Source organism: Gymnoscopelus braueri (assembly GCF_963280865.1).
Source record: "Gymnoscopelus braueri genome assembly, chromosome: 9".
Lineage (NCBI taxonomy): Eukaryota > Metazoa > Chordata > Actinopteri > Myctophiformes > Myctophidae > Gymnoscopelus > Gymnoscopelus braueri.
In genome coordinates, this window is record NC_137610.1 from 53,341,959 (window position 1) to 53,486,137 (window position 144,179).

Consider the following 144,179-nt stretch of genomic DNA (forward strand, 5'->3'; position numbering starts at 1 on the left):
TGCCTTCTCCTGTCTCACTGCATCCTCCTGTCTCACTGCATTCTCCTGTCTCACTGCATTCTCCTGTCTCACTGCATCCTCCTGTCTCACTGCCTTCTCCTGTCTCACTGCATCCTCCTGTCTCACTGCATTCTCCTGTCTCACTGCATTCTCCTGTCTCACTGCATCCTCCTGTCTCACTACATTCTCCTGTCTCACTGCATCCTCCTGTCTCACTGCATCCTCCTGTCTCACTTCATCCTCCTGTCTCACTTCATCCTCCTGTCGCACTGCATCCTCCTGTCTCACTGCCTTCTCCTGTCTCACTGCATCCTCCTGTCTCACTTCATCCTCCTGTCTCACTTCATCCTCCTGTCGCACTGCATCCTCCTGTCTCACTGCCTTCTCCTGTCTCACTGCATCCTCCTGTCTCACTTCATCCTCCTGTCTCACTTCATCCTCCTGTCGCACTGCATTCTCCTGTCTCACTGCATTCTCCTGTCTCACTGCATCCTCCTGTCTCACTGCATTCTCCTGTCTCACTGCATTCTCCTGTCTCACTGCATTCTCCTGTCTCACTTCATCCTCCTGTCTCACTGCATCCTCCTGTCTCACTGCATCCTCCTGTCTCACTGCATCCTCCTGTCTCACTGCATCCTCCTGTCTCACTGCATTCTCCTGTCTCACTGCATCCTCCTGTCTCACTGCATTCTCCTGTCTCACTGCATCCTCCTGTCTCACTGCATTCTCCTGTCTCACTGCATCCTCCTGTCTCACTGCATCCTCCTGTCTCACTTCATTCTCCTGTCTCACTGCATCCTCCTGTCTCACTGCATTCTCCTGTCTCACTGCATCCTCCTGTCTCACTTCATCCTCCTGTCTCACTGTCACTGCATTCTCCAGTCTCACTGCATTCTCCTGTCTCACTGCATCCTCCTGTCTCACTTCATTCTCCTGACTCACTGCATCCTCCTGTCTCACTGCATCCTCCTGTCTCACTGCATCCTCCAGTGAGACTTATACGTAGTGTAACAAAACTAATATCACAATTACAGCAGGGGGGGTGGGGGGTCCGTTTTGCCAACGGGGGGGGGGGGGTAAACTAATAATTGGGCCGCGCGACCCGTAAATGACCGTAATAATCCTAAAACGGGAGCAAAAAGATTTTTCAAAATATTTTATTTTATTTTATTTTTTTGGGGTGGCCCACTGGCCCACTGGCCAGTCCGGCCCTGACAACAACAATAACAACAACAGCCCGCCACACCAGCACACATTCTATGCATTCTACTAGGCTGCCCCCACAATGTGTAATGTCCAACCAAACCCATTAAAGATCTCAACTCTCTGCCCAAACTAAAATTATTCCTGTCCTCAAAATGAATACGGTTTAAAGGAGTAGTTCAACCAAAAAAAGGCCTTATTTTCTATTAATTACACACCAAATGAAGACTTGAATTCATTGAGATTGTTTAGTTTTTGTTGCATTGCATTCCTTTTGTTGCATTGCATTCCTATAGGAGACTCAGTAGAGACTCTTTGAGTCTCTATACTGAGTCTCCTTCCGGAGACTCCTCCAGTCATCAAATGAGAAATGCGACCGAAAAAAAGAATCTCCATCAATTCAAGGCTTCATGGGGTGTGTAATTTAATTTTTTTTGGGGGGGCGAACTACTCCTTTAACTCCTTGAATACCTTGATAGTAGCATCCTCTGACCCCTCCTTGTTTATAACTTGTTTATAATTTTGTGTAACATTTTATTCTCGTTTTTAAACGTGCTTTATAAATAAAATTTACTTGACTTGACTCCTTCCTCTGTACACATACCTGTTGATGCTACTGAGTTTTCTACCAATATATTGTATTGTATCATATGTATCACTGATGAATTGAGTACAATGGATCACAATGGAAACAAGCTCACTGGGTCTTTTTGTGTTATCCTTTTAGCATAACCTTTGACTGTACCTGTACTGTTAACAATCCTGCAAATAAAGTATTCAATCAATCAAACAAACACAAACAGAAATGCAAACGTGAAATGTGAAAAACAAATAAATGAACATGCTGGGCTAATACACAAAAGATTACTAGTCGGTGTTGATGATACATATGTATTAGAACAAAATCTTTTCTCGTATTCATTTCTTTTTCTTTTTATCTCTATTTATCCTGGGGAGGTTCGAGTGCTCCTTTTCAGCAACGCCCTGCTTCACAATCACTGACACATGCACTTTAAAACCTGGGAACTGACCAGTATAACCACTGACTTATACTGTTGTACTGGGAGCTGACTAGTACAACCACAGTCTTATATTGTTGTACTGGGAGCTGACCAGTACAACCACAGTCTTGTTGTACTGGGAGCTGACCAGTACAACCACAGTCTTGTTGTACTGGGAGCTGACCAGTACAACCACAGTCTTATATTGTTGTACTGGGAGCTGACCAGTACAACCACAGTCTTATATTGTTGTACTGGGAGCTGACCAGTACAACCACAGTCTTATATTGTTGTACTGGGAGCTGACCAGTACAACCACAGACTGATACTGTTGTACTGGGAGCTGACCAGTACAACCACAGTCTGATACTGTTGTACTGGGAGCTGACCAGTACAACCACAGTCTGATACTGTTGTACTGGGAGCTGACCAGTACAACCACAGTCTGATACTGTTGTACTGGGAGCTGACCAGTACAACCACAGTCTGATACTGTTGGCCACTGAACAGCTCCACTGGAGCAGTTGGGGGTTCAGTGCCTTGCTCAAGGGCACGTCAGTGGTGTTGAGGGTAGGGATGAGTGTTGGTCATTCAGTGGTGTTGAGGGTAGGGGTGAGTGTTGGTCATTCACTTCCTCATCCAGATTTTTTTTTTTTTCCTGCCGGTCCTGGGAATTGAACCGGGGAACCTTTCAGCTACAAGCATGCTCCTCTAACCTTTGGGCCACCGCTGCCTCCCTGTCTCATTAGTGGCAGAACCAAGATGGCCGTCCATCACAGGCTGTGTAAACACAGCAGGCCTGCAGGCCCTGTCCTGTAGTTTCCTGAAAACAGGGCGCTCTGGACACACTGTTGACTCTTTGATAGCACTTCCTGTTGAACAGCAATAGCCAAACTGCTACTTCCTGTCTAATCTGAAGTGAAGTGATAATTGTCTCCTGCTTCAGAGGCCTCGCTCTGAACGCTCCACAGATCTATAAATGTACCTAAATGAGTCATTGCACACTGCTGCCGTGTGGCGGCGACTCGTGAGTGTATAGAGATCAACATGGTGTCTTAAAACAACAGTCAAGTGACCAACGTACTCATCCACAGTCAAAGTACTGTATACCACATACTCCTGGTCAAATATTACTCAAATACAAGTGAAAGTTGCTCAGTTAAATTTACTTGAGTTAAAGTACAGAGTACTTGCTTTTAAAAACACTCAAAGTCAAAAGTACATGATTTCAAAAGTACTTAACCCTTGCATTCTGTTAGAAACCTGCTGACACTTTTGGTGTTAGCGGGTCAATACTAAATACTAAATACTAAATACTAATACTAATACTAATACTAATACTAATACTAATACTAATACTACTAATACTAATACTAATACTAATACTAAAATAAAAATGTTCTTCTTCCCCCCCACCTCATAGCTGACTTGCATGCATTCATATCCATGTAAACACTATTTAAAATATTGTTTTGGGTTAGAGTTAGGGTTTCATCTTTCAATATAGCTCGATCGATTATAAAAATGTTGTCCACCACTTTAAGTGACGGAGAGAGAGACTGTCATCCTGCCTCCTCTGCTCAGAAAAGGCTGTGAGGGCTGAACCGTTGTGGAGGTGAAACAGCAGCCAGGCAGCCAGGAGGAAATGACTCACTGTTTTAGAGAGGAGCTTCTGTCACCCCTGGGATCCATTCCATAATCAGTATTATCCCAGAAAGAAAACACTCTCTCAATGGATCCGTCCCATACTAATCAGTATTATCCCTGAAAGAAAACACTCTCTCAGTGGAGCAGTGCAATCAAAGAGCACTGCAGCCATGTTAACTGCTTCCTGGATTTGCCAAACCAAACCCTGTGTGAAGGAAGACTGCTCCCACATTCCTTCATTTAGACTACAGCTTTTATGTAGTTAGTGTGGCCCTTCTTCAGATGCTGATGCAACCATGTGTGTGTGTGTGTGTGTGTGTGTGTGTGTGTGTGTGTGTGTGTGTGTGTGTGTGTGTGTGTGTGTGTGTGTGTGGCTAGGCAGTCTCAGACCTTGGCAGCACAAAGAGAAGACAGAAGTAAAGTAATGTCTCAAATAATTAAAACAGATATCATGAGAAACAAATTATTCATTTAAAATGTTTAAGCAGGGTTATGTTATACAAATGCTGAGCATCCTTGGCTTGTGTATGTCGATATTTTGTATGTTACTGCCACCTGCTGTTGGAGATAAGACAGACAACTACTAGTCCAGCTTGAAGGTTATCAGACTGAAGCAGTCCACGGTGATTGAGGCCCATTTTCCACCAGGGTTGAAAACTGGTGGAAACGCAAGCAAGTTATCGTCCGGTTCCATGAAAGCACCACAGTTCCAAGAATCTAGAACGGAACCAGTTTCTAGAACCATTTGGGTGGAAAAGGGGCATCAGTGTAGTGGACGGGGTCTATGGTCTGGATCCATAGGCTATAGCTTGAAGGGGACACTGTTTCTTCAGGAACAGTACTTTATAGTTATTATTATTATTATCATCACACTCAAAAGAAACACCATCAGTAATTAACAAAATATACAACAATACACGGTCACACCCTCCTCAACAGTGCTTGAATAATGAAATTGAAAGGCTTCTTTTGTGAGTGAGTGAGTGAGTGAGTGAGTGAGTGAGTGAGTGAGTGAGTGAGTTAATGAATGAATGAATGATAATAAATCTGAACAGTAAAAACATCTTAGCACTACCAAGTTAACAGAACCAACTGTCTGAGGTGTGTGGCACAGACCAGACAACATAATGATTCTATTGATATATAATTTGGACAGCTGCATAGATAATTGACACCACCACATGCTCCAAACATCCAGTTGCTCATTTTAATGTTGACCCAGAGATGCACATGCACAAGTCCTTGACGTAACATGTAGATCTTTTGGGGGGAAGGCTTTGTTGTCCCATGAAATAAGATGGCATAAGGCAGTAAGTAATACGGCTGTGTAAAGCAGTATAGGGAGTCAGTAATAAGGGAGCATAAGGCAGTAGGGAGTCAGTAATAAGGGAGCATAAGGCAGTAGGGAGTCAGTAATAAGGGAGCATAAGGCAGTAGGGAGTCAGTAATAAGGGAGCATAAGGCAGTGTGGAGTCAGTAATAAGGGAGCATAAGGCAGTAGGGAGTCAGTGATAAGGCATCATAAGGCAGTAGGGAGTCAGTAATAAGGGAGCATAAGGCAGTAGGGAGTCAGTAATAAGGGAGCATAAGACAGTAGGGAGTCAGTAATAAGGGAGCATAAGGCAGTAGGGAGTCAGTAATAAGGGAGCATAAGGCAGTGTAGGGAGTCAGTAATACGGGAGCATAAGGCTGTAGGGAGTCAGTAGTAAGAGAGCAAAAGGCAGTAGGGAGTCAGTAATAAGGGAGTAAAATATCTATATCTAACAAAATTACATGATGATCTTGAAATGCCTTGTCTGTTTCATTTGATCATTGGTATGTTTCAATACTGTATTGATGAACAAGTAATATACACAACTTATTATCTCAGTATTTGATGTCATGTTATTAAGTAGCAAGACTAGATTTTAGATTTTATTGAGTCTGACTTTTACGATATAAAAATGTCAAAATCGATTAAATACATCTATGATAGTCAGTTAGTCTTGATCTAAGGCTAGTTATTAAGAGTGGTGGCTCCTGCCCCCCAAAAAGTAAGCTGCCCCCCAAAAAGTAAGCTACCCCCACAGGTGGGTCATTTATAGTCCGTAGTACGACGGTGTCGGGTGTCGAGTGCCAAAAAGGGACAGATCTACAAGCTATCAACGCGCCGCATCGCGACGCGTTGGTAGCTTGTAGATCTGTGACACCCTCGCGCGATGATGACACGCAGAAAAGATGTAGTTCTCTTGTTGCCTGGCAAGGAGTCTTGGTAATCAATGCTAATGATTTTGCAGATTTCGCTTCCACGGACCGGACACGATTGCGCCGGTTTGAAAAAAATACCTTCAAAATATTTATTTTGCTGCTGGGACACGTCATTTATTAACCCGAATTATATGCGTTATCGACCTACACAGAGCATGATTATAAGTTATAAAACAATAGTTTAATTAATAATGTAGTATTTGTTTACACCATTTTTTGACCGGCCATATCCGGGGGCAGCTGAAAAGCACCGTTGCCATGTCTGCTTATTATAAGCGACTTGGGGCTTGTTTTTCTGTAAAATTGCTTGTACATATTGGTAGTTGTGGGTTGGGTTTTTTTTTGGCTTGTTTCTAAAGTGTATAGCTCCTTATTTGGTCTTGTTTTGTAATGTGGCGACGCGACGCATTGTGAGCTTGAAGATCTGCTATTTTCAAATAGCCAATGTACATATACACTGTAGTAGGTTTTAAATGTGGCCTAGAGAGCATTGATTCTCAAAGTGGGGTCCGGGGACCCCCAGGGGTCCTTGAAGGGGTTGCAGGGGGTCCCCAGCAAAAGTAATTCAATTTAGCATCACAATCACTCTAACCACTTTATCCATGTATAAGTTAGCAGATCTACAAGCTCACAGCGCGGCACAAAGTGACATTTTGAAAATGTTTGAAAAATGTCGAAAATGTTTGGAAATGTTTTTTTTTGTTGTTGACATAAATCTTCTCTTCTGGGGGGTCCCTGGCACAAAACATTTTCAGAGATGGGGGTCCGCGGCCAAATACATATCAATTTGGGGGTCCTTATTGGCACGAAACAGTTTGAGAACCACTGATTTAGAAGGCATTTGTAGAATCGGCCTCAGGTCTTAATGGCTTAATGCCTTTTTAGGCCAAGGACCCCCTAGTCGAAAGAGAGATGAAGCAGGGACCCCCTCAATATTGTATACAATTGTGTTTCAGATTATACTTTTTTTGTTTTCTTGGTCTGCTCTTTTTTTCCCTCTACTCCTATACCTCTTTGCCAAAAAAGTGGTTAATGTAAAAAAAACTAAATCCTATCACACAAAGATTTGGCGGACCCCCTATAGTAGCTCTGAGGACCCCCTAGGGGCCCCGGGACCCCCTGTTGAAGACCCCTGGCTTAATGTGTGTTGACTGTGTTCTGTCTGTCTTGCAGACTTGCACACACAAACAAAGAAGAGAGTTGCTTCTGGTTTTCATAGACCCGCTTGCTTGTTTCTCTCGCAAAAAATCTGGCAACCCTGGCCTTGGCCTGTATAAAGGCTCGCTCCGCCTCGCGCTCTGTCTCAGTGTGTCTGTGAGGGGGCGGGGCGGATCCCACAGCAGACTGAACACCATCAAACATTACAATAAAACCAAAACAAAGAAAAATAACGACCGTTCGGCCTTCATTTGGAGTCATTTGTAGAGCAGGTTCTCCTCTGCGGATAGGAAACACAACAAGGTAAACGTGTGGAGGCCGTTTTAAACCAAAAAGCCTGTTTCAGCCCGGCGTTTAATTAGCATAGGGATGCTAAGTCTAGGGGTGTATGCTAACGTTAGGTAGCCGCTCTACAGTTAGCTCTGCCCGGGGGCCGTGTGTGACCAACACCCCCCCCCCCCATCCATCCATCCATGATCCATCCATCCAGGACAATAATGTTTGAATCCAAATGAACATTAGCTCTGTCTGTTCGGGATTAGCTGTAGAATACAACTCTCGTAGACGTATTTATGATTCTGACGTTTTTCAATCTACGAGAGTTGTAGGGTTCACCCCCCCATGGACACAGGGACTTTCTGCACTATGCCCCGTAGACACTCCAAACATGTACAAATTGAAAATAAAGGTGCTTACCCCCACGCCCCAAATGTTAACTCTCGCTACGGGGCAGTAGTTTAATGTAATAATCCATATATTTCAATAAAGAAGTGTTTTAATGCCGTCTGTGGCCGAACGCCATGTTTTCACCCTCGTTTACTTCCTGTTTACATTGAGTGTAATTCCGGGTTTCACCAGATGGGGCGCGTCACTACCGCCCATTGGGAACTTCCGACAGAATCGGCCACAGACGGCATTAAAACACTTCTTTATTGAAAGATATGGATTATTACATTAAACTACTACCCCGTAGCGAGAGTTACAATTTGGGGCTTGGGGGTAAGCACCTTTATTTTCAATGTGTACATGTTTGGAGTGTCTACGGGGCATAGTGCAGAAAGTCCCTGTGTCCATGGGGGGTGAACCCTACAACTCTCGTAGATTGAAAAACGTCAGAATCATAAATACGTCTACGAGAGTTGTAATTCTACAGCTAGAAACAAGCCATAGTGCTGCCTTGGGGTTTTTAATCCTTTTAGCATCCTTTTATATAGAACTGTACTTTCTATGCTTTTTCTTTGCAAACTGTTAATAAAGTAATCAATCAATCAAAAGGCATCATAATGACAGTAAAGACACGTTATTACAACGTTGATGCTCTGTACTGTCCAGACAATGTGCTTCCTGTTTAGATCAAGAGACTGCAGATGGCATGAAATGCATATTAATCATATTTATGGAATATTTTCTTCCTTTTGTTTACATGTGTGTGTAAATTCTCATGTCTAAGCCGAGCCATCTGGATTAATTTACACCCTTTATTAATCACAATAATTATAACAGTGCAGTCAGTATTTGTAACTTAACCCATTGAGACCTTGAACTGTGTCATTTTTTGATTTGAGCTAAAAAGCATTATTTTACACTTTTGGCTATTCAAAAATAGCAGATATACAAGCTCATAGCGCGGCACCGAGTGCCGCGCTACGAGCTTGTAGATCTGCTATTTTTGAAAAATTGTGAAAATGTGTGCAAATCTTTGAATATATATATATTTTTAAAGCGAACATTTTTAACTCAAATCTTTGCTTCTGGGGGGTCCCTGGAACAAAATATTTTGATGGGGGTCCGCGGCCAAATACATATAATTTTGGGGGTCCTTGACATGAAAAAGATTGAGCACCACTGATATAGAAACATACGTTTTTCAGAAAACTGTTGAGATTTAGGAGACATTTAGAATCGGCTTCAGGTCTCAATGGGTTAAAAACTAGAAAACCATGTTCAGTCAAAGTTGTGTAAACCCCAGGGTCCACATCAGATCCCCTCAAAACATCATCTCACGTGTTGAACATGTAGCCTGACCCCCCCCACCCCGGTTTCCAGAGATGGATCATCATCATCATCGTCTGTCTGTCTGTCTGTCCTTTTGAACCGATAGATGCCTTCAGCGATGAACGGGAACAGGACTGTGCAGACTGCCAGCCCAGATGTGGGGTCCGCTCCTGGGGCCGCGGTGGGCCCCTGTCCGCTGCTGGGGGGCCAGTCGGAGGTGTTGAAGCAGGTGCTGGGGGTCGTCGAGAAGAAGCTCCGCGCCATGGAGAAGAAAAAGGTCAGTATGAAACCTCCCATTCCACAAATGCCTTCTGAATCGGTATAGTTCTCACACTTTGAAGAGGTGTTTTTAAAATGTTCAACAATAGCAGATGTTGAGCTTGCAGATCTGCTATTTTTGAATAGCCAACGCTGAACTCTAAAATGGCACGGATGCCATCCAGGTCTTAATGGCTTAAGGCAGGGGTTTTCAACCTTTTTTCATGCCAAGGACCCCTACATTTATATACCATTTGGCTGCGGACCCCCATTTGAAAATGTTTTGTGCCAGGGACCCCCCAGAAGCAAAGCTTTTGAGTAAAAAATGTTGTCTTTAAAAAAATAGATATATTCAAAGATATGCACACATTTTCGAGATTTTTCAAAAATAGCAGATCTACAAGCTCATAGCGCGGCGCTCGGTGCCGCGCTATGAGCTTGTAGATCTGCTATTTTTGAATAGCCCAAAGCTAAGTGCTTAAAAATGATTGTGATGCTATGTTAACTCATTTCGCTGGGGACCCCCTCGTACTCCCTCAAGGACCACTGGTGGTCCCCGGACCACTGGTTGAAAACCAATGGCTTAAGGCATGTTTGATATACCTCGTCGTACGACAGTCTAGCTCAAGAAATGCACAGCATTGTTTTGCCGACCTTTAAGCTCACAGTGAATGCACCACAACAGGTTGTTTTCTTGTAGATCTGCAAAAATAAATAAATCGTGAAATGTTTTGCCTGTGACATGGCCACAGTAGGGATGCCAGGTTAACACAGCCATAACACTGTGTTATAGTACAGTATGTAAACGTTGAACGCAAAGTTAAGATATTTGTGTTTGGGGGCACGGTGGCACAGTCGGTAGTGCTGTCGCCTCACAGCTAGAAGGTCCTGGGTTCGTTTCCCCCAGGGGACGCTGTGGGCGCTCCTCCGCGTGTTCTCTCCTCCGCGTCATCAGTGCCCATACCCTAGGTGGGGTTGGCGAAAGGGCCTTTCTGTGTGGAGGGTAGGTACCCTCACAAAAACATGCAGTAATCCTGGTCACTATACTGCCTCCCCCTGGTCAGCCAGGGCGCCTGATGGAGGGGAAAGGAACTGGTTGGAATAACGTGTTCCTTCCACGCGCTACGTCCTACCAGGGAAACTCTCCCCTGTCAGGTGACAAGAAGGTCAGACGGCTCTCATGCATTGAAGGAGGCATGAGCTCGGCCCTGGCCTCCCTAGGTTGGCAGAGGGAAGGTAGCGCCCAGGATTACATAGATAATTGGCACTGGGTGTAAAAAATGGGGTTACAAAATCGTGGGATAAAAAAAAAAAAAAAAAAAAAAAGATATTTGTGTTTGGTAGATCATGTTAACACATTGGGTGCCAAAACCGTATATATACGGTTTTGCGCATACTAACGTTGAGTGCCACAACCGTATTCACAGCAACAGGAAATATCACTCCTACAAGATTTAGACTCCAATCCACCTCCTGGTTAACTTATGACTTCAAAAACCTGTATCTCGGCTCCTGTGCACTTTTTTTTTTTTACAATGTTAATTTAACTATTTTCAACTGGCTGCAACTATGGAATGGATTTCCGAATGTTTTAAATTTTTTCCCCCCGATTGTACGAGACCTGTATGTGTGTAATGAGGGGATCACCGTGAGGACGGTGATCACTGAAAATATTTTGTGACTACTTGAAAAAGGTTCAAAATGTTTAAAAAGTCCTGGCACTCAAAGTATAATATTTTAATAAACCTCTGGCACCCAATGTGTTAAATTGTAAAATTGCCAATATGTCTTGTTTCTGCCTGGTTACTGAGAGACTTGACTTCTAGTCAATCTATCGGCCAAACACCAAGTCAAGAGTCGGTAGCAACAGCAGAGCCGTTTGGTATTGTCAGAGATTTTACAAATGTGTCATGTGTACTAGCCTCAAATGTGTCATGTGTACTAGCCTGGCGTAGCCAGACTATATCACTGTGTGGATATGAGTCTGGTGCTTCCATGAGGACGTTTTTTTTCCCCCAAGGGGCGGGATCAAAACAATGGCCCTCGACGCAATTGGTCAGACCAACTACCAATTACAGTCTCCCATATTCGAATACTGGGCCCTGATTGGTCACCCCAGACTTCTGGAGCAGGAAATGGATTCTCTCTATGGAGCGGTGCCAGACCCAAATCGCAGATTGGTCTGGTCCCAGGCTGCACGTGTTCAGCCCCACATACTCCGCTGTGGTGCTCATACCACAAATGCATATTCCTTTAACAAATGATTATGACAACAGACATTAATCTACCAAACACACATTCTAAACATTTTGTTAGATATATATATAATACATATATGATTTTCATAATCACTGCATTGCATATATATTATATACGGTACTATTTTTCAGTGTTTCTGCCTGGTTTTGGTGACATGTTTCCATCTAAAGACGATGATGATGTTAGCCAATGCATGGCCTTCATTCTGTTTTGTTGTTTCTCTGTTCCAGGGCAAGCTGGATGATTATCAGGCCAAGAAGAATAAAGGGGAAGGTCTCAATCAGGATCAGCTGGTGGGTTCTCACAGATTTTTTACATACACTGGCACTTAAAGGTGTAGTGAAATGAAAAATATGTTTTTCACACTTTTAGAGCATATCCGTGGTCATCATATGGGCATATCTAACAATAGAAAAAAAACGTGTATTTTTATATCAAAAGTCCCTTAACACATTGACCGCCAGAGGTTAATCTCATAATGTACTCACCAGTGCCAACGTTTTATTGTTGTTTTTTGTTTTTTTCACGTCGCCATAGATCTTGTTAAAATCCTTAAGATTGAGCTGTGCACTGTTTGTAAACATCGCGGACATCTCCCTGCGTCTACCAGTCCAAACCACGTGTCAAACGGAGCCGCCATGTTTGAGTTCTGATCGTTTATGTTAACATGGGAAATGCGAGGATGAAAAACTACATGTTTACAGGGGCTTTTACAGGGGTTTGTGTGTACGACTTAGAATGGAGACAGACGGGAAACAAAAAACGTGATCGCACTTCCGGTCGACATCGGGTGGTGTTACACTGAAAATGGTCCCCCTAGAAAAAAAAAAGAAATTCGAAAAAAAGGAAAAAGCACCACAGCCCGTAGGCTACGGGATCGGCGCTTAACCGTTGGATTTAACGGCCCGTAGAACTACGGGCCCGGCGGTAAATGTGTTAAAAGCCAATCTTAATGACTTCCTGTAAAGGAAAACGTGCTGCGTGATGACATAACGCAGCTTTCATGAATATAAATGAATCTTGATTACATGCACCTGTTTGATTCCCATAGCTGCACGTTCTTCAAACACGGCTGATTTTAATTACAGAGCTACTCCGTTTTGAATCTCATTCAAGATGACGCCCAGACGGTGTATTACTCATTTTAAACTTAATCTGCACACTTAAGATATGTATCTGAAAACATTCTAGGTTAGAAATAAGCCACGTAGTAGCAAATGTGCTTAACTGGCCGTCTCTCTCTCTCACTTGTAAACAAACACTAGCCGTGTTGCGCACGGCTGAAGTGATTGAGATTCCAACGTCCCATAGCCTGAAGGGATGGGACCTTCTGATTGGTTGAGAGTCGGTTGAGACGACGTTTCAGACTGAATCTTCAAAATAAAATGTCACTGCACTGCATCTTTAACATTACAAACCGCATGTGTTGGACTCACTTTTCTCTCTCGTTTCCCTGCAGGAGGCGCTGACCAAATTCCAGGAGATCACCCATAACCTGGAGTTCGCCAGAGAACTGCAGAAGAACTTTCACGTGTTGGGACAAGACGTAAGATCTGACAAAACTTCTACTGTAGAGCTGCAACTATCCATTATGTTTTTAGGGATTATATTCTATCTATTACTTTCTCAATTATTCAAATAATCAAGAAGGTGTTGTGATTGATGGTGATGTGATGTTTGTCAGCTTCAGTGGTGGAAAAAGTACTGACATTTTTTTACTTAAGTAAAAGTATCAATACCACAATGTAGAAGTAGCCTACTCCGTTACAAGTAAAAGGCCTGTGTTCAAAATGTTACTTGAGTAAAAGTACAAAAGTATTAGCATCAAAATATACTTATAGTACCAAAAGTAAAAGTACTAAAATGTTTGAAAATAGCCGATCTACAAGCTCACAACGCGTCGCGATGTGACGCGTTTTATACCTAAACAGCCCAATCTCAATGGGCTTTTTACACAAAAAGTATACCTGGAAAAGGATGGCTATGGCCGTTTTTAGCCCAAGGAGTGGTTTTGGTGCGAAACAAATGCTTGCAATGGATTCAGAATCATAAAAACACCCTAGTTTGACCCCTCACATGCTACTTAAAACAGAATTAAAAATTGATTTTCTTTTCCCTGCATGAAAATGCAGGGAAATGGTGGGTACCCCAACTTTCAGCAGCTGTCACAAATTCTCCTAGGGAAACTGCATTTCAGTCTTTGTGAGATGTGTTACTAGACACCTTTACAAACACATTGGTGAAGATTTTTTTTTGGTAAGGAATTTATTCCAAGATTTTTTTAATATCCCCTGACTACAGTGCCAGAGCCAATGAGTTAAGTACAGTACTTAAAGGGTAAGACCACTTTGGTAGAGGTTTGGGTTGTGTAGTTACCTTGCCATGATGTAACTCCAAAGGTGGGCAAGAAATCAAAAATAATTGCTCCATTGATTAGAAATTGATAATTCAAAATATGCTCCTCATTGACTTACATTGTACGGTAAAACAGCTCTCAAAGTCGATCTTTTAGCACGTAAATGAACCCAAACAAAGTCGATTCAGACAATATAGATCATCACCAAACCCAGTACTGTTTTTTTTTTAAATAAAAATGTCAACTTCCTGTTGATTTTACTATTTGAAGATCTGGATCCGGATCCGCGGATCCAGTCCGGGTTTTCTACTTATTAGAAATGGCAAAATCAACAGGAAGTTGACATTTTCATTAAAAAAAAAAATAGTACTGGGTTTGGTGATGCTCTATATTGTCTGAATCAACTTTGTTTGCTTTCGTTTTTGTGCTAAAAGAGTGACTTTGAGAGCTGTTTTACCGTACAATGTAAGTCAATGAGGAGCATATTTTGAATTATCAATTTCTAATCAATGGAGCAATTATTTTTGATTTCTTGCCCACCTTTGGAGTTACATCATGGCAAGGTAAATACACAACCCAAACCTCTACCAAAGTGGTCTTGCCCTTTAAGTAAATGTACTGTACTGTAACGCTACTTTGTGTTTGTCGGCACCAGATGCAGAAGGCGCAGAAGAAGACTGCGCGGCGAGAGCAGCTGAAGAAGGACGAGGGGGAACAGAAGAGGTTGAAGTCGGTGCTGGAGCTGCAGTACGTCCTGGACCGCCTGGGAGACGACGGCGTGCGGCAGGAGCTGAGGCAGGGGGCCGGGGGGTCGCCGCTGCTCTCCGACGCAGACCTCACCGCTCTGGACGACTTCTACAAGCTGGTGGGACCCGACCGAGACCAGAACGTCAGGTTGGTCTGAAAACCATGCTGTCTGTGTGGGATTTAACACTTGCCCGGTTGTAATAATAATGGATTTTATTTATAATGCACTTTATATTTGGGTAAATCTCAAAGTGCTACAATAAACAACATAAAAACCATCACACCACTATAAAATATCAAGAAAGCAGAAACACATTAAAAACATGAGGCTATAAAGCCTAGAGAGCTTTAAAAAATGCTTTGTTAAAAAGGTAGGTCTTCAGTCCTTTCTTAACACATCGGGTGCCAAACACGGTAAAAAAAACTTGTTATCAGTCATTTTTGATGGGCATTTTTGGGGGGGGCTCCAGGGGCTCCAGGGGGTCCCCAGCAAAATGTGTTAATATAGCATCACAATAGTTTTAACCTTTTATACTTTGGCTATTCAAAAACAGCAGATATACAAGCTCATATGGATATATGAGCTTGTGTGTGTGTGTGTATATATATATATATATATGTATGGATATATGAGCACATATCTATGAACTTGTAGATCTGCTATTTTTGACAAATCGTGAAATTGTGTGCAAACCTGTGAGTATATTTTTTTAAGTGAACATGTGTAACTCAAATCTTTGCTTCTGGGGGGGGGGGGTTCCTAGAACCAAATATTTGAGATGGGGGTCCACGGCCAAATACATATCATTTTGGGTGTCACTTCACATGAAAAGGTTTGAGAACCACTGGTTTTAGACAGACACGGCTAGGTGTGACGTTTACCTCGTATCCTAGTTACTTTGAAGGACCACATTGTTCTCTCTTTGCACTTTAACTTATTTGACTATTTACCCTGTCGTTTGTTGACTAGGGTTCATGCCATTTACTCTGCTCAGTGCTGCTTTCACACTCTGGAGAAGAGCTACTGTAGCAAACTACTTCTTCCCAACATTCAAAAAACCATTTAGAAGTAGGTGCTATGAGGCTGAGCTTCGGCAGGAACTGTGTGACGCGTTTCCAAACAAAACCAGCAGTTAATGTGATTTATTCATACAAAAATAATAAGGTATATTATATATATAATATTGAGCCTAGCTCACCCCCATTCTGTCACTGAATGCCCAGCAGCCTGAGACACACACCTGAAATAAACTAAAGGTAATGAACAGACATTCAGCAGGAGCTAATCAGTCAATTACTGTGGGAAGTGGGACATCAAACCAAAGCATGGGAAAAAACAAACAAAAATAAGATAACAAAGCAAAATATACATTTTGGCTCCTACTAGAGCATCTTGATAAATGCCTAACTTGTGCTTTGTCTGGTCCGTTGCAGGCTTGCTGAGCAGTACGAGGAGGCATCCGTACATCTGTGGGACCTGCTGGAGGCCAGAGACAAGGCTGTAGTTGGAACGACGTGTAAGTCTAATAATCCAGCTGGAATCCTGTTTTCCATGTTGGGCTGAAGTGAAAAGGGCATATTTGAGATGTTTTCTTTTAGTTGCCAGGTTGGAGGGGAAAACGTGTCGGACGTCTCCTTGTAAGAACAGATTCTTGATGTTTTTTTGGCTCTTGGGGAGTGGGGGGTGGAAAACGAGTCGATTTGCTGTGCAAATGTCACTCGTCTCCCTGAGAGTTGTGTGTTGGATTCCCCCCCCCCCCCCCCCCCCTTTGGTTGGTTGTCCGTGGCAGCGATGCCCGTACCGTACGAGATAACGCACTTTCCCCTCTTTATGCCGTCTCTCGTTCTTCCTACCTTGTGAATGGGTTTGTGTAGCATCTGCTGATTTAAATGATGAGGGCCTGGGTGTTATTAGGAGTGCAAGGCTGCATTCTCAGCATGATTTTACACTTTGGCTATTCAAAAATAGCAGATCTACAAGCTCGTAGCATGGCACCGAGTGCCGCGCTACGAGCTTGTAGATCTGCTATTTTTGAAAAATTTAGAAAATGCGTGCAAATCTTTGAATATATATTTTCTAAAGGGAACATTTGTAACTCAAATCTTTGCTTCTGGGGGGTCCCTGGAACAACGTATTTTGAGATGGGGGTCCGCGGCCAAATACATATCATTTTGGGGTCTTTGATATGAAAAAGTTTGAGAACCACTGACATGGGGCACACACACACACACACACACACACACACACACACACACACACACACACACACACACACACACTGCTGCATTCTGCTCACAGCGCTGGGGGCTTCAGCCTGACTCAGCAGTAGGAACAGAGCACGGTGCCAGAGGCCCTTCCTACGGGCTGGAGGAGCCACGTAAGGATACTGGTGGTGACCCAGTTAGTGTAAGGACACCCCCCCCCCCCCCCCCCCCCTCCCCTCCTCTGGTCAGGAGATCTCAGTTGGTCACTGGGGGGAGATTTTCTTCAGGCAGCTGCCCGGGGGCTTTGGGTTTGACCTGCTTTGACCCGACCACATTATCTAGCCTGAGTTTCTCCTACTGTACTGTATGTCTTGCCTATAAGATATTAAAGTCGAGGTTTATTTATGTTGCCTATGAAAAAGGTAGTGCACGCACAACTTAGGGGTGGGACGATATATCGATATCGTGATATATTGCGATATATCGCGATACTTTCTCCTGCGATAAATAATCGATATACTGCCGGAAAAAAATCAATATATAAAAAAAAAAAGAATCTGTGATATGTTGTTTTTCCGACTCTGTATTTGTGTAATGATGATTTTGAACTGTTTGGTGCTATTTTATGTGTTTATGAATTGAATACAAGGACTATCGTGATATATCGTTGGTGAAATTTCATGCAATATATCGAATATCGTGATATTATTGTTATCGAGGGCCTAATATCGCCACAGATATCGTATAGTGAGATACCCATATCGTCCCACCCCTAACGCACATCCGTTGGTCCAGGTGCTTAGACAAACAAAGTGTAATAAAAAAGAATACAGTCTGCACACTGGTGGTTGCAAAAAGCTCCAGAATGTATTGCTCGTCAACGTTTCGGCCTGTCCAGGCCTTAATCAGGACATGCATGTCCTGATTAAGGCCTGCTGCAATACCCATTCGGCCATTAGCTGAATGGGTGAAGAGGCTGACTGGGAAACGGAAGGTCCCAGGTTCAATTCCTGCCCCTCCTGTCCATGAGCAAGACACTTAACCCCTAACTGCTCCCTCCTGCGCTCAAGTCTGACCACTTGAGCAGCAATCTACTGGTTGAAGGAGAAAGCCTTCCCCTGCGGGATCCTATAGGTATCATTAGGTACACACACACACACACACACACACACACACACACACACACACACACACACACACACACACACACACACACACACACACGACAGAAAGGTCACTGATGTGAATTGTTTTAAGTGAGATTTGGAAAAATTTACATTTTCCTGCGCTGTGATCTGGGCCCAGGAAATTTGTACAATTATCCTGCGCTGTGATTGGCCAATCACAGTCTATTCGGGACTGTGATTGGCCAGTGTCACATGACACATGTGCATAGCCCTATATAAGTAACCATAACTTGAAAAAAACCAAATATTTGTTTTTTTCAAGTTATGGTTTCGTCCATCATAAAGAGTGTTTCAATAAATGTATTTATCTTTTGTACATGATTGGTTGACTCCATTCAGTATTGTGATTAGCTAGCAAGACACCGGGTTCACACAGGGTGTGATTTTTTTCACATGATCTACATTTGGTTATTTATTTTTTAGATCAGTGGTTCCCTCCCCAGCCTTTTTTCTCTTGTGTTCCCCTTGAGCTGTTCTGACATGCCGATCGTAGCCCCTAAGGCGTGTTGATGATTCCCCTAAATTTCTTCTATTTAACTCATATTCAACTTTTAGCATCTAACACAACTGACGATGAATTGAATGACTCCGCTTTAAAACCACAGTCCAATAATAACCCTTAGTGTTCCTCTCCTTGTAGACAAAGCTCTCAAAGAGACTCTGGAGCAGGTGCTGCAGAGCGGCTACTTCGACAAGGCTCCTCCTCACCTCAACGGTCTGTGTGAGGAGGAGGAGGAGGAGGAGGAGGAGGAAGATGACGATGAGGAGGAGGAGTTAGAGGTGGCGGCCGTGGCCGTCGCGACGGAGCCGGTGGCAGTGGAGTCTTCGGAGGCCGAGGACCAGACGGTGGACGCAGGTCACTTTTTTTTCATCCTTCTCACACCAACCACACTCACCGCTTTTTTCTTTTTTACGCATTTCAAGGAATACAACTTAACCCTTTAAGACCGGGGGACGCATCTGTGTAACCACTTTATCCATATTTTATACTTTTGGCTATTCAAAAATAGCAGATCTACAAGCTCATAGCGCGGCACCGAGTGCCGCGCTATGAGCTTGTAGATCTGCTATTTTTTTTTAAATCGTGTTTTTTTTTGTTGCAAATCTTTGAATATATATCTATAAAGCAATTGTTTTTTACTCAAATCTTTGCTTCTGGGGGTCCCTGGAATATTTTTTTTTTTTAGATGGGGGGGTCCACAGCCAAATACATATCGTTGTGGGGCTCCTTGACACTGACATTAATATTATAGCAACATAAGTGTTTCAGAAAACTGTTTTAAACTGATTTAGAAGACATTTGTAGAATCCCCAGAAGCAATAACATTTTAGCTAGAAATGCTCACTTTAAATATATATATATTCAAAGATTTGCACAACATTTTTCACGATTTTTCAAAAATAGCAGATCTACAAGCTCATAGCGCGGCACTCGGTGCCGCGCTATGAGCTTGTATATCTGCTATTTTTGAATAGCCCAACGAAATCTAAAAATGACACACAGATGCGTTCTCAGGGTATAGAGAGTTAAAAAATGTTTTCTGCCCACAGAAGTGGAGATCATAGAGGACTACCAGGAACCTATTGAGGTGGAAGCTACAGAGGTGAGCAGCTTGTCTTTGCCTGCTTCTCTTGTCTCACTGGTTTTCTACATGCATGTGGTTCATGAGCGGGTTCCAGGGGTAGCCTGGTAAAACAGCTGACCAAAATGGAACGGGCCGCCATCTTGTCTGTCCGCTATAAAACCTTTCGCTTTGAAACTTTAAAACGCTCTCAAACTTCTTTTTTGAGGCACGGAATTTACTTTTAAGATATCGTTTGGATAGAATTTAGTTGTTTAACTAACATATATGTGGTCAATTAATTATGACAGAGCCTACCGCCCCTATAAGTGAGGTTTGGAAATGTGTACAATTATCCTGCGCTGTGATTGGCCAAAAAAAAACCCGCCTAACCCTGCACCGTGATTGGCCAATCACAGTCTATTCAGGACTGTGATTGGCCAGTGTCACATGACACATGTGCATAGCCCTATATAAGAAACCATAACTTTAAAAAAAAACATAAATTGGTTTTTTTTAAGTTATGGTTTCGTCCATCATAAAGAGTGTTTCAATAAATGTATTTATTTCTTGTACATGATTGGTTGACTCCATTCAGTATTGTGATTTGCTAGCAAGACACCGCCCATTTCACACAGGGTGTGATTTTTTTTTTTAAATCAGAGAACCGGCAGGGGCGGACAGTGACACGCATGTATCCGAATAAAGCAACCTATTTTCGGCATGGCCCCTTCTAAAGTCCCCTTGCGTCATATTTGCCCGGGGATGGGGAAAATGAGCTGCCGATTGGCTGAAGGGGATCAAACTGCTGATTGGCTGAAGGGGTTGTCAGTCAACTGTACTAATCCAGCCCAGCTCCCAAATTGCCCATACAGGCCTGTAGACCAGTCAACAACAACAAAAAAAAACAGTCAACATCATAATTACAGAGAGACACATACAGTATATTAAAAATCACACCCAGTGTGAAGTGGGCGGTGTGGTCATCACAGTGATGGAAGCTCACTTTGAAAAAAAAAAATGATTTTTCGAAGTGCATAATCCTATTTATAGGTTATTAATGTCATCATGTGTCTCGCTAGCCAATCACAGTGCTGAATAGAGTCAGCCAATCACAGTACAGCTAGGGGTGTACTAATGAGCCAATCACAATACAGCTAATGAGGTGTCCCAACCCCACTTATAGGGGCGGCTACACCGCCCAAAAGACGCGTGAATTTGATTGACAAATGCTTCGACACTGTATGCACACAAAGTTTGCAAGTAAAGGCATGGGTTGTGATGTATTGTCCAACTCAAGCTGCACATTTACTGTAGATTTCCCTTACAGCATGAGCACTCGTGTGTGTGTGTGGGTGTTTATATTGCACACAGACACTTCCTTCCTGAAATGAAATGCAAATGAGATTTCCGGAGGGAGGGGGGTTTACCAGGCTATTCCAGGGGGTCCCCAAGCTACAATATTGATGGGGTCTGTAACTCGGACCCTCTGAGTTAAATTAACGCTGAGGATTTTATGGTGTAGATTGGTAGCCTGGTATCCAGCCTGCTTCGCTACGTTCGGCGGACTTTTTTTTCTCTCTTCGCTTCTCAGTCTGGAAAGCCTCCTATCTCCAAGGGAGGCGGGACATGCCAAAAGCTTCGAATCGAACCTGGGGCTTCTGATTGGTCTGTGGTGGGGGGCGGGACCAAAAAAACAGTGTGACCGTTGTGATTCGTCATTCGTTTGAACAACATCCAATCAGCAACGACGTTGCCCAACGTAACATATGTAGTTCCAGTGTAGTTCTGCAAAACCTCCCAATGGGAGGCTTTCCAGACTGAGAAGCGAAGAGAGAAAAAAAAGTCCGCCGAACGTAGCGAAGCAGGCTGGATACCAGGCTAGTAGATTGGGGTCCTAGAGATAAACAAACAAACTCATATAAAATGGGGGTCCGGGGCCTAATGCATACATCAAACCCCTGGAAAGGAAAAGGGTTGAGTCATCACAGTGATGTGTGACTGTCCTGTTTCTGTCTGTTTGTCCAGTTTGTAAACAGACAGTTCATTCCAGACGACCCGTTCAGCAGCAGCGATAAGGAGCAGGGAGACGAGTGGGCCACGTCAGAAACAGAGGTACGCTACGCAACTAAGGAGGAAGTAGCAAGAGGAGGTAGAGCGACCGCTTCGATCCCGGGCTCCAACAAAGTTAGTCGGAAGTGTCCTTGAGCAAGACGCTGAACCCCTAATTGCTCCCGATGAGCAGGTTGGTGCCTTACATGGTTTCCTCCGCCATCGGTGTGTGTGTGAATGGGTGAATGTAATGCACAATCTAGTAAAGCGCCTTGGATAAATGCGCTATATAAATGCACCATTTACCATTTAACTAAGTGTAATGTAAAGTCCCTCCGTCCCGTTCTGACTCAGCGGAATGCCCTCCAGCATCATGTATATATGTCACAGGGTGAATGGAGAACCAGGTAGATTGAAGACAGAGCGCTCGTTTTTAGGCACAGGGCTTCGGGGCGAGGCGGGGCTTTTAGCGAGGCTCGCGAGGAGGAGGAGGAGAAGGAGGACGCTGCGAGGCGGGGGTTTATTACGTGAGGCTCGCGAGGAGGAGCTCCTCCTCGCGAAATAAACCGTCTGGAGAACGCGGAGAGGCGGGGCTTTGATGTGCCGACGCGGACCTGTGTTTTGTTGTTCCCCCCCACATAGCAACCAGGAAGCTACGCTAGGGGAACGACGGAGGCACGCCGACTTAGTGGAGCTTGAGGCCGAGGAAGCGCGCCCTCGCGCCTCCAGGCGCGAGGGCGCGCGCTGACCGGCCGATGCTCCACTAGTCGACTCAGCGCCGTTTGAGTTGTAAACCGATAGGGACAGAATAGTTCTTTTCATGGATCACTGTGTGTGTGTGTGTGTGTGTGTGTGTGTGTGTGTGTGTGTGTCAGGGAGAAAGTAAAACAAAAGCCAGAACACAATAAAAGTATCTTAACAGTCCTGCTTTCAATAAACCAAAAAAAGCATGCGTGTGTGTGCGCTTGTGTGTGTGTGTGTGTGACTGTGTGTGTGTGTGGTCGCAGCCATATACATGTTTGTGCACAAGCCTGGCTTGTGGCTCCCTCTAGTGTTGCTTCTACAGAATTGCTGGGTGGGTGGTAAAAACGAACGCGCCTTCTTCAATCTACCTGGTTCTCCATTCACCCTGTAACATATACACTCTAGAGGGCGATAGATTCTATCGGACGCCTCGGGCAGGAGGACCATGTAGACCAAAAAATGAAAACACTGCATCCCTCAGTTTGGTTTTGACAGTACTTTTTTTTTTTAAACAAGGCTTGCCGTCAGAAGTGGGCTTTGAGACCCACATGGAAAGTGGTGCGAAGCCCCGCTTTTGCCAACTCTGTGCCTTTTTGGAGTTGCGTGCCTTTTCATTCTAGAAGTGTAATCCTCCTATAATTTGACAAACCTCTGTACACACACACACAGACAACGTACTTAAACTTAAAGGACACAGAAAACATTCTTACGGATCTGTGTGTGTGTGAGAGAGACGGAGAGAGTGGGGGGGGGGTAATCTCCACGCGACCGAACGGGTGTGTGTGTCTCTGTGTGTATGCGAGGGGACCCGGGGGGTCCGCGACGGGACGCGCGGGGGGAAGGGGGGGACGCGGCGCGGCGGGACGGGACGCGCAATAACCCCACACTTGCAACTGCTTTCGCCTGCGCACTTCACCGGGTATGGTCTGGGCAAGTGTAATCCGGGACCATTTTAGGTTTGAAGCGCCTGGTGAATGAATGCTCGTCCTACACGGTAGGATTGAAACCCGGCACCAGCACAGGGTCCCTGAGGACCAGAATGAGAACCACAGGTCTAAATAAGCAAAGCGCTTTGGATGCAACGTTTTCCCCTGATGTCTGTCTGTCTGTCTGTCTGTCTGTCTGTCTGTCTGTCTGTCTGTCTGTCTGTCTGTCTGTCTGTCTGTCTGTCTGTCTGTCTGTCTGTCTGTCCGTCCGTTCCGTCTTGTTTCAGATCTCCATTCCCTCCCAGGCGGTCGGCGCCATGCAGCCACACCTTGTCCAGACCACCCCTCCTCCCCCGGCCCCCGCCCCCCTGGAGACCACCACCCCCCACCCCATGACATTACCCCCCGCTGTGGCGCCCCCCGCCGACCCCTTGGTCCGCAAGCAGGTTGTACAGGACCTGATGGCACAGATGCAGGGAACGTACAACTTTATGCAGGTGAGGCAGCAGCACCAGTATGCCATTATCTGATGACAAATGGGGGGGGGGGGGGGGGCGGGGTAGTACCTTTTGTAGATCTGCTATTTTTGGAACATTTCGTATTTTATTGTCTCCGCCAGGCCGAAAGGCATGGCGAGAGAGTATGTTTTGCTCCCTGTCCGTCCGTCCGTGTGTCCTGTCCGTCCGTTAGCAGCTAATCTCCGGCACCGTTGGCCCGGTCGCTGTGAAACTGTGCACACACACTCCCTGGATGCCAATTCAGAACCTCTGCCCCAAATGTTTCACATGGGCCTGTTATAGCGCCACCAGGAGGCCGATTTGTGCAAAACCCATTTTTTTTACATTACTCCTACAGATTTTATCCAAACGTCATGCAAATCGGTACACAGTATCTCTATAGTCATGTGATCAACCCGGATCTGTCTGATTTTCCAGATGTCCATCCTCATTGGCTAAGGTTCGCTTCCAAAGTTTGCAGGATTGGTCCGTTTTGAACAAAATGCCTCAAATCATGAACGCAGCTTGCCATTTCCGTGAAATTCACACGCACATTCCCACTAGGCCGAGGAAGAAATGCCCCCCTTTTCACATTGGCCTGTTATAGCGCCACCAGCAGGTCTAATTTAACAAAACACATTTTTGGAACAAAATGTCTCAAATCATGAATGCAGTGTCTGATTGCCGTGAAAGCCCTAAGAATAAATGGCACCCTTTTCACATTGGCCTATTATAGCGCCACCAGGAGGCCACAATAACCTACCTGACCTGGCGGAGACCTGTGCTCCGAGGAGCACTTTTTCTAGTTTATTCATTTTTTAACACATTCTTTAATGCGAATAAAGTGGTAAGTGATTGTGTGTGTGTGTGTGTGTGTTTTCTCAGGACTCCATGTTGGAGTTTGACGGACAGCCCATCGATCCAGCCATCGTGTCCGCTCAGCCCATGAAACCGGCCCAGAACAACATGGACCTGCCACAGATGTGTCCTCCTGGTATGTTTCACACAGAGGTTCTCCTGAACGCACCGTCTGGCTGTGCTTTAATACAGAGGTTCTCCTGAACGCACCGTCTGGCTGTGCTTTAATACAGAAGGTTCTCCTGAACGCACCGTCTGGCTGTGCTTTAATACAGAAGGTTCACCTGAACGCACCGTCTGGCTGTGCTTTAATACAGGGGTTCACCTGAACGCACCGTCTGGCTGTGCTTTAATACAGAGGTTCACCTGAACGCACCGTCTGGCTGTGCTTTAATACAGAGGTTCTCCTGAACGCACCGTCTGGCCGTGCTTTAATACAGAGGTTCTCCTGAACGCACTGTCTGGCTGTGCTTTAATACAGAGGTTCTCCTGAACGCACCGTCTGGCTCTGCTTTAATACAGAGGTTCTCCTGAACGCACCGTCTGGCTGTGCTTTAATACAGAGGTTCTCCTGAACGCACCGTCTGGCTCTGCTTTAATACAGAGGTTCTCCTGAACGCACCGTCTGGCCGTGCTTTAATACAGAGGTTCTCCTGAACGCACCGTCTGGCCGTGCTTTAATACAGAGGTTCTCCTGAACGCACCGTCTGGCCGTGCTTTAATACAGAGGTTCTCCTGAACGCGCCGTCTGGCTGTGCGTTAATACAGAGGTTCTCCTGAACGCACCGTTTGGCTGCGCTTTAATAGAGGTTCTCCTGAACGCACCGTCTGGCTGTGCTTTAATGCAGAGGTTCTCCTGAACGCACTGTCTGGCCGTGCTTTAATACAGAGGTTCTCCTGAACGCACCGTCTGGCTGTGCTTTAATACAGAGGTTCTCATGAACGCACCGTCTGGCTGTGCTTTAATACAGAGGTTCTTCTGAACGCACCGTCTGGCTGTGCTTTAATACAGAGGTTCTCCTGAACGCACCGTCTGGCTGTGCTTTAATAGAGGTTCTCCTGAACGCACCATCTGGCTGTGCTTTAATACAGAGGTTCTCCTGAACGCACCGTCTGGCTGTGCTTTAATACAGAGGTTCTCCTGAACGCACCATCTGGCTGTGCTTTAATACAGAGGTTCTCCTGAACGCACCGTTTGGCTGCGCTTTAATAGAGGTTCTCCTGAACGCACCGTCTGGCTGTGCTTTAATGCAGAGGTTCTCCTGAACGCACTGTCTGGCCGTGCTTTAATACAGAGGTTCTCCTGAACGCACCGTCTGGCTGTGCTTTAATACAGAGGTTCTCCTGAACCCACCGTCTGGCTGTGCTTTAATACAGAGGTTCTCATGAACGCACCGTCTGGCTGTGCTTTAATACAGAGGTTCTCATGAACGCACCGTCTGGCTGTGCTTTAATACAGAGGTTCTTCTGAACGCACCGTCTGGCTGTGCTTTAATACAGAGGTTCTCCTGAACGCACCGTCTGGCTGTGCTTTAATAGAGGTTCTCCTGAACGCACCATCTGGCTGTGCTTTAATACAGAGGTTCTCCTGAACGCACCGTCTGGCTGTGCTTTAATAGAGGTTCTCCTGAACGCACCATCTGGCTGTGCTTTAATACAGAGGTTCTCCTGAACGCACCGTCTGGCTGTGCTTTAATACAGAGGTTCCATCTGTACACTCTCAGAGTTAGTCCTGTAAAGGGCCATTTGGTAAACCCCTCAAGGTGGTCCCAGTTTGAGAACCACTGCTTTTAATAGTATGTCTTTTGTACATGTGTGTGTTTAATGCACTCCTTTCCATTTCAGTTCACCCAGAATCTCGACTCTCGCAACCCAACTCTGTTCCTGTCCAACCTGAGCCGACGCAAGTGAGTATATTCACACACAGGCTCTGTAGGGCTGCATGATATATATTACAATATGAACCATTGGGGGGGGGAAATATTATTGTGTTGGGGAAATAATGTACCTGTCTCTATCTTATTTTCTCTTTAACCCATTAAGACCTGGAACTGTGTTATTTTTTTATTTGAGCTAAAAAGCATTATTTTACACTTTGGGCTATTCAAAAATAGCAGATATACAAGCTCATAGCGCGGCACCGAGTGCCGCGCTACGAGCTTGTAGATCTGCTATTTTCGAAAAATCGTGAAAATGTGTGAAAATCTTTGAATATGTATATATTTCTAAAGCGAACATTTTTTACTCAAATCTTTGCTTCTGGGGGGTCTCTGGAACAAAATATTTTGATGGGGGGTCTGTGGCCAAATACATATCATTTTGGGGGTCCTTGACATGAAAAAGATTGAGCACCACTGATATAGAAACATACGTTTTTCAGAAAACTGTTGAGATTTAGGAGACGTGTAGAATCGGCTTCAGGTCTCAATGTGTTAAGCTGTGATGTCCAGTAACTAAAGCCACATGGAGCTACATAGTTCAATTGAGTCTTTTAATAAGGATGGAGATTTAAAAAACTGTTCTATTACAGACCCTTCTGCCTGATAGTTGAGTTGTTTAGTGATGGGCCAAAATGCATATTTAACGTTCGCCAACGTCATTCAAGTTAAGAAATAAAGCAATGCAGCTCTGTTACACAGTTCTGTTAAGAATGTATTGTTGTTCATTAAAATCCATTGTTTTATAGTCGATTTAAATGTATGTATACGTTTGATTAACCGTTGCTCCCCTTACATGGCTGTCAGGTTGCCATCGTCTCGACTCCTCCTCCCATGTTCCAGACCTCTCACACACCAGACGCTCGGCCAGCAACGGAACCCATCGATCCAATCCAGGTAATTCATGTGAACAAACGCACTCCACGTACCTTCACTACTTTCACCTTTCTGTAATGGATTGTCAATGAACTGTCAGGGCCTGCGTTCTGTAAGAGAAGAATCCCCCCAGGTCTGGTGGAATGTAATGGACATTTACTACATGACCACTAGCGTCCCTGTTCTGGGCATGGCTTAACCCATTAACTCATTCAGTGCCATTGACGTCACCGACGTCACGTTTTTATAAGCCCAGGGTGTCAATGACGTCGCCGACGTCATAAAAAATAAATAAAATAAAATCTATTTTTTTTTTAAAGTTCAGAACCCAAGATATGATGATTTGAAGATTTGCTGCTCCATTCACTTCTTGTTTAACATCTTACTGAAAAAGGCTGTATCTCGCTTCCTAAGCACTTTTTTTTTACAATGTATTTTTGGCCTTGGCACAGGGGTGATATAATATAATAGTTTTTTGGCACTGAATGAGTTAAGACCTGGGACGCATCTGTGTCACTTTTAGATTTTAGCAAAAAAAGGCATTATTTTACACTTTGGCGATGTTTGAAAAATCGAGAAAATGTGTGCAAATTAATATATTTATATTATTTTAAAGCGAACATTTTTAACTCAAATCCTTGCTTCTGGGGGGTCCCTGGAACAAAATATTCTGAGATGGGTGTCCGCGGTGGGGGTCCTTGACATGAAAAAGTTTGAGCACCACTGATATAGAAACAGAATATAGTATTTCAGAATACTGTTGGGATTTATAGGAGACATTTGTAGAATCGGCTTCAGGTCTTAATGGGTTAATGAGGGGAGAATAGTGAAGAATTGTGAAAATGGCAAAGTCAAAATGCTATCACATTGCCAGCTTGTAGATCGGCTACTTTCGGCGGAGATCATTGCTGTAGAGTCTACAGTGTAGAGCAGCGCTACTCAACCCGCGGGCCGCATGCGGCCCGATCGCAGCGTCTTGGCGGCCCCCTCATGGTCAAAAAAAAAAATATATATATATTTTTTTTTATTAAAAAATATTTTCTTTTTTTAAGCACAGGATAAAAATATACATTTCCGTTCAAATATATGGGTTGCTAAAACATTTTTCAAAAACAAACAGACAGACATACATACAGGTGCGTCAATTGTTACAGGTATAATGCATAGTTTTCTATGCATTTCGGGTTTTTGGGGGGGTTTGACCCCCAAAATGTTCCGGCCGCGCGGCTTTGCCGCGCGCCCAGGATAGGTGTCTGCCACTGGACATACACACAACACAAAATAAACTGGTACAGTGAAAAGAATATGATGTCAAAATGTACATTTTCTTGTGCGTTACAAAATCGAAAAATCCAAAATAGGACCGTCATTTTTATGGCGGCCCCTTGGACAGGATAGGTGTCTGCCACTGGACATACACACAACACAAAATAAACTGGTACAGTGAAAAGAATATGATGTCAAAATGTACATTTTCTTGTGCGTTACAAAATCGAAAAATCCAAAATAGGACCGTCATTTTTATGGCGGCCCCTTGGACTTTTGGTATTTTGCTGAGTGGCCCCTGAGCCATCTTAAGTTGAGTAGCCCTGGTGTAGAGGGAGAAAGGATGGGGCCCAGCCTGCAAAGAATAGACCCCTGGGGGACTCCAGCCAATGGAGTAATTAGCGTTCAAATGTGTGTTTTTTAAAGAAATGGACAATGTATTTGTAGATGCACTATGTATATAGTTGTGAAGAAAACATGTTGAGCAGGGGAGTGGCTCAGTTGACAGTGACGTGACAACACCTTAACAAGCTCAACTGCAAATAAGGGAAGTTAATGGTTAAAACGGCCCGTGTGACAATTTGAAACAGAAAGTGTTAAGCTCAGTCTGTTGTAACAAAACTGTTGCAATACGTTAGAGAAATTGCAGCGGTCTGAATTGCACCGTTGCAGGTCGGCTTAGTTTGGGGATTGGAACTGGGTTGCAAGTTGCAACCGGTTGCATTGTGAATCATTGGTGTGGACCTCTACGGGAGCCTCCCACAGGTCAGACGAGGTCAGAGAGGGAAGGATGAGGCTGGCTGGGCACTATCGGGTTCCTAGGACTGGTGGTGAGCAAACCCAACCCAAGGCACCGCTAGGAAGGGAAAAGAGGCGCACCACCTATGTAGACGCAATGCAGCGCGACAGAGCAGAGCTAACGACACTGTTAGAGCTCAAGACCCTGATGCTAAGACAGGAGGCTGTGGACGGCAGCCATGATTCGGCAGTCCTGAGTTGGTGTTGGCTAGTCCAGTGGTTCTCAAACCTGTTCATGTCAAGGACCCCCAAGATAAGCCAGGGACCCCCATAAGAGAAGATTTTTTACGGCTCTAGCTGTGATACAAGACTTAACCCTTTAGGACCGGGAAAGCATCTGGTGTGTCATTTTAAGATGTCTTTGGGCTATAAAGAAATGCCGTGCTATGAGCTTGTAGATCTGCTATTTTTGAAAAATCGTGAAAATGTGTGCAGCTCTTTGAATATATCTATTTGTAAAGTTAACATTTTTAACTCAAATCTTTGCTTCTGGGGGATTCTACAAATATCTTCTAAATCCTAACGAGAAAACGTATTTTGCTGTAATATCAGTGGTCCTCAAACTTTTTTTCATGTCAAGGACCACCCACAATGATATGTATTTGGCCGCGGACCCCCATCTCAAAATAAGTTGTTCCAGGGACCCCCCCAGAAGCAAAGATTTGAGTTACAAATGTTCACTTTGAAAATATATGTATTCCAAGATTCCAAGATAGCAGATCTACAAGCTCATAGCTCGGTGCCGCGCTATGAGCTTGTAGATCTGCTATTTTTGAATAGCCCAAATAAATCTGAAAATGACACACAGATGCGTCCCAGGTCTTAAAGGGTTAAGAGACCAAAGGTGATGGCACACCCCCCCCCCCCCCCCCCTGACCTCAGAGCTGTGACCTCTGTGTGGACAGAAGAGCGTTAAAGACTGGCCTGTTCAAACAGGCTTTCACATAGCTCTGTGTGTGTTGAGACCTCTCTCCCTTATTATCAGTCTGTTTGTTTTCTTTGACTCCTTTTGGTTGATCTGCTATGTGGCGATTTTGTTTTATTATGTTTAGGATTATTTTATTGATATGCTTGTGAAGCACTTTTCAATGTCTGTGAAAGTTGCTCTACAAATACGTTTTACTGACTTTCTTCAGCCAGGGGCTTTCTAATGCTGGCAGGTAGCTGCCAGATGGTATATCTTCACTGTATGATCCTATCACACATCGAATACCGTTTCACAAACTGGTCTTGCACAGACGTGACTATTCTCAAACCCATAGAACAGCTCTACAAGAGTGCTCTCAAAGTGTTTGACAGGAAGCCTCACTCATATCATCATTGTAGCATCCTCCGGAGGCTCAATTTTTTTAAAGCTTTGATAACTTTCAAACAGGTTGGGGTCATAATACAAGACCCTACATGGTCTTTTATATTTCTTGTGAGGACTGCGGATGAAAACGAGCATCTTTGCTAAATTTTTCGCCCATTAACACATCCACCGCCAGAGGTTAATCTCATAATGTACTCACCAGTGCCAAGGTGTTTTTGTTGTTTTTTTGTTTTTTTCATGTCGCCATAGATCTTGTTAAAATCCTTAAGATTGAGCCGTGAACGGTCTGTTTACATCCGCGAGATCTCCCTGTATCTCCCAGTGAAGATCGCGTGTCAAACGGGGCATCCATGTTTGAGTTAGAGCGGATTACGTTAAACAGTGAAATGCGAGGAGAAAAAACTACAGGAAGAGAATTGAGTTTCAGTTTCGTCTGTAGAATGGGAGCGGGCGTGATCGTCGAAACCGGATCCCAAATAATTCTATTTCCTGTCATCAAACCGGAAACGGAAGTGGATCAAAAAAATTCCGAAAGTGCACCCGGACCGCGCATGCGCGAAAAGACCGCAGCCCGTAGGACTACGGGCTCGGCGCTTAACCGTTGGATTTAACGGCCCGTAGAACTACGGGCCCGGCGGTAAAGGTGTTAACCCATTAACTGCCAGAGGTATTTTTCATTGAAAAAAAAAAGTACTCAGGAGCCGAGATACAGAATTTTGGTCAAATTGGAAAAAAAAAATATAATATATTTTTTAGTTCACGTAGATCTACGCAATTGGCACGTGGCGGCTTTAAATAGGTTTGCGTAGATCTACGTGATTGGCAGTGAATCAGTTAATATGCATTGTCCTATCCAAATAAACAAATAAAGTAAAGTAAGTAAAGCTACTGCCAGCATTTTTAAGCATTCTGACAAGTTTTTCAAGAACCACATAATATTTATCTCCAGTATGATGGATCCCCTGGTGGTTGCTAATCACGGAGGAAATCACTGTGCTTCTGTGAAAAAAATAAAATGTCATGGTGACCTCCCGTTGTCTTGTTATACCCAGTTGAAAATAGCACGTTTCACCAAAAATACATAGTAAAAAAAAAGTACACAGGAGCCGAGACCGAGATTTTAAAGTAATAAGTTAACCAGGAAGTAGACTGTCCTATAGCGTGTCTGATATCTGGCATAGAGGGGCGGGTTCAAAATCTCCGGAGAAAAATTCTGTGAGATCCCATTATTGGTTCACCGGTCTGTCCGTCAGCCCCACGCCCCCGTCAACACAACATTTGGAGCGACGCCCACTGCACTCTGGTTGGTTGGGGGAAATTAAACACTTCCTATGCCCCGGGCCGGAACACAGACTCGCTGGTCCAGGCTTTTATTTTTGAGCAAAAACACAAAATAAAAGCCTGGAGATCGAGGCTAACCAGGAAGTGAATGGAGCAGTGAATCTTGGGATCACGTTATCTCAGTGGTGGAAAAAGTACTCAAATTCTTTACTTAAGTAAAAGTACCAATACTGCAATATAAAAATACTCTGTTACAAGTAAAAGTCCAGAATTAAAAATTTACTTTAGTAAAAGTACAAAAGTATTGGCATCAAAATTTACTTAAAGTACCAAAAGTAAAAGTACTAAATATTTGAAAATAGCAGATCTACAAGCTCACAACGCGTCGCATCGCGACGCGTTGTGAGCTTGTAGATCTGCTATTTTCAAATAGCCTAGGTATAAAATAGGGTTAAAGTGGTTAATGTGTGTTTCATAATATCATAATTTATATCTGAAAAGTAACTAGTAACTAAAGTTTTCAAGTAAATGTAGTGGAGTAAAAGTACAATATTTGCCTCTGAGATGTAGTGGAGTAGAAGTAAAAGTATTGGAAATTGGAAATACTCAAGTAAAGTACAAATACCTCAAAAATGTACTTAAGTACAGTACTTAAGTAAATGTACTTAGTTACTTTCCACCACTGGGATCACGTTATCTTGGGTTCTAGATATATCCGTCTTTGGCGGTGAATGTGTCGGGTTGAAATAACCCATATATTTGTGGATGTGGCCTTGGTGTATCTCTGACATGGTGTCTCTGTGTGTGTGTGTTCAGCCCTCCATGTCGTTGGCGTCGGGGGAGCAGCCCCCCCCTCCCTCCACGGCGCTCCCCCCCCCCGGTCTCACAGACGCCGCCGGCGTTCCAGCCGGCCTCCAAAGCCCCTCCCCCCCACAGCGGCGGGATCAACGTCAACGCAGCGCCATTCCAGTCCATGCAGACGGTAAGACCCCTGACCCCTGACCCTAAACGCCACCTGACCCCCCCCCGTCAGTGGTGGAAAGTAACTAAGTACATTTACTTAAGTACTGTACTTAAGTACAATTTTGAGGTATTTGTACTTTACTTGAGTATTTCCAATTTCCAATACTTTTACTTCTACTCCACTACATCTTAGAGGCAAATATTGTACTTTTACTCTACTACAATTACTTGACAGATATAAACTATGATATAATGAAACATACATTAACCACTTTAAACCTATTTTATACCTAGGCTGTTTGAAAATAGCAGATCTACAAGCTCACAACGCGTCGCATCGCGACGCGTTGTGAGCTTGTAGATCTGCTATTTTCAAATATTTAGTACTTTTACTTTTGGTACTTTGAGTACATTTTGATGCCAATACTTTTGTACTTTTACTCAAGTACATTTTTAATTCTGGACTTTTACTTGTAACAGAGTATTTTTATTTTGCAGTATTGGTACTTTTACTTAAGTAAAGAATTTGAGTACTTTTTCCACCACTGGTCACAGGCAAATAGCAAAAACTGCCGATCTACAAGCTCAAAACGCATCGCAAATGCGACGCGTTTTGATCTTGTAGAATGTAGATCAGCTTTTTTTTTTCTATTTTTGTCTCCGCCAGGCCGAAAGGCATGGCGAGAGTATGTTTTGTACCCTGTCCGTGTGTCTGTCCGTGTGTCCATCTGTCTGTGAGCAGTGAATCTCCGGCACCGGTTGGCCCGGTCGCTGCGAAACTGTGCACACCCACTCCCTGGATGCCAATTCAGAACCTCTGCCCCACATTTATTTTACATGGTTCTGTTATAGTGCCACAAGGAGGCCGATTTGTGCAAAACTCATTGTTTTATATCACTCCTACAGATTTTATCCAAACGTCATGCAAATCGGTACACAGTATCTCTATAGTCATTTGATCAACACGGATCTGTCCGATTTTCCATATTCCATCCTAATTGGCTAACGGTGGCGCCCAAAGTTTGCAGGATTGGTCCGTTTTGAACAAAATGCCTCAAAACATGAACACAGTGTGCAATGTCTGTGAAATTTTGGGCCTAAGAAGTAACGGCCACCCTTTTCTCATTGGCCTATTATAGCGCCACCAGGAGGCCACTATTACGTACCTGACCTGGCGGAGACCTGTGCTCCGTGGAGCACTTTTTCTAGTTGAATTTGAGTCCTGAAGTAACAGTTCTGGACATATGAGGTTTCCACCCGACAGCAACGATGCCCTCATTTAATACACATTTTCTTTTATATGTTTGGGACCCCCAATCTACACTGTAAAATCCTAAGCGTTAATTTAACGGACCCGTAAGGGTCAATTTGGACCCTTGGTGGTCCCCGGACCCTAAGTTAAGAACCAGTGCTGTAGAGTCTCCTGTATAATAATTAAGCTCTTATTAAAGTGGGTCATGGTGCTTATGTTGCATTCTGAGAGAAGTGTCTGGTTGCAAGTTGCCTTATAGCTGACTTTTCAATAAAAGAACACGCTGCTACGTTTATGGACAATAGAAGGCCATCATCCATTGTAAGTGACTGTAGACTTTAACCCTGCTTTTCCTCATTTAACACATTCGGTGCCAGAGTTCTATTAAAAAAAGTGACGTTGAGTGTCAGATCTCACCGTTTGTAACCGCTACGCTGTTTACAGCTGCAGACTCCACCACGAGCACCCGATTGTAAACAATATATGCGTGCACGATACGATGGTGGATGGTCCTGGCTAACGCCTGGAACAATAACATTTCTCACGCGAGTCACCGCGGCGGAGTGATCTCGGATCGAACGGGACTCGTTTTCCCCACTGTAAAAAGTTAAGGAAATATGGAGGTTTTTTGCAAGGAGATAGAATGGGAGCGGACGGGAGACAGTTTTTTTTGGCACGGTGATCCATCTGTCCCTTCCTTCTCAGAGTCGTGGGTGATTCCAGAACTGCGCTACCCCCCCCCCCCCCCCCCCCTTGTGGAAAAAAACGGTAAAAAACAAAAAAGATTGATAACACGTCCTTAGATTCTTTGAAAACACGTTTTTCACCGTGTTTGGCACCCGATGTGTTAACATGAATCCTGAAATGAGATCTTACTTAGACTGTGTGGCTCTATAGTGCAGATGATCACAACATTTTTATGTCAAGGCCTCTCCCAAAATGGATGTATTTTGCTGTAGACCCCCATCTGGAGAGAAGGGACCCCCTATAAGAGAAGATTTGTGGTGTTAAAAATGTTTCAATTGATTGAATGTTTCAATTGATTTAAATATATTTTCCACAATTTCTCAAGGTTTAAAAAAATGTTTTCAAACATATTTTGAACACATATGAAAATGTACTATTTTCAAACGGCTGAACAAAAGAACGGGGTTAAAGTGGTTAAATAGATGTTGATGCTATATTAACTCATTTAGCTGGGGACCCCCTGGAACCCCTTCAAGGACCCCTGGGGGTCCCCGGACCCAACTTAGAGAACCGCTGCTCTAGTCTGTATCCATGGTCTTACCTTTTCAATGAGCCCACCACGACCCTCATGACCTTTTTCCTGTGGATTCCGTTTTGACACAATCCTGTCCTTTGTCTGTTTCTTTTCCCACTCAGGTCTTCAACCTCAACGCCCCGGTCCCTCCAGCCAATGAGACGGAGGCCTTGAACCCGGCCAGCCAATACCAGAACAGTTACAGCCAGCAGGGCTTCAACGGCCAATCCCAGCCGCTCCCTGTGGAGCAGGTGGACATGCCGTCAGAACAGCTGCAGTCTGGTGAGCAAGCCGTTCAACAGTTACACCGTTTTCCCCCAAAATTCTTAACAACAAGCTCTCAGAAGGTTCCCTTTCCATGACTTTTCCCAAATATTAGATTCAAATCATTTTTTTCTCCATCTGAAACGTTTTCTAAATATGAAATTAGGCACCATCATAACATCCCTGGTGGTATTTTCCGGCAAAATGTACCGCGCTCACCCTTTCTCCCCCAGCCAGAGAGGTCTTCAGACACCTCCAGACCACCTGGAGACCGTCATTCAAGTTAATGGGATCATTTGCATTTCACTGTCGGCTACGAACCTGGCAAAGTGATTTCTCCCCTCTAAATAAAAATGACTTCTGTTAATAACAATTCCAACCCGAACCCATAAATCTAATCTCTGTGTATTTCGTCCCAGCCGGCATGCGTATAGCTACCCCGATGCTTGAATCATGAGCTCTAACCTTTGATTGCCTTTCAACAAAACCACATTTGATAGACATCACCACCATGTTACTGATTATAGAGAATGTGAAATTATTGAATTTTTTTTTATTTCATGCGCAATGGCCCCACTTCTCTGTTGCAGCCAGGTCATTATTCTTTTTATAGGTTGCAGGTGTGAGGGGATATAATTCATTTGTCACTTACTGTAGGCCTATAGAGCATCGCAGTTCCCGCCCACTTCCTGGTTTTTCCTGGTGCCGGAAGGAAAAACTCAATGCATTTTTCCCATTGACATTTCCAAAAATATTTATATCAATTAATTTAAGCCTCGAATCAAGCCATCCAGGGTCCTGGTGAATCATGACCATAAAATGTTTTTTTCTGTGATTTTTTTTTTTTTTTTTAATTTTATATTTAATGATATGATATACTATATTTAATAAATACCCTCTGTTTTGCCGTTTTCAAAAAAGTTTTTTCACAGAATCAAACGTTTTATGGTCATGATTCACCAGGACCCTGGATGGCTTGATTCGAGGCTTAAATTAATTGATATAAATATTTTTGGAAATGTCAATGGGAAAAATGCATTGAGTTTTTTGAAGTGGCACCCGGAAGGGGCGGGAACTGCGATGCTCTATAGAGTAGGTTTACATGTACATAAAGGGGTTTGTCATCATCAAGACTGGAATATTTTTTATCACCGTGGCGTGAACGAGCAAGGAAATGCTTCTGACCAGTGTTGCCAGATTTTCCGAGAGAAATAAGCAACCAGGTCTATGAAAACGAGCCCAAAAGAAGCGACTAGGCCACACAAGCACGTTAAACCTATATAGAAACACAGTGGATATTTGAAAATAGCCGATCTACAAGCTTGTCGTGAGCTCGTAGATCGGCTATTTTCAAAGAAATATCTTGGAAAAAGCGTATATTTTCCAAATCTTCACAAATCTTGCATGGGGGGTCTATGGCACAACATTTTCAGAAGTTGTTTGAGAACCACTGGTTTAAACAACATTAGGAAGCCAGCCCAGCCAAATAAGCAACTACACTTTAGAAACTATTAAGCCCAGAAAAACGCAACCCGCAACTACCAATATTTAGACGAGCAACTTTACCGAAAAACAAGGCCAAAGTCGCTTATAATAAACTTGACCTAATAAACGACATGGCAACCACTGCCTGTGAATTGCAGCTCAGCTGGTTGACTTGTTTGTTTCATAGAGAGAGAGAGAGAGAGAGAGAGAGACATACAGAGTAATAGATATTTATTTAATGTCAATCATTAGCGTCCTCTCTCAGTCTCGTGCATATATCACGGGAGCCTTGCACGTTTTCGTGAGACGCAGGTTGAAATTAATTGGAATAAAAACAAATGTATGTATCAGGACATCTTGCAGTGTGTGTGTGATCCCTTGTCGGTGATCAATCGTATAGTGTGAAAACCACAACGATATATAACAGCCGATTTCAATAAATAAACTTGTGTAGTGTGAAATGCTTAACGATCAGATGACTACCCGACCACTTCAAATATCTGGCAGTGTGTAGAGGCCCTGAAGTTCTGTTGAATTGAATTTTGAATTGAATTGAATTGAATTTTTTATTAGGCAAAAGAATGTAAAACAACACGGTTACATTTATAATACTTTTGTCTAAAAGGTCCGACCAAAAAAGTCCTTGCAGACTTGTTTCCGTTGGGGTCCTTGGTATTAATTTCATAGACATACAGTATATAGTAGCAACCAAACAGTTCAAATATCAACATAAAAACACAGAGAAAAAAAACCACCATGTACAAAAAAAAGCATTAAAAAAAAAATCTATACAAATAAAGGGGGGGTCGTCTGTCTACCGGGAAACTGGTACTACCTCCTCTTATGGCCTCCAGAAAGATGAGTTTTTTTCTCCTCCAGAATATGGATGCTAGGGTTCAAGTGGTTAATGTAAAGTTTCTTTCACACAAAGATTTGGTGGTCCCCCTATTGTAACTCTGAGGACCCCCTAGGGGTCCCGGACCCCCTGTTGAAGACCCCTGCTAAATGCAGTCGTTGCTTTAACGTGCTTTATGTGTGTTTTCAGTAGTTGGTGCCTTCCATTCCCAAGACCAGTCAGCGGGCCATCCGCAGGCGTCCCAGCAGAACCCGGGCTTCGGCAGACCTCAGTCCTTCTACAACAGCCGGGGGATGACGCGCGGTGGACCTCGCAACGCCAGAGGAATGATCAACGGCTACAGAGGCTCCTCCAACGGCTTCAGAGGTAAGACTAGACCATGACCAACCATTCAGGTCGTTTTTTTTTCTCTCCCTTTTAATATCACTGAGGCCGCTTCTAAACAAATCCTAACAGTTTTTCGGAAAAAAATGTGAAAAAAAAAACAAAACACGATTTAAAAAAAATAGCAGATCTACAAGCTCGTAGCGCGGCACTCGGTGCCGTGCTATGAGCTTGTATATCTGCTATTTTTGAATAGCCTAAAGAAATCTAAAAGTGACACAGATGCGTTCCAGGTATTAATGGGTTAAACGAATGAAATTGTAATGTGTAATTTCAAATTCTTTGTTTTGCAGGCGGTTACGATTACCGGCCTCCCTTCGCCAACACTCCAAACTCTGGATACGGACAGACTCAGTTCAGCGCACCCCGGGATTACCCCAACGGCAACTACCAGCGGGTATGAAACGTTTTGATGATGATGATAATAACACCAGGAGGTATAAAAGGGGTTCTGTGGTAAAGCCTGACTTATACTTTGTAGTACAATGGTGATGCTTGCCAAAAATAACTGAGCATTAGCGTCGCAATGCAGCGTTTATTGGCTTTTTGACATTTGTATTCACTTGTTTTTTTTATTTGACAAGCGATGGAGACTGATGGAGGGAACTTAAAGCTGCAATAGATGACCTTTTGTTTTGTGTGAATAAAACATTATTGTAACCTTTTTAACCTCATCTATATGTATGGTAGTATGTAACGCAATACAGCTAACACAACTGTCTCCCTATTCTTCTTCTGAGACATTTCCTATGTCCTACCCGAACATTCCTGTGTTCGGGTAGGACACTTAACTAAATGACAAGATGTCGCTGTCGGTCACAAACCTTGTCCATATCTCCACATTTCAACTTTTGATTTGTTTTTCTTCTGTAAAAACGCCCTACAGTACCTCGTCATACAAGAGTGGCGCAAACGTTTTTAAAATGATAAATTTCACGTAGATCTACGCGACTGGCCCGTGGCGGCTTTAAATAGGTTTGCGTAGATCTACGCGATTGGCAGTCAATCAGTTAATAACAAATTCATTATTGGGTTCATGATACGTGACATAGAGGGAAAAGGGAAAACATACAGGTAGGGGTGTGCCGATATATCGTCCCGCGATATATCGCGATACATTTTCGTGACGATATGTATCGTTTTGGGGGAAAAAAATATCGTTTTTTTTTTATAATTATCAGTCATGCAAACCGCCCCCGAGGTGAAAAGGGTGACTGACAACATGTTTTTTTTTCGGGTCAGGTGTCACACTATTGCCCTATTTGGATTCAAAACGGCTATTGTAGCTGAAAAGCTACAAGTTTGCATGTCTGAATAATGCAAAAACAGAATTATTTGTTTGCATTTGCTTTTTTATATATATTTGCGTATATATTTTCATAATAAAAAAGTGCGTATCGTATCGAAATCGTATCGTAGTTGTGAGCCCAATATCGTATCGTATCGTTTGGTGAAATTAGTGTATCGGTGCCATTTTGGTCCCACCTTAGTTCCACCCTTTTAACTCAGGAAGACCTGAAGCCGATTCTACAAATGTCTTCTAAATCCTAACAGTTTACTGAAAAACCTGTATTTCTATATCAGTGGTTCTCAAACTTTTTCCATGTCAAGGACATGATATGTATTTGGCCACGGACCCCCATCTCAAAATATGTTGTTCCATGGAGGCAGGGACCCCCCAGAAGCAAAGATTTGAGTTACAAATGTTCACCTTAAAATAATATTAATATATAAATTTGCACACATTTTCTCGATTTTTCAAAAATTGCAGATCTACAAGCTCATAGCGCGGCACTCGGTGCCGCGCTATGAGCTTGTATATCTGCTATTTTTGAATAGCCAAAGTGTAAAATAATGCTTTTTAGCTCAAATCTTAAAATGACACAGATGCGTCCCAGGTCTTAATGGGTTTTAAGTAGCAAAAAATAAACCCCACTTTGAGAACCAATGTCATAATGGTGTGTGTGTGTGTGTGTGTGTGTGTGTTCGTTCCCCCAGGACGGTTACCAACAGAACTACAAGCGAGGAACCAGCCAGGGCCCCCGAGGAGCGCCTCGAGGCAACGGCCAGGCCATGCGCTCCTGAACGGCCTTTTGTTCCTTATTGACTGTGACTAACTGACTAACTCACAACGGATACAAGAAGACTGGGCACTGAGGACGAGTGGGCACCCTGATCTAAAACTGGCTATTTTGTCCAAAATGTAAAACAATATATATATTTGAAAAATGATGTTAGTAATGTAAAGTATACATGATGTGAACATGCACGGTGCATCATTATCACACCAAGATGTATCCTTCAACTTCTTGTTCGTGGCCAGAATGATTGGATAAACAGGATTTGTAGCAATTTGTTGCAATTGTAGAAATATTAGGCCTTAATTGGCGAATGCTCAAGTATGTTCTAATCATGTATACTTAACATTACTTAATTTTCCAAATAGTTTTGTTAACATTTTGGCAAAAATAGCCAATTTTACATGGAGGTGCCCACTTGTCCGTAGTGCCCACTCTTCCTGCTACACTCACAACATCACCACTGAGAATTCACACATCCAGAATGCATCTGCCCCAGATAACTCCATGTTCTGTTGTCTTTTTGTTTTTGTTTTCTTTTGTTTTTTTTCTCATCACTGGTCTCTTTTTTTATGGGCTCCTTGATCAAAGTATTCCTGCTTTGATTATATGAGAAGATTAAAATGTTTAAAGTCTAAACACAAGCCAAGCTGTAAAAGTCCTATCATGGTTTCTTTTTCTTTTTTTTTTAGCCGAGCCTGTGTTCGCATATTCCTGTAAACTTGAAAGATTTCACTAAGTTATTTTTTTGTATGGAAAACACAACATAATCATCTGCAAACCGCTGGTCCAATCGCTGGGAGTCCCTGTTCGCAGCCCCCTCCCCCCCCTCTTTTTGTTCGTCATTTGGGTTCGAAGAAAAAAAAAAAACATTTTATTATTTTTAAAAAGCTTGTTTCCTTGGTTTGTAAATTGGTGTGGCTTCAGTTTCAATAAAGATGTGTTGCATACCCAGGCTTGGAGCAGTTCTTTTTTTCTTTTCTTTTTTCACACCAATGACATACGTTGGGCACATTGACAACCAAAGATTTTTATTTTTCAATTTAAAGTTTTTTTTTTTACTCTTGTTTGTAATATGCCTAGATGTAGATTTTTTTTGGGGATGTCAGTTTCTTCACCAGCAGTGTTAGAAACTACATATATATTCAAGTACGGTATTTACTGTAAGTACTGTTTTGAGGTGATTTACCTTTTTAAGTACTTTATACTTCTACTCTACTACATCTCGGAGGCAAATATTGTACTTTTTACTCTACTACTCCATTACATTATAAAGGATGATGTACTATTAAGCTACCCAGCAGCACATGAATGAATTAAAATCAGGCCCACCTTTCCCAGCTGTGACATTAAAGTGATGGACATATTAATGCATTATTAATCATGTGTTGCAATCAAATACTATGATTGTGACATCACCCTGAGTACTTTTATCTTTGGTACGGTATATTTTGATCCCAATACTTTTGAATACAGGACTGACTGAGTACTTTTCTTTATTAAAGAACATGTTTCCACAACATGCCATGTCATACTATCTACTAGCAATAGGTGAACTTCAATATTCAGCCACTAGATGTCGCACTTAGACCTGTGTTGGGGAAAGCGATACTTCGTTTCAACACATTTTAAATGCCCTGTGTATGTATTGTTTATTTATTATCAGTTTAGATACAAATGTTCTCCATACAACCAGTATAATGTATGATCTACGAAGATCATACATTCATCATGATCTAGCTGTAGTAGAATACAACTCTCGTAGACGTATTTATGATTCTGACGTTTTCAATCTACGAGAGTTGTAGGATTCACCCCCCATGGACACAGGGACTTTCTGCACTATGCCCCGTAGACACTCCAAACATGTACACATTGAAAATAAAGGTGCTTACTCCCAAGCCCCAAATGTTAACTCTCGCTACGGGGTAGTAGTTTAATGTAATAATCCATATCTTTCAATAAATAACTGTTTTAATGCCGTGTGTGGCCGAATGCCATTCTTTCACCCTCGTTTACTTCCTGTTTACATTGAGTGTAATTCCGGGTTTCACCGGATGCGCCCCGTCATTACCGCCCATTGGGAACTTCCGACAGAATCGGCCACAGACAGCATTAAAACACTTCTTTATTGAAAGATATGGATTATTACATTAAACTACTACCCCGTAACGAGAGTTAATATTTGGGGCGTGACGGTAAGCACTGTTTTTTTTAATTTGTAGATGTTTGGAGTGTCTACGGGGTATATAGTGCTGAAAGTCCCTGTGTCCATGGGGGGTGAACCCTACAACTCTCGTAGATTGAAAACGGCAGAATCATAAATACGTCCACGAGAGTTGTGTTCTACAGCTAATGAAGATCATGCATCGTGAGGCATGAACTATAACTATATGGATATATTATATTATATGGATATATTATATAATAACTATGTTTATAACTATATGGATATATTATATTATAACTATGTTTATAACTATATGGATATATTATATTATAACTATGTTTATAACTATATGGATATATTATATTATAACTATGTTTATAACTATATGGATATATTATATTATAACTGATTAAAACTATATGGGCGAAACTTGGGAAGTCATGTTTTGAGTGTCGCGTAGTATTGACGTCATCATCGGGGTCCTCCATGAAGCGGTGTCTCCACGTGAGTTGTTGTCAGAACAGAAGCATGATGGCAGCAGAGCTTTAGTGTGATTTAGATCTATAAACATATTATTACACTGTTTATAACCGCTACCAGGTAAGCATATACGTGTTGTTTACATGTTAACATGATTTAGTTAATGATCTGATGATAAGATGATCTGTTAATGATGTATTCAATCAATCAATAGTTGTATCTGTTCCAGTCATGTTGTATGTATTTATTTTTGTCTGATTTTTGTGTGATATCCTCATACAGGGATTATAAACCTTATTCATTTAAATAATACTCAATTTAATGTGCACGTAGGACCCCCATCTAATAACATACTGTTAGACATGATTTGGTCTGACTCTGATATGTGTAATGTAGGGCAGTGGTTCTCAAACTTTTTCATGTCAAGGACCCCCAAATTGACACTTATTAGCCCGCGGACCCCCATTTCAAAAGATATGCCAGGGACCCCCCCATAAGAGAAGATTTTTTACGGCTCTATCAGTGATTCTCAACCATTTTAATTTCAAGGACCCCCAGTTTGACATGCATTAAGCTACGGACCCCCATTTAATGGCATTTCTATCACTTGGACCACAATTTATATTGTAAAATCTATGTCAATTTAACTCTGAGAGTGTACATTTGTACACTCTCAGAGTTACAGACCCATAAGGGTCCATTTGGTGCCTAATCTATCATTTAGCTGGGGACCCCCTGGAACTCCCTCAAGGACCCCTGGGGGTCCCCGGACCCCACTTTAAGAACCAATGATGTAGGGATAGAGATATAACAGTGAAACTCTGATCAATATACTGATTGATTGCTTTGATCGAATACTTTATCAACAATTTGCACCAAAAAAAAAGCACAAAATACAGTTCAATACAAAAGGATTCTAAAAGGATTAAACCCAAGACCATTGGGTTCCTGTGACTGTCCATGTAACTGATCCTATATGTTCTCTAGTTGTATTTACTTGTACATGTAAGCAGTGGTGGAAAGTAACTAAGTACATTTACTTAAGTACTGTACTTAAGTACAATTTTGAGGTATTTGTACTTTACTTGAGTATTTCCAATTTCCAATACTTTTACTTCTACTCCACTACATCTCAGAGGCAAATATTGTACTTTTACTCCACTACATTTATTTGAAAATATTAGTTACTAGTTACTTTTCAGATATAAATTATGATATAATGAAACATACATTATCCACTTTAACCCTATTTTATACCTAGGCTATTTGAAAATAGCAGATCTACAAGCTCACAACGCGTCGCATCGCGACGCGTTGTGAGCTTGTAGATCGGCTATTTTCAAATATTTAGTACTTTTACTATTGGTACTTTAAGTACATTTTGATGCCAATACTTTTGTACTTTTACTCAAGTAAATTTTGAATTCTGGACTTTTACTTGTAACAGAGTATCTTTATATTGCAGTATTGGTACTTTTACTTAAGTAAAACATTCAAGTACTTTTTCCACCACTGCATGTAAGACATGAAAGTAATGGGGAGAAGACTAACTATGATCATTTAGCTGGGGAGTTTTGATCCATTGATTCCATCATAGGGCTGTCACTAATTAAAGTTAAGTTTGAAGATTAATAAGTATCATTATAAATAACTGGGATTTATGATTTTAAGTGTGTTTTTGGCATTGGGAACTTGTAAATCAAAATCACATTAATGTTAACTTTTTCAAGCTTTGTAAACAAAAACAATGCACAGGGCACTGAGGGCACATAATATGACAAATAACTTCAATATACAGATAAATAACCGACTGCCACCAATAATGATAAATGTAATAATAATGCTAATAAATAATGTACTATGGTCAACATTTTTCAAATGGTGGAAAAATAGCCGAGCTGTTTTAATTGCACAGCTAAATAATTTGCGATTATGTAATAATTGTGACATACCAGTGTTGATTTCATTGACTAAAACTATGATGAAAATTAAAACATTTAAAACTACATCAAAATGTGTTGTCAAAATCAACACTGTGACATACCTTCCATCAACTCCTCCTCAGCAGTTGAACTAATCAGGTTCTTCCATTATGTTTTTTTCCCCTCCAGCAGCACCAGACACCATGGCTACGGTCCGTAAGAAGGTGGACAACAGAATCCGCGTTCAGATCGAGAATGGCGTCTCTCTGCACCAGCGCACCCTGTTCATTGTGGTGGGAGACCGCGGTAGAGACCAGGTCAGTGTGCTCATTAGACCAGGGGTCTTCAACATCTTCAGGCCAAGGACCCCCTAGCTGAGAGAGAGATGAAGCAGGGACCCCCTACTCTATATTGTATAAAATTGTGTTTCAGATTAAAGTTTTTTTTTTTTTACTTAGTCTGCTCTTTTTTCCCTCTACACCTATAGCCTCTTTGCCAAAAATAGCCGATCTACAAGCTCTCAACGCCTCGCAGCGCGAGGCGTTGAGAGCTTGTAGATCTGCTATTTTCGGCTAATGTTCCCCCCCTCAGAAAAGGAATTCTAGGGTTCAAGTGGTTAATGTAAAAAAAACTAAATCCTATCACACAAAGATTTGGTGGACCCCCTATAGTAGCTCTGAGGACCCCCTAGGGGTCCCGGACCCCCTGTTGCATTAGATCGTCACATTGTGGAAACAGTTCCTCTCGTGTCACTGACTGTGACTTATTGGACTTATTGTGTTCAGAGGATCCTTTAGGATTGTTATGATTCCGATTCATTAACGGTTCCTATAGGGGGAACCAAATGGACCCTAACAGGTCTGTAACTCAGAGCGTGTACCCCGTAAGGGTCCATTTGGTTCCATTTGTACACTCTCAGAGTCATGGTGGTCCTTGAAAGCTAAAAGTTTGTGAACCACAGGTATTGTAATCGTATAGCAGACGTGAAGTCTACGTACCAGCTCTGACAGTGTGATAACATTGGTTCCAGAAACGGTTCCAAATGTGACGGAACCCATTCCGGTTCCTCAATGTTAGATCAATGACAGAAGGGGGTAAAAAATAATTGGCTACTAATTGTTTTTCTTTTTTTTTAAGACAACAATAAAAGAATCTGCCTAGCAACAGTAGGGCTGGGTATTGCCTACAACCTTACGATCGATACGTATCACGACACAGAGGCCACGATGCCATATGTATCGCGATATGCGTTGATTTTGAATAATGACCGCGTGTCCTACTAAATTTATTTTAGTCCTAGACCACGGATTGTTGTTTTGACCAATATATTGTCAGAAAATGAACAAAAAGCAAAGAAATAAATACAAATAAATAATGTTTTTTTGATGGATAAATGCAAAAGATTTAATCATGTACGTTAGAGATGCGTGGATCGCGGTTTTAGCCGCGGTTGCCGCAGTTAACCGCAGTTTGGGTGGATTCGGGTCAATCAAATATAATTATTAATTAATATCGGATAAACCGCGGGTGAAATATTGCTGTAAATAAATTAATGACATCTAATATATCTATCCATAAAATAGCTAAATCTCTGCGTGCTTGTGTCTGTGTGAGTGTGTAGAGCAGCCTCTGTGCGATGCGATCTCAAAATGCATTGATTTAGCCTATGGAATGTCGGTGCGTCTTTTTTCTTTTTTTTCAAACCGGTGCTGCGCTGGCAGCAGAGCAGTGCGCTCTGTATGTTGGATGCCGCATGTATGTTGGATACCTGTATGTTGGATGCCGCACAGAGTTCAGCGCAGCAGAGCATGTGCGCTCATGTTCAGCGCAGCACCGGTTTAAAAAAAAAGAAAAAAGACGCACCGACATTCCATAGGCTAAATCAATGCATTTTGTGATCGCATCGCATAACTAACGGGGAATACCAGAAAATAATAATATTTTGACATACGGGAAAAACGGTTGGTGCGGATATTTAAATTGGCTAATATAATTATTGCGGTTGGATAACGGGCGGATAATTAATTTGTACATGCGGATTCGGATGACGTGAGGGGCCATCCGCGCATCTCTAATGTACGTATATCGTCACTGTCGGGCAGAAACTGATGCTGATGTTTTGTTTTGTTTTTAAGCCGCGTCACACACAACATTTCCTGCTATATGGAAGCCTCTGTATCGATACAATTATCGGCGAGGAATACGACACGTTTATCGATTCATTGAGCCCACCCCTAAGCTACACTGTGGCTCGCTCCTTCACGCTAGCCACTGTACAGCCCTGGAACCGGGGGTTGTCAGAGTCTAGTGCCCAGGACTCACAGCTGGGAGTATTTTAAAAGTTTTTTTTGTCCTCCAGAACTTTGTTTGCCGTCGACAAGCCCTGCCAACGCCAAACAAGGTTCTTCTCATTCAGAGGATGCTGCAGCCTTAGCTCGTCTGGTGTTCAACCGCCCCAAGTTCTCCCACACAACTATCCTTCTCCGTTCTCTACACTAGCTCCCCGTAGCGGCTCGCATCCAGTTTAAAACCCTGGTGCTAGCCTTATAGGACAGTGAAAGGAACAGCTCCTTCTTACCTCCGGGCTATGGTCGAGGCTTACACCCCTGCCCGACCACTTCGGTCTGCCACCTCGGGGCGACTGATTGCCTCGTCGCTCAAGGGTCCTTCTGGCCGATCCACACGGACACAGCTTTTTTCTCTTCTGGCCCCACAGTGGTGGAATGAACTCCCCACTGATGTCTTCAGGAAACACTACCCTTCCTCTTCGCCTTGCCTACTTGTTGTTAACTAGTTGTACGAACGCTTGTTTTATTTTTTTTATTGGATCTTGTTTAGTCGTTACACTTATTTGTTTTAGCTCTTGCTCATTTGATTTTCCTATTTTGTCTCATCTGTTTATGAAAGTAGCTGATATACTGCACTTTTACTTTAGCGCTAGGTATACTCTTAGTTGCTTGTTTTAGAAGAGAATGCTTCTGGTGATTAATAGTTTTGTTCCCCACCTATGTTGAATGCACTTATTGTAACTCGCTTTGGATAAAAGCGTCTGCTAAATGAATGTAATGTCTCATGAGCAGAGGGTCTCTCTCTCTCTTTTTCTCTCTCTCTCTCTCTCTCTCTCCCAGGTGGTCATTCTGCATCACATGTTGTCCAAAGCCACTGTCAGGGCGCGGCCCTCCGTCCTCTGGTGCTACAAGAAGGAGCTTGGGTTCAGCAGGTAAACATCCTCTTTCTGTCGGTGGATTTTTTACCACCATTGACTACATTATTATGAACATGGAGGAATAAACGGTGACGTTGTCTCATGCATCAACAGCAACAGAAAGAAGCGCATGAAGCATCTCCAGAAGAAGATCAAAACCGGAACCCTGAGCTTGAACCAGGACGATCCGTTTGAGCTGTTCGTCGCCGCCACCAACATCCGCTACTGCTACTACAACGAGACGCACAAGATCCTAGGAAACACATACGGCATGTGTGTCCTACAGGTGTGTGTGTGTGTGTGTGTACTGTCTGTATACTGCTTATGAGCACTGCTGTGTTCATGTGTGTCCTACAGGTGTGTGTGTGTGTGTGTACTGTCTGTACTGCTTATGAAAACTGCTGTGTTCATGTGTGTCCTACAGGTGTGTGTTTACTGTCTGTATACTGCTTATGGAAACTGCTGTGTTCATGTGTGTCCTACAGGTGTGTGTGTGTGTGTGTGTGTGTGTGTGTACTGTCTGTATACTGCTAATGAAAACGGCTGTGTTCATGTGTGTCCTACGTGTGTGTGTGTGTGTGTGTGTGTGTCCTACGTGTGTGTGTGTGTGTGTGTACTGTCTGTATACTGCTTATGAAAACTGCTGTGTTCAGCATCTGTTGTTGTGACGTGTTTGTACTGTTCATTACACGGCTTGGTTGAATGCTTGATTCTGATTGGTCAATCGCTGAATTCAGCGCTCTGTTATTGCTTGATAATGACCGATGAGCTCTATAACAGACCTCTGTCTAACCAAAGGCTCAGAACACTCATGTCAACCTGCGCTGGTTTTATGCTGTAATCCAGTGGTTTTCAACCCTTTTCATGCCAAGGACCCCTACATTTATATACATTTGGCCACGGACCCCCATTAGTTTTTTTTTGTGCCAGGGACCCCCAGAAGCAAAGATTCGAGTTAAAAATGTTTGCTTTAAAGAAATATATAAATTCAAAGATTTGCACACATTTTCAAGATTTTTCAAAAATAGCAGATCTACAAGCTCCTTGTAGATCTGCTATTTTTGAATAGCCAAAGCTAAGTGGTTAAAATGATTGTGACGCTATGTTAACTCATTTTGCTGGGGACCCCCTGGTATCCCCCCAAGGACCACAGGTGGTCCCCGGACCACTGCTGTAATCCAACATGACAGCCATGTAAACAAACAAACAATGTCATTTACAACTAAACGTTGCTCTCAAGAATTGTTTTTGAAAACATTTGAAGTGAGAAATAGACGATGCAATGACCGAGAAGTGATTCTATTTGTTTGTACACTTCCATTGTTTACCATGGTGCAACAACGGGGGAGTACCAAAACACAGTCGCCCCAAAAAGCCCCGGGGCAAATCCGGCGGTGTATATAGAATGGGGGCGAGTGTGTTTTGGGGCGAGTCTTCCGGTTACCTTATGGAATACTGTCATTTTTTTTCCGAGGCGAACTTCTATACTTCTTCTACTTTCATTGTCGTAAGCAAGGAAATACTTTGTTTTGTTGTTACTTTTGGGTCAATTTATTTATATATATATATACATTTTGCATAATGTGTGCATATTTCACCTTTTTCTTCTTTGCACGTTTGCAGGACTTTGAAGCCCTCACCCCCAACCTCCTGGCTAGAACGGTGGAGACGGTTGAAGGAGGGGGGATCGTGGTCATTCTGCTCAGGACAATGAACTCATTGAAGCAGCTGTACACCATGTCTATGGTAAGGTTCATCTATACTTAACTGATTCACTGCCAATCACGTAGATCTACGTGAACCTATTTAAAGCCGCCACGTTTTTTTTTCCCAATTTGACCCAAAGACCAAGGAGATATGTTTTTTTTCGAAGATCTAGACTCCTATCCACTTCCTTGTTAACTTAAAACTTAAAAATTCTGTATCTCGGCTCCTGAGTACTTTTTTTTTTTCAATGAAAAACTCTGGCACTGGCTAAAAAAATATGAAAATACCTCTGGCAGTTAATGGGTTAATGTTCACTTCAACCACTTAACACATTGTGTGCCAGAGGTTTATTAAAATAGGGTACGTTAAGTTCCTGCATATCTTCCATCCACTTACGTTGATATGTTTCGTGCTGTAGAAGCCCCGACGCGGAAGTGCATGTAAACAAAGCGTGCGTGTGAGACGGCGGAGGGTCCCGACTAACACCTGGAACAATAATATTTCTAACGCGATCCTCCATTGCAGAGTGATCGGCGATCGAAAACGGCTCACTTCCACCACGTTAAAAAGAAATGGAGATATTAAGCTTTTAGTCAAGGAGTTAACATTGGAGCGGCCGACCGGAAGGATTTTTGACATGGATCCACATTCGGCCTCTCCTTCTCAGAGACTCCTTGGATGATCCCAAAGTTTCGTTAGAGCGCCCCACGTGGGAAAAATATATAAAAAAATAAATGGGCCAAAAACGGTCCGGACCGTTTATGGCACTCAATGTGTTAAGCTCTATATACTTTGTCGTGCTAAACAGTGTTGTGTAGTTGTGCTATTTTTGCTTTTGTAGGAACATGTTGGCATGTTTTGCCTTTTAATAACGGCATGCCAAAAAGGTTCACATAACAAGAATGCAGAAAATAGCAGTGCAAACAGTATAAACAAGATAACTGTGCTACAGGTAGATCAATAAGAAAAATAGTGTCGAAGTATTGAAATGAAAGTGTGTTTGCTGTTGGTCTAGGACGTGCATTCTCGATACAGGACCGAAGCACATCAGGATGTTGTGGGGAGATTCAATGAGAGGTACAGTAGCTGTCTTTTATCGTTTAATACTCATCCATTGAATTGTTTATTGTCTCTGTTTTACCCCCTGTCCGTCCATGTGTCCTGTCCGTGTGTTACCAGCTAATCTCCAGCACCGTTGGCCCGGTCGCTCCGAAACTTTGCATAAACACTCCACATGGGCCTGTTATAGTGTCACCAGGAGGCCGATTTGTGCAAAACCCATTTTTTAATATTCCTCTTACAGATTTTATCCAAACATCATGCAAATCGGTACACAGTATCTCTATAGTCATGTGATCAACACGGATCTGTCCGATTTCCCATATTTCCTCCTCATTGCCTAATGTTGGCTGCCAAAGTTTGCAGGATTGGTCCGTTTTGAACAAAAAACCTCAAAGTATGCACGCAGCTTGCGATTTCCGTGCAATTCCACACGCACAGTCCCACTAGGCCGAGGAAGAAATGCCACCCTTTTCACATTGGCCTGTTATAGCGCCACCAGCAGGTCTAATTTAGCAAAACAAATTGCCTCAAATCATGAATGCAGTGTCCGATTGCCGTGAAAGGCCCAAGAAGAAATGACACCCTTCTCACATTGGCCTATTATAGCGCCACCAGGAGGCCAGAATAACGTACCTGAGCTGGCGGAGACCTGTGCTCCGAGGAGCACTTTTTCTAGTTATTATATGGTTTAAAGGGAAATCTAATGGAGCGCTGCGTTTTGTGTCCAGGTTCATCCTGTCTCTGGCATCTTGTAAGACTTGTGTTGTGATCGACGACCAGCTCAACATCCTGCCCATCTCCAGTCACATGGCACAGATAAAACCTGTTCCTCCCAAGACACAGGTAATGTCTGGCAACAACTCGCAATCTCCATAGCAACCCGAGCTAGAGGTGTTTCATTGGCCCTTACTGATGAAGCTAATGAACCAATCGTCATCTCGCACTGAATTCTGTTCCGGTCGTAGGCTGACAAGAATAAGGAATAAGGAATCTTGGACTACAAGATATTTCTAACTACGTATGGCTTTTATACCGTGGTGTAAAGTAGCTAAATACATTGACTTAAGTACTGTACTTAAGTACACTTTTGAGGATTTTTTACTTTACTGGAATATTTTCCATAGGGGCACGGTGGCGCAGTCGGTAGCGCTGTCGCCTCACAGCTAGAAGGTCCTGGGTTCGACTCCCGCCGGGGGCGCTGGGGGCGTGTCTTCTCCTCCGCGTCATCAGCGCCCATACCCTAGGTGGGGTCGGCGAAAGGGCCTACTCTGTGTGGAGTTTGCATGTTCTCCCTGTGTCTCCTAGGGTAGTTAATACCCTCACAAAAACATGTAGTAATCCTGGTCGCTATACCGCCTCCCCCATGACAGCCGGGCGCCTGATGAAGGGGAAGGGAACTGGTTGGAATAACGTGTTCCTTCCACGCGCTACGTCCAACCAGGGAAACTCCCCCCTGTCAGGTGACAAGAAGGTCAGTTGGCTCTCATGCATTGAAGGAAGCATGAGCTCGGCCCTGGCCTCCCTGGCTGTGGGGGACTGGTGTAGTGCTGGTGTAGGGCTGGTGTAGCGCCCAGGATCACTTAGGAAATTGGCACTGGGTGAAAAAAATGGGTTACAAAAATCGCGGGATAAATTAAAAAAAATATATATATATTTTCCATTTTCAATACTTTTACTTCTACTCCACTTTAGTTACTAGTTACTTTGCAGATTTAGATTATTATTACACAACATACATTAACCACTTCAGCCCTATATACATTTCGGCCAATTGAAAATAGCCGATCTACAAGCTCACAATGTGTCGTGATGCGACCCATTGTGAGCTTGTAGATCGGCTATTTTCTACTTTCTACTTTTGGTACTTTATGTACATTTTGATACCAATACTTTTGTGCTTTTACTCAAGTAAATTTTGAATACCTTACTTTTACTTGCAACAGAGTATTTCTACTTTGCAGTATTGATACTTTTACTTAAGTAAAGCATTTGAGTACTTTTTCCACCACTGCTTTTATAAATAAAAACGTAGCACTGACTGATTGATTGAAAATGTTATTAGGCAAAAGAATATAAAACAACACAGTTACATTTATAATACTTTTGTCTAAAAGGTCCGACCAAAAAAGTCCTTGCGGACTTGTTTCCGTTGGGGTCGTTCAATTAATTTCATAGACATATATAGTAGCAACCAAACAGTTAAAATCAACATAAAAATACAGAGAAAAAATACTGCATGGACATAATTTTTTTTTTAAAGTTGAAGAGTTTTACCACACAAATGGTATGTTTATGTACATGGTGACATGTCTCGTATATGCTATTAAGTTATGGTCATATGTATGTATGTGATGTCTTTCAGGACGAGGGTCTGTCCCCAAAGGAACAGGAGCTGAAAGACCTGAAGGAGTCTCTTCAGGACACCCAGCCCGTGGGCGTGTTGGTGGACGGGTGCAAAACGATGGACCAGGTTAGCACCCCTCGCTATGAGCTTGTAGATCTGCTATTTTTGAAAAATCGTGGACAATCTGTGCATATCTTTGTGTGTGTGTATATATATATATATTAAAAAAAAAAGTAAAGCAAACATTTGTAACTCAAATCCTTGCTTCTGGGGGTTCTACAAATGTCTTCTAAATCCTAACAGTAGAAAAAACAAAAAACAACGTATGTTGCTATATATGTCAGTGGTTCTCAAACTTTGTCAAGGACCCCCAAAATGATATGTATTTATCCACGGACCCCCATTCCAAAATATTTTGTTCCGGGGACCCCCAGAAGCAAAGGTGTGTAATTATTATTATTTTTTCTCCAAAGGTTTGCACAAATTCTCACGATTTTTCTAAAATAGCCCAAAGAAATCAAAAAATGACAGAGATGCATTCCTGGTTTGAATGGGTTAACCGTTAAGGAGACCTCCGTTATTCTGTCTAATCCGCATTTTTCTCCTCCGGGGGTTTGAGCAATTGATCTGAACTTGCACACGGGCATTGACCATTATCACATGCAGACAGTGAGGAAGCCCGTTTTTCCCAGTTCCCAAAATGTAAGCTGTTTATTAGCGCTTTTGTGTAAACACCGGCTATTCAGAGTTCGGGCTATGGGATCTGTTGTCACGGTTACGCACACAGGCCCTGTTCTCATGGTTACAGCCCCTGCAGGCTATGGCATCTCTAGTCGCTGGCTACACTTGCCTTATCACACACAGACACCGGCGGAACACACAGACGCTGCAAACTTATAAAGGACTTTCATTCAGTGTCCACACACAGCGCTTTATGAGCTGAACACGGGCCAGTTGTGTTCGTATATATATTATACTCTTGGTCAAACCCAGATGCTGGTCTGTGTTCCAGGCCAAAGCGGTGCTGAAGTTCATCGAGGCCATCTCAGAGAAGACGCTGAGGAGCACCGTGGCGCTGACCGCCGCACGTGGAAGAGGCAAATCTGCGGCCCTGGGCCTGGCAGTGGCCGGAGCCGTGGCCTTTGGGTACAAATAATACGCCTTAGTAACGCGTCCAGATATTCATACAAAACGACTGTGAGACGTACGTCTTACTGTGCTCAGCCTGTTGCGGCTCATAACGGTTTGATTTATTTTCCAGATACTCCAATATCTTTGTGACGTCGCCCAGCCCCGACAACCTGCACACAATGTTTGAGTTCCTCTTCAAAGGGTTCGATGCCCTGCAGTATCAGGTAGGAGACATACACTGTATACCGGCTGACCAATTAACCCTTTAAAACCTGAGGCCAATTCTACAAATGCCATCTAACAGTATTCTGAAAAATGTATGTTTCTGTATCGGTGGTTCTCAAATTTTTTCATGTCAAGGACCCCCGAAATTATATTTATTTGGCCACCGACCCCCATCTCAAAATATTTTGTTCCAGGGACCCCCCAGAAGCAAAAATGTTAAAAATGTTTGCTTTAAAATTATATATATATTCAAAGATTTGCACACATTTTCACGATTTAAAAAAAATAGCAGATCTACAAGCTCGTAGCGCGGCACTCGGTGCCGCGCTATGAGCTTGTAGATCTGCTATTTTTGAATAGCCCAAAGTGTAAAATAATGCTTTTTAGCTCAAATGAAAAAGTGACACAGATGCGTTCCAGGTCTTCATGGGTTAAAGGAAAACAATTGAACAATTTGAACAAGATAAACATAATGAATGCATGACTCATGCATTACTGTGTTATACTGTATGTAAGGAAGAACAAGTGGCTGATAATGTCAATATGGATGTTATAGTAGGCATGTCTGATGTTGGCTTTTTTGCCGATATCCGATTTTCCGATATTGAGGCAATATTATGTTTTTAATAATTGTGTTCCATCCCTCCTGTAGAGTTCCACATTATTGTACAATTTATGCCAATTCCCATTGAAGCTTTGTTGTTTTTTCCTTTTAACTTGTCTGTATGATATACCATACATGTTGTGTATGTTATTGATGGAATGTGTGTCATGAGTGCATCATGTCAACTTAATTTCCGTTGTGTTTGTAGGAGCATCTGGACTATGAAATCATTCAGTCTCTGAATCCAGATTTCAACAAGGCGGTGGTACGAGTCAACATCTTCAAAGAGCATCGTCAGACCATTCAGGTAAACTCCTCTAAAGGGCTAGTTAGCACATTTTACACAGCACAATATGTGACTCATCATGTGAGTGTTTTTTAATTGTTCTTTGTCTCTATATTGAACACACTTGATGTCTTTCCACTGCTTTCTCACAATAGAAAGAAAACCAAAAAAGCCATAATTCCCAAAATAGCAAAAATAGCTGATCTACAAGATTTGCTATTTTTGCTATATTACCACATACGTTAATCACAGTCCTGTCCAGCATCTACTGTAGTCTCTTTGCTGTTGCAGGGTGGATACTGACATTAGCAGGTGTGTGTGTGTGTGTGTGTGTGTGTGTGTGTGTGTGTGTGTGTGTGTGTGTGTGTGTGTGTGTGTGTGTGTGTGTGTGTGTGTGTGTGTGTGTGTGTGTGTGTGTGTGTGTGTGTGTGTGTGTGTGTGTGTGTGTGTGTGTGTGTGTGTGTGTGTGTGTGTGTGTGTGTGTGTGTGTGTGTGTGTGTGTGTGTGTGTGTGTGTGTGTGTGTGTGTTAACAGTACATCCACCCCACCGATGCGGTGAAGCTGGGCCAGGCAGAGCTGCTGGTGATAGACGAGGCTGCAGCCATCCCTCTGCCCCTGGTCAAGGCTCTGCTAGGACCCTACCTGGTCTTCATGGCCTCCACCATCAACGGGTCAGCTTCATGTTTGTCTTAGGGGACCTTAGGTGTCCTTCAGTGGGTTCCAGGGGGTCCCCAGCAAAATGTGGAACAGTTTAACAACTTAAATACTATTTCAAAAACAGCCGATCTACAGTGCAAGCTCATATACGACGATCTGCTATTTTTGCAATTTTTGAAAGATTTTGCCTACGACATGCAAAAATACAGACACCACGTTGAAGATGGTTAATTTGACTATAATTTCATCATCTAGCAGCTAATCCAATTAGAGAATGTGTAAGAATGACTATAATTCAGATCATAGCTTCTCTCTCTCCCAAACCTACAGTATAGACAGTTGTAGAATTCTGCCCTTAACACATTGAATGCCAGTCGCGTAGATCTACGCGAACCTATTTAAAGCCGCAGCGTGCCAGTCGCGTAGATCTACGCGAACCGCCGATTCCCATTGAAATTGCCCCAGGTGCACTTTCCGAATTTTTTTTATCCATTTCCGTTTCCGGTTTCCGGTCGGAAACGGAATTATTCGGGTTCCGTTTTTTTCGATCGTATCCGCTTCCTGTCTGGGATCCTGTTTAAAACTCGATTTTCTCGGTTGTTGTTTTTCTCCTCGCTGATCACTGTTTAGCGTTGATCGGCTGTATCTTCAAGATGGCGGCTCGCATTTGGAAACTGTTTTCGCTGGCCGTTTCTCACAGATCCGCTGTGTGTTTAGAACCAAATGAACGCGCACTTTTAACTTATTTAGCGAGGTCTGTGGCGACATGAAAAAAACAAAAAAACAACAATAAAACGCTGGCACTGGTGAGTACATTATGAGATTAAACTCTGGCATGGAATGTGTTAATCTAATCACAACAAACTTATTCCCTTATCTTCTCCCATGTTTTCTAATGGAGGGTCCATTGCCTCATGAAACTATGTGTGTGTTTGTGTGTCTGACTCCTGCTGTCTCCCCCTCATGCATGCAGGTATGAAGGAACAGGACGCTCTCTCTCCCTCAAGCTGATCCAGCAGTTGAGACAGCAGAGTGCCGAAAGCCAGCAGAACCTGTCTGCAGAGAACAAGATCGCCAACACAGCCAGGCTCTGCGCCGGTAAGGTCACCTACAACTACCACTATTTAGACCTGAGGCCCTAAAAACACCTTCTAAAATAAATCCACCATTTAGACCTGAGGCCCATTCTAAAAAACGCCTCTAAATCCTAACAGTTTTCTGAAAAACGTCACCTTTTTATATATAAAAAAAAAACATCTAAAATGACACAAATGCTGTCCCGGATTAAAAGACATATAGGTTAAACAGGTATAAGAGATGTGTGTATGTTATACCTCAAGATTGAAGATTTCTTTATAGTTAAAACAAATCTCATATAGAGACATGCGTACGCAAGAATAAAATCGGTTCCTCAACATTGTAGCAGCAATAACTATAATAACAGAGATACTTAAGAATAGCAACAGTAGTAAGTTGAAGGTAAAGTATGTACATTAATCGATCTATCGACCACTCTGTCGATGGTTAGTGTGGAGTAGGCAGACAGACAGGTAAGCGGGTCTATAGTGTCCCTCGTTCATCACCTGGTTTACCTGACTGTGTTTAACCTCTACTCCCCAGCTCGGTCGCTCCATGAGGTGACACTGCATGAGTCCATTCGATACGCCATGGGAGACCCCGTGGAGAAGTGGCTGAACGAGCTGCTCTGTCTGGACTGTCTGAACATTCCCAGACTCATCTCAGGATGTCCGCTCCCTCAGACCTGTGAGCTGTATCCTTCACCTGCTGCACTGATATGCTAAGACTGATGCACTATGGTTATTATCTCCACTAAGGAGCACTGATATGATAAGACTGATGCACTATGGTTACTATCTCCACTAAGGAGCCTATGTTTTCAGCCCGTCTTGTTTCTTTGTTTCATGTCATTATGAAACGAAAAGGTGGGTCAACAAGGCTTAGCACGTCACACAGCGACAAGCGTAGGTTGTCACTTTGTAGCTTCATGTCACTGGCTGCTTCCATTGAAAATGACTTGTAGCCAGCGTTGCCAGATTTTTTTTTGTGAGATCTGACGTTCATAGTGATAGAACACTGTCCCAAAAAATAAAATAAAAACAGAAGTCTCGCTAGACAAGATTGAAATCTCGAGATTTCAATCTCGTCTAGCGAGACTTCTGTTTTTTTTTTCTTTTTTTTTTTTGGTTGCATAGTGTTCTGTCACTATGAACGTCAGATCTCGGCAAAAAAAATAAATAAAAAAGCTATTAAAATATGTGATCTAACCTAAGGCCTATCCGCGCACCTTTTAAGCTGTGGCGGCTCAGGGGTGGAGTTATGAAAATGTTCTACTGTACCATTCATCCTAAGATATCATAACGTCATAGAAAAGGTAAGAAAACTTTAGTCCAAAATTCTCCTTTAAGAGTGTTTTATTTAGCTCTTCATCAGAATAGTCAGACTACTCTGTGGAGGGAGCCCTGACCCTGGTATCCTTTATATTATGTCATTATTACACGTGACAATTAAAAAATACTAATAAGAACTCACAAAAACGCTCACAGTGCTCGTCCGTAAAGGACACATGTAATGTGCGTGTCATTACAGGTGACAAAAGCAGGCTTGAGCCCCATAAGGAGCACCCTGTGCCAGGCGACAGTCAAGTGCCCGCACCAAGTGGAGCAAAAGGCCTGCCTCTGCCAACCCACCGTTGGAGTTGCATACAGTAGTAAATGTCAGTTCCCTCACTCACTCATTACAGTTTTGCTCCCAAGAATGTCACAATGCGTTGCATCGTGGCATGTTGTACTGCAACGCATTGTGAGCTTTTTAACAACCTTTCTTTTGGTGGGGGGGGGGATTGTCACCTTTAATGACAGGTTAAAAATAGGGACGCCAGGTTTAAAGGACAGCTTTGTTTTTTTATAACCAAGGTTTATATTTTAGCTTGTAATTAAAGTAATTAAAAGATGAGTGTTATTTTTTTTTAATTTACTGCTTTCTATAGTTTTAGCAATTTTCGCGATATTTTTTACTGTGGGCGGGGGCATTCTGTCCGGTGGCTAAATATCTTTTACACAATAAAAAATGTCCTGTGGTCTTTGATGGCCAGATGTGAGTTATTGGGGGCTAGAAGAGCTACTGTAGATAATAATATTGTGTAAAAAAAGACATATTTAGCCACCGGACAGAATGCCCCCGCCCACTGTAAAAAAAGATCGTGAAAATTGCTAAAACTATAGAAAACAGTAAATTTAAAAAAAATAACACATCTTTTATTTACTTTAATTACAGCTAAAATATAAACCTTGGTTGTAAAAAAACTAAGTTGTCCTTTAATGTGGTGAAGAGGAGTTATTTGATGTGCAGATCTTTAACCTCCAATATGTTTTTTTTAATGATCCAGCTCCCATTGTATTGGCCGTTGGGATGTTGTGTGTGTATTTTTTAAATGATCTAGTTGTGTTGTTGGCCTTAACAGCAGCTCCACAGATACTACGTGAACAGAGACACACTCTTCTGTTATCACAAGGCATCCGAGGCCTTCCTGCAGAGGCTGATGGCCCTTTATGTAGCGTCACACTATAAGGTGAGATCCTTTATGTAGCATCACACTATAAGATCCTTTATGTAGCATCACACTATAAGATCCTTTATGTAGCATCACACTATAAGATCCTTTATGTAGCATCACACTATGAGATCCTTTATGTAGCATCACACTATAAGATCCTTTATGTAGCATCACACTATAAGATCCTTTATGTAGCATCACACTATAAGATCCTTTATGTAGCATCACACTATGAGATCCTTTATGTAGCATCACACTATAAGATCCTTTATGTAGCATCACACTATAAGATCCTTTATGTAGCATCACACTATGAGATCCTTTATGTAGCATCACACTATAAGATCCTTTATGTAGCATCACACTATAAGATCCTTTATGTAGCATCACACTATAAGATCCTTTATGTAGCATCACACTATAAGATCCTTTATGTAGCATCACACTATGAGATCCTTTATGTAGCATCACACTATAAGATCCTTTATGTAGCATCACACTATAAGATCCTTTATGTAGCATCACACTATAAGATCCTTTATGTAGCATCACACTATAAGGTGAGATCACAGTGTCCTCCTGACTTCACACAGGTGCTGGAAATTATCAGATCATCCTTATTATTATGTTTGTGTTATTTATGGTCTGGAAAGCTCCAACAAACTTATATAATGTCCAACTGCACCTTGAAGGTGATGGTCGTCTGTCTGTCTGTCAGTCTGTCTGTCTGTCTGTCAGTCTGTCTGTCTGTCTGTCTGTCTGACTGCATGTTCTCTCTGCTTCCAGAATTCCCCCAATGACCTTCAGATGCTGTCTGACGCCCCGGCCCACCACCTCTTCTGTCTGCTGCCCCCCGTCCCGCCCACACAGAACTCCCTACCAGAGGTCCTGGCTGTGGTGCAGGTAATATGCTGTGTGTGTGTGTGTGTGTAACTGGTGCATTTATATAGCGCTTTTATCCAAAATGCTTTACAATGTGTTTGGTGTCTTGCTCAAGGGCACTTTAACACTAACTCAATCGAACCAGAAACCTTCAGATTCCCAAGCGGCTGCTCTACCTCTTTTTTTCTTTTATGTATTTATAATTTTTATTTACTTTTTTTTATTATTTTTTATTTTTTATACTGTAAAGCACTTTGAATAGACCACCGAAGTCTGACGTCATTTACACATCCTTTGTTTGTCTACCTGGTTCGCAGTTTTCCACCCCCGTTCTGAATCCCATAGACGTATTTAATATCGTGTCAAATAAGAACTGTGTTCCAAAAATAAACAAATGATCCCGGCGGTTTGACTCTTATGGATATGAAGCATCAACTGACGGTGAGAAAACGCTAATGTTACTTCCGCCGAATTAGTTACATTTTCGCCAGAAACAGACTGTATCAAATATAAGTGTAGGGGTGGGACGATAGGGGTACCTCACGATACGATATGTATCACGATATTAGGCCCACGATAACAATATATATCACGATATCTGAAAATGCCGATATATTGCGATATCACGATATATTGCATGAAATTTCACCAACGATATATCACGATATCTGAAAATGTCGATATATTGTGATATCACGATATATTGCATGAAAATTCACCAACGATATATCACGATAGTCCTTGTATTCAATTCATAAACACATAAAATAGCACCAAACAGTTCAAAATCATCATTACACAAATACAGAGTAGGAAAAACAACGTATCACAAACATAAAAAATAAATACAAAATATCGATATTTTTCGGGAGGATATCGATTATTTATCGCGGGAGAAAGTATCGCGATATATCGATATATCGATATATCGTCCCACCCCTATAAGTGACTGACTATCATAAACGATACAGAACCTCCTCCCTGACAATATCGCCGAGACAGTTTGTTTATTTTTGGACCACAATTCTTATATGAGACGATTCTAAGATGACCCAATGTTATTCTCCATAGAGAAATTACTTCCGCAAACCTGGGGATGAACGAATGACGTCAGGACTTCGGTGGTCTATTGCCCTGGTGTATGAAAAGTGCTATATAAATAAAGTTGCCTTGCCTTGCCTTACCTCCTGAGCCACTGCCACTGCGTGAACACTCTAACCCTATTTTGGGCATATTATTATAAGTGAATTTTTATAAAAAATGGCTCACAATGTGTCATGGCGCATTGTGAGCTTGTAGATCGGCTATTTTCGCACGGCACAGGAAGTATAAAATAGATGGTTAATATTCCTTTTTTCTAATGGCTCAAGTGCTTAATTTTCCTTTTCTTTTGGTCAGGTTTGTCTTGAGGGTGAAATCTCTCGTCAGTCCATCCTCAACAGTCTGTCCAGAGGAAAGAAGGCTTCTGGTGACCTCATCCCCTGGACCGTGTCAGAACAGGTACTCTAATCTGGAGCAACATTCTTGTGTTGCTTTTAAGATTTATTTCTGTCATTTTGTCATTTTATGCTTTATTTCCAAGAGAGGCAGTGAACGGGGACAACACATTCTCATCCCATGAGTCATATTATTATTAGCCTCGATCTCCAGACTTTTATTGTTTAGTTTTTCTAAAAAATAAAAGCCTGGAGGAACGCGTCGGTGTACCCGGTATAGGAAGTGTTTCATTTCCCCAACCAACCAGAGTGCAGTGGGCGTCGCTCGTAATGTTGTGTTAACGGGGCGGGGGTTGACGGACAGATCGGTGAACCAATGGGATCAGGCGCAATCTCTCTGCGCCTTTATACACCCGCCCCTCTATACACGAAATCAGGAGCGTTGGTGCAGCCTATATTATTATCATATTATTACTGCCGCTAGGTCAAGGTATCGTTAGTGTACCTTTCTGACACCATGAAAACCCTCCAGCGTTGTGTTTGCACACTAGAGTACATTAATCCGTTTCATTGATCTGTTTCCCTTGGCGTTGACAAGGTACACAAAATAATGCTGTCACTGTATTCACATGTGTTGAGTCTCCATGTCATTCCTCACATTGTACCCCCCCCCCCCCCCTCTTTCTGTCTGCAGTTCCAAGACCCAGAGTTTGGTGGTCTGTCTGGAGGGAGAGTGGTGCGAATCGCTGTCAATCCTGACTACCAGGGGGTAAGCCGTGTGTGTGTGTGTGTGTGTGTGTGTGTGTGTGTGTGTGTGTGTGTGTGTGTGTGTGTGTGTGTGTGTGTGTGTGTGTGTGTGTGTGTGTGTGTGTGTGTGTGCGCGCGTGCATGCATGCCTGTGTGCGCGCGAGCGTTACCATGCAGATGCCTCAGTGCTTGTACTTATATGTGTGAATTCAGTGTAACGATATTTCATGTAGACACGGAAGGCAGAATGTTTATATACTTCATTCACTCTCCCCGGACCCCCCACCCCCTCCCCCCCAATCACTTACAAGCTTATACAGTTGTACTCCTTTAAGGCAGTACGTTCTCTTGTCATTCTCATTCGCTACAAGCCAACTCACTCACCCCCTCATACCCACAGTGCATCTCTGGCGGGTCATTTAAGCAGCTTCTGCTCTCTGTTCATTCTACATGCTTAGCTGTCATTGCAGGTTTGTACAGCTGTAGGTTTTCAAATTCCCTCCACCTCCCCGGCCTCCTCCCTGTGGCATTTAGTTCACATTGTTATAGGTTGATTCTGTGTATTGTACTGTGGTTCTATGGACTATACTATGATTCTGTGTATTGTACTGTGGTTCTATGGATTATACTATGATTCTGTGTATTGTACTGTGGATATGTGGTAGTTTAATTAGGCATTGAAGGTTCAATGTTTATGTAAAACTTTATTTATGCTCTGCTCTGGGGGTTTTGTGATTGAAGATCTGTGTCATGTTTGCACAGAGAATCTTCAATATCACAAGAGCAGAGTCACACCGCCAAACTTGAATGCAATATCATTGCATACATGGTAAATGGTTAATATGGTAATGGTTAATAAATGGTAAATGGATAATTAATGGTCTGGTTATTTCTGATCTGAAGTGTCTAAATGAAATGACATTCATGTATTTAACATGTATGGAACCTGGTCCAACAGATGGGTTATGGTTCCAGAGCTCTCCAGGCGCTGCAGATGTACTATGAGGGCAAGTTCCCCACAGAAGACGAGAACGCTCGCGCGAACAGTGAGATCACCACCGTGAGCAGTGAGGTAACCACCATATTTATGTACATCTTAACAGCTTAAAGGAACATTAAGAAAAACGTTTTAGGCCACCGAAAAAAGATGCATGTATACAAATACATTATTCATCTTCTTACATGAGATGGATATCCATGTGGTTTTGTAGGTTTAGAATGAACTCTTCAGACCATGTGACCAGAAGTGCTATGGAAGGTGACACTGTCAATTTAGATTTCTATAAACCAACTGTATTGGAACACAAGTTAGAACCTTCGGGGGGAAATCGCGTAGTGCAATTCACTGTATTCTGTATTCGTATCAGCAAGCAACGTATTCAAAGACTGGAACTGATACAACACACTGCTGTCAGGCTTTTGACACACAAAGAGCTAACCACCAGTGCCCTTCACTGGTTACTCTTGAGTTTTACATTTTATTAAGATTTATATAGATATAGCGATATATAAGATTGATTTTAAGATTGTTTTTAAAGCCCTGAATGGTCAGGTTCCTGCTTATATCTGTGATCTTTTAACTCCCTATGAGCCAAGCCGCTGCCTGAGATCATCCAGCAGTGCCCTACTGATGGTTCCAAAGTCTCGCCTTGTCACTAAGGGTGAGCGGGCTTTTGCCGTGCGGGCCGTTTGACTGCGGAACTCCCCGCCTGGGGATCTCAGGCAGACAAACTCTGTGTCCTCTTTTAAATCTCTTCTTAAAACTCACTTCTATCGCACAACTTTTTCTTAATTGATGACATGTTGTATGTAACCTTTGCTATTGACTGTGGACCTTTTATTTACTGTTGCTACTGTAAAGCACTGTTACTTGTTATTGAAAGGTTCTATAACATAATTTATACTCTGTAGTACCACAGTGTAAGTGATGGATGGTGTTTACTTGTCTCCTGAAGGCGGTCAGTCTGCTGGAAGAGGTTGTGGCTCCCAGGAGAGAACTGCCCCCCCTGCTGCTGAAGCTGAGCGAGAGACGAGCAGAGAGACTGGACTACCTGGGGGTCTCTTATGGTCTCACCTCTCAGCTGCTCAAGTGAGTGTTTGGCTCCCCCCGCCTGAGGAACCGTCCTGTCGTCACAATACAACACACTGAGTTCTGATTAAGTCAGGGGTTCAATGTTTTTCAGGCCATGGACCCCTTAGCTGAGAGAGAGATGAAGCAGAGACCCCCCTCCCACTACATTATGTTGCAGATTAAGCTTTTTTTCATAGATTTCATAGATAGCTTCATAGACTTGTGTTTGTTTGTTTACACATTATCTTTTATATTAATATGATGGATTCATGTTCAGTCATTTAACCACTTAAACCCTCAATACTTAACTAAACTTGACCGCTGGCTCTGTACTTGGTCTGCTCTTTTTTTCCCCTCTACACCAAACCTCTTCACCAAACATATAGCTGTCTATCTAGATATTCATCCCTATTGGCAAAGTATCCCTCCAGAACGGGGATGCTGGGGATCAAGTGGTTAATGAAAAGAAATCAGACAAATATTTGGCGGCCCCCCTGTACTAAATCTGAGGACCCCCTAGGGGACCCCGCACCCCCTGTTGAAAACCGATGTTGTTAAATGATGGAACGTAAAGCATTGTGCTGTCTTTGAGGGTTTCTGTCACCCAAGGTCCTTGGAATCTTTCTTACCACTTTTTTATTTTTTATTTCATATGAAAATAGCTGATCTACAAGCTCACAACATGTTGCATTGCAAGCTTGTAGATCTGCTATTTTTGCTTCTTTTATTTTTCTTCAAAATGATCGCCTAAAATGCCCAAAATCAGAAGGCCATTAGTCCATGAGCCAGACAAGATTTCATTATCGAAAGAGTGGGCAAAACCATACCTATATTAAATAGTTCATAGGGTCAATACGAGTAAATAAATATATGATAACCTTTCCACAGGAGCAGCTTTTTCATGGTTATCACACATTTTGTTATTTTCCCCATACGTACATGACGGGTGAAAAAATGCCAAAATGTAAAAAAGAGTTATCATAATGAAACTTCCCCAGTTGATTACTTACATGAAGACAATGATTTATCGTATTACAAGTTTTCTGAAATTGTATATTTAAATATGCAAATTAGGCATTTAGTCCATGAGCCAGAGCCCCAAAATTGAGCCAGATATTGAATATTCCCTCGTTAAAAACCTTTGACTCCAACATCTTAACAAAATGAAATAAGAATGTTGACTCTGGCTTTGTCCAATGTTCCAATGTTGATTCTGGAAAGTTATGCAAATGTGGGCATATTTTCCTAATGCCTAATTTGCATATTTAAATATACAATTTCAGAAAACTTGTAATACGATAAATCATTGTCTTCATGTAAGTAATCAACTCGGGAAGTTTCATTATGATAACTCTTTTTTAAATGTTGTAATTTTTTCACCTGTCATGTACGTATGGGGAAAATAACAAAATGTGTGATAACCATGAAAAAGCTACTCCTGTGGAAAGATTATCATATATTTATTTACTCGTATTGACCCTATGAACAATTTAATATAGGTTTGGTTTTGCCCACTCTTTCGATAATCATCAATCAATTTTGGGGCTCTGGCTCATGGACTACATGTTGAAAGTGGTTAATACGTCACTGGATGTGAAGTGATCATAACAAGATCTTCTATGTATTTATTACAGATATCAGTTTGAAATCTCTTTAACAATATATTTTTGTTCATCTTGGCAGGTTCTGGAAAAGGGCTGGCTTCACCCCGGTGTATTTAAGACAGACACCAGTAAGTGGAAAATGAATTGTCTTCATGAAGGTTTAAAATGTGTCTTCATGAAGGTTTAAAATGTGTCTTCATGAAGGTTTAAAATGTGTCTTCATGAAGGTTTAAAATGTGTCTTCATGAAGGTTTAAAATGTGTTGTCTTCATGAAGGTTTAAAATGTGTCTTCATGAAGGTTTAAAATGTGTCTTCATGAAGGTTTAAAATGTGTCTTCATGAAGGTTTAAAATGTGTCTTCATGACGGTTTAAAATGTGTCTTCATGAAGGTTTAAAATGTGTTGTCTTCATGAAGGTTTAAAATGTGTCTTCATGAAGGTTTAAAATGTGTCTTCATGAAGGTTTAAAATGTGTCTTCATGAAGGTTTAAAATGTGTCTTCATGAAGGTTTTAGCCAAAGTTAGTTGTGTCACAGTCTTGTCTCTGCATTGTGTTTAACTGATAACTGATTTACTGTGTGTGTGTGTAGAATGACCTGACAGGGGAACACTCCTGTGTGATGCTGAAGGAGTTGAATACGGCTGAGGGGTCAGAAGAAGGCCAGTGGCTGTCTGCCTTCTGGAAAGGTGATCTCACTAATAACTACGCTGCTTCCATGTTGATTTGTCCATACTTGGGATTATTCTGTCAAATAAAACTAAAAACCTCACATTCAAAATCACATTTGCGGATTTAATCGAAAATATTTCACTTAAAAAAATGACCAAACTTCAAAGAAAACCAACCTATAAGCCATTTTAACCATGACTAACTGTAGCCACACGGCGGCGCAGTTGAGTTCCATTAACCCATTGAGACCTGAAGCCGATTCTAAATGTCTCCTAAATCTCAACAGTATTCTGAATAACGTATGTTTCTATATCAGTGGTGCTCAATCTTTTTCATGTCAAGGACCCCCAAAATGATATGTATTTGGCCGCGGACCCCCATCAAAATATTTTGTTCCAGGGACCCCCCCAGAAGCAAAGATTTGAGTTAAAAATGTGCGCTTTAAAAAAATATATATTCAAAGATTTGCACACATTTTCACGATTTTTCAAAAATAGCAGATCTACAAGCTCATAGCGCGGCACTCGGTGCCGCGCTATGAGCTTGTATATCTGCTATTTTTGAATAGCCCAAAGTGTAAAATTATGCTTTTTAGCTCAAGTCTAAAAATGACACAGTTCCAGGTCTTAATGGGTTACATAGATGTAATAGTGGTGTTGCTGTGGAGTAATGGTTTCCATCTTCTTCCTCCAGACTTCCGTCGGCGCTTCCTGTCTCTGCTGTCCTACCAGTTCAGCAGCTTCTCACCCACCCTGGCTCTGAACATCCTGCAGAACAGGAACACCAAGGAGGACGGCACCAGTAAGAACACTCACTCCAGCAACACATCATACTGGACTGGTTTCACACCAGTACCACATCATACTCAATCTGGGAAACCATTCGGTTTTAAAGGATCTACACCATGAATTAAAAAAAAATATTTGATATTTAATATCATATGGTGTATGTCCCTCAAACCTTTTTCAAAAGGTCTGAGCCTAAATCATCACTCAGATATACTCATCCCAAGTCAATTGTCTCTGGCTTATACAGCACTTTCAGCTGCAATACCAAAACGTCCTCTTGTGCAGGGGGGGGCTACTGAGCAATTCTGTCTGTTAATAAAAAAAATATTAAAGAAAATTATAAAAAAAGGAACAATTCTGCATAAAAAGAAGCATCTAAGAAAAATACAAAATCGAAAAAAAACACTTTGAAATTTTTTGAACAATTCCACCAAGTGTTTGAGGTGCCTGTTTCACCCACTTCCGGGGGGCGGAGCCAAAATCCGAGCCCGAAGTATTTGTTCGTATACCCCCACTTAGGGGGGGTAGAAAAAGTTTCGGAGCGATTCGGGCACTTTTCATTTAACATTGGGTTTGCCATCATTGATGTTTGTGACATCAGAAACATTTCCATTCTGAGATCGCCTGTTCAGACACGCCCATTCTGGAAATCCATGAAATGAGAAGGAATGACTGAATTTAAAAAAAGTGATTTTCATGGTGTAGACCCTTTAACATGTTTAGGATACGGCCGCGCAAGGGCAACAAAGCGCTCCGTTCCCATTGAAAACCATTGCAAAAACACACCCACATGGGCAGAATCAAAGTTAGGCCGCAGCGGTGCTGACACATTCTGCTGTCTTCAGAGATTACATCAATTTACAATTTAGGCATTTAGCTGACGCTTGCATAACCCAGAGCCATTTACAGTAAGCATGGTAAACACGAGTTAATGCATAGAAATAGTAATCTAGGATCATAAGTAAACCAAGAACCTATCAGCAGTCTAAACCAGCGGTTCTCGGACCACTGGTGGTCCTTGAGGGGGTTCCAGGGGGTCCCCAGCTAAATGGATGGAGAGTTGGTAACCAAATGGACCCTTATAGATCTTTAACTCTTGAGAGCATAAAATGGAACCAAATGGACAATTATAGATCTTTAACTCTTGAGAGCATAAAATGGAACCAAATGGACCCTTACGGGTCCATTTGGTTTCATTTTACGCTCTCAAGAGTTAAACTAGAAACAAAGTTCCTAAGAAAATGGAAGTGTGCCTGCAGCTGGCTGAGGCGGGAAGGGGACATAGCAACTGTGCCCAATGTCCGCTGGGTTTCAGTGGGGGGACTAAAAGGGAGCGTAGTTTTGCCTATAACGTCGCCGTGGTAACGCGAACATGAAGTACTAGCCTGGTTGGCCCGGTTGTTGCGCACGTTTTGATGTATACATTGGCGGGGCCGTATCAACCGTGTGGGGGGAGTAGCATTTGGGGCACTGTGCGCGGCCAAAAAGGGCGTGTAGTTTTTTGCGAATAACGTCGCAATGGTAACGCGTAACGGCAAAAAACGTCCGAGCACACTATTCCCGGGCAAGCCGCATGTTTTGATGTGTATATATTGCCGGGGTAGTGTAAACCGTGCGGCAGTTACGGACGGACGGAGTTTTTTGGCGACATTAAATAAATAAATAAAATTAAGTATGGCGGAATACAACAAGTGTTTTGCCATTACATGGCAAAACACTTCATTATTGTTAAACGCCTGCATTACTTAATTTACAAAAAGTCTCTTCTCTTCTCTCCTATGGAACCAACATCAATACAGCATTTGTAGTTGTGGACGTTGCCACGTCTGATTTCAGTCATTTTCATAAGATTAAAGAGTATTAGAATGGGTCAAACTAGCAATAGAATAATACATGTTCTATTGCTTAAATTGAACATTTTTTGTTAGCCAGTCTGTTTTTTTTCTGTCGTGAGATTTGGTCTAGCTTGAGTCCCTGTCAGATCATACTACTAACATGATGCTGGTTCTGACCCATGTTTGTGATCTGCTCAGCTCTCAGCAGCTCAGAGCTCCTGGCTCAGTTCAGTCCATATGACCTGAAGCGTCTGGAGCTGTACTCCAGGAGCATGGTGGACTACCACCTCATCATGGACCTCATCCCAGCCACCGCGCGCATCTTCTTCCTCAAACAGCTGGGAGACGTGTCTCTGTCAGCAGCCCAGTGTGTGAGTCTCCTCTTGTTTCTCAGGTTTTTCCGTCGGCCGCTGTCTGGCCTGAAGCCGATTCTAAAAAATGTCTCCTAAATCCCAACAGTTTTCTGAAAAACCTATGTTTCTTATATCAGTGGTTCTCAATCCTTTTCGTGTCAAGGACCCCCAAAATGATATGCATTTGGCCGCGGACCCCCATCTCAAAATATGTTGTTCCAGGGACCCCCTATGAAGCAAAGATTTGAGTCAAAAATGTTCGTTATAAAAATATATATATATTCAAAGATTTGCACATATTTTCAAGATTTTTCAAAAATAGCAGATCTACAAGCTCGTAACGCGGCACTCGGTGCCGCGCTACAAGCTTGTATATCTGCTATTTTTGAATAGCCAAAAGTGTAAAATATGGCTTTTTAGCTCAAATCTAAAAAGGATACAGATGCGTTCCAGGTCTTGTCCAGGGCAGAAACCTTGTATATCCATATTTCATCTTTTTTTGGTAAATTATTGCCATGGTGTTATACTTCACCGTATGACAGTTTCACAAAAAAAAGTAGCAACAACTGCAGATCTACAGCTTGTGAACATTTTTTGAATTTCATCTATGATGACATAGTGACAAAATACAGACGCTAGGTTGAAAGTGGTTTAACTCTTAAACTGCCAGGGTTTTTCAAGAATAGTTTGCCACCTCTGGCATGTTTCCAGGTAAAACATAGAAAACATGTTATTTTTTTCTCCGTTTATTTTTTAACATTGAAGTGAATGGAGCAGCAACTTTTTGGAAAATGTTATCTCCTGGTTCTTTGTGAAGAACGGAAAAACGGAAAAACCCAAAAAATAAAGAATAATTTTAGATTTTCTTTTTGTTTTTGATTAAAAAAAAAAAAAAAACGTTTCAAACGTTTTTGGCAGTATAAGAGTTAAACACTGAACCCTAGCGACCCTAGAGGGAAATACTAGTGGATCTAGTATAGAGCCTTAGGGGGTCAACTATTGGAAGTATATAGAGTTAAAGTGGTTAAGTCTGTCTGTGGGTAATATAAAATCGTAATCAATTAAATAAAGTATTAACAAGAGCTTGAACTAACTGCATGGGATCCACTGGAACACAGGTTATTATTATGTGTATAAATACCTCCCTGTCTGGTCTGTCTGTCTGTCACCAACATATCTCTATTATACCTCCCTGTCTGTCTGTCTGTCACCAACATATCTCTATTATACCTCCCTGTCGGGTCTGTCTGTCACCAACATATCTCTATTATACCTCCCTGTCTGTCTGTCTGTCACCAACATATCTAAAATTGCAACGGCCGGATTTCTGTGAAAGTTGGTGACTCTTTAACTTTAACTTGGCGTGTGTCGTTGTTGCCTCATGCCAGGCGTTGCTGTTGGGCGTGGGCCTGCAGCACAAGTCAGTGGACACTCTGGAGAAGGAGATCGAGCTTCCAAGCTCTCAGCTCATGGGGCTCTTCAATCGCCTCATTCGTAAATTTGTGCAGGTGAACTGGCGCTTATTTTCGTCACTTATCTTTTTTTTTGTCGCAAACATGAAAAGAGAAATGATATGTAATAAAAGTTGTAGGAAAAGACCTGCGATCTACGATGAAGTCTATAGTCTGTTTAGATTTTTAAAACGGTTTCTTTTGTAGATCTTCACTCGCATCCAAGAGAAAGCCATCGAGGCAGAGATGGTGGCTTGTAAAGACGTCAGCATGGAGCCCACCGCCCGAAGCCTCAGTGATGATCTGGTACGCACCTTCCTTAACCACTTCAACCCCGGCATCCGTATTCTAGGAAGCTTGTAGATCTGCTTTTTTTCAGCCAAGATGTTTAATGTAGAGCAAAAACAGAAAAGACACTAGATAGAGCCCTGAGGGACAAATGTCGAAAAATCTACATTTGTGCCAGTTAACTTTCCTTTTTTTCTGCAATACTTATACCTTGTTCTTTGAGAAATGACTAATAACTTAATATACATTTTCCTTGACAGAATGAAGCCGCTAAGGAGTTTGATGAGAAGCACAAGGAGGATGTGGAGAAAGTCAAAGAGTTGGACCTGGAACAGTGAGTTTAGAGGGATGGGATGGTTTATAATGGGAACTAATAGGATCTATTGACTTCTAATCAGAATCAGAATCAGAATCAGTTTTATTGTCACATCACAGGTTTACAAGGTAAAAAAGTGGGTGAAATTCGTTTTTGTACATCGTTCCCATCGCAACGTTAATTTGGGTTCTATTGGGTTCTAAAAGGATCTATTGGCCTCTAATAGGTTGTAATGGGATCAGAATGGTCTTTATTGTCACACCACAGGTTTACAGAAGTAAAAAAGTGACAAATTTGTTTTCGGGCATAATTCCCATCATATTGTTATTTCCATAGAAAAGAAGAATAGGAAGAAGAGTGGGGGGGGGGGGGGGCAAGGGGAAAAGGAGATCAATCAAAGAAAACAAACAAATGACATTCAGAGGAGATGGATTAATCAGTTCAAGCTACAGTCCAGGACTTCTCTTAAAGTCATGCTGTGTAACATTCATTATAAGAAGTGTTTTGGGGTCATTACAGTGTTTTATCTAAACAGAACCTACCGCTCCTAAATTAATCCTGTAGATTCTTAACGGGTTCAGATCATTTGTGGTGAGCATTACCATCGTTTAGTATGTTAATACCTTATTTTAATTGTATAGATTAATTAGATTTTTTTTTTTTTATAATTGACAGTTTAATTGATTAAGGAAAAAAGGGCTGAAATGACAGACAGGAAGAGGGTTCTTTTGTAGTTGTAATGTTTATTTACGTGTGTGTTTTTAATCTCAGGTACAAGATCCGTGGCGATGAGGAGGAGTGGAACCAGGCCTTGAAGAATTCAGGAGCCACGGCTGTCGTCAGCATAAAGAGGTACAAACTGATCCAGGATCTGTAATCACCAGCAACAGCTTGGTGGATGTACAAATTAATGGAATGCTTGATTAAATGCAGTCTTTGGCTTCTAACGATAATCAAGTTAAACTGATTATTGTGCCCCTCCCTAAAAGCTCAAACTCACTCACAGCCCTTCCTGACTCAGGCCATACTGTACATAACAAGCAAAAAGCCATTAAAAGGCACGTGTTTCAGTCAGACTGTCCTGACCTGACGTTGTTCACCCCTCAGATTTTAGTTTGCCGTGTTTTCACCCCCGTGTACCGAACCCAATCCACACGCTACTTGGAATACAGCGATGTATGTTCACAACATGGACGAGTTGAAGGTGATTTTTGAAGTAGAGAAGCGTCGGCCTTCTGAAGATCTAACATTAAACAGACCTATTTAGGGGAGACCTGTCTGTTGTGTTTGTGCACGCTCACATGGAGGCACTAGAGCAGTGTCTATCAACCTTTTTTGTGCCAAGGCACACCTGGCATAGCCAAAAAATCCCAGGGCACACCTAGATATACGGTATATATATATATATATAGAAAAAAAGCAAATGCAAACAAATATTTCTGTTTTTGCATTATTCAGACATGCAAACTTTCAGCTTCCACTAGCCGTTTTTAATCCAAATAGGGCAATAGTGTGACACCTGACCCGAAAAAAACAGCATTTTTTCACCCTTTTCACCTCGGGGCTGTTTGCATGCCTGATTATTATTATCGTTTAAAAAAAAAAAAAAAAAGTTTTTTTTTTTTTTTTTTTTAATTATATTTTTTCAAACCTTCTTCAAACGGCGCGGCACACCTCAGCAGTAGCCCCGGCCCAAAATTGGGACGTTTGCCAGGGTTGATATACACTGCACTAGAGTAACAAAAGGAGTCTGTGTGAGTGTTTGGTGTTAGAGCATTGGTTCTCAAAGTGGGGTCCTAAATGATAGATAGTTAGGAACCAAATGGACCCTTATGGGTCTGTAACTCTCAGAGTTAAATTAACATTGATTTTACAATATAATTTGGGGTCCCAGAGATGGAAATGCCATTAAATGGGGGTCCGTAGTAGCCTAATGCATGTCAAACCTGGGGGTCCTTGAAATAAAAAAAAAAAGGTTGAAAATCACTGCTCCTAAAAATCTTCTCTTATGGGGGTCCCTGCCCTGGCATACCTTTTCAAATGGGGGTCCGTGGGCTAATAAGTGTCAATTTGGGGGTCCTTGACATGAAAAAGTTTGAGAACCACACACAGAGAACACACACACACACACACAGTTATTCTCCTCCCCGCCCAAGGAGTTGTTTACGGCCATAATTAATGTGATAATCTCATCATGACCGGCAACACAACATATCACTTTACCATACATGCACACGTTAAAAATAGTTTTTTTGTACAATGCATGTTTGCAAAGTGGAGGAGTAATCGCGCTAATCGCATTGAATAAATGCTTACATTGTGAATTTTGACAACAATAATGTTGACTACAATCTTTGCTATAAACTTTTGGCTCTAGTACAAAATAATGTATGAATTTAAAGCCTAATTACTCCGTAGTACAATGTTGTTGCTTAGACCTGTTCTTTTGGGCAATGACACAGATGTACGATGGAGTATAAGTAAAAGCTGCGATGCGGGACTTATTTTACTGAATACAATCCGTATGGTAGAGTATAATAGAATATTAGTTGGAGGTGCTCTCCTTCTATTGAGACATTTAGACCTTTAGGACACTACTGGTTGACATTAGGGGTGGGACGATATATCGATATATCGATATATCGCGATACTGTCTCCCGCGATAAATAATCGATATCCTCCCGAAAAATATCGATATAAAAAAAAAAAAAAAAAAAAAACTTTTTTTTTAAAGTTTTTGATACGTTGTTTTTCCTACTCTGTATTTGTGTAATGATGATTTTGAACTGTTTGGTGCTATTTTATGTGTTTATGAATTGAATACAAGGACTATCGTGATATATCGTTGGTGAATTTTCATGCAATATATCGCAATATATCGATATTTTCAGATATCGTGATATATCGTTGGTGAAATTTCTTGCAATATATATCGAATATCGTGATATCGCAATATATCGAACATCGTCGAATATCGTGATATATATTGTTATCGTGGGCCTAATATCGTGATATATATCGTATCGTGAGGTACCCATATCGTCCCACCCCTAGTTGACATGTAGCCCTGCCTGAATCTCATGCCCCAAATCTCCCCTGGCCAAGGGGGAGATTCACTGTAGGTTGACCCGGAGACCTGGGTTCGAATCCCGGGTGTAACTGCACCCTCTCTCTGTGACGTAAAACCTCCATATTGTAACGTTAAGATGAATTGTGCCTTTCTTCCTCAGTGACAAGAAGAGGAAACCGGAAGGAGGAAGTGATGTCACAGCACAGGGAGGAAAGAGGAAGAAGGACAAGGATGCTCAACGAGGAAACTTCAAGAAGAACAAGGACACGAAAGGCAAATTTGGAAAGAAGCCAGGAGGACATAAACGCTCCTGAAAACAATGAATGGACTCATGATAGATGATGTATCTTATTCTATACAGATTCTGTTCCTCTGATTATTATTTGAACAAAAAACTTTGTTACTCATTGATTTGATTCCTGTTCAGTTGTTCCATAGTCCCAGTAGATCAATTATTTGTATACAAACACTGAGACTGCGCACGTGTACACAGGTTGCATGTAAGCGATTCCTAAACCAGTTGATTTGAGGAGCGCTCGTTTTGGTTCACACAACCTCCCTGCGTTTGAGGCGCACGCTGAGTGAGGCGAGTGTGTGAGCTTTGGGGATAGAAATATAGGACCTCAAAAGAAATACAGAAACAAGGCATTTGATTTGTTTTGAAACGGCAAGATAACAAGACAAGAACAGAAGTATTTTGATTGATTTGTCCTTTAAAAAAATAATCTCAAAAGTCAAATGTAGGCCATACTGGCAAATAATTAAGGACCTTCGCCTTTTTAAAAAGGCAATTAAAATGTGTCAAACATCTAGTAAGGATCCAGCCACTCAAGACTCCCTGTTCTGTAGCCTCCCTGCTGCAGAGGACGTGGCTGAAACATACATCAACAGCAAATGGAGAACTGATCGTTTAACGGCTCCTTAAACCTATTGAAGCCAAGACTATCGAATCCCTTTCCAAAAGCTATCTAAATGTTGATAGACATTTTAAAGCAGTCGTTCTCAAAGTGCGTTTAAAACAATTTAAGGGAGAGGGACATCATAAAAAATTAAAAGGTGAAAATAGCCAATCCTAAAATCTGTCGATTGGCTATTTTAGCTATTTTGGAAGAATTTGGAAGTCTGCATCTGGGTTCCCAGAACTCATGGTTATAGTACAGCCTCCTGAGCAGGCTGAAACCGAGCCTTAATGTACGGAAACACATCCAGAACCTGTAAAAAAGGCATAACTTTCTGCAGGGACAGTCTGTTGGATTATATGGAAGCAGCTTGATAATCAGTTCTCGGGCTCCCTCTGATACGAACAAGGAAGTCCACCTTTGTTTTGAGGACAACTGCTTTGGGAATCGCTTACACACGAAAGACGGCAAGGATTATATTTTTAAAAGAGCGGACACAGTAAATGTTCTAAAGCCTTCTTCCTCCACACTGGGAGGCAAACTGCAGCTGAAAGTTTAATGGAATGCATTTTTTACACGTCAGTGATGTGACTTCTGTTCCATTGTGTGTTATGAGCGGTCGGGTTCTTTTGCAGCCTGCCTGCCCTGATGTCAGCATAACGTGGTCTGATAACTACTACTTTGGCACATGACATCACAGAAATGTATAAATAAGTTGTTTTAAGGAAACATGCTTTACTTTGTTTTAATGATTTAATGGACATGTTTGCAGCATCTTTAAAGGTTTTCTTTTTTTATGGGATTTTTTTTTTTGTTGGTGCTGAACATTGTCTGTTTTTGTGTTTATAAAAAAGAAAAACTTAAAATCCTTGCAATAAAACATAGAAAAACTATCTTTTTAATTTCTTAGAAAATAGCTGTTAAAGGTCCAATCCAGGATTGTACAAATCAGGGTTATATTCACATACATTCTTAAATAATTAGATTTGTAGATGGAAAATGTTATTTAGAACAATACCTCATAAAATAAAATCTGTATCAAGGTCCGTTTTCCTCCATTACAAACATTACCAACATGATGAACATTACAGCTCGGATTACTTCTAATTAGTTAAAGCCCTAGGAGTCTAGTTCCTCAACAACCCAGTATGTGAGTCATCTATTTTCTAATGTTGCCTAATATTCAACACCTGTCCACAGGAGGCCATTCTAAACAGAATAGTACCGTAGGCCTATGACATGACCACAGCAACCAATGCAGATGTCTGAATACACAAATCCCATCTGATCGCTCACAAATAAGAGTGTACAGTCCTAAAGACCAGTGGTTCCCAAGGTGGTGTCAGGGGTCAGGGGTCCCTAACTAAAAGCTGCCAAAGGCTGTACTTGAGAAGTTAAAGGTTCTATGACATTAATTTTCACTTTTTTTTTTTTCTATGTTTTTTGGGGGTTTTATGACCTCAATTACACCCCAAAAATCTGAACTTTGAACATTCAGTGGATTTTCTGTGGTCTGGGGTTTTCTGAATAATTAGGCTGAAAAGTAATCTGAGCTTGGCCCTTCGGCAGTGAGGTCACAGCCGATTAATCCCGCCCACTCTCCTCCTCGCCCCTCCCCTCCCCTATCTTTTCCTTTGGGGGGGGGGGGGGGGGGGGCGGAGCAGAGGCGATGATTGACAGGCAAAATCCCTCACCAGCGACACCCGCAGGCAAAGATTTCTTTTTTCATTGCAGTTGAAAAGGCTTTAGAAATGTGAGAGAAAAACACCTGCCATGGATCAATGGAGTGGAATTTTTTGTTAAAACTTTCTATACACGTTTGAAGGACCATGACAAAGACTTTTAATGTGTGGTAAAACTGAACGTCATGAAACCTTTAAGTCTTTAAGCCTCAGTATGTAGAGTTTTAGTCGATATCTGTCTGTAAGGCCTGGCGTTGTAGCTGTGTCCACCTCTGCTTCAGCTGCTGTTTGAGGCCTTCCGGGGCGAAGGTGCAGTCGATGGCCTGCTGGGACAGCCTCCACACGGCCTCGGGACCCAGACCGAACGTTGACGCTGCCAGCTGATACTCCTGAGATAATTCTGTGCAGAACACTCCCTTATCATCAGTCTGTCAACACAGAGATCAGCTAAAGTCAACCCCAACAAACATTTACAATTGACATGTTTTAAGTCCAACGAAATATAAAAATGATTAATCATTATTATTTAACCACTTTCAAACTTGTTTTGGTCATAGGTACAAATCTTCCAAAAAATTGCTATTCATTTCAACATTTTCAACAATGTAAAAAAAACTGAAGAAAACTTGTAGATCTACTATTTTAACACCTTTGTATGATAAAATATGAAATAGGGGTTTAATCACTTAGGTCTACACAGAGGTATATACTACATTATAAGGACCCCCTCCTTTTTTTTTTACCTCTACACCAAATAGCCTTGCCAAAAATAGCTGATCTATATGTTGTTGGCTATTTTCACAGAATGTTCACCCATTATGACAGAGGGCCAGAATAGGGATGCTAGGGTTCATGTGAGGTTAAAGAATTGTGTCTGCCCTGACATGAAAACACTTACACAAATGACCACTGGGTGTCCCCGTTGGTACCAGTACTGGAAGTGATGTTTGGAGTAACAAGGCACAGTTTGTCCCTTCACATTGGATGTCAGACACAGTTCTACAATAAAACAAAACCTTTTCATTAACACATTCTGGTCAAAACATAACGGAAGCAAGTCAACGTGTGTTTTTAGCAGTGGTGGAAAAAGTACTCAAATATTTTACTTAAGTAAAAGTACCAATACTTGCAATGTAGAAATACCCTGTTACAAGTGAACGGAATGAAAAATGTGATTTTGTGACTTGTGTACAAGTACAAAGGTATTGGTATCAAAATGTACTTTAAGTATCAAAAGTTTTCAAGTGTATACATTTTGAAAATAGCAGATCTACAAGTTCACATGCGACGCATTGTGAGCTTGTAGATCGGCTATTTTCAAATGGCCGAAATGTATAGTATAGGGCTGAAGTGGTTAGTGTATGTTTTGTAATAATAATCAAAATCTACAAAGTAACTAGTAACTAAAGTTTTCAAATAATTGTGGAAATACCCAAATAAAGTAAAAAATATGTCAAAATTGTGCTTAAGTACAGTACTTGAGTACATGTACTTAGTTACTTTACACCACTGTTTTTTTTTTAGTCTTACCAAGTGGAATGTTGTTCTTTACCACCTTGTCAACAAGGCTTTGGGACCCGCCCACTTCAGGATGCAAAAAGGTGCCGTGACCAATCCTATGCGGAGGAAGGTTAAGCAGCAATTCTGACTCCTCCCTCTGGGACGGGACCTGAAACGTTACAACGATACATAAATAATGTCTCTAGTGATGTTCTGTACTCTAGAAACATAACACTACTGTAACAAAGGCTCATTACCTCCGACAGGTGCAGCGCTAGCTTCATTCCACTGTTCTTGGCTCTCTCCAGGGCAGGAAGCAGGTCTCTGCCATGACCCACCTAAGAAGGACATGTATCATCATAAGTCTCTTTTACACTGCATTGAACCCATAGACTGTATAAAAGAGGACAAAGCCAGACCGCTGGTTTCTACAGACCGAAAATGAAGCCGATTGTTCAGGAATTTGAAATCCGCCATCTCTAAAATAAGCCCAAAAGCACGTCGGGAACAGGAACCGGAAAACGACCCCCAAAGAATGCTATTGGTTGGGTAGCTTGTCAATCAAGAGCGGGGGCGGGGAATGAATGCTATTGGTTGTGTAGCTTGTCAATCAAATCATCCCGCCCCTCCTAGAGAATAGCCTACTTTATCGTCAACTTTTAAATAAATGGGACCATAACTTAGCAAAACGCATATCATGATGATTGAAAGGAGACTTAAAACTAGCGAATGCAAGCATATAGAATTTATGACAATTTTTATTAAGGTAAGAAAATCTAATCTAAAGTTGATCAAAAAACCCATCCGCTTGCGTTAAAATAAATGCTTTCTGACACCGGCAGGGGTAAAACACGTAAAACAGCGCCAAACAGGCCATTCATATGAACTGTCTCACTTCCGTATTGGCCTCATTGTAAATATGCCAGGCTGGCCCCTTGATTGAACCGGCTCAACTCCACTCCACCAGCTGGAAGAAGACCAGTTTCCTGTACGTAGCTTCGTTTGATTTGCTCGGCAGCAGATTTGAACCGGAAAACGCGTACGAAAGTGTTTCCTGTTCAAACAAACAAAACTACGGGGAAATGTACTGGAACAGGAGACGGTAATGCAGCCTTCAGACAGAGCGTGTGGTGAAGAAAGCACAACAACGCCTCTACTTTCTCAGGAAACTGGAGAAAGCTGGCATGGGTCAAAAAGTCCTATAAGAGCTATTTCTACAGAGGCACCACAGAGAACATCCTGACCGGCTGCTTCACTGCCTGGTACGGCAGCCGCACCGAGCTCAACCGCAAGGCAATGCAGAGGGTTGTGCCGACAGCCGAACGCATCGGCGGATGTGATCCCCCCCCCCCCCCCCACCCCATCCAAGCCCTGTACGACGAACGCTGTGTCAGCAAAGCACGAGGTATCATCAAAGATCCAAGCCATCCCACCCACAGACTGTTCGAGATGTTGCCGCATGGAAAACGCCTACGCAGTCTCAAAGCTACTAGCAACAGACTGCAAAAAAAGCTTCTTTCCACGTGCAATCAGGTACACGAACGATCTGACAAGAACCAGAACGAATCAAGGCAAAGGGAAATGCTAAGCTGCCCCCCCGCCCAACCATCCATCCCTTTTTTGCACTACTATGCCTGAACTGCACCTGCTGCACCGTATCTGCTGTATATAGAATATAGAATATACTGTGAAGTTGTTTACACAAAGTCAGGTGACAGCTACTGAAGAATAATTCTGGTGGTGTATACAACATACCAAGTTACGTTTCTATTTTTATGCACACGTACATTTGATTTGATTTGATGATGATCTTTTCAGTCTCTTTTTGCACTCTTTAATCTTTTTACGTCTTCTTTATTCTATTGTTATTACTTACGCTGCTGCATTGTCTGAAGGAAGCCGAACCAAAATAAGTTTTACTCTTATGTACCTGTACACAAGATGTAACAATAAAGTACAACCTTGAGCCTTGAGCCTTCAGGGAACTACAGTTATGCACAGAGCCTGGTCACACTAGCTAGACAACAAGAGATGGGGAGACCCCCGTTACTGAACACTAACTAGCAATGATTACTATCATTTTGTAACAAAAAAATGACTTGCTGCACCTTTAACCCATTAAGACCGGGAACACATCTGTGTCATTTTTAGATTTCTTTGGCTATTCAAAAAATAGCAGATATACAAGCTCATAGCGCGGCACCGAGTGCCACGCTATGAGCTTGTAGATCTGCTATTTTTTGAAGAATTGTGGAAAATGTGTGCAAATCTTTGAATATATATATTTTTGTATATTTATACAAATGTCTTCTGAATCCTAACAGTTTTTTTTAAAACAACACATGTTGCTATATGTCAAGGACCCCCAAAATTATATGTATTTGGCCACCGACCCCCCCATCTCAAAATATTTTGTTCCAGGAACCCCCCAGAAGCAAATACTGTATGAGTTAAAAATGTTCGCTTAAAAGAAATATATATATATTCAAAGATTTGCACACATTTTCAGGATTTTTCAAAAATAGCAGATCTACAAGCTCGTAGCGCGACACTCGGTGCCGCGCTACGAGCTTGTAGATCTGCTATTTTTGAATAGCCAAAGTATAAAAATAATGGTTAAAGTGGTTACACGGTCTTAATGGGTTTAAAGTCTAAAGTAAATGTAATGTATGGAAGCCATTAGTTGCTTAATGAGCTCAGGTGTGTGTGACTGACCGTTGGGTCTCCACTCAGGTCCAGTCCAACCACCAGACCATCTGTGGACAGCATCATCTCCTCCGCCAGCTTCACCGTCTCCATGGCGACATCAGTCCCGTTCCTGCGGTCCACAGCCACCAGAAACCTGCCAAACAAAATATCAATAAAACATGTTTTATGTTGTTATTGTTGACTCCCTTTGTGTATTTATTTCTCTAAGTAAAACACTGTGTAATAAGTGCTCTATAAATAATGATTACTATTGCATTTCGGGTTGGTCAGAGTTATTGGTTATTTGTCAAGTATGTGAATAAGCACATGTTCTTCTTACCTGACATCAATATCTACTGCTTCGTTTTTACACTGCCGGATGGCTTCAATAACCGTTTCAACATATCTTCTCTTTGTCAAACCTGACAATAACAATGACAAAACAAACTTGTAGTCAAAGGGAAGCTTTTTTGATTTATAAAGGAATATAAAAGAAGAAGAGAAGGTTGTTTAATGATCACTGTTTTTTTTTATGTGCACACAAGATTCGATTGTCAACAGCACTTACAGCAGCACATACTTTGGTCAGAAACATACTCTGTGCTCAAAAAGAAAGGGAATACAAAAGTACATCTGTGCTTTGGTATCTATGTACTTGTACTTGCCTGTATTGTTCTCTTCTCGTGGTGTACTTCTCAGTTCCAGGTATTTGACTCCATCTGCTGCAAACTCCTTGATCACATCTTTGGCAACCTGGAGAGAAAAGACAGAGAGACTGGGCTTTACTGGTGTTACATAGGATAGAGTAGCTCTGCCTGATGAGAGACTGGGCTTTACGTGGGTGTTACATAGGATAGAGTAGCTCTGCCTGATGAGCGACTGGGCTTTACTGGTGTTACATAGGATAGAGTAGCTCTGCCTGATGAGAGACTGGGCTTTACTGGTGTTACATAGGATAGAGTAGTTCTGCCTGATGAGAGACTGGGCTTTACTGGTGTTACATAGGATAGAGTAGCTCTGCCTGATGAGACTGGGCTTTACTGGTGTTACATAGGATAGAGTAGCTCTGCCTGATGAGAGACTGGGCTTTACTGGTGTTACATAGGATAGAGTAGTTCTGCCTGATGAGAGACTGGGCTTTACTGGTGTTACATAGGATAGAGTAGTTCTGCCTGATGAGAGACTGGGCTTTACTGGTGTTACATAGGATAGAGTAGCTCTGCCTGATGTGAGACTAGGCTGTTAGCATGGACCAGCTGTAGTTATACCATGGACCAGTAGAGGTCCATGGACCACAGGATGAGAAACTGTGTTCTTACCATTAATATATCCTCCTCTGAGTCCACTAACTGATGGATGACCTTGAACACCTGGAAGCACCTGCACGCACACACACACACACACACACACACACACACACACACACACACACACACACACACACACACACACACACACACACACACACACATTTTAGCCCTATATACATCGCCATTTGAAAATAGCTGATCTACAAGCTCACAACGTGTCGCATCACGACCCATTTTTTAAACATTTTAACAACACAAATCATGTATGGGGGTCCCTGGCACAGTCTTTTCAGATGGGGGTCCACAGCCAAATACATATTCTTTTTTTTTTTTTTTACATGAAAAGGTTTGAGAACCTCTGGAGTAGAGACTAGAGAGATTCACTCCAACAAACAATATCTACTAATTCCAGTCTCACTGTAGAGGAAGCAATTGATTTTCCATCCCTGATTTCAAAATGTTTCAAAACTGGTTAATCAATAAGGTCCGTAATCAACATGTGAATTGCTCCGTCTGAATGTTATTGAGTGCAAAGTTGTGCAAAACAAAAAAACTATCAAACAAATGTGAGCAATAATAAAATGTAAGCCCCACTGGTCCAGGGTTCTGTGTCTGCTGTGGATGGATAAATATGGATGGAATAATGGATTGTGGCAGTTCACCCTGCCACTGAAAATGCATATGACCTAATATAAGTTCCTGTGTTATTTTCCAGGAATGCTATCACACCTTAAAGTTAAAGGTTGAATTATTCTTTGATGTTTAAGTGGCAGAGAATTATATTAGTTTGCTTGTATTGATATATTGTTTGATGGTTGTTTGATTGCATTGACTCCAGTGTAGGGAGCATGCTCTGTCCACCCATGCTGAACCATACCAACTGTGGGTTGGTGTGAAGTGGGAAATTGGGTACTCTAATTATTATTTATTATTACGTGGGTAATTATTTGAGTAATATGTGACACTTTAAAATGTGTATATACATTGTAATGTCTCTGGACATAGGGAATTAGCTGGTTAAATTGAAGATTCAATTCAGATTTGGTACGGTCCAATTAATGGGAGGGGCCTAGCCTATATAAGAAGGAGGACCTGCCACTACTTGGCAGTCAAGAAAGGACTGTTGAGGAGGAAGGATCCAGTGCCAATCTGCCCAGTGTTGTAAATAGCTGTGCTTCATTTGTTTTCCTGATCTGTAAAAAGGTGAATTAAAAAAACCCCACTTCTTCTCTGCATTAAGGATTCTGTCTGGTGATTTTTGGCAGTTTTGCCATTTTACTATTGGTTTCAAACTGTGCCCTTTGGCAAACACTACCCTCACTAGGTCAGAGTGTGACATGGATGGATGATAAAATATATGGATGGAATAATAAAATGGAAGCCCCACTGGTCCAGGGTTCTGTGTCCGCTGTGGATGGCCGTCATGCTGGGTTCAACGTTCAGGTGAGGTTTCCTGCAGATCAGCTTCTCCATGGTCTGGACACTGACCGACCCATTCAGATGAGCATGAAGTTCCTGAATGACATACAATAGTGGAAGTTACACTAAGTACTACAGATGTTCCTGAATGACATACAATAGTGGAAGTTACACTAAGTACTATAGATGTTCACATAATATTTTTTTCCCTTCCCTGATCCGATCACGATACCCACAACTTGCGAATCGGCCGATACCGATAACCGTTCCGATACCAATGCGTACCAAAAACATCTCAGAATGAATGACAATTCCATCGATAATTGTAAAAATGCAGCCACAAGATGCATATTAATGTAAATGGTACATTAAGAGTATAAACAGCAGTGAAGTATTTAAAATACAAAATAGTGGATTACTGTAAATGAAATATCATCATGTGATATATTAATTACATGGTACCGGATTGGCATAGACTGGCATAGTGGCCGATACCGATGCCAACATTTAGGCAGTATCAGCAGCCCATTTGGAGGTAGTTTCCCTTTACTTCTCAGGAACATTTGAACTTTAGTTACTTTTTTTTATTTAGATAACACATTAAGTAATAAATGCTGATGTTACTACCAGGTAAAGGTATTCAGGAGCACATAAAGGAAATAAAACCATTCATTCATTCTACATAATGAATGGCCTACTGTAAGAATATATTGAATAATACTTGTAACAGCTACAGTATTTCTACATTGTGATATTACAACTTTAATATATATATATATATATATATATATATATATATATATATATATATATATATATATATATATATATATATATATATATATATAATGTATATGTGTGTATATACATGTATACACACACACACACACACACACACACACACACACACACACACACACACACACACACACACACACACAGTGTATAATCCTTATCCCACCACCAATTTGATTAAAGCTCATTTATTAGCTATCGCACATTTTGCTTGCCAAAAATAACAGACCTAAAAGCTATAATAAACACAGCTTGTAGATCTGCTCTTTTCGCGATGCAGCAGTGATAGCTATCACTGCTGCAATCTACAATCTAGATTGTAGATCTGCCGTTTTCGAACAGCGACACCGTTGTACGAGTATAAATCATTGTAGGTTTTAGATCATAGCCATGGTTCACATGACGCTCCTGTCACAAGCGTCATGGCGCTACTTGTTCCTGGTTTTTGAAAATGTTACATTTACAGCCCGTACATCTACATAAATGTTCAGATTTCAAATATAAAGTGCTGAGCCCTAAGCCAAGGATGTATCAAGTTAAAACCCCTGGGTCTAAGTACCCGTATCTTCCGTATTGTTCAATAAAAAGCTTTTTTAATCCGATCGGTGGCCATTTTCTCAGACTTTTCTCCATATGCTTTCAACTACGCGACCCTATCGGTTGGGAGGTGTATTGCACTCTGACACATTATAACTCTATTAAAACATGGCCGCCGATAGGATTAAAATGCGTTTTATTGAACAATACAGAAGATACGGGTACTTAGACCCAAGCGTTTCAACTTGTTACAGCCATAGCCGTGGAGTCAGCACTTTATATTTGAAATGTGAACGTTTATGTAGATGTACAGGTTGTAAATGTAGATAGTTCAAAAACCAGGAACAAGTTGCGTCATGACTGTCATGATATGACAGTCACGTTTCAGGTCTAGCTTTTAGATCGAGACTTTGATGAAATCTAAATGATTATATATTTATTTCTTCAGTGTAATCGTTGTGTTGTAGACTTACCACCTTCGGCAACTGCCTGTAAAATGTATCAGCCTCACAATCCATCACAATTAGTTAGTTTAGTTTATTAGATAGTTTAGTTTGTTTCTGGCTGTGTTTCTTTTAACAACGTCAAGTCAGTCACTGAGTGTTACTATTAACACTTTCCGGTCACACACTTCAAAGTAAAAGTCTTAAAGCCCCAAGTTAACCCCTATTATACCCACTGAACTTTGGCTGGGTTACTTGAATACATCTATTTGTTGAGTAAAAGACAAGTGTACTTTGTTCTGTAAAGTTCTGTATTCAAAATTGTACTTGGCTTTTTTTTTTTTTATATTGCAATATGAATTTAAATGTCTCAACTTCCGCCTCTACAGCAGCTAGCTGTGACCCACGTGACGCAGCTAGCTGTGACGTCATGTGGCCCACGTGACGCAGCATCTGCTCTTGTTTTCAGTGCACATTTCAGCGTTGCACTACTTGGGTGTGACAAAGAAATAAGTCCCCCCCGGCAACAATAGATTCTGTAATAATAGTTCCCGGTTCTTGCAAGTTGACTAGAGTGAAGGATGTATGCTAATGCAGTTCAGAACCTTTTCAGGTCACGACCCCCCAAAATAATCACATTTGAACTGGGGACCTTCTACCCCCCCCCCCTGGGGGTCCTGAGCCACAGGTTGATTTTACCATTCAACAAGCCAGGGAAGGATCCAACTAGTACTGGGAGTCATAGGCCTATTGCCCTGACGTCATCTTTGTAAATGGATGGAGAAGATTTAGGGTGGCCACCAGCAGAACCTCAGAAAGGAGGACACTTTTGCCAAAAGGCACAGCCAGAGCCTTCTATTAGAGAGTTGCGCCAATGAGGGGTCATAAACAGCGTCGGTCACGTGGTTCATGTAGCTGGAAATAGTGACAAGGAGCCGTCGACTTCAATGCATTCCATGAACTTCCGGTTTAGGGATTTGTCACTATTCTATCTATTTGTCACTATATAACTAAGTACATTTACTGAAGTACTGAGCTTAAGTGAAATTTGGAGGTATTTGTACTTGACTTGAGTATTTCCATTTTCCAATACTTTTACTTTTACTCGACTACATCTCAGAGGCAAATATTGTACTTTCACTCCAATAAAATTATTTGAAAACTTTAGTTACTAGTTACTTTGCAGATATAAATTATTATATTATAAAACATGCATTAACCACTTTAGCCCTATTTTATACCTATTTTCAAACATTTTAGTACTTTAACTTTTGGTACTTTAAGTATATTTTAATGCCAATACTTTTGTACTTTTACTCAAGTAACATTTTGAACAGAGGCCTTTTACTTGTACTCAGATATTTTTTTTTATTTGGTATTGCTACTTTTACTTAAGTAAAAAATGTGAGTACTTTTTCCACCACTGCCCACAATGACATGTATTATAGCCACGGACCCCTTCTCAAAATATTTTGTGCCAGGGGACCCCCCAAGATTATTCCAGATTGTTCTAAATGTTTAGAAAATACAAGCTATCGTAAAGTAGATCGGCTACTTTAGAATATAGTGTAAAATAGTTTTGTTTAAAAAGGGGTTTAAACTGATGTTGATGCTCTATTAACTCTGTTAGCTGGGGACCCCCTTTATTTAAGGAACCAAAGACCATTCATGAATGATAGTATTTCATAATATTTGTTCATGTTTAGAGGGTAGACATACCTGCACTTCTCAGATTGAGTCAGAGCTTATCAGTCACTCAAAGCATGTCATTACTACACCTTTCCCTTTGTTGCTGACATCAATCATATGGTCACACATACATACATAACATCAGTGGTGGAAAGTAAGTAAGTACATTTACTTAAGTACTGTACGTAAAAATGTGAGGTATTTGTACTTTACTTGAGTATTTCCAATTTCCAATACTTTTATTTCTACTCCACTACATCTCGGATCCAGATATTGTACTTTTTCTCCACTACATTTATTTGAAAACCTTTAGTTACTAGTTACTTTGTAGATTTTGATTATTATTACAAAACATACATTAACCACTTCAGTTCTCTAAACATTTCGGCCATTTGAAAATAGCCGATCTTGTAGATCGGCTATTTTCAAAAGATTACATGCCAATACAAAGTATTGGCATCAAAAGTACATTTTGATGCCAATACTTTTGAACTTTTACTCAAGGACATTTTGAATTTCGGACGTTTACAAGTTGGAACTATTTACTACATACTTGAATCCAGCAACTTAAAAACTGTCTGTCTGTCTGTCTGTCTGTCTGTCTGTCTGTCTGTCTGTCTCTCATCTTTAAATCAGTGGTTCTCAAAGTGTGGTCCGGGGACCCTCAGAGGTCCTTGAGGGGGTTCCAGTGAGTCCCCAGCAAAATCATTGCAACATCTGTAACCCTAAGAGAGTACAAATGTAACCAAATGGACCCTTAGAGGTCTGTAACTCTGACAGTGTATAAATGTAACCAAATGGACCCTTAGAGGTCTGTAACTCTGACAGTGTATAAATGTAACCAAATGGACCCTTAGAGGTCTGTAACTCTGACAGTGTATAAAAGTTCATGTGTGCACTCTCAGAATACAATTCTGCTATGTTGTCAAATGGGGGTCCGCAGGCCAATTTGGGGGTCCTTGACATGAAAAACCAGTGCTTTAAATTATTGTTTTGTTTTCAATTTGGTTTTGTCTGTCTGTCTGTCTGTCTGTCAATGCACTGAACTCTCATATTGAATACAATCTGTTTCTGTTAGTGCAATAAAAATATTTGTGAGGCTATATATTATTATTATTATTATTATTATTACATTCTAGATACAAATTTAGAGAGACATTGTGTTACATAGTTAATTTTCGGTTGATACAGAAGAGGCATTCATTTAAATACATAAGATTTATAAAATTACTTTTAGTATAAAATAAGTACTCGTGAGTGAGACACGCGGCGTAATGGAGAACGCCTTAACCCTACTAAACGTCATGAAACCTTTAATGTCCCCGATTTTTTGGGTCAGCTCCTGTTGTTCCAGTTGCATACACATGGTATAGCTCCTCCTTCCTCTGCTTATATTCCTCCCTCTGACCCTCTCCTTTTTGGTCAGCAAAAAAAGTCCCTGTGTGCTGCTCTCATCTCCTCCCTGGCTTTGGTGATTCTAGGGTCATGGCATCCGTCTTTCCTCCTTGCTTATAGACTCTTTAAGACATTCAATGATCTTACATACTATTCCACTATCCACACTGGACACAAGGTTGGTGATCCAGTTGTATGAGTTAGGGGAGTTGGAGGGCATGAGGGCTTGGGTGGGTGGGGTTTGGGGGGTGTGGTGTGCTGGTTGGGGGCAATGGGGGTTGTGGGAGTGGGGGGGGGGGGTATTTCAGGTGGTGGAGTTGGGACCCCCCAACTCCACCACCTGAAATACCCCCCCAGGGTAGGGGGGATTATGTCGAGGGGTGCCTGGGCCAGTTGTTTTGTAGTCCATCTAATTGTATTCCTGTTGTCCTTTTTGTGCATTTTATTTGTTAGCACTTTTATTTTAGATTCTTGCTGTTCTTAGCAAAAAAAATTGTGAGCAAAAATAAAGTTTGCAGGGGCAAACTTTATTTTGTTTTTGAATGAAATAAAAAATCATTCAATGCAAATACTAACCATTTCATCCATTGAAAACGCGCTAGCGTATACCCACGACCACGTGCATCTCATGCAGGGAATGATTATTGTATACCTCCGGAAACAAACCTAGACCACACCACTGATGCAACTGTTTGCAGCTGTAAATGTATGTATTTACAGCCAGTATTATTTGTCATTATTGTCTCCGCCAGGCCGAAAGGCATGGCGAGAGAGTATGTTTTGCCCCCTGTCCGTCCGTCCGTCCGTGTGTGTGTCCTTCCGTGTGTCCGTCATTTCTGTCATTTTGTGTACAGCTAATCTCCGGCACCGTTGGCTTGATCGCAGAGAAACTGTGCACACACACTCCCTGGATGCCAGAGCAGAACCTCTGCCCCAAATTTTTCACATGGGCCTGTTATAGCGCCACCAGGAGGCCGCTTTTTGCAAAACACATTTTTTGACAGTACTCCTACAGATTTTATCCAAACATCACGCAAATCAGTACACAGTATCTCCATAGTCATGTGATCAACACGGATCTGTCCAATTTTCCATATTCCATCCTGATTGGCTATGGTTGGCTTCCAAAGTTTGCAGTATTGCTCCGTTTTCAACAAAATGCCTCAGATCATGAACGCAGCTTGCGATTTCCGTGAGATTTCACACGCACATTCCCACTAGGCCGAGGAAGAAATGCCACTTGAAAATGTTCAAATCAGCCTCATGGTGGCGCTATAAATGGACGATTTGTGTTTTTAACTATAACTGCACGATCTGCGTGAAACTTTGCACGCACACTCCCTAGAGGCCAAGGAAAAACAACTGACCTGCATTTTTCACATTTGCCTTTCGTAGCGCCACCAGGAGGCCGACTTATGTAAAACTCATTTTTTGATATTAAGCCTTCAGAATTAATCAAAATTTCACGCACATCGGTACACTTGATCTCTATAGTCATGTGATCACGATGGATCTTTTAAAATTTTCATATTCCATCCTGATTGGCTAACATTGACATCTAAAGTTTGCAGGAGTGGCCCGTTTTGAACAAAATGCCACAAATCATGAATGCAGCGTCCGATTGTGGTGACACTTTGCACGCACATTCGCATTACATTGAAGAACAAATGCCACCCTTTTAACATTGCCCTATTATAGCGCCACCAGGAGGCCAATTTTGCAACACTTTTCACTCCTACAAATTCAAACATCATGCAAATCGGTACACATATAGTCAAGTGATCAAGATGGTTCCGTCCAATTTTTCATATTCCATCCTGATTGGCTAATTCCTAACATTGCTGCCCCACAATAACCTACCTGACCTGGCGGAGACCTGTGCTCCGAGGAGCACTTTTTCTAGTTTAGTTATGCAATCACTTAACATTGAAATGCAAAAGCTCCTATCTGCAGAATTATCCAGGAAAAGTGGGGAAAAACCTCCTATCTGCATTTGCAATATGAAATCAGTGTAATTAACATATAATATTGTAATATAGTCCAGAAATCCAGAAACGGTGTATTATGTGATGGGTATCATAAAAAAATAGCATTGTGCTAAAAAATTACAACATTTTGTAGTATTCTTTTTCATTTTCCAACAATGTTAATTTTTCAGATAGGAGGTTTTGCGTTTTGGCCATCGATATGAACCACTGCTATATATGGTCATATAAACCACTGCTATATCCATATAATCTAGCAGAAGATAAGACTGAATAATACGTGTGAGTTTGTGGTGGGATTTTTTGGGGTTTCTTTAAAATCATCTTTGCCAATAACAGTGCACTTTCAAACATGTAAAGCATTTATTTTCTTTAATGAAGAAAATACACAAACACACATCCACATGATGTTGTCAGCCAGGGAGAGGGGAGGGGGAGGGTGGTGGGATGGTCGGGGGAGAAGACAACCACGCCTACTTAGGAGAACATTTTTTTAGGATTTGTGTACTACTTCGCCTCTGTGGCTCCAATGGAGAATGTGTATCTTTCTATATTAACAATCTTTGGCGTCATCCAGTCAGATGGAGAAACCATCTCTGACCTCTGACCTCTGGCCTCAGATATATGAGTTGAGGTTGAAGCAGGACAAGGCCAAGAGCAGGATTCAAATGCTGGAGATGTGGAATGCAGGTAACATACATTTTAAGCATGCGCTGAGACAAACACGTGTACCCAATCGCTTTCATTTTCTGTTTGCCGTATTGTTGCCTCGCTCTGTTTATATTTACTATAATAACTAATTAATTTAAATCAATGCAAATGTTTCAATTCATGCGTTTACAGAATGATGTCGGCTCTGAAGACGGAGAACTCAGGTGAATTCATCTCACATGAACTTGACACTGAGCGGGCACAGGATTTCTGGGGTGCAATTTTATTTATGTTTATTTGTATTTGTTACAGTAGGCTACAATTTTACATCACAGTCATCACAAACAAGGCCCTCAACCAGGCTCCCTACTACCTTTCTGAACTCCAACACCACGCTCCCTCAGGTCGGGTGATGCCAACCTCCTGGACAAAACAAACAAAGCAAAACAAAGAAACCAACCAAAAATATTAATTAAATGAAATACAATTAAATGATTAAAAATAACAGAAAAATAAATATAATAAAAATACTTCCACCATGTTCAGTTTCGATACTAGATGCTCAGCCTGATCTCCAGAGATCTCCGTAACATTGCACGGATCCAGTGCACTTCATTCCGTGGATAGTCGCCTAAAAACCCCGAAATTGCGTGCATATGTACGGCGAGTCCCACGGTGGAAAAACCCGGAAGCAGAGCAGTCCCCACAACAAAATGTACGATTCTGTGCCTATCGGTACATAACTCAAACGGCGCTGAGTAGGCACAAGGGAATGTCGCAACGTTCGGGACGGCAACTCGCTCGCTTTAGCTCGCTCGGTGGCCCCTTACGTGGCGACAATTCCCTTGAGACTGCGCGCCTCCTAAATGGTTTAGTCACAATGGGGGAGATGCGAGGCGGCTATGCACGGAATTTCGGGTTTTTCCATGTCTATTCACGGAATTTCAAAAACGTTCAAAGATAACGTTTCCTCTGGAGATCGGGTTGAGATACTAGCAGCTAGTGTTGTTGATGCTGCTCTTACCACCATTATTATAATGTCTATTGGTTGTGGTATTAATAATTTAGGCCTGGGATTCTTCAATCCTGTGTTGAGGGTCACACAAGGAAAAAAATGCGCTCTTGAAAGTTGAAACAAAATAATTTACTTTACTTAAATATTTGGTTGTTACAGTCTGCTTGAAAATCTATATAACAGCAGCTAGTGGTACATACTGAAACTCAAAATAATGTTTTTTTACGTCTCGTCTTGGTAACCCGAAGACTCTTCCCAAAACACGATGTCCCCCATTATTTTCACGGAGGCGACCGTTCCGAGGTCGCCGGATTAGACCCGGGGCGAGCGTGTTTTGGGGCGACCGACCGTTCTTGTATTCCTCGTCTTAAATATAAAATATAAACAAGGCATTGCTCTAAAACGTACAGTAGCCTGGCTGATAAAGAGACAACTAGGAAAGCAAAAGCCAACCTTCCCAAGGAAAAAAAAATAAATAAAAAAAAAAGTTTTTATACAAATAAAATACAATACAAATAAATGTTGGTGCAGGCCGGACAGTTCCCTGCTGCCCGCGGGCAGCATTGGTGAACCATGGGCCATCCCCTACGAATACATAGTTCTCATGGTCCATTTGCACCACTTGCACTGTTACCTGTTACCTGTAAAGCTACATCATTTTGTGTATAGAGGATATAAAGTTATATAAGTTACTTAAAAAGTTACGATAATTCTTTCCCCGGTTGAACTGAGATGACTCAGTCACTCTGATCCCTTTCTCTGGCCCCGCCCAGCCCCACTGCATGCTGTTGTGTGATTGGTCCTTTGTGGGGACGCTGGGGCTTTGTGAGTGCCGGCCAATGGAGAGCAGAGAGGGAATTTGGTTACGCTGGCTGTTGTTTGTTGTTTGCTCTACTTTTACTGGTTCTTTTCCTCCTAATCCCTTCTCTGTATTTCACTTTTCTGCGCTATTGTCCCTCGCTCGCTCCCACACCGTAAAGCGGATGTTTAAGGGTAATCTGATAATTTAATTCCGCTTTTGTGGGATAGAGTTGCTTATGTCTATCGCAAAATCTGGCAACACTGCCTATACTGTCAGTCAGTGACGCGTGATTTGGGAACTAACCGGAGAGCTGCTGGAATCCAAACCGTGACATTAGACATAATGGATGAAGGGCTGAATAGGAAAGTGATCATATAACATGGAATGTACAACCAACAGGATGTAGGAGACTGACAATAAATGCACTTATTGTACTCACATAAAGAAAGTCTTGCATACATACACGTACAGATATAAGGTTCATCTCTCCTCAGTGATTTTCCTAAACACCTGATCCCATTTGATTCACGACACGTGTGTGTGTGTGTGTGTGTGTGTGTGTGTGTGTGTGTGTGTGTGTGTGTGTGTGTGTGTGTGTGTGTGTGTGTGTGTGTGTGTGTGTGTGTGTGTGTGTGTGTGTGTGTGTGTGTGTGTGTGTGTGTGTGTGTGTGTGTGTGTGTGTGTGTGTGTGTGTGTGTGTGTGCGTACGTATATATATATACATATGCTATATGTGTGGAAATTATGTTTGTTTGTGCTGTGCATGTGTGCATGCACGTATGCACGGATGAGTCGTTTAAAAATGAATGATGAAGCCGGACCCCCTGTTATAACTCTGAGGACCCCCATAGCGGTCCCAGACCCCATATTGAAAAGCCATGGACTATGTGGCAGCTTTTTGTTCACTGAAGCCTGTTGGAGGACGCAGAGCAACAGGCTTTCCCACAAACACTGACAGGCGTTGGTGAAAAATTAAATATTCATGAGCTTGTGCTGAGCTACAGTATATAAAGCTGATCCATCCTGTCTGATACATTCTTATCCACCACAAGGATGAAGGCTGCTGTTACTCTGCTGCTCCATCTGGTGGTGCTGTTGTGTTTGTCCAGGACTGTGGCTCAGGGACAGGATGGACCACCCAAGTCGGATAATCCATATTCGTGGAATGGACCGCACGAGTCGGATAAACCATATCCATGGAATGGACCCCCCAAGTTAGCTGGAGAGGCCGTGCCCCAGGTCGACTACGACAGGATTGAAAAGCTGATTGAGAAGCTGGAGACAAGGAATACAGGTAACAACAACTTTAAAGATGTTTCCGCTGAGAAGGACATTAATGGCCATCCAATCGTTTTCATCTGTTTGATCACATCTGTTGTGTGCCCTCTCATCTGTTTATATTTACTATAGGCCTACACTACGATTATTTAAATTAATTCAAATGTCTTAATTCATGTGATTACAGCATTAGAGAATGATATGTCAGCCCTGAAGACAGACAACTCAGGTGAATTCATCTCATATAAACTTTAATATGCTTCTGCTGAGAATATCATGATGTGTATCCAGTCTTTTTGTGACTTCACTATATTTATATTTACTATATAAATGTATTATTTAAATCAGTGGTTTTCAACCTTTTTCATGCCATGGACCCCTAAATTTATATGCATTTGGCCGCGGACCCCCATCTGAAAATGTTTTGTGCCAGGGACCCCCAGAAGCAAAGATTTGAATGAAAAATGTGCTTTAGAAATATATACTCAAGGATTTGCACACATTTTCACGATTTTTCTAAAATAGCAGATCTGCAAGCTCATAGCGCGGCACTCGGTGCCGCACTATGAGCTTGTAGATCTGCTATTTTTGAATAGCCAAAGCTAAGTGGTTCAAATGATTCTGACGCTAATGTTACTTCATTTTGCCGGGGACCCCCTGGTACCCCCCCAAGGACCACTGGTGGTCCCAGGACCACTGGTTGAGAACTACCGATTTAAATGACTATAAAAGAAAAGTTCAGCGGAATTGTGGAACATTTGTAAGAAATGCATTTGTGGGATGAGCAGCACAGCTGAGTGTGTGGGTTGTGCCCATGGAAATGTGGTACATGGGTGGCTCCGTGTCTCCCCATAGGATCCCACTCTAACACACCTCCAGGCCATTAAGGGACCGTTACACTAATCTTATCCGAGGGACAGGCCTTCATTTTCCCATACAAGTGCCGTCCTGAGTCCCTCTGTTTTTCTGGAGGTTCTTCCCCGGAGAGGGGAGAGGGGAACAGCCCAGGACTCTGTGTCTCTCCATAGGATCCTTTTAAACAGACCTTGTTTAGAGTGGGATCCTGGGGAGACAGAGCCACCCATGTACCCCATGTACCCCCCAGGTACCCCATGTACCCCCATATACCCTGGGGTAGGAAACTCAAAACGAGAGTCAACAGCAGAATAAGCAGAATAATCTTTTTCTTGGGCACAACACACACACACACACACACACACACACACACACACACACACACACACACACACACACACACACACACACATGCATGTTTCTTACAAATGAGGCTCCATTTATAAGAGAAATAAACAGGCTTTCCAACATTATAAAAGTTATTGCCAAGGAGCATTGTATCATAACAGAAGTATTATCTACCAAATACACATTTCTGAACTTTTAGTTTTATGTGTCGATGGTTCTGCTGAGAATAACAAGATGTGTATCCAGTCCAGTGGCATCATGACCTTTGACACTGAGGGGGCACGTGCCCATGACCCCCTGATTGTCGGGATGCCATTTTATTTATTTATTTAATTTTACATGTATTTAATTTTTCAGTCACATTAGCCCTGAAGTCTTTTTGTCTTTGCCAAAACGTGGCAGAGCACGATTCGCAAAACGTGACAAAACAAAAAAAAAAGATTCTCTATCAATTAGATTTTTTTCTATCAGTTAGAAGGCTCAACTGACAGGGGAAAAAAGTCATTTTGGGGGTGAACTACTCCTTTAATGTAATAGTTCTGCATAACATTATGTGAATCCAGTCTTTTTCATGTTCTCTTAACGTGTGGCCTCACTCTGTTTATGTTTAAGATTATTTAAATGACTAATAAAGTTTTAATTCATGTGTTTACAGCCTTGCAGATTGCCCTGAAGACACAGAACTCAGGTGAATTCATGTTAAATAAACTTTAATAGATGATTTTGCTGAGAATAACATATGTATCCAGTATTTTTGACATGGGACCTCACGATTTATATTTACTATATAAATATTGTATTAAATAAATGTAGCCTATACGTTTCAATTCCTGTGTTTACAGCCTTGCAGAATGATGTGTCAGACCTGAAGACACAGAACTCGGGTGAATTCATGTTAAATAAACTTTAATAGATGGTTTTGCAGAGAATAACATGATGTGTATCCAGTGTTTTTGACACGTGACCTTTCACTATTTATATGTACTATATAAAGATTATATTTAAATAAATGTATACTTTTCAATTCCTGTGTTTACAGCCTTGCAGAATGACGTGTCGGACCTGAAGACAGAGAACTCAGGTGAATTCATCTCACATAAACTTTAATAAACATAATACAAAAAGTTCATAAATGTGTAGGATTCCACTCTAACAGACTTTGGTTAGAGTGGAATCCTATAGGGAGACACAGAGCCACCCTTATCCACCATGTACCCCAGGTACCCCATGTACCCCCATGAACCCCAGGTACCCCAGATATTGGCTCATTATCCCTATGTGACTAGACTTAAGAGTAACAATAATTCTCTGGGTGGTAGGCATTGGGGATGTAGTGGGTTTGTATAACACATGAGCTTCAGTGCATTTCTCTAGTCAGAGGAGTAGGATAGGTTGTTTCAGTGGAGTCTCTTGACTGAGTGAAGGTCAAGTTGATATTTCTGTTGAAGCGGGCCAGTAAGTTTAGGGGGCCCCTCTGCCTCCTGCCTTTCTTATAACTATGATATCCTCAGATCCATAGTTTGTCTTAAGTCTGGGACTGGATATTGTGGTAGGGGATTAAGTTATTAAAGGGCTTACAGATGGTGACCAGACTTAGACTAAAAATGTGCCGCAAATTCCCTGAAGGCCACGGGCCTGCTAACACAGTCGAATTTGCTCTGAAATCACCATGGCGGAGAACAGGTTGTTCTTCCGTCGCCACAAGTAAATATACAGTTTTACGCTTCTGTGTGTTGCTTGTTTAAAAGGTCCCTGAGCCCGGGGACCTCCTATCTGTATTGAACGCCGCTCCAGTCGTGGTCTGGGACGGTTAATAAGGCGCCCAACCTGGTGGCAGGCAATGAGTACTGCATGTCTAACCACTAAACATTTTACTGTTCTATGGTGATGTATTAGATAGGCTACTTATCCTGTTAACCCTTTAAGACCGGGGGACGCATCTGTGTAACCACTTTATCCATATTTTATATATAAATATATATATATATATATATATATATATATATATATATTTAGCAGATATACAAGCTCATAGCGCGGCACCGAGTGCCGCGCTATGAGCTTGTAGATCTGCTATTTGTTTTTAAATCGTGTTTTTTTTTTGCAAATCTTTGAATATATATCTATAAAGCAATTGTTTTTTACTCAAATCTTTGCTTCTGGGGGTCCCTGGATTTTTTTTTTTTGAGATGGGGGTCCGCAGCCAAATACGTTGTGGGGCTCCTTGACACTGACATTAATATTATAGCAACATAAGTGTTTCAGAAAACTGTTTTAAACTGATTTAGAAGACATTTGTAGAATCCCCAGAAGCAATAACATTTTAGCTAGAAATGCTCGCTTTAAATATATATATATTCAAAGATTTGCACAAAATTTTTCACGATTTAAAAAAAATAGCAGATCTACAAGCTCATAGCGCGGCACCGAGTGCCGCGCTATGAGCTTGTAGATCTGCTATTTTTGAATAGCCCAACGAAATCAAAAAATTACACACAGATGCGTTCTCAGGTCTTAAAGAGTTAAACTTCGAAACCCCTTTGAGATTAAAAAGTGTCATGCTTAACCAGCGAAATTCAAGCTGAGGCAACACATTGAAATTTGCCAAAAGGAGTAGCACACTGTTATGTGATTTTACAATCATCCGCGGAGATGACAGTGGCTTAATGGAGAAATGCTACAACTTTTGCTCAGTTCAATTTTTAGGAACCAGTACCTACAAAAACTAAGGCTAGTAGAACTCAAACTAAAAATCCAGCCACTCCTCTTATAGGAGAGGAAATTGCCTGTTTAAAATGGGAGGAAAACATAGTTTGTAGTGTTTAAACCTGGACCAATTGGACAGAAAATTACACTCAAAACGAGGTTTTGCATTCGAGTAGAAATAGTGAAAATTAAATGTGTTGCTGCCCATAGGTGTGTCAGATACCTAGGTTGTTGAAATAAAAGCTTGGCGAGTAGCAGTAATGGTATTAATTGCGGCTAACTCCCCCGTTCTGCACCAGTTGTATCCACTTGCGTAACCTGGAACAAGGAGACGATCTAGTTGAATTGATCACTCAGCGCGAAAGAAAGATCTTGGGACCACAGGATGATTGCATTATATGCATAAAAGTCATAAACCCTGACCAAAAGGTGTATTATTAAGGCAGATATATATGTGTATATGTAGGCAGACCGCATCTGTATATATATATATATATATATACATATATATTTAGGAAGAACCGTGCACTTAGTTGACGGGGAAACCTAGGACATGTATTTATAGAAAATATACATTAAGGAGTATATGTATGTGTAGAACCATACGTGTATTGAGACAGATGTATATGTGTGTATAGAAAACCCTATATATATGGTCATATGGACAGTTGTTGCATTTATATATCGTCTCTGTCAGGTGGAAACCTTTCCTTTTTGTCTCCGCCAGGCCGAAGGCATGGCGAGAGAGTATGTTTTACCCTCCGTCCGTCCGTGTGTGTGTCCGTCCGTCCGTGTGTCCTGTCCGTGTGTCCTGTCCGTGTGTTAGCAGCTAATCTCCGGCACCGTTGGCCCGGTCGCTGCGAAACTGTGCACACACACTCCCTGGATGCCAATTCAGAACCTCTGCCTCAAAATTTTCACATGGGCTTGTTATAGCGCCACCTGGAGGCCGATTTGTGCAAAACCCATTTTTTGGTGATAAGTATTCAAACCCTTTGCTCAGTACTGTGATTGGCTAGCGAGACGCATGATGAAATTCATAACCTATAAATAGCACCACGCACTTAAAAAAAACTGTAGTTCCATCACTGTGATGACCACTGTTCTAAATAATCACAATGGGTGTGATTTTCTACATTACTCCTACAGATTTTATCCAAACGTCATGCAAATCGGTACACAGTATCTCTATAGTCATGTGATCAACACGGATCTGTCCGATTCCCCATATTCCATCCTCATTGGCTAAGGTTCGCTTCCAAAATTTGCAGGATTGGTCCGTTTTTAACAAAATGTCTCAAATCATGAACGCAGCTTGCAATTTCCGTGAAATTTCACAAACACATTCCCACTAAAGGCCAAGGAAGAAATGCCACCCTTTTTCACATTGGCCTGTTATAGCGCCACCAGCAGGTCTAATTTAGCAAAACACATTTTTGGAACAAAATGCCTCAAATCATGAATGCAGTGTGCGATTACCGTGAACGACCTAAGAATAAATGGCACCCTTTTCACATTGGCCTATTATAGCGCCACCAGGAGGCCACAATAACGTACCTGACCTGGCAGAGACCTGTGCTCCGAGGAGCACTTTTTCTAGTTTATAATTATTTTAAAAAACATTTAAAATAGTGAAAATATCAGATCTACAAAGAGCTTGTAGATCTGATATTTTCACTATTGTTGTGCAACACTCTTGTATGATGAAGTAAGATATGAATGTACCAAATCATAAAATAGTCTAAATATAGAGATAAAAGGTTTTCTGCCCGACAACAACGATATGTTAAATATGAATAACTTGACAATTAACATAATAAATGCTCTTATAATTATATAAATAATTATCTAATTAATAGTAAAATATATGCTTTTATCACTGCTGTCAGGTGGAAACGTTGTATGTCCAAAACCATTCATTTTTTAGAATACTTTTAAAAACATTTTAGTGAAAATAGCCGATCTACAAGATCACAACGTCGCATTGCGACGCGTTGTGATCTTGTAGATCGGCTATTTTCAAAACATTTTGCAACACTCTTTATGATGAAGTAGGGCGTTAATTTACGAATAATTATGGATATATGAGGTTTCTGCCCGACAACAACTTTATAATCATAATTTATTAGATAATGAATAGTATAATATATTCTTTTATAACAATATAAATAATGTGATAATGCTCCTGTGTTGACAGACCAACCAAAGGTGGCCTTCACTGCTTATTCTTTGGGTGGATATGATGGATATGATGGATATGTTGGACCATTTAGTTCTGAAACCACTCTGGTTTATAAGAAGGTCTTCACTAACATCGGCAACGCCTACAATCCATCTACAGGTAGGTGGTGATTATGTTAATTATGTTAATGAGCTTTACTTGAAGTGATTATGTTAATTGGATAATGAGCTTTACATTAAGTGATGACGTTAAATATGTTAATGAGCTTTATATTAAATTATGACATTAATTATGTTAATGACTTTACATTCAATGATTAAGTTGTTAATGAGCTTAACACAATATATATATATATATATATATATATATATATATATATATATATATATATATATATATATATATATATATATATATATATATATATATATTTATATATTGAGATGGGGCGGGGTCAGAGGACAAATACATTTTCAAAAAACTGACATTTGTAGAATTGACGAAATTTAACACATTTTCACGATTTTTCAAAAAATAGCAGATCTACAAGCTCATAGCGCGGCACTCGAGCTTGATCTTGTAGATCTGCTATTTTTTGAACAGCCAAAGAAATCTAAAATGACAGACGCTTCCCCGGATTGAATGGGTTAAAAAGCATCTGTGTGTGTGTGTGTGTGTGTGTGTGTGTGTGTGTGTGTGTGTGTGTGTGTGTGTGTGTGTGTGTGTGTGTGTGTGTGTGTGTGTGTGTGTGTGTGTGTGTGTGTGTGTGTGTGTGTGTGTGTGTGTGTGTGTGTGTGTGTGTGTGTGTGTGTGTGTGTGTGCGTGCGTGCGTTCTAGGTTATTTTCGATCTCCAGTGAAAGGAGTTTATTACTTCAGATTCACTGCAGCTACCCATGGATCATCAGAGCGTTTTCAGATCAAGATGTATAAAAATAATCAGCAACTCATTAATAACTATGGATACAATGGTCATGTATGGTATGAATACATGTCTAATGGAGTGATAGTAGAGATGGAGCAGGGAGACACAGTAGACATGAGGTTAGGTTCCCGCAGGCTCTATGATAACTATAACAATCACAACACATTCAGTGGTTTTCTGCTCTATTCTATGTAACACTGCTACCGACACGCCTGGAAACTCACTGAGTACATTTACTCAAATACTCTACTTAAGTACAATTTAGAGATTTTATTTTATTTTAATCATCATCATCATCATCATTTTAACCACAATGTTTTACTTACTATTCAGAAATAGCTGATCTACAAGCTCACAGTGATGTGTTGTGAGCTTGTAGATCTGCTATTTACAAATAAATAATGAATAATGTGGAATAATTTGTTTAAATATAAAATCACAAATCTTCTCTCATGGGGGTCTCTGGATCTAAATCTGTTCAGACGGGGGTCTGCAGCCAAATACATATTAATTTAATAATCCATAACATCTCAGAGGCAAATATTATACTTTTTACTCCATTACAATTATTCAACTGCTTTAGTTATTAGTATCTTTGTAGATTTACATTATTAATACAAAACACACATTAAGCCCTATTTTTGACGTTGGCCCTTCCAAAATAGCAGATCTACAAGCTCACAGCGTGTCAACAATGCATCGCGTTATGATTTTGTAGATCTGCTATTTTTTTTAAAGATTTTGACGAATTTTGTCAAATTATATAAGTCAATTATAATACTTTTGTACTTGTGCAGGTATTTTACTTGTAATAGAGTAATTCTCTATACTTGTAAGTCATTGTGAATAAGAGTGTATATGTCTAAATTGTAACTTGTACTTGTAAATGGTATTTGTACTTTTACTCCAGTAAAAATGTGAGTACTTCTTCCACCACTGGTCCTGGTAGCATTACATTAAAGAGCTTCCATAATGCTCATATTCATGTTGTCAATAAAGACACATTCTAAAGCACTGTTGTGTCTATTGTATGTTTTTATTATTATTATTATTATTATTATTGCGTGTCTCACCTGATGTAAATATTCTATTTATCCCCTGAGCAAGCAGGCAGGCTCTACTAGCTCAATGGTAGCTAAATGTCAGCACTTGCACAGGAAACCAGAGAGATCATTTAACTCTTCATATGTATCAGTTCAAGTGCATTCTTTGAGCTCTAGATGTCAAAAGATCTGCAGCTGGAGGATGTACTTATAGACCACTATAGCCAGATAAAAGACAGTGGTGGTGGATGAGAAGAACAGGGTGTTCTATAGATCTAATGATCTCTACAACACATGGTGCCATGTCATTATTCAGACTGGCCCCATTATAACTAACCCTAACCTCACACTAACCTAATGGTGGGAATAATGGAATCTCTGAATGATGAGTGGACCCCCAACACAGAGTATAGACTCAATGACACATCCACACAATATAGAACCATCCTTTACTCTCCATATAGGCTTGCCTAAACATAGCCATAACACTCTAGTATAGAAAACGGCTTTAGTCATTATATAGGCCATTCTTTAATTGTTATTTTAAAGTGCATGTAACATATTCTTTACTTTGTTTGTTATCAAATACAACTAAATATAATAGAGGTCAACTAGGCAAGACTAAAGTCTGCACAGCATTCGTCCAAATGACATAAACAGTAAACTTTATTGGGACACAGCCTACACTGCCTGTGTAAGTTGACAGCTTAAAGGGACAGACAGTGTGGCCTTAAATTATTAAGTTCTTTCATTAGACTCTGAAGTCTCTGTAAGTTAAAAGTGACCCTTCAAACAGCAGCAATGAGAGGATATTTAGTGTTCATATGAGCCTGTTGCTCTGCTGCTGCATTTAATGCTGCTGACTGTTGAGAACAGCTTGTAACAGCAACGTGACTCAAGTCAACTGTTCATGTTGGGGAACACGTCTCACCTCTAAATAGTGACTTATTTTTAGTTGTGCACCAAAAATATCAGATCTACAAGCCCACAACGTGTCACAGTGCGACATGTTGTGAGCCTGTAGATCAGATTTTTCAGTATTTTCACTGATTTAATGGTGTGTATATAAGCTCCCATCATTTGCAGTTTTCAGGAAGGGGGAAAAGAATAGAGGTAGAAAGAAAACAAGTAAAACAGATCAGAGGTGTCAGATATTACCCCCCTTTTTTCTCTTTTTTTATTATTTCTATTTCAAAATATTTTCCATAATTATTTTTAAAAACATGTTTTTTTTTTTACATTAAAAAGAAATTCAACACATTTTTCAAAAGAATTTCATGAATAAAATTAAAACAATTAAAATAAATTACATAAATTCCGCAAATGCAACTTTAAGCGGAAGTGAAAATAGGCGATCTACAAGTTCACAACTCGTTGTGAGCTTGCAGATCTGCTATTTTCACTTGTTTGGGTCCTGGGAGACGTCAAAGTTCTCTTTAGAGTCACAGGTCTAAAGCGTTTGGGAATCACTGGAGTAGAGCCAATTCTAAAATGTCTCAAACTTTGTGGGGAGTCATACTGTGTAATCAGGTGCACCTCAGGAACCATTTCCTAGGGTGCAATTCAATAGTTAGCTATATTCATTCATACCCCTCTGTTACACCTGCATACAGAGCATTAGCGTAATCGAGCCTCGAAGAAATAAAGGCATGGATGACCCTCTCTAGGTCGGGTGAGGGCAGATATAGGCCTTTATCCTGGCCAAAAGCCTGAGTTGGAAAAAGCTCACTTTGACCACAGAACTGATCTGCTTGTCAAATTTTGAATTGCTGTCAAAAGTCACTCCAAGTCAATAGTTATCTAAGAACTAAAATGCGTTATAAGGTTTTAGGTTTGATATACTGGAGAAGCAAACTTACTTCCTGAAAACGTATTGAGACCCATGGAAATATCACAGATATATAAAATATCACAACTCAGGCTCTATGCACAGCAGCCATATTGGGAATGAATTGGGCCTCTTCCTTACTTCCTTCACAGGTGTTACCAATGATACTGATTAAGGCTCTGTTCCATTTAAGGCAGGTACACACTGCAGGACCTTTAAGTGGTCGGGGGGTCATCTGATCGTTAAGCATTACACACTACAGGAGTTTATTTCTTGAGATCGGCTGTCATAATATCGTTGTGGTTTTCACAACAGGATTGATCCCCGACAAGGGCTGACACACTGTAGGATAGTTCACTAGGATGCTATCTCCAGAGTCAGACCCAATACATACATTTGTGTTTATTCCAATTCATTTTAATCGATGTATCCCGTGATATTCCTCTCTCTCTCTCTCTCTCTCTCTCTCTCTCTCTCTCTCTCTCTCCCTCTCTCTCTCTCGCACGTCAAGTGCGCAGAAGCGGTCAGTGACAGAGTTGCCATGTCCGCTTATTATAAGCGACTTTAGGATAGTTTTTCTGTAAAGTTGCTTTTTTGGCCTTGTTTCCTAATGTTGTTTGAACCAGTTATTCTCAAACATTTTCATGGCAAGGACCCCCAAAATAATATTTGTCCGCAGAGGCGCAGACCTCCCCCTTCTGAAAATATGTCGTGCCATAGACCCTCATACAAGATCTGCGTGGATTTGGAAAATATTCCACAATTCCCCCCCCCCCCAGATATCTTCTTTAAAAATAGCCTATCTACAACGTGAGCTTGTAGATCGTCTATTTTCAAGTATCCAATGTATTTATTTATATTTATAGGCTTACAGTTGTTTGGCTTGTTTTCACAAACCTGGTTGCTTATTTCTCTCGCAAAATCTGGCAACACTCACTCACAGACAAACACATACACACACACACACACACACACACACATACATACAGATCGCTCGCTCTCTGTGTGTGTCTCTCTCTCTCTCTCTCTATCTCTGTGCAATAGTCTCAAATAAACAGCCCCCTTTGACCACGCTCGCTCACTCTCATTCTGTTTTATAATAATGTTTAACTTAATACAGGACTGGACAGTAACTATGCGGGGGAGGGATCTGTTTGTTGTGGTCAGGCCACGGTGGCTGTAATGTGCTCTCATTGGCTGTAGCGTGCATCTCCTCGCAAGGTGGTCGCAGCCCCGTTCATATTGTATGATATTGTCTGCTGTCCTGTCCCAGACAGAGCTGAATATCTAACATGGTAGTTATCTGAAAACGGTCGGAAAGCCGTCGCAGAGCGGATAATCGCGGCCACATCGTCTCGCGGATCCTTTCACACACAGCGAGCATTATCTCGCAGATCAAAGGCCGATCTGCGTCAGATCGGAGTTACGGGTCCATTTGGTTCCATTTGTACACTCTCTGAGTTACACATCTACCATTCTGTCTTCTTAGCAAGGCATCAGATTCTTATGAAATGGAAGAACAACTGCCCCCCCCCCCCCCCCCAACTGGCTCTGTGAGGTTATGTATTTTCTGAACCCATTATAAGCTTGTGACATTTTAATTTCTTTGGCTATTCAAAAATAGCAGATCTACGAACTTGTAGATCTGCTATTTTTGAAACATTGTGAACATTGGTGCAAATCTTTGAGTACATATATTTTTGGAAGCAACATTTTTAACTCAATAAATCTTTGCTCCTGGGGGGCTCCCTGGAACAAAACATTTTGAGATGGAGGGGTCCGCGTCCAAATAGAGATAATTTTGGGGGTCCTTGATATGAAAAGGTTTGAGAACCACTGATTATAGGAGCATACGTTTAAAAAATAAATAACTGTTAGGATTTAGAAGACATTTGTAGAATCCCCCGGAAGCAATGATTTGAGTTACAAATGTTCGCTTTAAAAATATATTCAAAGATTGGCACAAAAGTTCATGATTTTTTCCAACGAGCTTGTAGATCTGCTATTTTTGAATAGCCAAAGAAATGTAAAATGACACACAGATGCTTACCTGGTCTAAATGTGTTAAAATAGACAAGATAAGCTACACGCTGTGAGGATCTACTGATTCTCTACCATGTAGAACGACTAACGCTTACCTCTTGTAAATTGGGTATCTCTTTGTAAACATTAATGTAGTTTCATTTTTCTTGGATATGCTGGAACTAGTACTGTGGTGAAACTTATTTTTACATACATGTGTTTCTCTTCTTACTAAAGGTTAGGGTTGTAGAAGGTAGTTATTTCCTTGGTGAGAGAATAAAGATTAATGCCTTTCAGTATATTTATTTGATACAACAGATACAATGATATATAAGACACAGTGGTGGAAAAAAATCAAGTATCACACAAATAAATCAATTTAAAAAGAACAAAGAGAATCCAACAGGAAAACAGAACATTTAAGATGGCACAGTCAATCCGGTATGTAAGTTAAGAATGGTATAATATAGGCCTATAATGTTTAAGTTTGCTTTTAAAACAAGCTTGTCCTTTGATGTTACGCAAATCTCCTGGAAGATGATTCCAGTGAGCAGTGTTTGTTGTGTTCTTGCAGTATTGCAACATTTGAGGTTAAAGTAGAGACAAAGTCCAGAGAAAACAGCGAAAACAACAATGACATCCCACCTACTGGCTTTTATACCAGTCTGGTTACCGGTATTTACTCTATTTAACCAATACAACTGGATATTTAACATCATACACGTTTCTCTATGTCCTCCCATTGAATTCATGTCAATTAGATCTTTCTTTCAAGAAACACACTCAGGCCATGATTGTTTTAAACTTATACACGCAACAATGTAGCCTACAATTCCTCAGTGTCTTGTACAGTACACCTGTGACTATAGGAGGTTACTGTTGTGGAGTAGTAGTAGTAGTAGTAGTAGTAGTAGTAGTAGTAGTAGTAGTACTAGTAGTAGTAGTAGTAGTAGTAGTACTAGTAGTACTAGTACTAGTACTAGTAGTAGTAGTAGTAGTAGTTTCAATATTAGACAACCGCTTTGTTTCAGTTACTTCATACATGTTTCCTGCTATGTCTAATGTCGACATGAATTCACTATTGTTCAGTTGTTGTAGCAACGAGTTGATTCACATCTTTTAAGATATTCCATTCACCATTACTAGCTGAGTGACAGAGCTTGAGAGGTGACCCCAAGCTACAAGAATCAGCTGAGAAAAGTACTTTTACAGAGGCAACAAGGTTCACCCCCACGGATCTGTTCAGTGTTGAATTGAGACTTTGAAAAAGGTCAGTTTGGGTTGGATCGGAACTATTAACATATCAATTAATTGGTATATTTTATGTTTTTGTTTTGTGTTCATGCTTTTTTGCTTTTTTTGTACATAGTGTTTTTCTTCTCTGTATTTCTTTGTTGATTTTGAACTGTTTGGTTGCTACTGTATGTGTCTATGAAATGAATACCAAGGACCCCAACGGAAACAAGTCCGCAAGGACTTTTTTTGGACGGTCCTTTTAGACAAAAGTATTATTAAAGTAACTGATGTTTTACATTATTTTTGCCTAATAAAAATGTAAATCAATCAATCAATATTAATATAATTTAGATAGAAAGACCATACATCACTATTGTCGTTGTCGTGTATTGTAGTTATGATGTGAAACCATGAGAGTAATAAGACTCAGTTATGAAGTGTTTCACAGCTGCTCCTATCGTGACCCTGAGTAGAATTGAAGGAAATGTAAGTTAACATTTAAAACATTGACAGTACACCTGCTATATAAGCCCTCCAAAATGCAGTAGTAATTGTAGTTGCACAGTTTTAATTAATGTTGTACTTTGAAGTTTCCAAACAAAGCCAACAACCCATGTACTGTATTCTGCCAGACCAGTTTAAATTTGAGTCACAACTGGGACTGGTTAAAAGCCATACTAATTGTACTTGTGTGCTAAGTTGCCTATTTTACATGTTTGTTTTAAAATATAAACAGACATTAAAAACACAGATAAAATGTTCAACATAACACAATCTATTCTGTCTCTACCATAAATGAGAATGTTTCTACCTTCAGCACTCACTACGTGCAGAGTATGCACCCATATACACAGGAGACAGCTTTGTGTTAGCAGGTTCATTTTGTTCTTCATTAAACAGCACTGTGTGTTCTAGTTCCTCCACCACAGGACTGGTGAAATGTGTGTGTGTGTGTGTGTGTGTGTGTGTGTGTGTGTGTGTGTGTGTGTGTGTGTGTGTGTGTGTGTGTGTGTGTGTGTGTGTGTGTGTGTGTGTGTGTGTGTGTGTGTGTGTGTGTGTGTGTGTGTGTGTGTGTGTGTGTGTGTGTGTGTGTGTGCGAGAGTGAGTAGTGGTAGGTAGGGTGGGTTGTTGTGAAACATGGTGAAGCCAGCAGAGGATTTGTTTGATCGAGTGTAATTCTTCAACACACAGGCAGGGGTGCATCATAGTGGAAGGAATAGTAGCCCTGAATTGCTTTGGCTCTACAATCTTTCATTTGTGTCATAAATAATGTTATGCTCATGCAACCTCATGTACTGTATGGATGGATATGCTATGTACATGTGTAGATACCTTTTTGTTTTGTTGTCTCCGCCAGGCCGAAGTTATGGCCGAGACTATATGTTTTACACCCCGTCCGTCCGTCCGTCCGTCCGTCCGTGTATGTGTGTGTTTGTGTGAGTGTGTGTGTTTGTGTGAGTGTCCGTCTGTCCGTCCATCTGTCCGTCCGTCTTCGAGCAGCTAATCTCCGGCACCGTTGGCCCGATCACAGCAAAACTGTGCAAACACACTCCCTGGATGCCAGAGCACCAGAACCTTTTTCAGATTGGCCTGTTATAGCGCCACCAGGAGGCTGTTTTTTGCAAAACTGTCGGATCTGTCCGATTTTTCATGTTTCATGTTATTCCATGTTATTGCACGCACATTCCCACTAGGCAGAGGAAGAACTTTAGGCGTTTTACACGCCTACAGTGTATTGGTTGGTAAGATGTGTATGTTTTATACCAACGTGTCATTTGACCGCATACACAGTCAAATGTGTCTGTGGCGATTTTCATAATTAAACCAACATTTTTTTTCATGTAATGTGCGATGAAAGGTCTGACTGCACTGACCAAATTATTGAAATCCAAAACAGGGAATAGACTTGGACTATGTTTCATTGATGACTGTGTACAGCCAGCGTACAGTGGCTGACTTGCCAGGTTTTCTTCAGAATAGGTACATAGGACACTGATTTAATTAATGCACAAATACTACCGGGCTTTCTGCTCGGCAGCACTGCGCCTGTGGAACAGGCAGCCTTCCTATCGAATTAAAACAGCGGAGGAAGAAATTATATGGCTGCTTATATCTAACCTTTATATTTTACCATTACTTATAATACTTCTACAATACATTATGATATTTAGCAGCTTGTAAGAGTCTAGATGTCTCCACTAGGCCTAATAGCTATTGTTTTGGTACAGCTTATCTCGTTATGGTTCAGTTTGTCCTTGAAGCAGCTACAGTATAACTATGATCTCTGCCCTGAGCTCTGGCAGAACTACCGTACCACCGACATGAGTGTTAATGTACTTCTGACCATGATATCATGTACATGAAGCATAATCATCACCACCTAGAATATTGTCTCGACTCCTATGTGCCTCATCGATTGCTGATTGATCCAGAATTCCACTACACAGGCCTAAAAACTTTGTTATTTCAGAAGGCCTTTTCATGTTAAATTGTTGTGTAACCACTGTCAGCAATATCCTTCTGTGCTTGACTTTTTTAAACCCTGCTTTTACCCTTATATGACTGATGAATGAAAAGTGCATACAATACAAATACAATGTATTATTATTATTATTATTATAATTATTATTATTATTACTATCAATAAAAATGTGTATCACATTCAGGTAGACACTATGGCACATTAGGAGCCAGGAAGAAGTACAAATTTGTTTTACTTAAGTAAAAGTATCAATACCTTCTTGTAGAAATAGTACAAGTACAAGTTCGGTATTCAAAATGTACTTATACATTATAATATTATGTACAAAAGTATTGGCATCAAAATGTACTTTCAAATGTATAAAATGTATGAAAATCCTTTGAAAATAGCAGATCTACAAGCTCACAACATGTCACTTTGCGACGCGTTGTGAGCTTGTAGATCGATGTTCATTGCCAAAGTATATATATATAGTTCTGAACACTGACATGGTTTTGTAATAATAATCAAAATAGTGACCAAGATAGAAAAAATACCTCAAAATTGTCCTTAAGTAGCCTACAGTACTAGCAAACACACAGTTGAGAAGCACAGGCTGGTTATGTGATGCAACATTCTATTGACAGATTCGGGTCTATTTCAGTGGTGTGAAGTAACTAAGTACATTTACTCAAGTACTGTACTTTTTACTTGCAACGGAGTATACTTCTACATTGCAGTGTTGGTACTTTTACTTAAGTAAAACATTTGAGTACCTTTCCCACCACTGGTTTATTTACATAAACTCTCCAGGGACAGGACTAGCTCAGGTTAAAGCCACTTTAACGCTGCTCAGATGCAGGGCCAACTGGACTTTGTCTGTCTGTCTGGAACACAGACTAACGTCACTGTTCCCAGTAAACCAAAGCAGTGGTTTTAAGTGCATTTACTCAGGTTCTGTACTTAACCCTTTAAGACCGGGAACGCATCTCTTTGTCATTTTAAGATTTCTTTGGCTATTCAAAAAATAGCAGATGTACAAGCTCATAGCGCGGCACCGATTGTCGCGCTATGAGCTTGTAGATCTGCTATTTTTTGAAAAACCGTGAAAATGTGTGCAAATCTTTGAATATATATATTTTTTAAAACGATTTTTTTTACAACTTCTGGTGGTCCCTGGAACAACATATGTTGAGATGGGGGTCCACGGCCAAATACATATCATTTTTGAGAACCACTGATATTATAGCAACATACGTTTAAAAAAAAAATACTGTTAGGATTTAGAAGACATTGGTAGAATCCCCAGAAGCAAAGATTTGAGTTACAAATGTTCGCTTTAAAAATATATATATTCAAAGACCCACGATTTTCCACGATCTTTCCAAATAATAGCAGATCTACAAGCTCATAGCGTAGCACTGCCACTTTAGTACATGGGTCTTCAACAGGGGGTCTGGGAACCCTGGGGGTCCTCAGAGTTACTACTCTGGTTTGTCCTTTTTTTTTTTTTTTATTGAACCCTAGCATCCCTATTCTGGGGGGAACATTAGCTGAAAACAGCAGATCTATAAGCTCACAAATGTGGCATTTTACGGTGAAAATGTTTGGTGTAAAGAGAAAAAAGAGCAGAACCGTTAAGGAACCGGAATCGTTAAAAAAAGTGATTGAAAAAACACGTATTAGAAGGACAATATCAGTCACCATGCACAACCAAGGACGGGTGTTTTCAATGAATCTATCATGGTAACAGACCTGTAAGCGTCCATTCAAAATCCCTTCAAGGAACACTGAGGGTCCCGAGACCCCACTTTGAGACCCACTGAACTAGACCCCAATGGACACAACATGAAACAAAGATCTAAACTTTAACCATCAACGATGTGAACGGAACTACTTCAACCCTATATAGCCTACCTCATGCTATGGCAAATAGACAACATAGCTGATCTGCAAGCTCACAATGTGTTGCATTGTTACACGTTGTGAGCTTGTAGATCGGCTATTTTCACCATTGGCCTTGTTATATATAGTGTCTCTATTCTGGTCGAATTATGTCCACAATAGAAACAATGGTTAAAGACTGATAGGTGAAAACTAACATTATTTCTCTAAAATAACTGAGGTGTCTGTCTGTCTGTCTGTCTGTCTGTCTGTATGTGTGTACTGCAGTGGTGTAAAGTAATAAGTAAAATTACTCAAATATTGTACTTGAGTATTTTGTGTGCGTGTGCGTGCGTGCGTGCGTGCGTGCGTGCGTGCGTGCGGTGACCGAATGGAAACTATTCCAGTAAACGTTTGCTCAATATTTGACTGTGTTCCCGTCTCATTTCATCACTAAAGCAACATGACAACAACAAACACTATGTGTCCGTTTGAAGCAACACAACATCACCCAAAACATCCTCCTGAACCAACCAATCAGTGTTGGCTGTAAACATACTGCCTTACTAGCGTCCAATCGGAACAAGACAACATAGCAGAAACAATGTATAAATTGAGCTGTAAGACACAGAGTCAATCCACAGACACTTTGGTTTCAGGATGAAGGGTGGTCAAGCTTTGCTTGTTGTACTGTTGTGTGTGTGTGAGGCTGGGGCTCAGGCAGGCAGCGAGACCCCCTCCCCTGATGACGTCTGGCGGGAAGTTAAAGGACTGAAAGACATCGTGGCGGAGCAGAGTCAGAAGCTGAAAATGATGGAAGGAGAAAATGCAGGTTAGCATCATGGTTTAGAGGCTCCATGCATCCATGGGTTTTTGATTGATTGATTGATTGATTGATTGATTGGTCGGTCAGTCGGTCGGTCGGTTGGTCGGCTGGTCGGTTGGTTGATTTGTTGATTTGTTGATTGTTGAATACTTTATTAACACTATTATTAACAGTAGAGGTAGTACAGTCAAAGGTTATGCTATAAGAGGATAACACAAAAGGCCCCAAGGGGCTTGTTTCCATTGTGTCACGGTCCGCTCCTCGGCCCTTGGACTTTGACTGTCTTCTTAAAGGAGAGATCCGGACCCAAATACATATATATTGTGTCTGCCTAGAATCATTCACCAACATACCTGATGCAGTTGACTTTTTTCATAGAAGCCCCTGTGCTCCATTCTGCAGACCCCTTCCACAGCTAAAATGGAGCTTAGAGCATAAATCTAATTCGGCTATTTTCGTCGCTCCAAAATTCTTCTTTTTTTCACAAATCCTCTCCATGTAGTGTCCTGGCACTACATGGGGGGAGGGGGGGGACACAAGGTAATAAAAATAAATACATTACATCTGGACCACCCCCCCTCCTAGTATCTACATAACGAACAGTCCCTAACAGCATACATTTCCTTTACAAATGAGGGGATAAATAAATATAATACTCCCCCCCCCTCAATTACAGTACATTTAGGGCCCAATACAGCATATTTGAATACATTTAGGAGTAAATGACAGATTTCTTTGATATAGAGCTCTCACCACGCTCAGTGTTGCCATGTCCTCTAATTATAAGCGACATTGCCCTTGTTTTTCTGTGAAGGTACTTGTAGACTGGTGGTTGGGCTTTGCCCCTGTTTCTAAAACGTTGTTGATATTTGGCATGAGTTATTTGTTGCTAGCTTGTAGATCTGCTATTTTCTACTACCACCACCACCACTAGTAATGATATTAATAATAACTAGAAAAAGTGCTCCTCGGAGCAAAGGTCTCCGCCAGGTCAGGTAGGTTATTGTGGCCTCCTGGTGGCGCTATAATAGGCCAATGTGAAAAGGGTGGCATTTCTTCTTAGGCCTTTCACGGCAAACGGACACTTCATTCATGATTTGAGGCATTTTGTTCCAAAAATGTGTATTGCTAAGTTGTATGGATTTAAACTTGTAACAGAGTATTTCTATATTGCAATATTGGTAGAGTACTTTTTCCACCACTGCCAAAATATATCGCCTATACATAGTAAACTATAATAGCTTACAGTAACTGCCGCACGGTTTACACTACCCCGGCAATATAACATCAAAACGTGCGACTTGGCCGGGAATAGTGTGCTCGGAAGTTCTTTGCCTTTACGCGTTACTATTGCGACGTTATGCACAAAAAACTACGAAACCCGCCCCTTTTGGCCGCACGCGGCATGCCAAATGCTACTCCTCCCACCCGGTTTACACGTCCCCGGCAATGTATACATCAAAATGTGCGGAACGACCAGGCCAACCAGGCTGTTACTTTTCTTGCCGTTTCGTGTTACCACGGCGACGTAATCGGCAAAACCATGTAGCCACGCCCCCTTTTTAGTCCCCCATTCAAACCCATGTTAAAGAGGTGGTGCCATGGTTTTGCACTTTTTCTGTTTTTCATGTCTCTATGAGGTTGATAGAACTTCATTAAGCCCCCTGGTGGTGTTTTTATGGTGTTTTATGTCTTCTCTGACTATTTTGAGTTTCTACCTGGAGGCTGAAACCTTGAGGGTCAAACGTGCCAATAGAAAAACAACGCTTTAGTGACATAGTAAAAACATAGCCTCCCCCTCATTATCATAACACAGCAGGTGTGGGCATGAGGAGGAGGAGGGACTAGGACAGGTGGGTGGTGCTTAGGTGGTGGAGGAGGTGCTAAGGTGAGAACCAGGTATATTTAATGAACTGGAGGCGTGTCCGCATTAAAACATAATTTTAACAATTTATGTACACTTTTTTGAAAAAAATCTTCCTCCTAGTATAACCATAATAATAATAATACCTGATGATTATGTTTTAGGGGGGGGAAAAATCACTGAAAATCACGGCACCCCTTCATTGAAAAATAAACCTTTACAGATCCGGTTCAGAGTGCAGGTTACACTGTTTAACACTGAGTGGTCCTCTCCTCTCCTCTCTTTGGCCTAACGTCCAACTGGTTATTAAAGCGGGGTCAAACTTTTTTTTTCCCAATTATTTTTTTTAGTTCTTCACCCACACACTCTCTGAGGGGTTTGGAGCTCCAACGGTGCAACCCGAAAGTGGATCATTTCTCTTCCGTTTTTAAAAAGTGCCCAAGATGCTCCAAAACTTTGCGCACCCCCCCTAAGTGGGGGCCTGCCAACAAATGCATCAGACCCAAAAGCGGATTTATTCACTTACGGTTTTGAAAAGTGCCCAAAATGCTCAGAAACTTCACCTACCCCCCTAAATGGGTATCTGCGAACAAATATAAATCAGTTTTTGCCTCAGACCACCAGAAGTGGGTGAAAAAAGCACTTGAAACAATTTGAGTAATTGTTTATATATAAAAATTAAAAAATATATGTTTTTCAATCATTTTTTAGATGCTCATTTTTTCCTGCTATTTTTCGGCTTTTTAATTTTCCTTTTTTAGGTTTCGGTTTATTTTTTATTCATTTTTGAATTATTTTGTTGCTGTTTTTTTTTTACTCCACCAAAATGGACCACCCAAAACCCTGTTAGGATTATGTTTTAGGCCATTTGGAGTCGATTGGTGGTACTTTGTAGTGACACTATTTTGAGTCTCCAGCCAACTGCAGGCACACTTAAATTTTCTTAGGAAATTTGTTTGTAGTTCATTCTTGTTGTTGTCTTTTGGCGTCCAAATTCAAGTAATCTTTTGTTGTCTTGTGGCGTCCCAATTCAAGTCATTTTATAATGAATATGTGACTGTTCAGGCCTTCAAATCCAGTCCTATATTGAGCTGATCAGAGCAATGGTCACTGAGTTATGGCCATTTGAAATGTTAGAAACTGTTCCACTGTGTGACCTTGCATTCGGGAGGTTTATCAGAGTGGGGGACAAATTGCATTTTCACCCACTTCCGGTGGTCAGATCAACTTCCGGTCTTGGCCGATGGATTTAATTGTATCTAAAAATGGGGGGTACGCAGAGTTTCAAATCTCTACGAACAGATCCACTTCCGGGTCGCACCATTGAACTCCACACCCCTCAGAGTGTGTGTGGGTGAAGTTATGGCTGGAGTTATGGCTGTTAACCCCAGCCAAATCCTTCATCGTGCACTTATTAACAGTTAACTATATTTCTACCTGGTCTAAATTGGGAAAACACATTGTAGGGGTTTAGGGGATCTGTAACTTTCACTAAGTTTCTCGGTTATATTTTTAAATTACTTGTTTTAGTATTAATACAAATTCATTTGAAATCAGAGAACAGATTTTTGATAGTTTTGATAATGTTATTTACTTTATATGTAAAGCTTACCCACTCAAACAAAACTGCATGAGTATTCATGATTGATCTAAAACCAATACTGTCTTGATTTCAGCCCACCTTGCTAAGCTGTCCACCGTAGAAACGAGGCTGGATGAAAAAGAAAACCAAATCGAAGAACTGAAGAGACAGCATGCAGGTATTAAACCGCTACAGTTTGCTGTTACATTTTGCTGTCGTCCTCAGATACACAAAGAAAACTAACATATCTAAAACTAGTCATCTGTGTTATTTTATGATGAGTGTCAATATACTTTAAAAAGTATAATGAAGTATAATTCCAGTTGCACGTCTTCCCTATTGGAACAGTCTAATGGAGGCATGAAGGAGTTACCTCTTCCAAAACAGAACAAAAACAGTCCTTTGAGGAACACAACACTAACTCTTCCTACCTTTTCCTCTTTAAAACCGTGTCAGTCCACGTGAACTATCTAAACACTATTAGCCTAACAACATTGCCGCACACCTCCGTCCAATAAGAACCACCACATACCAGGGAAACTGAACAAATACACACATCCGTTCCAGACATTACAATATCTACAGTGACCTGGTTTCAGAATGAAGGGTTGTGGGGCGTTGCTCGTTTTACTGTTCTGTCTGAGGTTGGAGGTCAGGAAGATTGGTTAACACTTCGATCACGGTAGTTTCTCTACCTACTGCACAAACGGCCTAGCCATCAGATTGATTGAATATTGTATTAGGCAGGAATGTAAAAACAGCACAAGTACAGTTAAAAACACTTTGTGTAAAAGGTCCGTCCAAAGAAAGTCTTTGCGGTCTTGTCTCCATTGAAGTCCTTGGTATTCTATTCATAAACATATAAACACCAAACAGTTCAATATCATCACAGCATACAGGAAAAAAAAAACACTATATGTACAGAGTCGGAAAAACAATTCCACACCTGGGTGGCAGTGCTGTAGTTTGTTTTATGGGTGGGTGGTAGAGGTCTTCACGGGTCAAATAAAAATACCCGAACCCAAATGGACCCGTGATTTTTTTACCCGGGACCGAATGGACCCGGCCTATGTTTCAATATGAAGGACCGATACCCGAATGGACCCGCGAAAAAAATACCCGTGACCGAATGGACCCGGGCCATTAATAGAAATTGAGATCCGGACCCGAACAGCACCGAGAGCTGTCGGAAACCGACCCGTATAGAACCGTGACATACAAGAACCGAACCCGTACATAACCCGAGCATCCGAAAAACCCGAACGCAAAATTGATTGCCAACGTCATTAGTACAAGTTGTCCAGCGTTAAATAAGACTTGTTTCATAAATGTATAGCCTCCATGATTATGATGTATAATCCCAGTCAATGCTCATTTGACAGCTATACAAAAATAAATCCACGTTCTAGATGTTTGTAATCCTTCTTCATTGCCAACGATAATCCACGTTAATTTCTAATGTTAAACCACATTTAATGTTGTTTAACATTATAATTGGCTTTGGAGTTTCCATTGTGCTTTGAGTATACCGGTAACAACATGTTGATATTAACTCGATTATTTTACCATTTTTAACCATTAACCAAAGCGTTACGTTAATCGACAATATTTGATATAACTGGTGTATATAAATGAGTGGGTAAAATATGTCCAAGGATTCGTCTGTGATGTCATCAGATCGCCGACGAATCCTTGCTATCTTTAAAACAACTTCGAACATGGCGTAGCGTCCGTCGCTACTTCCTTGTTGCATAGTGACATCACTGTCGAATCCTTGGTATCTTTGTCCTAGCCTTTCAATGTGTGTGTTGATCAGCGCCGTTAATATGCGCTGTAGTCTTTGCTCGTGGTAGTGAAACACTAAACAGGATTATTATTTCATGTCAACATTCAAGTACAAGTATCAGAAGATGTAACTCAGGTAAAGTAATGCGCCACTCTGCAAGTTTAACTAAAGTTTTCCACCTGTCCAAAGTTGTTCCTAATACAGACAGAGCCTTCTGTCAAGAAAGACGATCATCAAGACTAATACAGACATAAATATGTTTTAATCATCCTATCCTTGTTAATATATCGCCATTTAGGTCAATGATATAACATTATGTAGTGATATGATAATATAAATAGCAGCCAGTCATTGACTGCGTCACTGCCAGTCTGTCTTCTGAGCGACTGACCTCCCTCCCTCCACCCGGGTATTAATGGAACCGTCCATTTCACAGTCTAAGCCCAGACCCCCCGCTCGCCGGGTCCACTCGGGTATTAGTGGAACCGTGCATTTCACAGTCTGAGCCCCGAGAAACCCGCTCGCCGGGTCAACTCGGGTATTAGTGGAACCGTCCATTTCACAGTCGGAGAACCGAGACCCGAGACGGACTGTACCGGCTCCGACCCGGACCCGGAGTCACTTCTTGTGAACGGACCCGTGACCGAGCCGGGTACGGGTCGGAACCCGGGTATTTCGGGTTACATGCCTAACCCGACGAGCTCTAGTGGGTGGTACCAGATCGTTGTTTACACTCCCTTTAGTATTGTGGCTGTCGCTAACTTTTTGGAGGTATTTAGTCAGATATGCGGGTATTGAGGGTATTGAGGACAACTTTGCATTGACTATTTTGAAGACCAATCCCATTTTCAGTTGTTTAACCCTGTCTTCTACTCTGGGTCATGGGCCCCAGGCAGAGAAGTAGTCGATTCAGTTTGTTTTGGGAGGTTTGAAGCTTAGTCTTTAGTGACATTGAGATGTTGGAGTACCAGGAGGTGCAAGCATAGTCAAAAAGGGGCTTGACCCCTTTCATTGATTGAATGACAACGCGCCAGGTCATGTTGTGAGCTTGTAGATCGGCTTGAATTTTACAAGCTCACAACCCATACCCTGAGGCAGGGGTCGGCAACCTTTTTGAAATGCAGTGCCATGTTTTTATTTTCTAGATGGTCAGTGTGCCATATCAACATTAAGATTAATTATGGCACCAGACCAAAATAAAATATTGCCAGCAGATTTTGAGTGTTCATAAATTAATTAACATTTTTTGTCCTTCTTTTGAATTATTTTCTTTCAAATCAGGACATGCTTTTCTTTACTGTTGATTTTCTTTCTCTCCCTGCCCCCCCGCCCCCTTCTTTTCTTTTCTCTTTCTGAAATGAACAAAAACGATGGAGCTGCACACAAACTAATGTCACCCACTTCTTTACACCTGTGAACCTGTGATGTGACAATAAAGATGACTCTGAACTCTCAGTTCTTTTAAATCAACCACTGTCTTTTACTGAGATGTTTTAATGATTCTTCTGCACATTCTTCTGTCATTTTGGCCCCTTAATGCTAATTGGTCTGAACCATTTACCTCTTGAAATAGATATAGCAACCTGACACTCAGCCTGAATTTTCATTTAGTTTCACTCAGAACATATTGTTTTTAATGGGCGTGGCTAGCTGATTCAGGGGCTGGAGCCAGGCTAAGATTGTGGAGTTCAACTTGTACAACTCAATTCAATTCAATTCAATTTGATTAAAGTGTCAAATCACAACAAGTTGTCTCAAGACACTTTACATGTAGAGCAGAGACCCGACAGTCCGACCCTAAGCAAGCAATTTTGTGACAGTGGCAACGGAAAACTCCCCCTTAACTGGAAGAAACGTCAGGCAGACCCAGAGACAGAGAGATATACAAGTAGTAACAATAACAATAGTAGCAAATATAATAGTGTAAAATAGTATATGATAATATAATATAGTACAACAATAATGTGTATACAGTATATAATGGTATAATATAAGAATGTTAAGATAATATGCAGTGGTATAGTGTAATGTAGTAGAAATCCACGGTCGTGCTCCATGGAGAGGCCCGGTCCGCAGTCACACTCTTGGTCTGCAACTGGGGGTCCGTAATAACAGTCCATGGGGAGCGGGTCCCCGGATGTGGAATTAGTGGCAGGCCTTACTGGAGTGTGAGTCTATACAGTGTTAATTACAATTACACCAATTGTAATTGGTGCAATTGTTTTTTAATATGTTTTACAGTTTTTGTAACTTTTTCTGTGACATTTCTCTGCAGTGTCTGTCAAGGTGAGCGCCAAGATGGAGGAAGGTAATTTAAACATATATATTATATTCAAAATAGATAATGTTTTGAAAATGCAATTTATATTTGATCCACATAATTGACAAGGGAAAGCTTAAAGATTTGGTCAAATAAATGAACCACTCAAATCTATGTTCTGTTATGTTTAAATGTAAACTGCATGAGTATTTATGATTGATTTAATGCTAATGCTGGGATGATTGCAGCCCTCCTTGCTCAGCTGTCCACCCTAGAAATGAGGCTCAACGCCACTGAGAGACACAATGCAGGTATTTAACTTCATGTTTAGTAATGACATGTTCTAACTTTATCCTTCAATTAACTGCTTCTCCTTTGAAGAGAGGAAGATAATGATTTCTCAAGTATAACTTCCCATTTTAGATTATGCTGATATTGCCTTTCAGAACACCACAGATACTCATCTCTAGCCTCTTAATGTATTATTTAATCCCCTATGTAGATTTGTATTGAGATGTCCATACAGAACACATCATTGTTCTTAGTTGCCTGCGTGGCTAGCGATTCAGGGGCTGGAGCCAGAACATTTTGGAGTTCAACTTGTACTTCAACTAAAGGCTGAGATGTTTTTTGGTTTTACAGTTTTTGTAACTTCTTCTGTAACATTTCTCTGCAGTGCCTGTCAATGTGAGCGCCAAGATGGAGGAAGGTAATTTAAACATATTAAATTATATTCAAAATAGATTGATCGATTTGGTTAAATAAATTAACCACTCAAATCTATGTTATGTTATGTTTAAATGTAAACTGCATGAGTATTTATGATTGATTTAATGCTAATACTGGGATGATTTCAGCCCTCCTTGATCAGCTGTCCACCCTAGAAATGAGGCTCAACACCACTGAGAGACACAATGCAGGTATTATAACTTAGAAGTAATTCTAAATAACTTAAAGGACAACTTCACCCATTTTCAACCTATCTTCATATAAATGGTCCTCACTAATGCTCATGAAAAAAACAACAATTTTGTTCTAATCTGTCTGAGTCTCATAGGAGAGCTGTGTACACGTAATAAACCCGCCTACCAGTGACGTCATCATTTTCAAGTATTTTTCTTTTTTTCATACAAGAACGTTTTTTATTTAAATTGTTATCAACACATTCCCTGCCAGAGGGGTTTTCTAGAACAGGCTCAGCCAGTGCCAGGGATTTTGACCATTCTGACTCATCTTTGAGGACCCACAGAATATTTTGTGCTATGACTATGAACACATGGAATATCTCAAAACAAAGATTATAATCTCTTCTTTCATATGGAAAAGAAAGTGAGTTGACAGCATCTTCCGTTCAGAGGTAGTTGAATACAGCTTGTTTTCACCAAAACAGCCATTTTTTCTAGATTCAGAGTTATGAGCATTTTAGTGAAGAAACACGTTTAGACACATACAAATGATTTTCTAAAGTGTTTGACATTTATTTTGTGCCTTCATTGACATCAGTCATGTAAACAATACTTGTTTATAAAAAAAGTAAACTGCTTTTGAGTGTACATTTATAGCTCTGTTTCACTCCAAAGTGCAAGCTTATTTCAGTTCATTTCAAACAAAAAAAATCAACTCAAGTTATATACATCAAATAATAAATAATAATAATAATTCAAAGTTGAAAGTGAGCTCTTCAGTGGTTCTCAACAACACTTTAAAAACCCAGGATGAAACCGACACTGACACAAAGGCTAAAAAGGGTGAACATATATTTATTAAATCTTCCCTATTACAAGAGGCCTCTATGCCTTAAAATACAAATACAAATAGAAAAACTATAATATAATCCTAAAAATAATCATATCCTCCTAAGGCGCCAACTAACTAACAAAAAATGCAGGTATAAAATACAGTTGGGCTGGAAAATGTGCAAAATATAGAAATGTGCAAAATAACAGAGCGCAACAATAACTTAATTATAAGTAAAGTGCCAAATGCTGTTAAAGTGCTAAAATGTGCTATAAATAATTTAAGACCATAGAAGGAGTGCAAATGGGGGGATTTCTCTGTGGGGAGAGGACCAAGCAGGTAATCTTCGGTTTCTTCTACATCATCATCATCTTCGATCTGAAATTACAAAGACAGGGGCCAGTTCATCCGTTCCCAGACAATATACTGCGAGGGTGTTGTATTGATTGAATATTCATGTTGTATTGATTGAATATTCATGTTGTATTGATTGAATATTCATGTTGTATTGATTGAAATTCATGTTGTATTGATTGAATATTCATGTTGTATTGATTAAATATTCATGTTGTATTGATTGAATATTCATGTTGTATTGATTTCAGCTCATGATGATCAGCTCTCCGCTGTAGAAACAAAGCTGAATGTCACTGAGGTCAAAGTGCAGGAACTGTCCAGTAAGTATGTTTATCAAATATAAAAGTTGAATAATTATGTCCCACCTGGTTATGTACCTGTTGTACCCGCCTGTCAGCCTGTCTGTGTCCCTTTCATACCCATATATGGAGATCCCTGATGTCATCAGTATATGCCCATACTGTATATGGGCATGCCCATATATGGTCATATTGGTTGGATTGGTGGTTTTGGACAACCGGTTCTCCATATATGCCTATATGAATGAATGAATGAATGAATGAATGTTTTGAACATAAAAATGTAAAATCAAAAACAACAACAAAAGTACACAAACAACAAAAGTCCACAAAGTGGACCTATATATGGACATAGTCCTATATATCAGTGGTTCTCAAAGTGGGGTCTGGGGACCCCAAGGGGTCCTTGAGGGGGTTCCAGGGGGTCTCCATCAAAAGTAGTTAATACAGCGTCACAATCATTTTAACCACTTTATCCATTTATACGTTCACATCGTGCCGCGCTGTGAGCTTGTACATCTGCTATTTGTGAACATTTTGGAAAAATATCTAAAATGTTTTTAACATACATCTTCTCTTCTGGGGGTCCCTGGCACAAAACCTTTTCAGATGTGGGTCCACGGCCAAATACACATCAATTTGGGGGTCCTTGACACGATGCAGTTTGAGAACCACTGCTATATATGGTCATATGAACCACTGCTATATATGGTCATATGAACCACTGCTATATATGGTCATATGAACCAATGCTATATATGGTCATATGAACCACTGCTATATATGGTCATATGAACCACTGCTATATATGGTCATATGAACCACTGCTATGGTCATATGAACCACTGCTATATATGGTCATATGAACCACTGCTATATATGGTCATATGAATCAATGCTATATATGGTCATATGAACCACTGCTATATATGGTCATATGAACCACTGCTATATATGGTCATATGAACCACTGCTATATATGGTCATATGAATCAATGCTATATATGGTCATATGAACCACTGCTATATATGGTCATATGAACCACTGCTATATATGGTCATATGAACCACTGCTATGGTCATATGAACCACTGCTATATATGGTCATATGAACCACTGCTATATATGGTCATATCTATATATGGTCATATGGACAGTTGTTGCATTTATATATCGTCTCTGTCAGGTGGAAACCTTTCCTTTTCCTCTCGCCTTCGGCCTGGCGAGAGAGTATGTTTTACCCTCCGTCCGTCCTTGTGTGTGTCCGTCCGTCCGTCCGTGTGTCCTGTCCGTGTGTTAGCAGCTAATCTCTGGCACCGTTGGCCCGGTCGCTGCGAAACTGTGCACACACACTCCCTGGATGCCAATTCAGAATTCTGCCTCAAATTTTTCACATGGGCCTGTTATAGCGCCACCTGGATGCCGATTTGTGCAAAACCCATTTTTTGAGCGGTGTAGCCGCTCCTATAAGTGGGGTTGGGACCCATTACCCATCCGTCGTGAAAATGTGTCTTTCGTTGTACTGTGATTGGCTGATAAGTATTCAAACCCTTTGCTCAGTACTGTGATTGGCTAGCGAGACGCATGATGAAATTCATAACCTATAAATAGCACCACGCACTTCAAAAAAACTACTTTTTTGTAGTTCCATCACTGTGATGACCACTGTTCTAAATAACACCGCTCACTTCACACTGGGTGTGATTTTTTGGGCAGTGTAATGTATAAGTGGGGTTGGGACACCTCATTAGCTGTATTGTGATTGGCTCATTAGTACACCCCTAGCTGTATTGTGATTGGCTGACTCTATTGGCTGACTATTCAGCACTGTGATTGGCTAGCGAGACACATGATGACATTAATAACCTATAAATAGGATTATGCACTTCGAAAAATCTCTTTTTTTTCGAAGTGAGCTTCCATCACTATGATGACCACCGCCCACTTCACACTGGGTGTGATTTTTACATTACTCCTACAGATTTTATCCAAACGTCATGCAAATCGGTACACAGTATCTCTAGTCATGTGATCAACACGGATCTGTCCGATTCCCCATATTCCATCCTCATTGGCTAAGGTTCGCTTCCAAACAAAATGCCTCAAATCATGAACGCAGCTTGCAATTTCCGTGAAATTTCACAAACACATTCCCACTAGGCCAAGGAAGAAATGCCACCCTTTTTCACATTGGCCTGTTATAGCGCCACCAGCAGGTCTAATTTAGCAAAACACATTTTTGGAACAAAATGCCTCAAATCATGTCCGATTGCCGTGAACGACCTAAGACTAAATGGCACCCTTTTCACATTGGCCTATTATAGCGCCACCAGGAGGCCACAATAACATACCTGACCTGGCGGAGACCTGTGCTCAGAGGAGCACTTTTTCTAGTTTATTATTATTTTAAAAAACATTTAAAATAGTGAAAATAGCAGATCTACAAAGAGCTTGTAGATCTGATATTTTCACTATTGTTGTGCAACACTCTTGTATGATGAAGTAAGATATGAATGTACCAAATCATAAAATAGTCTAAATATAGAGATAACAAGTTTTCTGCCCAACAAAGACGATATGTTAAATATAAATAACTTGACAATTAACATAATAAATGCTCTTATAATTATATAAATAATTATCGAATTAATCGTAAAATATATGCTTTTATCATTGCTGTCAGGTGGAAACGTTGTATGTCCTAAACCATTCATTTTTTAGAATACCTTTAAAAACATTTTAGTGAAAATAGCCAATCTACAAGATCACAACGTCGCATTGTGACTTATTGTGATCTTGTAGCTATTTTCAAAACATTTTGCAACACTCTTTATGATGAAGTAGGGCGTTAATTTACGAATAATTATGGATATATGAGGTTTCTGCCCAACAACAACTTTATAATTATAATTTATTAGATAATTAATAGTATAATATATTCTTTTATAACAATATAAATAATGTGATAATGCTCCTTTGTTGACAGACCAACCAAAGGTGGCCTTCTCTGCTGGAAGCTTGCATTATGATGGATATGTTGGACGATTTAGTTTTGAAACCACTCTGGTTTATAAGAATGTCATCACTAACATCGGCAACGCCTACAATCCATCTACAGGTAGGTGGTGAAAGTTACTTATCTTAATTAGCTTTACTTGAAGTGATTATGTTAATTATGTTAATGACTTTACAATCAATGATTAAGTTCATTATGTTAATGAGCTTAACACAATATATATATACATATATATGTATATATATATATATGTATATATATATATATATATATATATATATATATATATATATATATATATAATATATATATATATATGTATTTATTTATTTTTTGAGATGGGGCGGGGTCAGAGGACAAATACATTTTAAAAAAACTGACATTTGTAGAGTTTACGAAATTGAACACATTTTCAAGATTTTTCAAAAAATAGCAGATATACAAGCTCATAGCGCGGCACTCGAGCTTGATCTTGTAGATCTGCTATTTTTTGAACAGCCAAAGAAATCTAAAATGACAGACGCTTCCCCGGATTGAATGGGTTAGAAGCATCAACATGACGTGTGTGTGTGTGTGTGTGTGTGTGTGTGTGTGTGTGTGTGTGTGTGTGTGTGTGTGTGTGTGTGTGTGTGTGTGTGCGTGTGTGTGTGTGCATGTGCGTGTGCGTGTGCGTGTGCGTTCTAGGTTATTTTCGATCTCCAGTGAAAGGAGTTTATTACTTCAGATTCACTGCAGCTACCCATGGAACATCAGAGAATATGAGGATCTACATGTATAAAAATAATGAGCAACTCATGTATAACTATGGATACAATGATCATGTATGGTTTGAATACATGTCTAATGGAGTGATAGTAGAGATGGAGCAGGGAGACACAGTAGACATGAGGTTAGAGGGTGGCTTCAGGCTCTATGATGAGTCAACATCCAATCACAACACATTCAGTGGTTTTCTGCTCTATTCTATGTAACACTGATACCGACACGGCTGGAAACTCACTGAGTACATTTACTCAAATACTCTACTTAAGTACCATTTAGAGATTTAGATATTTTTTTTATTTTAATCATCATCATCATCATTTTAACCACAATGTTTTACTTACTATTCAGAAATAGCTGTACAACCTCACAGTGATGTGTTGCTCACAGTGATGTGAGCTTGTAGATCTGCTATTTACAATATAATACAATAATTTGTTTAAATATAAAATCACAAATCTTCTCTTATGGGGGTCTCTGGCTCTAAATCTATTCAGATGGGGGTCTGCAGCCAAATACATATTAATTTAATAATCCATTACATCTCAGAGGCAAATATTATACTTTTTACTCCATTACAATTATTCAACTGCTTTAGTTATTAGTATCTTTGTAGATTGACATTATTAATACAAAACACACATTAAGCCCTATTTTTGACGTTGGCCCTTCCAAAATAGCAGATCTACAAGCTCACAGCGTGTCACAATGCATCGTGTTATGATTTTGTAGATCTGCTATTTTTTAAAATATTTTGACAATTTTGTCAAATTATATAAGTCAATTATAATACTTTTGCAGGTATTTTATTGTAATAGAGTATTTCTACATTGTGTTTATACTTGTAAGTCATTGTGGATAAGAGTGTAAATGTCTAAATTGTAACTTGTAAATGGTATTTGTACTTTTACTCCAGTAAAAATGTGAGTACTTCTTCCACCACTGGTCCTGGTAGCATTACATTAAAGAGCTTCCATAATGCTCATATTCAATAAAGACACATTCTAAAGCACTATTTGTCTATTGTATGTTTTTATTATTATTATTATTATTATTATTATTATTATTATTATTACGTGTCTCACCTGATGTAAAGATTCTATTTATCCACTGAGCAAACCAGAGAGATCATTTAACTCTTCATATGTATCAAGTTCAAGTGCATTCTTTGAGCTCTAGATGTCAAAAGATCTGCAGCTGGAGGATGTACTTATAGACCACTATAGCCAGATAAAAGACAGTGGTGGTGGATGAGAAGAACAGGGTGTTCTATAGATCTAATGATCTCTACAACACATGGTGCCATGTCATTATTCAGACTGGCCCCATTATAACTAACCCTAACCTCACACTAACCTAATGGTGGGAATAATGGAATCTCTGAATGATGAGTGGACCCCCAACACAGAGTATAGACTCAATTACACATCCACACAATATAGAACCATCCTTTACTCTCCATATAGGCTTGACTAAACATAGCCATAACACTCTAGTATAGAAAACGGCTTTAGTCATTATATAGGCCATTCTTTAATTGTTATTTTAAAGTGCATGTAACATATTCTTTACTTTGTTATCAAATACAACTAAATAAGTCTACAACATAATAGAGGTCAACTAGGCAAGACTAAAGTCTACACAGCATTCGTCCAAATGACATAAACAGGAAACTTTATTGGGACACAGCCTACACTGCCTGTGTAAGTTGACAGCTTAAAGGGGCAGACAGTGTGGCCTTAAATTATTAAGTTATTTTATTAGACTCTGAAGTCTCTGTAAGTTAAAAGTTACCCTTCAAACAGCAGCAATGAGAGGATATTTAGTGTTCATATGAGCTTGTTGCTCTGCTGCTGCATTTAATGCTGCTGACTGTTGAGAACAGCTTGTGACAGCAACGTGACTAAAACAAAACACCAAGTCAACTGTTCATGTTGGGGAACACGTCTCACCTCTAAATAGTGACTTATTTTTAGTTGTGCACCGAAAATATCAGATCTACAAGCCCACAACGTGGCACAGTGCGACATGTTGTGAGCTTGTAGATCTGATATTTTCAGTGCGCAACAACTTCATTGTCAGTCACATCACTGATTTAATGGTGTATATAAGCTCCCATCATTTGCAGTTTTCAGGAAGGGGGAAAAGAATAGAGGTAGAAAGAAAACAAGTAAAACAGATCAGAGGTGTCAGATATTACCACCCCATTTTTTCCTCTTTTTTATTATTTCTATTTTTTAAAATATTTTGACAATTTTGTCAAATTATATAAGTCAATTATAATACTTTTGCAGGTATTTTATTGTAATAGAGTATTTCTACATTGTGTTTATACTTGTAAGTCATTGTGGATAAGAGTGTAAATGTCTAAATTGTAACTTGTAAATGGTATTTGTACTTTTACTCCAGTAAAAATGTGAGTACTTCTTCCACCACTGGTCCTGGTAGCATTACATTAAAGAGCTTCCATAATGCTCATATTCAATAAAGACACATTCTAAAGCACTATTTGTCTATTGTATGTTTTTATTATTATTATTATTATTATTATTATTACGTGTCTCACCTGATGTAAAGATTCTATTTATCCACTGAGCAAACCAGAGAGATCATTTAACTCTTCATATGTATCAAGTTCAAGTGCATTCTTTGAGCTCTAGATGTCAAAAGATCTGCAGCTGGAGGATGTACTTATAGACCACTATAGCCAGATAAAAGACAGTGGTGGTGGATGAGAAGAACAGGGTGTTCTATAGATCTAATGATCTCTACAACACATGGTGCCATGTCATTATTCAGACTGGCCCCATTATAACTAACCCTAACCTCACACTAACCTAATGGTGGGAATAATGGAATCTCTGAATGATGAGTGGACCCCCAACACAGAGTATAGACTCAATTACACATCCACACAATATAGAACCATCCTTTACTCTCCATATAGGCTTGACTAAACATAGCCATAACACTCTAGTATAGAAAACGGCTTTAGTCATTATATAGGCCATTCTTTAATTGTTATTTTAAAGTGCATGTAACATATTCTTTACTTTGTTATCAAATACAACTAAATAAGTCTACAACATAATAGAGGTCAACTAGGCAAGACTAAAGTCTACACAGCATTCGTCCAAATGACATAAACAGGAAACTTTATTGGGACACAGCCTACACTGCCTGTGTAAGTTGACAGCTTAAAGGGGCAGACAGTGTGGCCTTAAATTATTAAGTTATTTTATTAGACTCTGAAGTCTCTGTAAGTTAAAAGTTACCCTTCAAACAGCAGCAATGAGAGGATATTTAGTGTTCATATGAGCTTGTTGCTCTGCTGCTGCATTTAATGCTGCTGACTGTTGAGAACAGCTTGTGACAGCAACGTGACTAAAACAAAACACCAAGTCAACTGTTCATGTTGGGGAACACGTCTCACCTCTAAATAGTGACTTATTTTTAGTTGTGCACCGAAAATATCAGATCTACAAGCCCACAACGTGGCACAGTGCGACATGTTGTGAGCTTGTAGATCTGATATTTTCAGTGCGCAACAACTTCATTGTCAGTCACATCACTGATTTAATGGTGTATATAAGCTCCCATCATTTGCAGTTTTCAGGAAGGGGGAAAAGAATAGAGGTAGAAAGAAAACAAGTAAAACAGATCAGAGGTGTCAGATATTACCACCCCATTTTTTCCTCTTTTTTATTATTTCTATTTTTTAAAATATTTTGACAATTTTGTCAAATTATATAAGTCAATTATAATACTTTTGCAGGTATTTTATTGTAATAGAGTATTTCTACATTGTGTTTATACTTGTAAGTCATTGTGGATAAGAGTGTAAATGTCTAAATTGTAACTTGTAAATGGTATTTGTACTTTTACTCCAGTAAAAATGTGAGTACTTCTTCCACCACTGGTCCTGGTAGCATTACATTAAAGAGCTTCCATAATGCTCATATTCAATAAAGACACATTCTAAAGCACTATTTGTCTATTGTATGTTTTTATTATTATTATTATTATTATTATTATTACGTGTCTCACCTGATGTAAAGATTCTATTTATCCACTGAGCAAACCAGAGAGATCATTTAACTCTTCATATGTATCAAGTTCAAGTGCATTCTTTGAGCTCTAGATGTCAAAAGATCTGCAGCTGGAGGATGTACTTATAGACCACTATAGCCAGATAAAAGACAGTGGTGGTGGATGAGAAGAACAGGGTGTTCTATAGATCTAATGATCTCTACAACACATGGTGCCATGTCATTATTCAGACTGGCCCCATTATAACTAACCCTAACCTCACACTAACCTAATGGTGGGAATAATGGAATCTCTGAATGATGAGTGGACCCCCAACACAGAGTATAGACTCAATTACACATCCACACAATATAGAACCATCCTTTACTCTCCATATAGGCTTGACTAAACATAGCCATAACACTCTAGTATAGAAAACGGCTTTAGTCATTATATAGGCCATTCTTTAATTGTTATTTTAAAGTGCATGTAACATATTCTTTACTTTGTTATCAAATACAACTAAATAAGTCTACAACATAATAGAGGTCAACTAGGCAAGACTAAAGTCTACACAGCATTCGTCCAAATGACATAAACAGGAAACTTTATTGGGACACAGCCTACACTGCCTGTGTAAGTTGACAGCTTAAAGGGGCAGACAGTGTGGCCTTAAATTATTAAGTTATTTTATTAGACTCTGAAGTCTCTGTAAGTTAAAAGTTACCCTTCAAACAGCAGCAATGAGAGGATATTTAGTGTTCATATGAGCTTGTTGCTCTGCTGCTGCATTTAATGCTGCTGACTGTTGAGAACAGCTTGTGACAGCAACGTGACTAAAACAAAACACCAAGTCAACTGTTCATGTTGGGGAACACGTCTCACCTCTAAATAGTGACTTATTTTTAGTTGTGCACCGAAAATATCAGATCTACAAGCCCACAACGTGGCACAGTGCGACATGTTGTGAGCTTGTAGATCTGATATTTTCAGTGCGCAACAACTTCATTGTCAGTCACATCACTGATTTAATGGTGTATATAAGCTCCCATCATTTGCAGTTTTCAGGAAGGGGGAAAAGAATAGAGGTAGAAAGAAAACAAGTAAAACAGATCAGAGGTGTCAGATATTACCACCCCATTTTTTCCTCTTTTTTATTATTTCTATTTTTTAAAATATTTTGACAATTTTGTCAAATTATATAAGTCAATTATAATACTTTTGCAGGTATTTTATTGTAATAGAGTATTTCTACATTGTGTTTATACTTGTAAGTCATTGTGGATAAGAGTGTAAATGTCTAAATTGTAACTTGTAAATGGTATTTGTACTTTTACTCCAGTAAAAATGTGAGTACTTCTTCCACCACTGGTCCTGGTAGCATTACATTAAAGAGCTTCCATAATGCTCATATTCAATAAAGACACATTCTAAAGCACTATTTGTCTATTGTATGTTTTTATTATTATTATTATTATTATTATTATTACGTGTCTCACCTGATGTAAAGATTCTATTTATCCACTGAGCAAACCAGAGAGATCATTTAACTCTTCATATGTATCAAGTTCAAGTGCATTCTTTGAGCTCTAGATGTCAAAAGATCTGCAGCTGGAGGATGTACTTATAGACCACTATAGCCAGATAAAAGACAGTGGTGGTGGATGAGAAGAACAGGGTGTTCTATAGATCTAATGATCTCTACAACACATGGTGCCATGTCATTATTCAGACTGGCCCCATTATAACTAACCCTAACCTCACACTAACCTAATGGTGGGAATAATGGAATCTCTGAATGATGAGTGGACCCCCAACACAGAGTATAGACTCAATTACACATCCACACAATATAGAACCATCCTTTACTCTCCATATAGGCTTGACTAAACATAGCCATAACACTCTAGTATAGAAAACGGCTTTAGTCATTATATAGGCCATTCTTTAATTGTTATTTTAAAGTGCATGTAACATATTCTTTACTTTGTTATCAAATACAACTAAATAAGTCTACAACATAATAGAGGTCAACTAGGCAAGACTAAAGTCTACACAGCATTCGTCCAAATGACATAAACAGGAAACTTTATTGGGACACAGCCTACACTGCCTGTGTAAGTTGACAGCTTAAAGGGGCAGACAGTGTGGCCTTAAATTATTAAGTTATTTTATTAGACTCTGAAGTCTCTGTAAGTTAAAAGTTACCCTTCAAACAGCAGCAATGAGAGGATATTTAGTGTTCATATGAGCTTGTTGCTCTGCTGCTGCATTTAATGCTGCTGACTGTTGAGAACAGCTTGTGACAGCAACGTGACTAAAACAAAACACCAAGTCAACTGTTCATGTTGGGGAACACGTCTCACCTCTAAATAGTGACTTATTTTTAGTTGTGCACCGAAAATATCAGATCTACAAGCCCACAACGTGGCACAGTGCGACATGTTGTGAGCTTGTAGATCTGATATTTTCAGTGCGCAACAACTTCATTGTCAGTCACATCACTGATTTAATGGTGTATATAAGCTCCCATCATTTGCAGTTTTCAGGAAGGGGGAAAAGAATAGAGGTAGAAAGAAAACAAGTAAAACAGATCAGAGGTGTCAGATATTACCACCCCATTTTTTCCTCTTTTTTATTATTTCTATTTTTTAAAATATTTTGACAATTTTGTCAAATTATATAAGTCAATTATAATACTTTTGCAGGTATTTTATTGTAATAGAGTATTTCTACATTGTGTTTATACTTGTAAGTCATTGTGGATAAGAGTGTAAATGTCTAAATTGTAACTTGTAAATGGTATTTGTACTTTTACTCCAGTAAAAATGTGAGTACTTCTTCCACCACTGGTCCTGGTAGCATTACATTAAAGAGCTTCCATAATGCTCATATTCAATAAAGACACATTCTAAAGCACTATTTGTCTATTGTATGTTTTTATTATTATTATTATTATTATTATTATTACGTGTCTCACCTGATGTAAAGATTCTATTTATCCACTGAGCAAACCAGAGAGATCATTTAACTCTTCATATGTATCAAGTTCAAGTGCATTCTTTGAGCTCTAGATGTCAAAAGATCTGCAGCTGGAGGATGTACTTATAGACCACTATAGCCAGATAAAAGACAGTGGTGGTGGATGAGAAGAACAGGGTGTTCTATAGATCTAATGATCTCTACAACACATGGTGCCATGTCATTATTCAGACTGGCCCCATTATAACTAACCCTAACCTCACACTAACCTAATGGTGGGAATAATGGAATCTCTGAATGATGAGTGGACCCCCAACACAGAGTATAGACTCAATTACACATCCACACAATATAGAACCATCCTTTACTCTCCATATAGGCTTGACTAAACATAGCCATAACACTCTAGTATAGAAAACGGCTTTAGTCATTATATAGGCCATTCTTTAATTGTTATTTTAAAGTGCATGTAACATATTCTTTACTTTGTTATCAAATACAACTAAATAAGTCTACAACATAATAGAGGTCAACTAGGCAAGACTAAAGTCTACACAGCATTCGTCCAAATGACATAAACAGGAAACTTTATTGGGACACAGCCTACACTGCCTGTGTAAGTTGACAGCTTAAAGGGGCAGACAGTGTGGCCTTAAATTATTAAGTTATTTTATTAGACTCTGAAGTCTCTGTAAGTTAAAAGTTACCCTTCAAACAGCAGCAATGAGAGGATATTTAGTGTTCATATGAGCTTGTTGCTCTGCTGCTGCATTTAATGCTGCTGACTGTTGAGAACAGCTTGTGACAGCAACGTGACTAAAACAAAACACCAAGTCAACTGTTCATGTTGGGGAACACGTCTCACCTCTAAATAGTGACTTATTTTTAGTTGTGCACCGAAAATATCAGATCTACAAGCCCACAACGTGGCACAGTGCGACATGTTGTGAGCTTGTAGATCTGATATTTTCAGTGCGCAACAACTTCATTGTCAGTCACATCACTGATTTAATGGTGTATATAAGCTCCCATCATTTGCAGTTTTCAGGAAGGGGGAAAAGAATAGAGGTAGAAAGAAAACAAGTAAAACAGATCAGAGGTGTCAGATATTACCACCCCATTTTTTCCTCTTTTTTATTATTTCTATTTCAAAAGATTTTCCAATAAAATAAAATAAAACATGTTTTTCATACATTAAAAATAAATTCAACACATTTTTCAAAATAATTAAAATTAAAATAAATTACATAAATTCCGCAAATTTAACTTTTAAGCGGAAGTGAAAATGGGCGATCTACAAGTTCACAACGCGTTGTGAGTTTGTAGATCTGCTATTTTCACTTGTTTGGGTCCTGGGTGACGTCAAAGTTCTCTTTAGAGTCACAGGTCTAAAGCGTTTGGGAATCAATGGAGTAGAGCCAATTCTAAAATGTACAACAAACTTTGTGGGGAGTCATACTGTGTAATCAGGTGCACCTCAGGAACTAGATTAGGAACCATTTCCTATGGGTGCAATTCCATAGTTAGCTATATTCATTCATACCACCCTGTTACAATCCTCCACTTCCAACCAAAAGCCGCCGGCTGGAAACGCCCCCCCGTGGTGCCCCCCGCACACGCTGGATTGATGCCATCACCAGGGACCTACACCAAATGGGCCTGTCGCTGGCTGAAGCCGAGCCCCTAGCACTGGACCGACCCAAATGGAGAAGATTGGTGAAGCTGATTGGCTCTACGCATGGCGTCGCTGCCGAGCAAGAGACCTGATGATGATGACCCCGTTACACCCGCATACAGAGCATTAGAGTAATCGAGCTACAGCTGATGGCAAGATGGTGCCGTGGAGAAGTGGAGGGCTGTCCGTCGCGCTTCGCACTTTCAGATGGAGGCTTGCAGCCAAATACATATTAATTTGATAATCCATTACATCACAGAAGCAAATATTGTACTTTTTACTCCATTACAATTATTCAACTGCTTTAGTTACTAGTTACTTTGTAGATTAACATAATCAATACAAATCATACATTAACCATTCAAGCCCTATTTAGACTTTGGCTCTTCCAAAATAGCAGATCTACAAACTCACGTGTCGCAATGCATCGCGTTATGATCTTGTAGATCTGCTATTTTCGAAAGATTGACACATTTTGACAAAAAGTGAAATAGTCCATTCTACATAATGAGTACTGTAGGTATGTTTTCATGACAATACTTTTGTACTTTTTCAGGTATTTAACTTGTAATAGAGTATTTCTACATTGTGGTTATACTTGTAAGTCATTGTGGATAAGAGTGTAAATGTCTAAATTGTAAAATGGTATTTGTACTTTTACTCCAGTAAAAATGTGAGTACTTCTTCCACCACTGGTCCTGGTAGCATTACATTAAAGAGCTTCCATAATGCTCATATTCATGTTGTCAATAAAGACACATTCAAAAGCACTGTAGTGTGTCTATTGTATGTTTTATTATCATTATTATTATTATCATTATTATTATATTTTAAACTATTTTTATTCAGATTTTCAAGTTATTTTCCATAAACAACCACACAGACAATACACACTTAGATATAAGACAAAACACCATCGGCTTTGTTATATTATAACAAAGACGAAAAACACAAGAACAAAAAAGAACATAGAAAAAGAAAATGAATCGCTTTGTAGAATATATTATATTTTGTTATTGTATTATATTTATTTTATATTATTTATTGTATTTTTTAATCTGTATTGTTGCTGTTGTACAGACACCTTGTATCTCCATATTTCTTCTTTATAAGTGTTATATTTTCTCTTGACTATTAATGTGGTTAAAATAGCCAATAAAATAGCTGATCTATAAGCTTTTAATGTTATAAAAACGTTCATTAATATTGTCTAATATGATGGAATATTAATATGTAGATTATTAAATAATGTAGGTAGCAGAATATTAATGTAGATATTAATATTGTAGATATGTAGACCCTAGGGGTCCTTGAGTGGGCTCCAGGGGGTCCCCAGCAGAAGTAGTTAACATAGCATCACAATCATGTTAACCACTTCATCCATTTATACGTTGACTATTCAAAAATATCAGATATACAAGCTCACAGCACGTCACTTCGAAATTAGTAACCCGTTTTGGCCATATTATTATTGACATTTTCCACCAAAAAAAATAATTAAATTGCTCTATTTTATTGCTTGAATGTATTTATTTGTTTATTGATGTATTCATGCATTCATTCATTCATTAGAAAATCAAAATAATACCGTTTTAAATTTAAATCACAATCCCAGCGTCAAAAGAACATTTGCAATGTAGAAGATGTGTTGTCCCATGGACTTGACCTTTATAGGGGGTCCTCAGAGTTACTACAGGGGTCCGCCGAATCGTTGTGTGATAGGAACTTTTATTTTTATTTTGTATAACAACTTGAACCCTAGCGTCCCTGTTCTGGGGGGGAACATTCACTGAAAACAGCTGATATGTGGGCTTGTAGATCAGCTACTTTCGGCAAAGACGTTTGGTGCAGAGGGAAAAAAAGAGCGAAAGGTCAAGTTCACTATGAGGATTTAAGTGGTTAAATGTCTGAAAATACACATTAACATGAATCCAACAATTTAACCCATTAAGACCTGGAACGCATCTGTGTCACTTTAGATTTCTTTTGCTATTCAAAAATAGCAGATCTACAAGCTCATAGCGCGGCACCGAGTGCCGCGCTATGAGCTTGTAGATCTGCTATTTTTGAAACATCTTGAAAACATTTTTAAGAATCGCCTCAGGTCTTAAAGGGTTAATAGAAAGGACAACATGTAAACAAACAAACATGAATGTACACAACACTGCTATCTACTGTATGAAATCTATGAAGAAGTTGAATCTGCAACACAATTTGATACAATTTATGTTGTGGGGTCAGGCCCGGATCAACGCTCCTCAGGGCCGTGGGGGGCTACACCAAATCAAAGGGCCCCCCCTCAACATTAATCGGCGTTAATCGGCGTTCACGCGCCCAGTGAATGAACGTGTGCGTTCGGTGCGCGTGCCACTGCCAGCACGATCAGTGCTGACCATAGACTGTATAAAAGAGATGGACAAAGCCAGACCACTGGTTTCTACAGACCGAAAATGAAGCCGGTTGTTCAGGAATTTGAAATCCGCCATCTCTAATATATGCCAAAGAGCAAGTCGGCAACAGGAACCAGAAAACAATCCCCAAAGAATGCTATTGGTTGGGTAGCTTGTCAATCAAGAGCGGGGGCGGGGAATGAATGCTATTGGTTGTGTAGCTTGTCAATCAAATCATCCCGTCCCCCCTGGAGCCTACTTTATCGTCAATTTTAAAATAAATGGGACCATAATTTAGCAAAACGCATATCATGGTGATTGAAAGGAGACTTTAAACTAACGACTGGAAGCATATAGAATTTATGGCAATGTTTATTAAGGTAAGAAAAGGTAAAAAAAAGTCTGATGTTCGTCAAAATCCCAACCGCTTACAATGAGAGAATATTCTTTCTGACACCAGCAGGGGTAAAACAGCTTAACTACAGGCCAATTATTACAGTTGTAGGCCACAAGGAATACGGTGATGAGATGGAAAAAACGCATAGCATATCTTACATACTGTATGAGCAACAAATGTACAAACAGTGTATTGTTTTGTTTAAAGATTTAAAAAATATATATATAACCCGAGTGCCGCGCCTCGGTGCCGAGTGCCGCGCTACGAGCTTGTAGATCTGCAATTTTTTTTAAATCGTGAAAATGTGTGCAAATCTTTGAATATATATTGTTTTAAAGCGAACATTTTTAACTCAAATCTTTGGATGTTACACGGATGTTACATTTATGTACGGGCTCTCAGAAGTACCCATATCATCCGTATTGTTCAATAAAAAGCATTTTAATCTGATCGGTGGGCATTTTCTCCATATGCTTTCAACTGAGTGACCCTATCGGTTGGTAGGTGTATTGCACTCAGGTACATTATGAGAAAATGGCCACTGATTCTATTAAAATGCTTTTTATTTAACAATACAGAATATTCTGTGTTGTTCAGTTGATCCATGACTGTAACAGGAGTTTTCATGTACCGCAGGTAAGACTGCAGTAGCAGTTAATAAATAGACAAACAAACAAATGAATATATTTTAACGTGCGGAATCCGAAACAGGCAGCGCTGTGATTCTGAATTGTGTTACGATTACGGTGATTAGTAGCCTATTATTGACACCACCTGTGCGATGTGTATGTGTTCAACAACACAGCCATGCAGCCTTGCAGTTTAAGTGCAGATTTCAGCTTGGGAAAAGCAGCCTCCAACGGGTTTGGGTACTTGGTTCATATAGTCACCATTGCGTTATCGTGATATTCCTATTCTTGCCATTATGTTGCAAATGATTGTGTGTGTGTGTGTGTGTGTGTGTGTGTGTGTGTGTGTGTGTGTGTGTGTGTGTGCGGGCGAAATAACATTGACAGCTATGGCAGGTGACGAAAGCTTGCCAGACCTATGCCAGGCTAACAACGGTTGCTTTGCCTCAGAAGGTTTTACAGGAGACAAAGATGTGAAAGTTGGATAAGACTAAATGCAGAGATCTAAGGATACAAATGTAACCTCAGAGGATACACATGTAACCAAATGGACCCGGCTCAGTGTTTTAGTTCACAGCATTTCTCACTACCATGTGAACTATGCAGGTGTCCTTCCTATCAGTCTGTTTACCGTCTCTGCTAAGACCTCCATTCAACTATATTCATAACTATGTCTGATAGGACCCCCCCCCCCCCATTCAGCCATATTTATAACAATGTATGATAGGACCCCCCCCCCCCCCCCATTCAGCCATATTTATAACAATGTATGATAGGACCCCCCCCCCCCCATTCAGCCATATTCATAACAATGTGAACCTATAATGAACCAGTTCCCAATGCAGTCTTAAGAGAACAAAACATAAATGAAACATGAATACATACAATAGGAAAATAAATGGTACTATTCAGAATATTATATATAATAATTTAACTGAAATAATAAATAAATAAACCAATAATAAAAACAGGAATATAAATTGCCTTACAGATAGAAGTGAAAAGTGAAAACTTTCAACAGTGTTTAAGTTAGTGATGCACATGTATTTTGTTACCACAATTTATAAATTAATGCTCATTTAATCACTCTACCTCATTATAGATGCTTTATTTGTGTCACTGTGGTGGTGGGCTAGTGTGGGAGAAAAGCAGAGGTTCCCTTCCTAATCCCCCCCTTTTACCTATGAAGTTGTTTTTATTTTATTGACGTTTTGTAAAGAGACTTCGAGTACTCAGAAAAGCGCTATATAAAGTGTTTGTATGACTTTTTGTTGCACTCCCTCATGGAGCTACTTGCGGATTATACTAGGGTCAGTCCACTCTAGGTGGACACGCACTGACCTTTTGCACCTTAATCCCTTGTATAACGCACTGACTTTTTTTTTTGGTCTTTTTTTATTGTGCTCCTTTTCCTCTAAGCACCTTAATGTCCATTGTCTATCATGCACAGTATAAGTATAACATGCACAGTATACAATACATTGCTGCTATGCTCAGGCACCTTAGTTTAGTTTTTTTAGTTTTTTTTTATTATCTCAGGTAATTTGTAAATATGTAGATAACTTGTCTGGCCTTCTGTTGCTCTCTTGTTTTGATCTCCTTCCCACCTGCCCCCCACCCTCTTCTTCTCCCCCCCCCCTCTTCTTTCTATGGAAACTAACGTTGCGATGGGAACGATGTACAAAAAAGAATTTCACCCACTTTTTTACCTTGTAAACCTGTGATGTGACAATAAAACTGATTCTGATTCTGATTCTGATTCTTGTATTATTATTAATATCATCATCCAAATTTGAGAACATTCCACTATGAGAAAAACAAATAAGCGAACAAATAATGTAAAGTTTCTTTTTTTTATTACAACAAACTTCAATATACGAAAATTACATTTAATTGTAATTATACAAAAAATAAAACAATGTAAAAACATGTAAACATAAAATACACAAAGCGAACACTTTCTGCATCAGCTGCAGGGGTTTGTGCTCATGGGTTTTGGCAGGTGCTGGTTCATGTAATCAATTCCCAACAGATCCCAAAAAACTGCTGGTTTCATTCGATTCCACGTCCTCCTGGCTGGACAGGCGCTCTTTAGCGAGACATATACTTAATTCTGTAGCTGATATAAAAGCTCACAAGGTGTCGCGAATGCGGCCGTTGTGAGCTTGGAGGTCTGCTATTCTCATCCGTTATCTGCAATCACAATCTATTCAGTACTGTGATTGGCCAGTGTCACATGACACATGTGCATAGCCCTATATAAGAAACCATAACTTGAAAAAAAACATAAATTGGTTTTTTTCAAGTTATGGTTTCGTCCATCATAAAGAGTGTTTCAATAAATGTATTTATCTTTTGTACATGATTGGTTGACTCCATTCAGTATTGTGATTAGCTCGCAAGACACCGCCCACTTCACACAGGGTGTGATTTTTTCTAAACTAATGCAATTCGTGAGGTCAAGCTAATACTACCTACTGATTCTTAGACCAAAGGCCATTCTGTAACTCAAAATCTAATGGGTGGATTGCCATGAAACTAGCTGTAGATTTGAAAGTTGCTACTATATATGTCTATGAATTGAATACCAAGGACCTCAATGGAAACAAGACCACAAGGACTTTTTGGACTGACCTGTTAGACAAAGTGTTTTAACTGTACTTGTGTTGTTATTTACATTTCTGCCTAATAAAATTTTCAATCAATCAAAGAACATGTCAACCCCACCTAGGGTATGGGCACTGATGACGCGGAGGAGAGAGAGAACACACCCCCAGTGCCCACGGCGTTAATCGAACCCCGCTGTGCCAGTTTTTAGCCCTGTTTAACATTTTGGCAAAAATCTACAAGCTCACAACGTGTCGCGATGTCACACGTTGTGAGCTTGTAGATCGACTATGTTCACTATTTTTCGAAGATTTTGAATCCTGCCCCTGACTACCCCATATTGAAAGAAAAAATGTAATCTAACTAAGAAAAACGAAATTAAAACCAAGCCTTTTCAAAATATAAAATAAAATTGAAAGCAAAAAGTCAAAACAAATGTAAAAGAGGCCGATCCAAGCTCACAAATGCATCGCGAGCTTGTAGATCGCCTATTTTTTTTTATTTTAGTGGATCACTGTCATACGATCAAGTATAAAATAGGGCATTCATTTATGGGGGGGGGAAACAAAAAGATTAAACATGGAGACAAGGTTTCTGCAGACAGCGATACGATTCAATAACACCCTTCTACGCTGTAGGAAGAGCAGCAGTGATTGGCTGAAGGAGAGCTACTCAACACTGATTTAATTGGCTGATGCAGGTGTGCAGAGAATGACATTCATTATCAACCAACACTCACATTGATTACAGTATATTATTTCATTATAGTATGTATTATTATTTATATTACATTATATAATTCATGTACATTCACATTATAATAGGAACTGTGGACCAGTGGTGCAAGAAGAAGTCAAATGGACAAACCATAAACCTTTCCATTGTGAACAATGTAGGAAGAGTTTCACTACATCAGCCAACTTGATGACACACCAGAGAATTCACACAAGGCTTAAACCTTTCCATTGTGATCAATGTGGGAAAAGCTTCTCTCAATCATCCAGTGATAGTCAGTGTGGAAGGGGGTTTTACTCAGTCAGGCATCATACACACACACAGAGAAACCCTATCACTGTGAATTGTGTGATAAGTTTCATTAGAAAGGATCAGCTCAAAACACATAAGCACATCCACAATCCCACTGCAACAAGTGTAGCATGATTCTCCATTTGTTGTAATTTTTTTGTTTTGAATCAAAACTGCTAAACTGTAGTAAATGCATGTAAGCATGTTGATTATAGGGGTATGTGTATGCATGTTAATTATAGAGGTGTGTAAACAATGGAATTAAAACTATTGCATTGTGGCTACAAGCTGTGTGACCTCCTCCATTTTAAACTACGGTACCGTATTATAGATTTGTGGACAATACTGTAGGTGGTTCAGGATAAGTTGGTGGTTGTCTATCGAATTCAAAAACAGTTTTGTTTTTAGAATGAAAAGTAAACAAAAAACAACAACTTTGTAATAGATAGATATATTTTACATAAGTAAAAGTAGAAATACCACAAGGCAAAAATAAGTCTTCATGTATTCAAAATGTTACTTGAGGAAAAGTTTAAAAAAAAGCATTGGCACCAAAATGTACAGTACCAAAATAAAAGTACTCAT

At 40.6% G+C, this 144,179-nt stretch overlaps 4 protein-coding genes and 1 long non-coding RNA gene across 7 annotated transcripts; 4 read left to right on the forward strand and 1 right to left on the reverse strand.

Moving 5' to 3' along the window:
* Positions 1–7,417: 7,417 nt before the first annotated feature.
* Positions 7,418–41,870, forward strand: caprin1b (cell cycle associated protein 1b). The gene is given in 19 exon segments (XM_080436716.1): positions 7,418–7,559; positions 9,358–9,528; positions 11,999–12,061; positions 13,228–13,314; positions 14,780–15,018; positions 16,306–16,388; positions 18,904–19,119; positions 19,815–19,867; positions 21,854–21,940; positions 23,835–24,044; positions 24,930–25,038; positions 26,748–26,809; positions 27,647–27,736; positions 33,189–33,244; positions 33,246–33,354; positions 35,971–36,130; positions 38,643–38,819; positions 39,131–39,234; positions 40,836–41,870. Coding segments are annotated over 18 exon segments (2,163 nt in total). The 5' UTR covers positions 7,418–7,559; the 3' UTR covers positions 40,923–41,870.
* A 1,703-nt stretch (positions 41,871–43,573) lies between these two features.
* Positions 43,574–77,584, forward strand: nat10 (N-acetyltransferase 10). 2 transcript variants are annotated; one of them, XM_080436712.1, is made up of 29 exons: positions 43,574–43,685; positions 45,677–45,804; positions 48,616–48,707; positions 48,807–48,978; positions 50,316–50,438; positions 51,415–51,476; positions 52,190–52,304; positions 53,824–53,931; positions 54,818–54,951; positions 55,067–55,160; positions 55,974–56,072; positions 56,586–56,722; positions 57,682–57,806; positions 58,329–58,479; positions 60,201–60,297; positions 61,069–61,185; positions 62,563–62,664; positions 63,295–63,369; positions 64,306–64,419; positions 65,303–65,436; positions 67,102–67,150; positions 67,614–67,710; positions 68,387–68,494; positions 70,515–70,687; positions 72,058–72,177; positions 72,328–72,426; positions 72,669–72,742; positions 73,496–73,576; positions 75,955–77,584. In XM_080436712.1, exons 2-29 carry the CDS (start codon positions 45,691–45,693, stop codon positions 76,106–76,108), a joined length of 3,120 nt encoding a protein of 1,039 aa, XP_080292838.1. In that variant the 5' UTR covers positions 43,574–43,685; positions 45,677–45,690; the 3' UTR covers positions 76,109–77,584. The 2 variants fall into 2 exon arrangements, with proteins under 2 accessions (XP_080292838.1, XP_080292839.1); XM_080436713.1 differs by having other exon boundaries at positions 43,619–43,685; positions 45,680–45,804.
* Positions 77,574–87,197, reverse strand: mapda (N6-Methyl-AMP deaminase). 2 transcript variants are annotated; one of them, XM_080436724.1, is made up of 10 exons: positions 87,098–87,197; positions 85,261–85,388; positions 83,883–83,943; positions 83,229–83,316; positions 82,904–82,985; positions 82,591–82,717; positions 80,133–80,213; positions 79,906–80,044; positions 79,274–79,374; positions 77,574–78,775 (listed from the first exon to the last, which is right to left on the reverse strand). In XM_080436724.1, the coding sequence occupies exons 1-10, from the start codon at positions 87,140–87,142 to the stop codon at positions 78,653–78,655; spliced, it is 975 nt and encodes a 324-aa protein (XP_080292850.1). In that variant the 5' UTR covers positions 87,143–87,197; the 3' UTR covers positions 77,574–78,652. The 2 variants fall into 2 exon arrangements, with proteins under 2 accessions (XP_080292850.1, XP_080292849.1); XM_080436723.1 differs by having other exon boundaries at positions 77,574–78,803.
* A 14,842-nt stretch (positions 87,198–102,039) lies between these two features.
* On the forward strand, positions 102,040–128,748 carry LOC308091691. Its single transcript, XR_013933733.1, has 3 exons — positions 102,040–102,132; positions 102,811–103,693; positions 128,661–128,748. It is a non-coding gene; the product is annotated as an uncharacterized lncRNA (long non-coding RNA).
* LOC308091618 (uncharacterized protein) lies at positions 114,029–128,068 on the forward strand (the record flags this gene model as incomplete). The annotated part of the gene is made up of 9 exons (XM_080437281.1): positions 114,029–114,202; positions 117,737–117,820; positions 121,704–121,736; positions 121,937–121,999; positions 122,365–122,397; positions 122,546–122,608; positions 124,031–124,102; positions 127,068–127,199; positions 127,782–128,068. The coding sequence occupies exons 1-9, from the start codon at positions 114,031–114,033 to the stop codon at positions 128,066–128,068; spliced, it is 939 nt and encodes a 312-aa protein (XP_080293407.1). The 5' UTR covers positions 114,029–114,030.
* Positions 128,749–144,179: the final 15,431 nt, after the last annotated feature.

Excerpts from the sequence above, each read along its gene's own strand:
- nat10 (XM_080436712.1), top strand. The coding sequence starts at position 45,691 with ATGGCTACGGTCCGTAAGAAGGTGGACAACAGAATCCGCGTTCAGATC. Across the intron at positions 45,805-48,615 it reads GAGACCGCGGTAGAGACCAG|GTGGTCATTCTGCATCACAT; the intron begins GTCAGTGTGCTC and ends TCTCTCTCCCAG. Across the intron at positions 48,979-50,315 it reads ACGGCATGTGTGTCCTACAG|GACTTTGAAGCCCTCACCCC; the intron begins GTGTGTGTGTGT and ends GCACGTTTGCAG.
- mapda (XM_080436723.1), bottom strand. The coding sequence starts at position 87,142 with ATGGATTGTGAGGCTGATACATTTTACAGGCAGTTGCCGAAGGTG. Across the intron at positions 85,389-87,097 it reads ACAGGCAGTTGCCGAAGGTG|GAACTTCATGCTCATCTGAA; the intron begins GTAAGTCTACAA and ends TATGTCATTCAG. Across the intron at positions 80,214-82,590 it reads ACCTGAGTGGAGACCCAACG|GTGGGTCATGGCAGAGACCT; the intron begins GTCAGTCACACA and ends TGTCCTTCTTAG.